The 144,179-nt window shown below is 40.5% G+C and overlaps 1 protein-coding gene and 1 pseudogene across 6 annotated transcripts; both read right to left on the reverse strand.

Moving 5' to 3' along the window:
- Positions 1–18,865: 18,865 nt before the first annotated feature.
- On the reverse strand, positions 18,866–109,256 carry TAB3 (TGF-beta activated kinase 1 (MAP3K7) binding protein 3). Of its 6 annotated transcripts, XM_055338434.1 has the most exons (12): positions 109,059–109,256; positions 75,709–75,811; positions 70,106–70,147; positions 68,846–68,922; positions 68,484–68,603; positions 47,617–47,808; positions 41,464–42,925; positions 40,449–40,609; positions 34,678–34,771; positions 31,794–31,877; positions 25,994–26,095; positions 18,866–22,579 (listed from the first exon to the last, which is right to left on the reverse strand). In XM_055338434.1, the coding sequence occupies exons 6-12, from the start codon at positions 47,716–47,718 to the stop codon at positions 22,431–22,433; spliced, it is 2,154 nt and encodes a 717-aa protein (XP_055194409.1). In that variant the 5' UTR covers positions 47,719–47,808; positions 68,484–68,603; positions 68,846–68,922; positions 70,106–70,147; positions 75,709–75,811; positions 109,059–109,256; the 3' UTR covers positions 18,866–22,430. The 6 variants fall into 6 exon arrangements, with proteins under 6 accessions (XP_055194409.1, XP_055194408.1, XP_055194411.1 ...); XM_055338433.1 differs by lacking the exon at positions 70,106–70,147; XM_055338436.1 differs by lacking the exons at positions 70,106–70,147; positions 109,059–109,256 and adding an exon at positions 100,921–100,964.
- On the reverse strand, positions 47,761–71,840 carry LOC129517859 (B-cell CLL/lymphoma 7 protein family member C-like; annotated as a pseudogene).
- Positions 109,257–144,179: the final 34,923 nt, after the last annotated feature.

Consider the following 144,179-nt stretch of genomic DNA (forward strand, 5'->3'; position numbering starts at 1 on the left):
TGAAGTTGGAGGCTTAATTGAGCCACCCAGGTGCCCCTCTTTTCAATTATTTTGAGTATATACCCAGGACTAGAATTGGTGGGTCAAATGGTAATTTTATGTTTGGCTTTGAGGAACAACCAAACTATCCTCCAGAGCAGCTGCATCAGTTTACATTCCCACCAGCAAAGCACAAGTATTCCAATTATTCTGTATTCTTGCCAGTACTTGTTTTTTCCATTTGTTTTTTTTTCTTTAAATAGCCATCTTGATAGATTTGAAGGTTGTATCTGCACTGTGGTTTAATTTGCATTTCCCTGATGATCAATGATGTTGAATGTCTTTTCATGTGCTTATTGGCCATTTGCATATATATTTTTTGAAGATTTTATTTATTTAAGAGAGAGAAAAACACAAGCGGGGTGGAAGGGAGAGAAGGGCAGAGGGAGAAGCAGACTCCCCGCTGAGCCGCCCCCCCGCAGACGCTGGGGCCTTGATCCCAGACTCATGACTCAGAGCCCAAGGCAGACAGACGCCCAACTGGCTGAGCCACGCAGGTGTCCCCCATTTTGAGTTTTTAAATATGGTGTAGGGTGAGGGTCTAAATGCATTCTTTTACCTGTGTAAATCCAATCATCCCAGCACCATATGGTGAAGAGACCATTCTTTTCCCCATGTAATAGACACAGCACCATGGTTAAAAATCAATTAGCTACCGATGCACAGGTTTATTTCTGGATTCTCCATTCTTTTGCATTGGTCTACTTGGTTGTCCTTATGCAGATACCAGGGTGTTTTGATTACTGTAGTTTTGTACCAAGTTTTAAAATCGGGAAGTTGAGTCTTCCAACTTTGTTTATCAAGATTGCTGTTCAGCCTTCTTGAAATGCAATACAAATTTTAAGATCTTTTCTATTTCTTAAAAAAAAAAAAAAAAAGCTGTTTGAATTTTAGCAGGAATTGCAATAAGTCCATAGATGACTTTGGGTTGTGTTGACATGAGTTTCAAGATCAGCTTTTCCATTTCTGTGAAAAAAGCTGTTGGAAATTTGACAGGGTCTCTGTTGAATCTGGATCACCTTGGGTAATATTAATAAGATTAAGCCATCTTCTCCCAGAACGCAAGACGTCTTCCGATTTATTTATATAATCTTTAATTTCTTTCAGCAGTGTTGTGTAATTTTTAGTGTATAAATCTTTCACTTCCTTGGTTAAATTTATTCATAGGTATATTATTCTTTTAGATGCTATTGTAAATGGAATTGCTTTCTTAATTTCCTTTCTTTAAAAAAATTTTTTTTAAGATTTATTTTTTTAAAGATTTATTTGAGAGTGAGCAAGTTGGGAGGAGGGGCAAAGGGAGAGAATCTGCAAGCATTAAATTAAAAGATTTCACTTTTTTTTAAAGATTTTATTTATTTATTCATGAGATACAAACAGAGAGAGGCAGAGGGAGAAGCAGGCTCCATGCAGGGAGCCCGATGTGGGACTCAATCCTGGGTCCCCAGGATCACTCCCTGGACTGAAGGCAGTGCTAAACCCGCTGAGCCACCTGGGCTGCCCAAGATTTCACTTTTAAGTAATTTCTAGAACTTGGCGCTTGAACTCAACCCTAAGGTCACGAGTCACATGTTCTACCAATTGAGCCAGCTAGGCCCCCTGCTTACTTTCCTTTTTAGATTGTTCATGGCTGGGGTATAGAGACACAACTGATTTCTGTGTGCTGTTCTTGTACTCAGCAATTTTTCTAAATGTGTTTACTAGCTTTAGTAGCTGTCATGTGAATTCTATTTTTTTTTGCAAAGGCTTGAAAAGGATTGGTGTTAATTCTTTAAATACTTGATAGAATTCACCAGTGAAGCCATCTGGTCCTGGACTTTTCTTTTTGGGGACATTTTTTCTAACAGACCTAAACAAGCAAAGACATTGATTTAGTAAAGATTTTCTATTTCTTCTGGAATCAAGTAATTTGTATGTTTCTACAAATTTGCTCATTTGATTTATGTTATTTTTAAAAAGTATTTTATTTATTTATTCATTAGAGAGAGAGAGAGGCCGAGACATAGGCAGAGGGAGAAGCAAGCTCCATGCAGGGAGCCCCGATGTGGGACTCGATCCCAGGACTCCAGGATCACGCCCTGAGCCAAAGGCAGACACTTAACTGCTGAGCCACCCGGGATTTACGTTATCTAATTTGTTGACATGTAGTCATTCATAGTACTGTATTTCTGGAACATCAGTAATGTCTCCTCTTTCGTTTTTATTTTAGGTGGGTTTTTGTTTTTTTTGGGGGGTTCTTTGGAGGGTTCCTTTTACTATATACTGCCTTCCATCTTTACAAAATACTATTTTCACTATGCAATACTAAGTTTTTTTAATTGAAATCTAACATACAGTGTTATATTAGTATCAGGTGTACAATTCTCTACTCCGTGCTCATCACTGTAAGTGTATCCTTTTTTTAAAAAAAATATTTATTTATTCACAAACAGAGAGAGAGAGAGAGAGGCAGAGATATAGGCAGAGGGAGAAGCAGGCTCCATTCAGGGAGCCTGATGTGGGACTGGATCCTGGGTCTCTAGGATCACGCCCTGGGCTGAAGGCGGCGCTAAACCGCTGAGCCACCTGGGATCCCTGTAAGTATACTCTTAATCTGCTTTATTTCCCTCATCTTCTCAACCACCTCCCCTCTGGCAACCAGCAGTTTCTTCTCTGTATTTTATAGTCTGGTTTTTTTTTTTTTTTTGGTCTCCTTTTTTTTTTTGTTTCTTTAATTCTACATAAGAGTGAAATCATAAGGTACTTGCCTTTCTCTGACATCTCTCAGCGTTGTACACTCTAGGTCCATCCATGTTGTAGCAGGTGTCAAGCTCTCTTATGGCTAAGTGATGTTCTAGAGTGTGTGTGTGTGTGTGTAGGTATGTATTGTGTGTATACACATACCACATCTTTATCCATTCATCTGTCAATGGACATTTGGGTACTTCCATACCTTGACTACAGTAAATAACAATGAACTAAACATACGTATGCATGTATCTTTTCAAATTAGTGGTTTCATTTTCTTCAACAAATACTAGTAGTGGAATAACTGGATCATTTGCTAATACTACTTTTAATTTTTTTGAGGAATATCCATACTGTTTTCTATAGTCCATGGATACATAAACATTCCCACCAACAGTGAATGAAGGGTTTTTTTTTTTTTTATTCAACAACACGTGTTATTTTTTGTATTGTGGATTTTAGCCATTCTGACAGGTGTGAGGTGATTTTGATTTGCATTTCCCTGATGATGAGTGATGTTGACCATCTTTTCATGTGTCTGTTGGCCATCTGTATATCTTCCTTGGAAAAATATCTGTTCACTTTCTCTGACCATTTTTTATCTGATTATTTGCTTTTTTTTTTGTTGTTGTATGAGTTCTTTATATATTTTGTATATTAACCCCTTATCAGATAAATCATAGGCAAATGTCTTCTCTCCCTTCAGTAAGTTGCCTTTTCATTTTGTTGATGGTTTCCACCACTGTGCAAAAGATTTTTTTTTTGGTGTAGACCCAATAGTTTTTGTTTTTGTTTCCCTTTCCTGAGGAGATATATCTAGAAAAATGTTTCTTCAGTGTCAAAGAAATTACTGCCTAGGGTTTCTTCTCAGAGCTTTATGGTTTCAAGTGTCACGTTTAGGTCTTAAACTCAGAACGGATTAATTATTGTGTATGTGTAAGAAAGTGGTCCGTTTCCATTGTTTTGTGTGTAGCTGTCTGCTTTTCCGAACATCATTTATTAAAAAGTCTCCTTTCCCCATTGTATATTCTTGCCTCCCTTGCTGATGAATAATTGATCATATAAGCATGGATTTATTTCTGGCCTTTCTATTCTATTCCATTGATCTATATGTCTTTTTGTGCCAGTACGACATACTGTTCTGATGACTGCAGCTTTGTAGTATATTATGAAATCAGGGATTGTAAGGCTTCCAGCTTTGTTCTTTCTCAAGACTGCTTTGACTACTCAGGATCCTGTGTGGTCCCAGACAAATTTTAGGATTATTTCTTCTAGTTCTTTGAAAAATGTTGGTATTTTGATAGGGATTGCATCGAATGTGTAGTATGGACATTTTTTAAAAAGATTTTATTTAAGAGAGAGTGAGCACAAGCAGGAGGGAAGGGCAGAGGGAGAGAGAGAAGCAGGCTCCCCACTGAGCAGGGAGCCTGACTTGGGGCTCGAACCCAGGGCCCTGGGACCATGACCTGAGCCAAAGGCAGACACTTAACCAAGCCACTCAGGCACCCCTAGTATGGACATTTTAATGATATTAATTCTTACAGTCCATGAGCACGGAATCTTTTCATTTGGGTCATCTTTGATTTCTTCCTTTAGGTACTTTGACCTCTCTTTTTTTCTTTGTTGATATACCTAAAGGTCTTTTCTTTTGAAAGAGCCAAATTTTGATTTCATCCATTCTCTTACTTTTTTTATTCTCCATTTTATTTCTCTCTGCTCTAGTCTTTAGTAGATTTCCTTCCTTCTTCTAGCTCTTAGTTTGCTTTTTTTTTTTTTTAAGATTTTATTCATTTATTCATGAGAGACACACAGAAAGACAGAGAGGCAGAGATACAGGCAGAGGGAGAAGCCGGCTCCATGCAGGAAGCCAGACATGGGACTTGATCTTGGGACTCCGGGATCACGCCCTGGGCCGAAGGCAGGCACTAAAGCACTGAGCCACCCAGGGATCCCCTGCTCGTCTTTTTCTAGTTCCTCAAAGTGTAAGTTTAGGTTATTGATTGGAGATCTTTTGTGTTTGTTTTTTTTTTTTTAACACAGGAATTTATAGCTATAACTTTGCCCCTAAGCACCGCCCTCACTATGTCCCAAAAGTCTTGGTAGTTGTATTTTCTTTTTTGACTCATTCTAAGTATTTTCTATTCTCCTTTGCAATTTCTTCTTTAATGGACTGGTTGTTTACGAATGTGTCGTTTCATTTCCACATACTTGTAAAATTTCCAGTTTTCCATTTTTTATGAAGTGATTTGTAACTTTATTCCCTTATGGTAGGAGAAGATACTTTGTACAATTTCAGTCCTTTAACTTACTCACAGGCAGCCCCAGTGGCTCAGTGGTTTAGTGCTGCCTTCAGCCCAAGGCATGATCCTGGAGACCTGGGATCTAGTCCCATGTCGGGCTTTCTGCATGGAGCCTTGCTTCTCCCTCTGCCTGTGTCTCTGCCTCCCTCTCTGTGTCTCTCATGAATAAATAAATAAAATCTTTAAATATAAAAAATAAAACTTACTGAGACTTCTTGTTTGGCCTAACATGATCTCTCCTGGAGAAGAAGGTTCCATGTGTACTTGTGAAGACTGATTTCTGGCGTTGTTGGATGGAGTCTTCTTTGTGTCTGCTAAGTATAGATGGTTTATAGTGTTGTTCCAGTTCTCTGTTTATTGATTTTCTGTCTAGATGTTTTATCCATAACTTAACGTGTTCTATTGAAGTCTTTAACTGTTTGCAGAACTATTTCTCCCTTCAGTTCTGAAAGTTTGCTTCCTTTGTTTTGTAATATTAATTAAAAAAAATAGCTAACAGTTTTTGAGTATTTAGAGTATACTAAGAACCATTCTCTGCGCCTCAAATATAATAAATCATTTAATCTTCACAACAACCCAATGAGGTAGAGTGCTATTGTTGTTCACATTTCACAAATGAGGTGATTGAGTTTGAATGAAATAAAGCCGTTTGTAGATCACACAGCAAATAGATAGTCCACCTCCACAGACAGAATCCTTAACCATTAATACTCCAGGCACTTCTTCCTACTAAAACACAAAACACGGTCATAACAATTTGTGTGGCACTATACATACATGTGTGCACACACACAGTGTGTGTGCTTATAATTAGAAGAATATGATTATTTTAGAGAATGAACACAAAAGGAGTTAATGTAGTGCTTCAATCATTGCGGGTCTTCAGAAGTTAAACTTGTATTCTTTGTACTTAAACATTAATCCTAAGACTAATTCCTATTTTCTCTTGGAAACTAGCATATTGATGGGATAGGAAGACAGATTTGTTCACTTATTAAGTGCTTACTCCTTAAAAAAAATGTTTTTACGGCTTAGTGCAAATTCTCCTTCTAAAATGGAAATGTTCCTTGATACAACATCAGAGATTCTAACTTTCTGGTCCCCACATAACTTCTTTATCATGTTTTTAAAAAATGAATAAAATCAACAAAACTTGGTAAGTAAGAAAGGTACAATTTTCTTGATTCTCTGTGTAGATTGTGTCTCACACATTTAAAGTCAAGATATTCCCATCCCACATCACCTCTTTATTCTTAGATTTCTTGATGGTTGTAGATTATAAAATTATTACATGCCCATTATAAATTACAGTTCCAATATGGACTTCATCGTATTTAAGGCATGTTCTCTCTAAAACCATTTGCTAATACTTCATTGAGGATTTTTCCATCTAACTGGTCTGCAGTTTTCCTTTTTGTCACATTTCTGGTTTTAGTATCAGAGTAATGATGGCCTCGTAGAATGAATTTGGAACTTTCCCTTCCTCTTGTATTTTTTGGAATAGTTTGAAAAGAATAGGGTTTTTCTTGTTGTTTACGTGTTTTCTAGACTTCACCTGTGAAGCCATCTGGTCCTAAGCTTTTGTTTGTTGGGAGTTGTTGGATTACGGATTCAATTTCATTACTAGTAATTGGTCTGTTCAGTTTTTCTATTTCTCCCTGATTCACTTTTGGGTTTTGTTTTGTTTGTAAAGATTTTGTTTGTGAGTATGAGAGAGAGCATGAACAGGGGGGAGAGGGAGAAGCAGGGGCGCCAACATGGGGCTCAATACCAGGACGCCGAGATCACGATCTGAGCTGAAGGCAGATGCTTCACCGACTGAGCCACCCAGGTGCCCTTCACCTGCTAATAATTTAAAGTGTTATCCAAATTTGAAATCTACACATAGTATTTTTTTTAAGATTTTATTTATTTATTCATGAGAGACATACACAGAGAGAGAGAGAGAGAGAGAGAGAGAGAGAGAGAGAGAGAGACAGGAGGAGGGAGAAGCAGGCTCCATGCGGGGAACCCCATGTGGGACTCGATCCCAGGTCTCCAGGGTCACGCCCTGGGCTGAAGGCAGGCGCTAAACCGCTGAGCCACTCAGGGATTCCCCCTACACATAGTATTTTGAAGTAAAATATGTAAGATTACAATTAAAAATCCAGAAGTCATCATTTATTTTGGCAGTTTCCCTTTCACTGTACATAATTCGGTCATTTCTTTCTGCTGGTATAAAGGCATATTTTTTTATTTTTATTTTATTTTTTTAAATATTTTTTAAGATTTTGTTTATTCATGAGAGATAGTGAGAGAGAGAGAGGCAGAGACACAGGCAGAGGGAGAAGCAGGCTCCCTGCAGGGAGCCCAATGTGGGACTCGATCCTTAGACTCCAGGATCAGGCCCTGGGCTGAAGGCAGACACTAAACCGCTAAGCCACCCGGGGATCCCAAGGCATATTTTTTAAAAAGATTTTATATATTCATAAGAGACAGAGAGAGAGGCAGAGACACAGGCAGAGGGAGAAGCAGGCTCCATGCAGGGAGCCCAACGTGGGACTCGATCCTGGGACTCCAGGATCACACCCTGAGCCGAAGGCAGGTGCTCAACCACAGAGGCACCCAGGCATCCCAAAAGCAAATTTTTCTTAAAATTGCCAAGTTATGTGGGGATCCCTGAGTGGCGCAGCGGTTTGGTGCCTGCCTTTGGCCCAGGGCGCGATCCTGGAGACCCGGGATCGAGTCCCATATCGGGCTCCCGGTGCATGGAGCCTGCTTTTCCCTCTGCCTGTGTCTCTGCCTCTCTCTCTCTCTCTGTGACTATCATAAATAAATAAATTTAAAAAAAATTAAAAAAAAAAGCCAAGTTATGTAGCATTATTTACAATAGCCAAAGTATGGAAGCGAATCAAGTGTCCATTGACAGATGAATGGATAAAGACATGGCGTATACATAATGGAGTATTAGACATGAAAATATGAAGTCTTGCCATTTGCACCTAATTCACTTTTGAAAGGTTGTATAATCTGGGAATTTATGCATTTCTTCTAGGTTGTCTATTTTGTTGGCACATATTTTTCATTGCATTCTCTTACAATCCTTTGTATTTCTTGATGTCCATTGTTATTTTTTCACCTTTATTTCTTTTTCCAGGCCTCTCTCTCTTTTTTTTTTTTTTTTTCTTGATGAGCCTGGCTAAAGGTTTATCAATTGTTGATCCATTCAGAGATGCAGCTCTTGGCTTCATTGGTCTTTTCTATTGTTTTAGTCTGTGTTGCATTTACTTCCACTCAGTCATTTTTATTTCCTTCCTTAGAATAGTTCTGGGCTTTATAAGTTCTTTTTCTAGGTCCTTTAGGTGTAAGGTTAGGTTATTGGAGATTTTTCTTGTTACTTAAGGTAGACCTGTATTGCTCTAAAGTTCCATCTTAGAACAGCTTTTGCTACATCCCACAGATTTTGGACAGTTGTGGGTTGTTTGTTTTTAAGATTTTATTTATTCATAAGAGACGCAGAGGGAGAAGCAGATTCCATGCAGGGAGCCCGATGTGGGACTGGATCCCCAGACTCCAGGATCAAATCCTGGGCCAAGGCAGACACTCAACCGCTGAGCCACCCAGGAGTCTCTGGACAGTTGTGTTTTTATTATCATTTGTCTTCATGTATATTTTAAATTTCCTTTTTGATTTGCGTTTGGCCCATTTGTTGTTTAGTGCCTGTTGTTCAACCTGCATGTATTTGTGTTTTCCCCAGATTTGGTTTCTAGTTTCATGCTGTAGAAATTGAATTTTACCCCCATAGTTGATTTCTAGTTTAAGACTGTTGTGGTTGCTGGGTCTCCTGAGTGGCTCAGCAGTTGAGTGTCTGCCTTGGGCTCAGGTCCTGATTCCAGGATCTGGGATCCAGTCCCGCATCGGGCTCCTTGTGGGGAGCCTGCTCCTTCCTCTGCCTCTGCCTCTGCCTCTCTCTGTCTCTCTCATGAATAAATAAATAAAATCTTAAAAAAAAAAAAGACTGCTGTGGTTGCAAAAGATGCCTGATAGAATTGCAGGCTTCTTAAATTTATTGAGCCTTGTTTTGTGTCCTAACATACGATCTGTCCTGGAGAATGTTCTTTGTGCATTTGAATGTGTTTTCTGCTGTTTTCGATGGAATATACATCTGTTAAATTCATCTGGTCTAATGTGTCATTCAATGCCCCTGTTTCCTTGATGTTCTGTTGGGATGATCTACTCATTGATGTAAGTGGGGTATTAGTCTCCTGCTGTTCTACTACTTTCACTCTCTCCTTTTATGTCTGTGAAAAGTTGCTTTATGTATTTAGATGCTCTTTGTTGGGTATATGGATTAATATTTCTGTCATTACATAATGGCCGCCTTTTTCTTTTACTAGCCTTTTATTTTTTTCAAAAGATTATTTATTTGAGGGACGCCTGGGGAGCTCAGTAGTTAAAGCTTCTGCCTTCAGCCCAGGGTATGATCATGGAGACCCGGGATCGAGTCCCACGTCGGGCTCCCTGCATGGAGTCTGCTTCTCCCTCTGCCTGTGTCTCTGCCTCTCTCTCTGCATCTCTCATGAATTGATGAATAGTATCTTAAAAAAAAAAAAAAAGATTATTTGAGAGAGAATGTGTGAGTGGGGGGAGGGGCAGAAGGAGAGAAAGAATTCTGAAGCGGACTCCCTGCTGAGCATAGAGCCCATCGTGGGGCTCAGTATCATGACCCTGAGATCATGACCTGAACTGAAATCAAGAGTCTGCTGTTTAACTGACTGAACCACCTTGGCTTTTTTTGTTTTAAAGCCTTTTTTCCCCCCAAGTAAGCATTGTTACCCCTACTTTTTTTTTCATTTCCATTTCTGTGGTATATGTTTTTCCAAACTTGTACTGCCAGTCTGTGTGTCTTTAGGTATGTAGTGAGTCTCTTGTAGCCAGCATGGGTTTCGTTGTTTATTACCTATTCAGTTTTTTGATTGGAGTATTTAGTCCCTTTACATTTAAAGTAATGCGGTGCTTGGGTGGTTCAGTCAAGTTAAGCCTCTGAATCTTGATTTCGACTCAGATCATGATCTCAGGGTTGTGACATTGAGCCCTGCATCAGGAGTGGAGTCTGCTTAAGAGTGTCTCTCTAGGGGATCCCTGGGTGGCGCAGCGGTTTGGCACCTGCCTTTGGCCCAGGGCGCGATCCTGGAGACCCGGGATCGAATCCCACGTCGGGCTCCTGGTGCATGGAGCCTGCTTCTCCCTCTGCCTATGTCTCTGCCTCTCTCTCTCTCTCTCTCTCTCTCTCTCTCTCTCTCTGTGTGTGTGTGACTATCATAAATAAATAAAAATTTAAAAAAAAAGTGTTTCTTTACAGGGCACCTGGCTGGCTCAGTGGTTGAGCATCTGCCTTCAGGTCATGTCGTGATCCTGGAGTCCTGAGATTGGTTCCTGGGATCAAGTTCCATGTCGGGCTCCCTGCATGGAGCCTGCTTCTCCCTCTGCCTGTGTCTCTGCCTCTCTCTCTGTCTCTCTCATGAATAAATAAAATCTTTAAAAAACAAAACAAAAAAAGTCTGTCTCTCCCTCTGTGCCTCTCCTCCCTCTGGCTTGCTTGCTTTCTCTGTGTGTCTCAATAGATAGTAGACTTGTTAAAATATATTTTTATCTTAAAAATTTATTTATTCAGGGGAGACACACAGAGAGGCAGAGGGAGAAGCAGCCTCCATATTGGAAGCCTGATGTGTGGGACTTGATCCCAGGACTCTGGGATCATGTCCTGAGCCAAAGGCAGGTGCTCAACTGCTGACCCACCCAGGCGTCTCTAAAAAGTAATCATTTTTTAAAAGATTTTATTTATTCATGAGAGACACAGAGGCAGAGACATAGAGGGAGAAACAGGCTCCCTGCAGGGAGCCCAATGCGGGACCCCATTGCAGGTCCCCGGGATCACACCTTGAGCCAAAGGCATTACTTATTTTTTTTAATTACCCAAAAAAGTAATTATTGATAGGTTTCATTTACTGCTGTTTCATAAATTTTTTTGGTGCATGTGAATGAGTTCTACACCTAGTGTGGGGCTTTGAACTCATGGCCCCCTAGATCCACAGTCATATACTCTACAAACTGAGCCAGCCAGGTGCATCTTTCTGGTTGTTTTTGTAGTTCTTTTCTGTTTCTTTTTTCCTCTCTTGGTCTCTTCCCTTGTAGTTTGATGGCTTTTATTAGTCTTACATTTTGATTCCTTTCTCTTTTTTTGTATGTATTAAAGGTTTTTGATTGTGGTTGCCATTAGGTTCACATATAACATCTTAAATGTATAGCAACCTGTACTAAGTTGATAGTTGCTTACGTTTGAACATGTTCTAAAAACACTACATTTTGGGAGCACCTGTCTTCTGCTCAGATCATGATCCTGGAGATGCCCCGGGGGGGCTCAGAGGTTTAGCGCCTTAGCGCCTCCCTTCAGCCCAGGGCCTAATCCTGGAGACCTGGGATCAAGTCCCACGTCGGGCTCCCTGCATGGAGCCTGCCTTTCTCTCTCTCTCTCTCTCTCTCTCTCATAAATAAATAAATAAATAAATAAATAAATAAATATTTAAAAAAAAAGATCATGAACCTGGGTTTCTGGGATGGAGCCCTGCATCAGTCTCCCTGCCCAGCGGGGAGCCTGCTTCTCCCTCTCCATCTCTCTCTGCCCCTGTTCGTGCTCTCTCTCTTGCTCACTCTCCAATAAATAAATCTTAACAAACAATAAATAAAAACACTACATATTTTACTCTCCTCTCCACATTTTATGTAGATGATGTCGTATTTTATATCTTTTTCTTTTGTGTATTCCTTGACTACATTTTCCAGATACAACTGATTTTGCTACCTTTGTGTTTTATCCCCCATATTAGCTTTATACGTGATTAATCTACTACGTTTACTGTATATTTGCTTTTACCTGTGAAATTTTTTTTCCTTTTGCTATTTTCTTCTCTTTACAGACTTTTCACTTAAAGAATTTCCTTTCCTATTTCTTGTAAGGCTGGCTTAGTGGTGATAAACTACTTCAACTTTTGTTTGGGGAAACTTTTTTTTTTAAGATTTTTATTTATTTGAGAGAGAGAGAGGGGAGTGGGAGCAGGAGTGGGGGGGGAGGGGCAGGAGAAGCAGATTCCCCCACCCCCACCCCCAGCAGGGAGCCCAATGCAAGGCTTCATCCCAGGCCCCTGGGATTGTGATCTGAGCCCAAGGCAGACGCTTAACTGACTGAGCCACTCAGGTGCCCTTTCTCTCTCCTTCAATTGGGAATGGCCACCTTGCTGGGAAGAGGGATTATAGGGATTTTCCTTGCAGCACTCTGAATATATCCGGTGACTCCCTTCTGGCCTGCAAAGTTTCTGCTGAAAAATCAGCTTATAGGGATCCCTGGGTGGCACAGCGGTTTGGCGCCTGCCTTTGGCCCAGGGCGCGATCCTGGAGACCCGGGATCGAATCCCACATCGGGCTCCCGGTGCATGGAGCCTGCTTCTCCCTCAGCCTGTGTCTCTGCCTGCCTCTCTCTCTCTCTCTCTCTCTCTGTGACTATCATAAATAAATAAAAATAATAATAAAAAAAATCAGCTTATATAGCCTTATGGGATTTCCCTTAGATGTAACTGAGTTTTCCTTTTCTCTTGCTACTTGTAAAGTTCTCTCTTATCATTTCTTTTTGCCAGTTTAAGTATTATGTGTCTTGGCTTGAACCACCTTGGATTGATGTTGTTGAGGGCTCTCCCCACCTCTTGGATCTGGTTGTGCTTTTTTCCTTCCTCAGTGGTTAGGAAAGTTTTCAGCTATTTTTTTTTCCCAAATAAGTTTTCTGCCCTCTTCTCTTTGTTTCTTTGACTTCTGTATTGCAAATGTTATATACTTGATGATGTTGCTGAGTTCATTCAGCCTGTTCCCATTTTTTAATTTTTTTTCCCATGTACTCTTTAGCTTGGTTGTTTTCCATTATGCTGTCTTCGAGATTGTTGATCTGTTTTTCTGCATCCTCTAATTTGCTATTAATTCCTTTCAGTGTATTTATTTCATTTATTGAATTCTTCATCTCTGAAGGTTTTTTTTTAAAAGATTTTATTTATTTATTTGACAGAGCGCAAGCAGGAAGAGTAGCAGAGGAAGAGGGAGAAGCAGACTCCCCACTGAGCAGGAAGCCCGATGTGGGATTCAATCTCAGGACCTTGATTATCTTTATGACCATTAATCTGAATTTTTTTGAGCATATTGTTTATCTCTATTTCATCTAGTTCTTCTCTGATTTTGTCTTCCACAGATAACCACCTATTTATGGTTTTCTCCTGTATGTTTCCTTAATTGTGTTTGATAGGAAAACAAGACACAGCAAATGCTTGTTCACAGGTATGACACATGTTAGACTTTGCTCCAGTGTTCCTATGACCAGGATAGGTCAGTATGCTGACTTTCTGCTCCATGTCCCTGCATGAATTTGGAGATTACCAGAAGTTGTAAATGCTAAATCACCTACATCACATTGATAGTGTTTTTCTCCCCAGAATACTCGTGATTATGCATGATTATGCAATTTTGAACGAAGACTTGATCACATAATTCACTTTTGTATGGCTTCTCACCTGTATGACTCATTACATAACTTCTTAGCTGGTTACAAGGGTGAATATCTTTCCACTTATGTGGCCGCCATAGAGTCTGACAAACCTTCTCAAGCTCTTGGTTTGATAAACACTTTTCCATATATATTACACATCAGCCTGGCCTTGGAATATGGGTATCTCTGGCCTTTCTAAAGTTTGGGATAGAACACTTCTCTTTTATGAAAGACCTACATTCATACGTGTTTTTGCTAACCGAAAGAAATCAGAAGAGGACTTTCACTTTTACCAAAAAAGGCAGGGAGTGAAAGGTGTTGAGCAGCATGCAACCCAAGTGGGGAGAGTGGCCCCACCAAGCTCCCTCCCTGGGAACTACACTGAGCATCTCAGCATTAAGCTGCCATTGCTTTAAACTCACTCTGCGAACATCTGTGCTTGATCCTAATTTGTGTGTGTGTGTGTGTGTGTGCATTTATTAGCAAGATGTGTCCTAAGGTAACAGGAAAACCATTAAAGAGAGTTTTTTTTGCGGGGAGGGGAATCTATGAGTGTTCAAATGTTTTATATAAATTAATGGTAACTGCTTCTTTATGCCATTTCTGCTTACAGAACTTTTTATGGGAATGCTTTACTTCTGGATAGCTGGGAAACCTGTGTCTCTGGTCCAGCTTTTCCCTGGAGCTCACCATGTCATCAGGATTCCTGACACTGGCCATATTCCATACAGCAGGTTCTTTCAGAGTATAGTCGAGCTGCGATTTTCCACATTTCTCTTTCATTGTTTGAGTTGGCACAAAGACATCTTGTACTAGAAATGTATTTCTTTGAGTTCTGACTTAACATTTCTTTGTGCAACTTGTTCTTTTACAGGTGTAGACAATTTATTTGCATGTAGAGATTTTTCAACAGATGCATTCTCTAAAACACAGATACTGTACTGTTTTATTCTGCCGTTTTCTGGGAGTTGAAAGCTGCCTTTTTAGTATCAAATAACCTCTTTGCTAACGCCCCTTGTTAAGGATTTGCCCGAACTAAATCTAATTTTAGTCTTAATTCCAATTTTGAGTCAGAGGTTATTTAGAAGAGTTTTTAGTTTCTGGGGGCTTGATTTTTTAGATTTAATGTCCCTCAGAAAAATGTGGCCTGTATAATAATCATTTTCTTGATATATATTTTTTTTGTAAATGTTTGGTAAACATTTCAAAGAACATTTAGTTCACGTGAGATATCTAATGTTATTACGTGGAAACTCCGCTAAGCTGATTCTAATACTATTTTGTCTGTTTTGCATTTCACAGAGTTCTGTTCAAGTTTGACAGAAATGCAGAATTCTGATGTCACTCTTATCTTTGTCGGTAGTATTTTTTTGAACATCTCCCCATGTCTCTATTTGTTGCTTCTCCCCTATTTATGTTCATTCCTTCTTGTATTCCTAATTTTTGCTCCTCCTAGATCTAGATTTCACATTTGTTGTATCAGAAACTCAGGTTTCTTGAGTATCACTACTTGTATTTGTAGTTGAGGATTTTGTAAAACTTAGTTTTCATTTGAAGGAAACCATTTCTGATCTAATGCTGAGAGATACCAAGTTGCTGTAAATTTTGGGATTAAGATTAGAAATTAAAGTTTTCTGCTGATTCTGTAGGATGGGGTCCTTCTTTTTAGAGTGTGAAGCCTTTTCATATATTTACTGATTTTTAAGGAATTTTACAAAAAAAATTATGTGGGTGACAATGCTCAAATATTTTTATCCTTAAGGAAAAGGAAAGCTGAATGAAGCCTTCTACTTTTTTTCTGTGCATGTTTCTTAGTGAGAAAATGCCTGATTACAGAGCATAGGAAAGTCAGGGATGTTTCACGTTCTGCTAAGCAAGCACCGTGGGTTACTGCTTTATATATTTCCTGGGGAGTTGAAGATTGTTCCCTGGAATCTTCAGCTAGGCCAAGCAAAGTTTTTCCTCTGTTTGTTGTGGTAGCTTGAAGTTACTCGGGGCATCATGCCCCTTTATCTCAGTGGACAAACCACTCCCTACAGGGCTTTGCACAGTGAGACAAAGACAAAAGTCACAGTCGCAGTGCTTCCTATCTAGTACACTTACCCTTGCATTTGTCTGCTGCTCAGAGTTGGGGACTCCCATAGGCATGCTTTGCAGGTTTTCCTTGATGGCCTTCATGGGTGACTAGAACTGTGGGCTGAGTGATCCTGGTTGCTACTGCCTTCAGTATGTCCCCATCTGCACCTTGTCATTTCTGACCCCCAGAACAGTTTCCTGTTCTCCAACCATTAAAGATGTTTTCGTTATTTTAGAACTTGGAAAAAGAAAGTCAAATCATAATCTTAAAATAGGAGTTCCCCTGCCACGTGTGACCATTTGATTCCTTGCTGAAGTATACAGGGAATGCAAGCAATTTCAGGATGCTTTAAAACCCAATTGTCTCTTTCCCTGGCTCCCTAACCCCAAATGCCATTCAAATAAGAGATTTTTTTTTTTTAATTAAACCTACCCAACCAAGGCAGACTATTAGTGATTTAAGAGAAATCAAAATTGGAGGATGGGATTTTATTTTATTTATTTATTTATTTTATTTATTTACTTTTGGAGGATGGGATTTTAAAAAGGCTACAAATGTTAGTGCTTCTTGACTAATGCAACAGTACTCTCTGAAAAGCACCTGGGTCCCCAATAGAGCAAATGCACAAATAAGTCAAAAACCAAGCAAAGTAACATACAATGATCACTTTGCTCCCAAATCATAACACAAAACTTGAAACCAGGCTGTGTAAAAAGCACCTGATTTTTTTTGGCACCCTGTATTTCTTAACCACCAGAAAGTCAAGAAAGGGTGGTCAGAAGCATACCCATCACATTTCACGAGACAAGAAAAGTGAGGTGGTTAGTCTGATATGAGAATCTGGAACTCGTGAACCATAATATCACCCACATACTATATATCCCATTAAAACCTTTGAAACCGCTATCACAAAACACGGCCTGGGCAGTGTCCTAAGCAAAGGCCAGCAGACCAAAGTTAAGTAGGGAGTCTTTGAAGAATGCAGGTAGGAGACAAACACCAGATGCCCTGCACCCGGCAGTGCTCCAGACTTCTCTGTGGAAAACTGAGCTACTCAATACCTAGGGAGAAATTATGATCAAGATTGCAGGATTATAGGCAGATATGTAGTTCCCACAGATGCCTCTCTTGATTACAAAAATGAGCACCATAATCAGTATTGTGTTAACAGATTTGAAGTCATTTTCTTTTTTCTTTCTTTCCTTTATTTATTTATGAATGAATGAATGAATGATAGACATAGAGAAGCAGAGACACAGGAGGAGGGAGAAGCAGGCTCCATGCAGGGAGCCCGATGTGAGACTCAATCCAGGGACTCCAGGATCATGCCCTGGGCCAAAGGCAGGCGATAAACCACTGAGCCACCCAGGGATCCCTGAAGTCATTTTCTATTTAAAAATCCATTAATGAAAAGGGACAACTTAGTATGTGAGAAGAGAAACAGGGGAATAAGAAAAATAGTTCACCTACTGTTTTTAAAGTTGTCTTGGATTTTCTTGCAGTGTGTTACTGTAAGATGTGGTGGTTAGGTAGCCAGATATTAATAAGGGAAAGGTTTATGGTTTCAGGTATGGAGAGAAAATACATGTAGATTTAAGATGTAAGAACAATTTTCAAGTATTCTACTCAGACTCGAAATGAGACATGCTTGTTAAAAAAAAAGTTACATGGAAAATGTAACCCTGGATATTTGCTAATATTTCACAAGCTGTGATAGGAATATATGGTGCTTATGGTAAAAAGTTTATTGCTATGATGCCTAGGATCTGTCTTGTTTCAAAATAACCGGGTGGGGGGAATGAGAATGTACATGAAATACAATTGCTTCTATAAGGATAATTTTGGAAGTTTGGTAATGAGCAAACAAAGGATCATTCTACAATTCTTCTGTATTTAGGTAGGTTTATAAATTTTCACATATTAAAAAAAAAGTAGAAATTCTTTTGACTTCAAATATGCTCACTTGCTGAAAAGTCAATCTGTTCTGATTGCTGTGCAAATTTGGAACGCTGACTACAGACTCTAGCAAGATGAGGGTCAAGTCCTCTGATAATTTGCCTTGGAAGGATAGGTGACCCTCGAACAACATGGGGTTAGGGGGGCACTGATGCCCTGCATAGGTGTAAATCCACGTGTAACTTTTGGGTTCCCAAAACTTAAGTCTAACGTTGACTGGAAACGCTACAGATAACATAGTCATTTATCGTGTATTTTGTATGTTCTATGTATTACATACTATATTATTACCATAAAGCAGGCTAGAGAAAAGGAAATATGAAGAAAATCCTGAGCACAAAACCTATTTGTAGTACTGTACTGTACTGCAAAAATCCACACATAAGTGGACCTATGCAGTTCAAGCCCATATTGTTCAAGCTATAAACAAAAAGATGAAGAAAATCACTCATTATCTAAGTTCTTAACACATTCCACCATTTTCATAAAATTTCCTTATATATACTTCTACCCATTTTGTAGAATTAATGTACCCTTAATACCCCAAATTTCATATTATGACATGTTCTACAAGGGGCACAAAAATACCAATGATGAAAGACTAGGTTTCTGAGGCAGCGTATTTCAGTCTAGAAATCTATCTGTTGGAACTGGGACTAGTTTGATACTATAAATTATTTCTAACTACACAGAAAAGATGCAGAATGTAGTGTTTGCTTTTAGTTTATTAATTTATTTTGCAGGAATCTTTGACTTTCCGAATATGTATTGTTTGGAAGTACGATGCATGCATAGCCTTTTAAAATGCCTTTGTACAATTTCACCTCAAAATAATGATTCACAGCATACACAGAAATCTAAAAGAAACATGGTATTTACAAGATTTAATAGGTTCTTGCTGTTTTAATGAAGAAACTGATCAATTCTTTTACAGTAGGGAAACATGGACATTGGGTGTCATTATAAATAATAACTCAGAATTGTTCAGTCTCAAAGCAACTTTTCATGGCTTTAGAAACTAAGATTGAATCGTCATCCTATTAATCTCTGAATGCCCAAGCCATGCAAAATCTACTTGTATTAAATACTTGGGGATGCAAATAGTAAAGAAAAAAAATGCAGGTCTAGTGAATGTGAAAATGTGATCAGATTTAACTTTTACAATACGAAAATACTGTTAATTCTTTCAAAAAGATACAGTAGTGGTGCAACAGACAGTGCCGAATTTATTCTGTTTTTTTATAGTAACATTTCAATGGTCATTTTTCTTACTCGACCAATATACAGACACACAACTGTAACATGGATTCATTCAAAGTCTGAACAGTGGTTACAATATTAAAATCAATTTTAACTATGAAGGAACATCTTCACATTCCAGGATATGTCACCGATATTTTCAAAGGACAATTTTTCTATGCCTTATACCTTTGCTTTTTGCTTATACTGTCAAAGACATTACAATTATCTTTTAAAATACTATATAAAATTGAGTTGCCACAAAGTTGGATATGAACCCTAGATAACTGGGACAAAACAATGACAAAATTTACGGAAACGATAATTTCTTTTAATAATTAAAAAGTACTAAAATTGAGACCAGCTCCTTAAAAAATTAAACTGCTCATCACACTTTCCATTTCATTCAGGGAAATAAACAAATTAGCAACACTTTCCCCACCATCCTTTCTCTAAAACTACCTTTCCTACAATGCAGTTCTTTAGTTTCTTTAAAACCCCCTGCCTCTTTGCTCTCCCATACAAGGTCATTGTCAATTCCAAACATTTTACAGTGCTTAGAAAGCTGCTGGCTCTATTCCCACTTTAAAACTCTTCTGACCCACTCCAAAAGTTAAGGGGTAATGTACTTTTAACAAAACGGCAAATGTGCTTTCTAAAAACCCAGTTTACAAAACCATGAAATAGTGTAACATGTATAGTCAGGCCTATGTGTTACCAGATACATCAAACTAGTCATGTTTTAAGAAAAAAAATCTTTTTACTAAAAACACCAAGTGCACCAACTGACCCAAAGAGCATAAGTACCTCAGCAGACAGGCAGCACCCGATTTCTATCCTCCCGCTTCTATGCCAACTGTGCGCACACATCAATCTGACCAGGAGATCCTTTTGAAAAGGCACCTTGAAAGTTGACTGTATTCTTATACAAAGTGGTTATGGGCAAGAAGTCTATATTGGGGACACAGTTAAACATACCAAATTTGTCAGTGTAAAAAACAATTTTTCTTATTTTAAAAACTGAATACAGCCTATGTTGGCATATGAAACTCGTGTACAACCAGAAATGAAGACCTAGGAAACTTCTTTAAAACCCAGCTCTGATGTCTCCTACTCCACCCTCTACACCTATCAAAGAGACTGGTTTCTTCTTTTTCCTGGCAGGTGAAAATAATGAGTTACTAGATAGATCACCAATGGACTGGAACCATGCATCTACTGTATGTTAACAGCTTATTAACCTGGATGTATGTTCATGCAATAGTTGTAAAGTCATCTACATGCTTTTAATAAAGCATCCAACTGTTTCCATACATGCTACTTTCATTCTCAACTGACAAGTGCCAAGTTAACTGCTGCCATTTCAGCATATCTAAGAATACTGGTAAACCTTTAGCTAGAACACCAAGCAGTATATATATATTTTTCCCCTAAATTGTTATTTAATACCAAGTGGGGTTGATCATCACGAGAGATACGAAACCATACAAAGGCGAAGGCATTGGCGTATTACACAACAGCAGGACTGAGAGACGGCTACTGGAGAGACATACCAGTGTCACAGAAACCTTTAAAAGAAGGCTGTTTTCAGGTCAATGCTTTTAAGCCCATCTGTTTTCTTACCATTATTTTCACAGTTATATGAGATGTTTTATCAGTGTCATCACATAGCCACGCATACTTTTGTGAAACAAGTGGATGGGGGGGTGGGGTGTGGCGTGGATTTTCCACATTGGAAAAAACATTTTCAAAGCTGTAGGTCGAGTGTGAAATTAGATGCTTTTGATGGAAAATGATGATGAGTTATTATGCCTTTGGTTTCATTATACTATTAAGTGCAGCTTGTTTTTCCAGGTCTGCCAGATATCACTTCTAAAGTAGAATAATACAATGACAGCTTCAAGAGTGTGTGAGTGTGGGCGGGGGGAGGTGGGGGGGAGAACACGGTATGTGAGAGTGGATATTCCTCAAATTAAAACGTCTGGTAAAATCCGTTAGGATCAGAAACCTTGATTCTACTGCTGTTTATATTCACCCAAGTAATGGGAAGATTCCAAAATCCAATTCTGAGCTAGGACGGAAATTCAACAGTGATAGAGACCTTAAATAAATGTCCTATTAATAATTTTCTAGTGGTACACCTTTAGGAGTCACAGGACTTTCTATCTCTTCATTATTCATACCCTAAAGTTGGGGTTTCATAAACAGGGAGTGCTTTAGTATCACCTGAACAAACTTAGTAATTATCTCTGAATACAGTATGTTAAATTTAAACAGTTCTTAGTTTTAAAGTCCTTTGTATTCACCTTTCTCTTAATCCTATCCCTTGACTAGCCTTCTCTTCTTCCCAAGTAACAACGCAGTGTACTATTTTATGATATTGGCCAACTGTAATTTCCCTTATACTGGTTTATTAACGTGTGCAAATCAATCTGTATTGAACAGCTAATGTCGGTTTTTTTGTTTTGTTTTTGTTTTTTCAGCTAAGTTAGGATTCTGGCACAAAACACTGTGCTGTAAACATCGTGAACTCATCACAAAACTGGAAGGAGGTGAAAAAAGGCCCCTATGGACTGCAAACATTTCTTACAGAACCACAGCTGAGCTCAAGATTTCCGAATGGATTTTGGAATGGATTTACATTTGGCATACATTCACTGTGCTATTGGCAAAGCGCAGTTTTACGAGAAGGTCATTCATAAAATCGTACTTGGTAAGGACTTGTTATTTTTAAAGCCAATGGCCTAATAAAAGCATGCAGTAACTTAAAAATTATATCTATTAATGTGGCATAATTAGGTCTTAGTTACCAGTGTTGATTTAGCTCGATGCATTATTGTACAAGAAAAATGATTTTATCACCTCTGATTGTACTTTTGAATGAAGGGCATGATATGCCTAATTCCTGACTGCTACAAATCACATTTTAAGCCATTGTGTGTTTGAAATTACCTCTGAAAAAAGCAGCAATTACAAAGACCCTTATTATTTTGCCCCCCCCCCAAAAAAAAAAAAATTAAGGTCCTATTCTGGGTGCTTTTTCCTGTCCTCCTTCAGTAGGAAACAACGGGAAGAAGCATGGGGAACCTTGGTTTTCCAGAGAGCTATGACCAGGTAAGTCTGCTCTAGGAATTCACAGTTTGTCTGTATAAGCTGTCACATGTCACACCATGATTTAAAGTTCTAGTTTATAAAGTAAGGGCCACTCAGCAGTAACTTTAACTGGGATTCCACAGAAGAGCTTTTGACTTCTATGTGTACATTCTTTCAGGAGTGAATCCTTTCCCAGTTTCAAGTATCCCTTTCTATCTCACTCTGCAATGAGTTAAGAAAGGAAAAAAACAAAAACACTAAACACAGAGAACTCCCCATTTTTCTTGAATGAGCACAAGCCCTCCAGGGGCACTGCTCCTCCCCAGGTGGAATTGGAAATGAAAAGGCTGGGCAGATGCACAGACTCCCAAGGCTTCCTTTTCTTCTTGTGGGTGCTCCCAGTTTCGCTCTCAAGTCGATGCAGACTCTTCGAAGTTCAAGTGTACCGTGGCATCTCGCACTGCTCGCAACGGTTCAGTGCGGGGTGGTTCAGGAAGGTGCAGCTATCACAATTCCATGGGGCCCCCTCATAGTCTTCATCGCGGGGTTGCGTCCGGGGACTCTGTTTGGAGCCAGTTAGATGCTCTGGGGGAAGTCAGGATCAAGAGAGAAAAAAAAGATTGAATTCTTCCAACTATAATCCAAACTGGAAAATTACATTAAAAAAAAAGCTTCCTACTTGACTTAACGTCCAATGAATGTCCATAGCTACTACAACAGGAAGTTTGATAAAAATTCTACTTTAAGATAAATAGAAGTTCAGGAAAGATTACCTTATTCATTATCCATAGGTAGTGGTTATGCTATATTCTAGACAAATGAACAGGAGAAATGTCACACTGCAAGTGAAGTTCTGCCTTCTTCCTGTGTTTTCCCTGACAACTTCAGCCCCCTCCCCAACACACCCCCTTGTAGTATGAGCTGTACTGTATTCAACACCTGCTGGAACCTCTGCCTCCTTTCAGGAGCCCTGCAGCTTCACAATATGCATGTGTTATTTTAATAATAATGGTTCAAAATGACAGTGACTGTTCCTAACACAGCTGTTCCCAGAACGGTAAAAAGAGAGACACTCTATGGTTTTTCATAAAAGCTAAACTCATTCAGTATGAAAGATTTTTATTCTCAGATTCTTTCCCACCTTTTTGGGGTTACGAGATCCTTCAGATTTTTAAAATGTCTGTATCTGGCAATACAAAATGCTGGCATCCTTAGGTCAATCCTTAGGATTTTCTTTAAAAATCCTTAAAATTTAGATTCCTCCTAGATCCTCGTCCCTCTCACCTTGAGCTCAAAAAGACTCTGCTTAAGGGAGTTAATTTGTAAATCCTGCTCCTAGGAACAGTCCCTACTGAAATTGGCAGCAGTGATTTGGAGGCTCAAGATGGTTAGATGGAATTGCCCCTGGAATCCGGAGCGTGGCCAGGAGGCTGGGAAAATCTGTGTGTAAAACTGGGAAGCATCACTGTGAACTGGAAATGAGGACAGATGGCTGATGTGAACATTCCCCAAAAAGCAGAGAGAGCTGAGTTTGAGACCTCGAAACTTAGGACAGCATACAGACAGTAAGGCTCAGGCTGAAACAGGAAGGAGATGTAAAGCTAACAACACAACAGAAAACCACTGGGTTCGTCAACCTGTTCCTCCAACTATAAAAAGGGGGGGGGGAATGGGCTTGTTTCTCTGGCCTTCAATGGTGATCTGAGTGACCATTATCACCTACCATGTATCTTTTAGCTCATGACTCCAAAACACAGAGACTTGATAGTTTTTTGTACGGTATGGAAGAATAAAAAGCACATTTAACTGACACAGCCTTCTCTTAGAGGAAAAACATTCTGCATGCCATTTCTGGAAAAGGTGGAAATGGTTCTCTCTCATACGATACTCTTTAGGTTCTCCTAAATAGGTGCTAAAAACTCACTTTTATACTTTCCTAGAGCAGGCGAGTTTTTACTTTATTTCTTAAACTCTGTAAGTAACTGCACAACCTCTTATAACCTAATACAGAAAACTTGGGGCTCCTCTTCATTATCTAATACTGTAGGCAAAGTAAAAATTTTCCCTCTATCCTTCATAGTTCTTACCTGAGACCCCCCTGTAATAAAAGTATAAACAAGAGAAGAAACAAAGTTCACTAACATATGTATCTCACATAGGGCAGAGGCCTAGGAAAATTAACTCCCCAAAGGGGGCCAAACCGCAACCTAAAATACCCTCTACAGCTACAGACAAAAGAAGGATGTTGGCTGGGGGGGCAGGGGAAACAACTTAGGGGAGGTTACCTGACAGCACAGTAAATACGAGTAAGGTTTGTTACTTAGATTTGAGTCCCTTCCCTTATCCATTTTAGTCACAAGGCTCTCAGCTAGGAGGAGATTGCCTTTTATAATTGTAGATGTTCCTTACAAAGGGTAATTTCTACTCTGTTATCAGAGCTTCTCCTGCCTTTGCAGTTTCTCAGAATATTCCTTATGCCAAAGAGGCATATTTATTTGCTCCTTCAGCACCGTAATGATTTCATCTGGAATAAAATCACTGAAGTAATTTATCAAAAAAAATTTTGAAGGCACCTAATAGAATTGTTGCTTAAGACCCTGCTCATTTCATCACAGAGAAGTACTGTTTAAATAGAAGCATCTAAAACTCGAAAGACATTTTAGATGTCCATTTTCATTTGATTTACAGTTGTAAAATCTTGTCTTTTTATGGACTGATTTAAAAGCAGTATTTCAGGCCTCACAGAAAAAAAGAACCTTAAAATATGCATATTTATACACAAATGAAAACTGAAGTCAGTATGTTTTTCCTTTAAGACTATTTTTGGGGGCAGCCTGGGTGGCTCAGCGGTTTAGTGCCACCTTCCGCCCAGGGTGTGATCCTGGGACCCGGCATTGGCATCAAGTCCCACGTCAGGCTCCCTGCGCGGAACCTGCTTCTCCCTCTGCCTGTGTTTCTGCCTCTCTCTTTCTCACTCTGTCTCTCTCATGAATGGATAAATAAAATCTCTTTTAGAAAAGATGGACTAAAAAAAAAAAAAAAAGACTATTTTTGGGACACCTGGGTGGCTCAGTTAAGGTCATGATCCAGAGTCCTGCATATCAGGCTCCTCACATGTAGTCTGCTTCTCCCTCTGCCTATGTCTCTGCCTCTCTCTGATGAATAAAACCTATTTTTAAGGAGCCTGGGTGGCTCGGTCAGAAGAACATGTGACTTTTGATCTTGGGGTCATGAGTTTGAGCCCCGCTTGGATGTAGAGATTCCTTAAAAACAAAAGAAAACCTTAAAAAAGGACTACTTTTAAATGGGTTAGTAGGCCAGATTTCCCTAAAACTAACCATCCTAATATCAGACATCAATAATTTCACCAATATTGTTTATATTACATAAACTAAAAAACACGGTATCTTTAGAACCTTTACTTCAACTGAATCCCAAGGTAAAATTCAAGAAACACTAGAAAACTGCAGTGAAAAGTTATAAAGTCCAGAACTTTCAAGTTATTTAATCACTTAGCCTTACTTTCTAGATGCTATTATTAGAGCCATCTGCCCAATATGGTGACTACTGCCACTTGAAATGGAACTAGTGTGAACTGAAATGTGCTCTTAAGTGTAAAATGTACACCAGATTTCAAAGATGTAGTATGAACTAATGTAAAATATCTCACTAGTTTATAATGACTTCATATCGAAATAATACTTCACATATATACTAGATTAAATATTTTATGTATCTGGTTTGTATTATATTTCTATTGGTTATTTTTATAGAGATTACGTTAAAAATAACCAATAGAAAAGTAATCTCTACCTCCCACGTGGGGCTCAAACTCAGAGTCACATGTTCCACTGACTGAGCCAGCCAGGCACTTGGAGAAAGTAATCTTTTAAGGGGGGGTGGTGGGGGAAGGAGTCGGCCTTTACTTGTGGTAACGCCACATGGGCAAACACGTGTCTTTGGACTTTGTGCACAAAATCCGGACACACAAGTACAAACCCTCAGCAGCTGCTGCCTGGGTGTCATGGACGTCTGCCTGTACTTTGGAGGTCACGCTAATTCTTCGGGCTTTCCTCTCAATTGTGCAAGGGTCTGACGAATCTGCATGAAAAGAAGCAAAGCCAGGAGAAAAGGGATTAAAGCCATCCATGAGAAGAGTGGACAGGCTCCCAAGGATCTCTCATGGGACATGCATGGTTGCGTGTTTACCCTTTCTATTACTTCATGTTACCTTTAGTTCTCCTGTGAGGGTAAGTGCCGTATTTAATATTGCTTTTACAACCTATATAGAACATTGCTCTTATGACTTTATCCATCCTCTACAATTACTTGGAATCAATGCCTAATTTCACCAGCCCACCTTCCTAGTGCAAACTCACAGTAATTAAATATCAATGTAAAGGCAAAATTGGAAGATTATACTTGAGCAATTGCCTTATTAAGCAACAGTTATTAGAAAGTCATGGGTTGAAAATATGTGATCCATAAGGCTAGCCAAAGAATGCATTACAATAATAACATTAAACGGTAGTACTGGGACACCTGGGTGGCTCAGCAGTTGAGCATCTGCCTTCGGCTTAGGGCGTGATCCCACGGCTCCGGGATAAGTCCCACATCTGGCTCCCTGCATGGAGCCTGTTTCTCCCTCTGCCTATGTCTCTGCCTGCCTCTCTGTGTCTCTCATGAATGAATAAACAAAGTCTTTAAAAAAAAATAAAATAAACTGTAGTACTTAAAGAGTAAGAGTAGCAGTAATTGAAAAATCAGAACTAAAAAATAGTAGGGACCACAGGCATCCCAATTTCTTGCTAGAATTTTATTTCTATTAATTTATGTTATTAGGTAGTTCTTTCTTTGTATTAAGATTTGGTACATCTGCCGTTAAGAACCCTTCCCCACCCCCCCCCAAAAAAAATCTTGTATTTTCTGATTAGTTCTGAGCCCATATATGCAACCCCCTAGAGTACAATCCACCTTTGGAAATCATTGCTCCAGAATTCTAAGTGTGGTGCCTAGGTACTTAAACACTCCAGTATCAGAGTAAACAAAAGCAGAGTAAATGGTCTCCTTAGGCTCCAAAGAACAGTGTAAAAGTTCTATTTCTTAAATTTGTAAAGCACTTTTATAGTGTCACATACTTACTCTCACAGATCCTTACAACAGCCCTGTTGAACAGAAACAATCAAGTATTTGGACTTATCACCTTCCTGGTGCACAGACTAGATGTGCTGAACAAGGTCAGGTGGCCAAAACAACCGAGACCCACACTCCAGTAGTGGGATACCAAGGTCGATGCTCTCCCTGCTTTGTTACCAATGACAGCTGGGGGAGGACTTGCCAACTCAGCTGAAGCACTTACATGCACATGGCATGCAGAGTTTAGTCCAAGAAAGTTTCTTGGGTCTCCCTCTTTTTCCTTTTTCTTTTATGTCTGTAATAACTCTAATGTAGATTTTCTTGCAGTATCAGTTAAACTACATAAACTTTTTTAGAAGAGGCCAATTTAGTTAAAAAATTCTTAGAACAAATTTGACTTCATAGAGAAAATCAAATAGCTTTTAGAAATGTAATGAAAGGGCTTCCCAAGGAATTATAGAATTAAGTTCTATTCACAAATTTTAAGAGGTGAAAGGTTTAAAAATTCTAAAGGAGTACATGATTTATTCTCTTCACCAACAAGATATGTAATGAAAGCTCAATTGGATTTGCATAGTAGAAATTCATTTACAGTGAAGATGTTAGTTCTCTAGTCTCTATATTAAAACTGTATAGGTAGAAGATGAGCTGCTTGGGGTAGGAGTCATGTCTTACCTTTGTAGCATCAAGCATCTACATACTGAGCAATTGATACATAATTTAGAAGTCGATTGCAACCGGAATTTAATTATAGCTAACTCTGAGGGACTATCCAATTATCAGCTTTAGCAAAATTTGTTTAAATTCAAAGTCCCACAGAATAGAGCTTTTTTAGTATAAAGGTACTTGTAGAGAGCCCGATGAAGCTTTAACAGCATCCTAATAACACACCATTCCTAGCTGAGCCAAATACACATAGGTATTGGTCTCAAAGACAGCAGGCAGAATGACCTGTCAATCATGCCAATATCACCACTGCTAAAACACTTTGTCTACAGGCTCCTGGCTTTTATTTGTGAGTTTTCAAAGTAAAACTTATACAATGAAATACACAAACCATATGTGTGCCATTTGAGGAGTTATACACCTGAATAATCCAAATCCCTATCCAGACATTATTAGCTCATAAAATCCTCCCATGCCCATGCCCTTTCCCAAGTTAATCCCCAACCTCTACTCCAAGACATACCAAACAACTGTTCTGTTTTTTTTAAGAAATTTAGTTTTGAAATGCATATAAACATACAGTATGCATTCTTTTGTATTTTATTTCTTTTAGCATTGAGGTTCATCCATGTTGTGTTTAATAGTTGATTTGTGTTGCAGAGTAACATTCCATGATTTGAAAATATCGGTTCATCTGTTGATGGCTTCTTGGTGTGTTCCAATACAAACCATTTTGTGGACATAGGCTTTAAATTCTGTTGGCTAAATCTTAAGATTTGATGGGCTACAGGGCAGGTGAATGAATGTTTGGTTATATAAGAAATGGTCACAGCATCTTAAACTTTTAAGAATCTGAGTGCTCTACATCCTCATTAATGTTTCGTTATCATTGCTCCTCAGGAATCTCAGGATTTTAATTTACATTTTCTTAATGTCTACTCAAGTTGAACACACTTCCATGTGTGCTTATTGGCCATTTATATGTATTTCTTTGTGAAGTGTCAACTCAAATGTTTTGACCTTTTTTAAATTGGATTGTCATTTTATCACTATGTTATAGAAGGTCCTTATATATTTTAGATAGCAGAATTTTTTTTTAACCAGATTTTTTTTTACTTTTTAAATGACTTTATTGCACTGGATTTCCATGAACCAGATATGTTTTAAAATATTTTCTCCCAGCCCCTGGCTTGCCTTTTCACTTTCTTAAAGTGTTGAATTTTAATGAAGGCTAATGTACCAAGTGTTCTGTGTTCTAAAAATTCTAAGCTAAACTCAAGTTGCAAGGATATTTAAATGCGTATGACCTAGCTCAGATTTTGTGTACAGTAAGAGGTAAGGATCAAAACTGGTTTTTTATAAAAAAAAAATGGTTCTTATATACTGACCTTCCATCCCAAGATCTTGTTAAATTCACTTATTAGTTCTAATAGTTGTTTTTTAGTATCGTTAAGGGTTTCTTTGCAAATAATGTTGGAATGGCCACAGACTTTCCCTACATCTAGTAAAATGATCATGAGCTTTTTCTCCTTTTCCTAAGCTAAAATAAACCTAGTCATGATAATATTCACATATTAAGGATTTTTTTGCTTTAAGTGCAGGAGTTGTATTGATCTGCTCTGTAATTTTCTTTTGGGGGTTCTGCTGACTCCATAAGACAAAAAAACAAAAACAAAAACGGGAGTTTGTGGGGAAAAATGTTAACATAATGGATTCAATGTCTTTAAAAGATACAACACAATGGATTCAATGTCTTTAAAAGACACATAGCTATTATTAGGTCCTATATCCTGTTGTTTTCAGTTTGAGTAGATGTGTCCATTTCAAATATAGTGCTGAGTTCATAATGTTCATCACATTCTCTTATTATTTTAATGGATAACCCATCTTTCATTTCTGATTTTGATAATCTGTGTTCTTTCTAGATAAAATCAAACTCTTAAGTTTTACTTATCTTTTAATCTCCTTGACTTTGTTCCTTCCTAGCTTAAGGTAGAATTTTAGGTCACTGATTTTTTTTTAATTTTTTTTTAATTTTTATTTATTTATGATAGGCACACAGTGAGAGAGAGAGGCAGAGACACAGGCAGAGGGCGAAGCAGGCTCCATGCACCGGGAGCCCGACGTGGGACTTGATCCCGGGTCTCCAGGATCGCGCCCTGGGCCAAAGGCAGGCGCCAAACCACTGCGCCACCCAGGGATCCCTAGGTCACTGATTATTAATCTTTAGGTCTTGTGTTTTGCAAATTTCTTCATAACCACTGCTATGTGTAAACTATGTGTAAGTAAATAATTTAACCTTGCCTAAAAGACAGGTCTAGCTTTAATCCCTAGTTCCTGGGAGATAACCACTAAAATCTTGAAATTTCCCAATGATAGGAGTGTCTTTGTTATTTCCGGTGAGTCCTTGTGACCTTACCTCAGAGTTATATGCTAATAAGATGGCTCAGCTCATCAACTTTATCCTCTATTTCCAGGTTAACAACTCTTCAACATATGGTCTTAAATAGGGTTGATTCTTTTATAACAGCCCTTGAATCAATTATCTGTTGAGTATTAACAGATAATGTTTCTTTGGAAGACACTCAGGCAACATCAAGTTCAAAGACTCATGTGTTGGGGCAGCCTGGGTGGCTCAGTGGTTTAGCGCCACCTTTGGCCCAGGGCATGATCCTGGGGACCCAGGATGGAGTCTCGCATTGGGCTCCCTGCATGGAGCCCGTCTCTGCCTCTCTCATGAATGAATAAATAAAATCTTTAAAAAAAAAAAAAAGATTCGTGTTGTTGTTAACCCAAATGGTTAAAGTGATCAGTAATATATGTAATTCAGTGATTTTCAGCTTGAAACTGCATATAAAAAAAAAAAAAGAAACTGTATATAATGTTGCCATAGTGCCAAATCAGATGAAACATCTATGGTAGTAGTAATACTGCACTGCAACCTGTCACTCAAATACTTTAAAACACTGTACTGGGGCAGCCGGGGTGGCTCAGTGGTTGAGCACCTGCCTTAGGCCCACGGTGTGATCCTAGAGACCCCGGATTGAGTCCCACGTCGGGCTCCCTGTATGGAGCCTGCCTCTGTCTCTCTGTCTCTCATGAATAAATAAAATCTTTAAAAAATAAAATACTGTACTGACCTTAAAATAGGTAGGAAACTAATCAACTAAAATTCAGGTGCTAAAATTTACACATTACCTGATGAATAGTAACTCTGACAAGATTTTAGTATGTTTCACCCTTAAGCTGCTTAAAGCAAAATAGATTAAGATATGAACATACTTCAGCTCAGTCCTGAAAAGAACAAGAGCCTTCAATAATTCAAATTAATTTTTAAGACACTGAAATGCCAATTAAACACTAGTACATAAAACAAAGAAGAGATACAAAAATGATTCCTCCAAATCTTGGTTACAAAGGATTTATTTTGACTTTCATGAAAAAAAAAAAAAAAAACGTAGTCCCTATCTAATTATGATGTTCACCTGTTGGGCACACAAGGATTCTTCCATGACCTAATTTAACAGTCTCAGATCTACTGCAGATCAAACATTTTAAAGACCTTAAAGAATATGTTGCATAGCCAACATTATAAATTTAAGTTCTTATTCAAAAAATTAAGTCGTGGGCAGCCCAGGTGGCTCAGTGGTTTAGCGCCGCCTCCGGCCCAGGGTCTGTCTGATCCTGGAGACCCTGGAACGAGTCCCACGTCGGGCTCCCTGCGTGGAGCCTGCTTCTCCCTCTACCTGTGTCTCTCATGAATAAATAAATTAAAAATTAAATTGTATCTCATTTAATTGACTTTGATAATAATTCCAGAAGTTACTAATTTTAGTGCTTTTTAAAGTATGGGGGACATGTGGCACAGTAATATCAATATGGTTAAATGTTTTTATGCTGAACAAGTTAATCTCATGGAAATTTCTCCAGCTAAAGAGGTGACCTCTCCAAGAATTCTCATTTATTTCTATGATGTTTATGTCATTTCCCTACTCACCTTTTTTAGATGGCTTGGGTGGTACAACTGGGCCAGGTTCTATGTTGTCATAAAAATTATTCATGGCTTTTGGATCAAAGTTTCCTATAAAGAAAAAATCACCATGCATTTAAGGCTCTTTCTCCTATTTGACTTTTTTTGTTAAAGAACATATAGAAATAAAATATGTAAGAAAGGAAACTGTCTGCAGGGTTTCAAAACTCCTATTCTACCACCTTCCCACTGAAAATGTTTTATCATCATGAGAAAAGACGCAAGCAAACTACCACATTAGTGTTAGTTTGTATCACTTGAAGGAATAGTTTTCCAACTGCAAAGCTAGTCTCTCCTTCAGCAGGATTATGTATGTGGTACACTTAGGGAGATAAATGAAGAAGAGAAATTAAAGGATGGCTTGACTATTTGCTAAGATTTCTTTCATGTCCTGCATAATTGACCTTAAAAAGTTAGCCACTATAAATCCAACGGTGGAAGAAGTAAAACGTATAAATTTACAAGGATGAATCACGTTATAAGAGCAGCAACTCAGATTCCTATCTTCACGAAAAGGAGAATATGGAATGTTGCCTACAGATTTAACAAAGATAAGGTGCCAATTTCAGAATAAAAAAATGATCTCTGAGAATTTTGTCTTGCCACAAAATTTTCATCTCTTAAAAAGTTCACCCCCTGGCTTAGTGTCAATTTCAGTCCCAACTGCCGCCATGACTCCTACAAGGTGGGTTCTGATACAGTGTCAGCCTCACTATCTACCTTAACTTCTGTGACCCTATCACTGTAAGCTGCTTGTTCTGCATTAATTCCAATTAAACATTGGGACTACTCATGCTTACCGAGAATGCTATCTCGGGTACTAATAGTTCAAAAATACTGGATGTCTTGATTTCTATATGTTATTCCCCCACGCCCACCCCCCGCCCAGTTTTCCTCTTCAAAACCAACAATACAGCTGTACTTTCCAACAAATCAAATGATGATCTGCAGCTAGATCCGAGTTTACATTGGAATTCAGTATAAAAATTGTTTGAGTGTGGAAGAGTAGAATTCAGTATAAAATGGATATATCTGGACCCCTTATGAAAGATTTAGAAATCCTTAAGCACCAAAAAGAGCTCTTTGTTGCCCAATGGAGACCAAAAACACAGCTCTTTGCTTATAGAACTTTAATAGTGGTTTCCCTTGCAGGTCCTATTACAAATGCTTTTATCCATTTGGAAGATAATCAAAGCCACAATGCTATAAGATGCTGCATATGTATTTCTTCAATTACTGAAGTTACGGCTGATGTTTTAATTTCTGGATCTCTGAAGGATTACTATAAATACCCTAACCAAATGTTTTAAGTGTGTCTTTTGCTTTAAAGAACACCCTGGCAAAACCTGATGCAGTCTTCTAATATATGAACAATAATTTGTTATGACCTCCATACTATGTAGAGCAGGTGTTCCATGGCTTAAATCTAGCAGACTCTAGAGGGACTCCATTCTGAAAAAGTGAAGAGTACGTGACCAGACTGCTCAACTTTCACATTCAAATTTGCTTCTATTGTTGCATGCATATCTTTTAGGTTCTCCCGTTTCTACTGTTAAAGTTACCCCATTGCCATTTTTAGTCAAGATTTATTATATACTCTGAAAATAGAGGAGAAGCTCTCTTAGCTGCCATCATCAAGAACAGTGTTAGTAATGGGAGAGGCTGACTGAAAGACCTTTGGGAAAAATTACTTGTCAACTTCAATGTTGGACCAAGACTTTTTTTTTTAAATGTGTGTTCACTGAAGTTTTATACTGTCTTTCTTACATAAACTACACCTGTGATGACCTACAGGGGGAGAGGGCAAACTCCCCTCCACCCAAACTTTTTCTTATGTAAAGGTCCAGAAAATAAACAGTTTACACTTTGTGGGCCTGAAATAGTCTGTTGCAAGCCCTCAATTGTGCCAGTGAAGCATAAAAGTGGCCCCAGACAATATGTAAACAAATGGGGGGGGACTATTTGAAAAAAACTAGGTGGACAGAATCCTTTTAAATTTTTAGTTTTCACCCGTATCTAAATCACAGACCATCCCTGAACCCCACCACCTTTTTTTTTCTTTTGAGTGATTTGCCTTTGGTTTTTTGTTTTGGTAGGAAGAACAGCTCCTTCCTGCATTCTTGTCAGCTTAAAAAACATCAAATTACAGGACAGTAACTGGCATATACAGGTTAGGGAACAGGTACAATTAACTCTCTCTGAGCAGACAATGCAATTGCTAGGAGCAATAGTACATAAACATGCCAGCATGTGGGCCCCCTCCTAGTCACAAGTGTGCAACAGTTGCGGACAGGGTCACAATATTTTACAGGGGAAATAAAGAACATCTCCAACTATGAGCTTGGTAAAATGAAAGTTAAGAGAGCTTCTACCATAATACAATTATATAAGAAAGCCAAAACCCAAAAACAAAAACCAAAAAACCCGATAATCTGAAAAGTCTAAGATGTAGGTGGATGTTTTCATATAATAGATACATAAAAATGACATGGAATTTATTTTAAAAGTGAGAAATCTGGTATTCTGATATGTGATTCCCTGTTTTTACAGATACTTTTGATGATTATCACAACATCAATGTAAGTTTTATAATTAAGACCCATCAATATAAAATATTCACAGTAAACAGAACAGGATAAATGCAGAGTAACAACACGGAGCAGTCTAAATGGTAAGAACTTAATTTTTGATCCCCCAAATCTATGACCATGGGGTGGGAGGGATCTCTTTAAGTAAGATTATAATGGATAAAAAACTATCTCTTAAATCTATAAAAGCAAAATGATTGCTACTTAAGCAGCTTAAAACACCACACTATTACTTATGGTTTACCAAATAATCGAGTCTATACCTCTAGATTGAAGGAGGTCAACTTCTTTCAGTGTACAGTCAACATTTATCTGGAGTTGTCTGTTCATGCTTCTCAATCTTGTCATTTCCTCAGGCTAGTAAGAAAGGACCCAAAATAGCAATTGTGGGAAAGTCATTATCAAGCCCAACATTTAAGAACTGCTATTCATGTTAATCGTTCTGATTGGTTATTACCAACAATATGGCCTTAGTCCATAAGAGGGTATGTTTAAGAAATATTAAACATTTAAAGGAACAGTCAGGTAAAATGGGGACATCAATATGGCCACATGAAGACAAAATCTGCATAAAACGTGGCAAACTACAGTACTAGACTATGTTCTATCATACAAAATACCATTTTAATCAGTACTAAAGATATTTTCATGATAAGGGAAACCATGAAAATCAACCTATAAAACAGGCAATGTCCATGATTTTAGTGTTGTCCAAGGCTTGAAAAAAATTACAACAGTACTAAGTGTCAAGCACTGTATTCACCAGAGGTCTCTTACTCTTTCCTCTAAACCATCTTTCAAAGCAAGTACTAATATCATTGCCAATTTATACATGAGGAAGCTGATGTACCCAGAATTCATATAACTTTCCCAAGGTTAGAAAACAGTAATTAGCAGAACCAGAATTTAGAGCAAAGGAAACAATCTATTACACAACAATTCCATTCTTCCTCCAACTTTGTTTCCTTCTTTCTTGACTTTGAGCCCAGCCTACCTATCCTTTAGGCCTTTTAGGCGCATACAGGAGACACTGAAACGTAAAGAATGCCCTAATTCTTCAGTTAAAGTTTTTTGGAAGCCTTGACTTCCCCGGACCTTCTAGATTTATTATTTTTATACACACACACACACACACACACTCAAAAAGTTAGAGTTGAATTCCAAAGGCATGGGTACTAAAGCTTTCAGCACAGCCCTGATATTAACTCAGTTACTAATGTGCTTTCAACCATATAAAGATAAATATCTGCTATGACAAAATACAATTCTGTTAAAAATCTGTATTTTTCTACATATTATGTTAATTTTAAGAGCAAAGAAAAAGGAGCCAAAAGGTTCTTAATTCATAATAATGCAAACTCTTACACTGTTAGGACATGTTATTAGAATAACTGAGACTGCCCCTTACGTTAAGCAAATATAAAACAAAATTATAGTAAGAGCTACAATCCTTTAGAATGCTATGGGAACACAAAAGTCATTTAGAAATATTTATTAGGGGGATCCCTGGGTGGCTCAGCGGTTTGGTGCCACCTTCGGCCCAGGGCGTGATCCTGGAGTCCAGGATCAAGTCCCACATCGGGTTCCCTGCATGGGGCCTGCTTCTCCCTCTGCCTGTCCTCTGCCTCTCTGTCTGTGTCTCTCATGAATAAATAAATAAAATCTTAAAAAAAAAAAAGAAATATTTATTAGGGATTGCTCTCCTTTTTCCTATTTGCAAAAATATGGGACACTACCATGTAAAATGCTTACACCTTGCCTACCAGGCACTATTAAAAAGGTTTAAAATATATCTGAGCATTTATATTAAAAATAAAGCACTTGTCCAGGGGTTTCAAAGATCGGTGTTGCCTTCCAAGGAATATGTAAAAGAACCCATTCTTTGTAGAATCATAATGGGAAAGTCCCTAAAGGAGTTGATTCTTCCTATGTTTGGGGGAGGGAGTGTGGAGTTTAGCCACAATGGTCCTAAATAATGATGTTCTCTAGAAGTATGGAAGTACTATAATACACTTTATAGTCTAGGAACTACAGCACATTTGCTTATAACAGATCTAGGCAACAAGATCATTTCCAAAGACAGTAGAACCACTGGAATTCACCAAAGGATTAGTTTACCTGTAAGATCAATTATGTCCTTTTTCAGAGTTTCTGGTAATTTAATTTTACCAAGGTAAAAAAAAATTCTGAAAAGTCAGTACCATTTGCCAAAAAGTACACTGTATTTTCAGAGAAGAGGGTTTTCAAGATTGGCTGTGTATAATTTAGAGTTGTTTGTAAAAGATCTGACATTTCAAAAGTGAAAAATTCTAAGCTTTTTTCCAAAAGGTGGCAAAACAACCTAACGCAATTGAGAACTTAAAGAAGTTGTATCACAGAGACCCAGGTCGAATACTACTATCACTGCTTGGCCCTAATTATGCACCTGAGACTAAAAAATGCAGGGTAGTCCAAAAACCCAATTAGAACAAGACAAATGACAGGAAAAACTTGGCTGAGGGGGTAATCCACGGCTTCATCCAACCGTATTTATCTTTTAAGGTATAACACAAATTTCCCCTCCAGTATGAAACTGTCTCATCTTTGAACCCTATAAGCAAAAAACTAACATTTCTATCTCAAAACTCTGAAAGTACTTAATATCCTTACCATTTAGCTGGCCAACACTTCTAATTGAATATCAATTTACCTGATTTTTTTTCTCTCACAAATACAGATAGGTTCATAGACACACCACCTATCCTTTCACATACAGATCTCTTTATAAGATGACCTCTTCGACAGCACTTAACACAGTGCTTTGTGAACAGCAGATTATGGCCATCTTGCACTTCTGCCCTCCCTAGATTAGCTGTTGCTCTAAGCTTATACAGTTGCTAACAAATGCACATTTCAGTCTCACGAGGTGCACACATTTTTTAATACACTGCCTGATAAGAAATTTGAAAACTTGAAGGTAGAAATATGTGCTTAATAGCAAGGGAAAAAAACCCATTCTCTATCGTGTAATCCTACATGTGATTGGGACAAAGATAAAGACAGCCATTTTACTGAGCACCTAACTCCACACCAGGCACTTGACTTACACTGTCTTTATCTTGACAACAGTATTAAAATATACTTATTATAATTCCCTTTTATAGAGAAAATCAAATGCAGATAAATTAGGCACAGCCAGTGATTGCCACAACTATTCTGCCTCCAGAGCCTATGTGAGCACTTTTTTTAAAAAAATATTTATTTATTTTAGAGACAGAGCAAGTGAGGGAGAGGGACAGGAGATGGAGAGCAATAATCTCCATCAGACTCCCCACTGAGCATGGAGCCCAATGTGGGGCTTGATCCCATGACCCTGAGATCATGATCTGAGCTGAAATCAAGAGTTGGCTACTTAATCGACTGAACCACCCAGGTAACCCCTATGTAGGCGTTCTTTAAAAAGATGTCATGGTGCCTCGAATGAGCCTTTATCAACAAAAGGGAATTCTGACAAAATGTTTTACTTCTTGATTAATTTCCTACATAATATACCCATATGTTATACATGTTCCTAAAGTTAAATCGAAATTTTGCAAGATGGTTCAGGGGTGTTTGTATTGAGCAGGTTTTACCAGTGTTGTCCAACCAACATTACTATTTGGTGAGGATTGCATAAGTTGTTTATGGATATTATCTTATTTAATCCCACAAGATGAGTACTCACAAATTTTACAGGTAAGAAAACAAGCAGAGAAAGTTACTTCTCCAAGAATATATGAGTAACAGGTAAGTAGCAAAAGGACGATTCAAATTCACGCCCGAATAGAGAGGCACTGATTCTCCATGTATAATTGTCCCTCAGCCACACATTGCTAATAATTCTTCATTTTACTCTAGGCAGAAACACAAAGGAATCAAACACTTATATTTCTCATCTCTCAAATATTGTCACCCATATGCGCTACCAATTTCTGAAGCTGGCAGATGGCTACATAGCAGGTTCCTTATACTCTTCTGCTTATTTTGTTTCTTTTTAAAAGTAACTCTCATCAATAAAAGCACTCCTTTAAAATCTAGATGTTTTTGAAGCACTAACTTATGTTACATTTAACAGTTCTCTACTTTCCAACACCACAAAAATCAAAAGGGCCTATTTTAGCGGGAATTATCACACAGCAAGAGGTTACTAAACAAAACTTAGATGGTTAGGTTAGGGGAAATGACTTTTATGCTAAGAAAATCTGTTTCTGCTCCATAAGTACCTAAAAGACTCCAAACTGCCCAACCACCAGGGTAGATTCCTATGTGGGTTATGTTCTTCAATACTTCCCCCATCAGAGAATTAATAAGATTTCAACTGGAGAAAACAAAGAGAAAATTATAAAGCTATCTTTAACTGAAAGGCAATACATTCCTAAATGTTTTAAGTAAAACCCTCCCTTCTTACTTCTAATATAGGCTATACTTAGGAATTTAGTCAATATTAGAAAAAAATTTCATTAAATTATTATATGTCTGTTTATCAATAATTTCCTTTTGAAAAATTCCACTGGTTCCCCACTATCAGCAGAGTAAAGTTCAAATACTTCACCCTTAAGGTCTAAGCTCCAATTGACAGATGCACATTAACCTGTTAAGACACCAGGAATCTCAGCTGAAATGTGAAACCTGTAGTTGCTGCCTCCTGAGAGTCTGTCTCCATCCTAACTTCATGCCTTTGTTCCCTCAATGTTCTTTCCCCTTTGCCCTTCTAAAATGTCCTCCCTTTTCCCCTCTGCCTATACAGCAACACTATACTGTTTAGAGCAGTGGGTCTTCACATTCTTCCCCTTCATTCTATCAACCTGATGAAAATCAGATGAAAACTATAGATCTGCTTCCATATAAAAACACATGAAACTGCACATAATTTCAGGAGTTCACAGATTTCCTTTGAAGCCACAACCCTCCCTTAAAAAATTATCTATGAAGGCAGAGCTGCAGACAGACTGCCTTTAAGGGGCCTGACATACATGGTCACTTCTCTAAATCTATAAACGCTGAGAAATCACCTTCAGTTTAGAGGGGTCAGGAAAATAAGGAATAGCTCCATGGACAAAGTAAAGATTAAGGTGAAGCCCTGAAGAATACACAGGACTTACCCATGTAGAGCTGCAGAAGGGCATCCCAGCAGAAGTGCACTGAGTACATACAAAGACTAGTTGACGTATGAGTTCTTTCATTACTCATGAGCATTAATAGCACTTAGCACCCTGAATTATAATTATCTGTTGAGAAGTCTATTTCTCTCACTAGCAGGTATGCACTAAGCACCTAGCACAGGACCACATTCATAAACTAAACAATGCCTGTTGCACCAATGAATGTTGAAAGATGAAGTGATAGGTCAGATCACAGGAAGCTTGTACTGTCACAAGGTTTTAGGAGAATGGTCTCAAAACATTCTGAATTGTTAAACTTTTTTAGCACGCATCAGTAGTACTTAACGTGTTAAGAATATATCATCCACATCTTTTCATTAGGGCAGTTTCTATGAGGACCACTATCAATACTGTTACCTTAGTTTCTACAATTATTTATACTTAACAAAATTGCTGTGCCTTAAAATACTTTATAGTGCACACTTTCCCAGATTCAAATGAGTTAGAACAATATCAATATGAATCAATATACTTAAGAAAATAACTTAAATCTTTGGAATTTATATGTGTATTATATGCTTAAAAGAAAAAACGTGAGAGAAATTTATAAAAGATGTTTGGGCAGGGTGCACTTTTCTATTCTCACAGAAAGCAATTCATAGTAAATGAGATGCCATACCTTCATTATAACTACCAGTTATTTGAAAATACTGGTAAACCTATGGAATTCGTACATGTGAGAAGAAATAAAAGCATCGAATTATTCTTATGAGAACTACTGAAGATCAAAGTCTCTCATCCGTTGTTTAAAAAACGAAATCACCCTACCAGAAACAGAACCTAAAAGGAAAACACATGACCTGGACAGCCATCATCTCCACCCTCCTGTCCACACAGGACAACAGAGGACTTACCGTGGGGATTGCAGTGGTGCAGCTGACCCTTCTGAGCCGTCTCTGCATCAGGTCATGCTCCATACCGTTAACTTCAGCCTTCAACCGCTCTAGCTCCTCTTTCTCAAGTTTCAACTGCTTTGCTAACCTCTCCATCCTTGCTCGCTGATGTAACAGCAAGGCTATAGTGTTACAGACAAAGTCATTGCAGAAGGTAACAGTGAAGTGACTGGGAAATTTCTATATGCATTGCTAATGCACAAAATACTCAAAAGAAACCCTGTCCTCCAATTTGAGTTGGCATTTACTCTTGTGTCTTGCTAAGGCTGTTTTTAATTTGGCTCTTGTAACTGCTGCCAAAATAATACCATCTGTACATCCTTCATTTCCCCTAAGACTGTCTTTTTAACTATACCTGTGTGGGTTTTAAACAGGCTCAATACTAGGCATACCAAATTACAATCATAATTAACTATTCTTCTTATATACTGAAAGAATATTAAAATCTCAAATACTTTGAAATCTGAATAGACTTTTAAAAAATTCTGTCCTCCTTTTAGTTAGGTCCATCATTAACTAATCCAACATTAGTCTTAATCACCAATCCCACTTATAACTATATACCACTTATAAATATTACACCCTCCAGGCCAATCTCTTTAGAAAAGATTACAATTCTTTAACCTTGATGAACTTTGGCCTACCATCTGTGAATGAATGTCCTTTTCCCACTCTGTAGTTTGTTTTTTGACAATATCAATTTCACCTATGTTTTTATCCTAATGAATGTTCCCCCTAATGAATGACCCCTATTAGGGTCACTATTATCCTGCCTATATTTTCATATTTTAAAGCAAAGCCTATGGAGAACTCTGAAGCACTAACCTTATTTTCCTAACCCTATCCTTGATAGCAATGCTACTGCCCAATATTTAATAAATACTAATCATTTAAACCAAGCAGCTAATATAAATTTATTTTGAACAGACTGCCACCTCACCACAAAGATTAAATTTCATAAAAAGGCTAAAATTACCTTGCGTATAGGCATAGTCATCTGATCCAGAACTAGAACTCCTCTGGTATTTATGGCTTCCCTTTTCTCCCCCAGAGCCTGGTACCACTGAAATAGGCTGAATAGGTTCTGGGGCTGCAGAGCGTTCTTCTTGGTCCACTAAATTTAAAAGATTTTCAGTCGTTGCTCGACCTACAGTGATTTTAAAAACGGTAGTTGGGTTTGGTATCACTCGAGGAGATGGTGATGGAGCACATGAAGGTCCAGTTGGCTGTGTATATGTAATATACACAGGATTAACACTAAATGGAGGTTTTGGTTGACTGGATATTCCTCTTGAAGGAGAACTTGAAGGTGGTGTGGTGGCTGTGTACAGTGAGTGCTGATTTCGTGGAGACGGCTGATTACTGATAGGTGAAGGACTCCTATTAATTGCTGTCCCAGGTCTTTGAGAGGGTTCAACTGTAATTTCTATCTTCTTCATGGATCCTTTGGGTAAGCTAGATGTTGTATATGGGAGATAGGCTACTGAATGGCTTCCCTGTTTCTGATAGCTAGGAGGTCCTTGTTGATATGGATGGGGTGGAGTAGTTGAAGGACTGGGTGGCATAAAGACGTGGGAACTTGGGTGGGCCAACTGGGAAGGTTGCACTTGATGCTGTGGAGAGCTGAAGGGTGAAGGACACTGAGAAGGGGGTGGTGAATGGTAAGCAGGTTGAGGAATCTGCTGCTGTTTAGGAGAATACTGAGAAGGTTGATAGTTCTGTTGATGTGGATAAACAGGTAAAGGACGTTGGCTATAATGAGGCACTGGGCCCTGTGGTGAGGACTGCCAAGGTGTACTCTGAGGAGTTTGTCTTCCTGATGAACTCTGAGATGTCTGTCTAATATAAATAGAACCAGGAGACCCATAGAGATTGCTTGGAATTTGTGGAAGAATTTGTAAAGCTCTTGGTACAGTCTGTCCAGAAGGGAGGTTTTGGGATACTGTAACAGTAATCGGATTTGTACTATACCGAGGTATGTGCATGTATGAAGGAGGTGGTGGCGGCGGTGCTGAAGGCCCTTGCATAGCAGATGGAGTCATTCCTGTTTGCAGGGAAGATGGCTGTTGAGGTGGCTGTGAAGGAGGAGTAGCTGCACTTCTATTCTGTTCATTCATAAAAAATGGATTGTAGTTCGGAGTAGCAGCCACAACAGCTGGAGCTGAGTGTGGTTCCTGAACTAAACATATCAGCTGTTTACTTGCTGCATGCTGTGGATCAATATGTCCATCACTTGAGCTATGTACCAGTGTTCGACCACCATTAAGTTGTGCTCCATCTCCTGGGTGGTAGCTACTAGGAGAATGGATACCCAGATTAATATGCAAAAGGCGATTTCTGTTCATCCTGTTGTCATCTGGACTATGGTATTCCATATATAAGTATTTGCTACTCTCCTGGGAAAGGGCTCGGCAACAGGCTTCAAGATTGTTGTTGTTCTAGGGGAGAAAAATGGTAAAAGCAACATTGACAAGATGAACAAATCCTAATAGTAGGTCAGGTGTTGCAGGTTACACAAATATGACTGTCAAAAGTAGAGGATGGTATTTTAAGCACGAACAGCTTCATAGTCATCTACCCTGATAAGGAGATCCCCAACAATTCATACTGTTTCACAGACATTTAGTTCCTATGACTAGTACTACCACTACTGCTACAGAAATGGAAAGAACCCATTAACAAACACTGTGACTCAACTCCAAGTTTTCTCAGTCCAAATCCAGGATTCATTTTAGGTCTGCTGAATGTCAACAAATTAAAATGTTGAGCCAATCTTGGATTCACCACAACTGCTCCAACATACAAGTTAAGGCAATATTCATTATTAATATTTAAATTAAAAAACATGAAAATAACCATGCTTTAATTTTCAAAAGGTACTGAAACCACAAAAGGAGAAAAATTTTAATTCCTAGAGTCAAAACAATAAAAATTCTAAAGCAGCCCTTTCTTTTAACCAAATTTATCCCTATATAACTTCAGCTATCATTAAGAGAGATTAAGCTAAACAAAGAAATCAGTAAAAACAAGTATACTTTTTGAACAATGGTTCCACAACTTTGGTAAAGTTAAGGTTATTTAACAGAAAAACAGGTCTTGACTGCCTTAATGAAATTCATTCACACTCTCACAGTCAAAATTTTTTTTACCCACTGAAAGGTAATTTGGTCAATGTAGGATTTAAATTTTTTGAGTTTACACACAAAGATGGTAATACCAAAGTGACATTTTAGACACTCCAACAATAATCAAATAAAGGAGGTTCTTTTTAAATTTGAAAATATTTTAAGATAGCTTTCCATTAAAATACAAAATCCTGAACTACCTTATTAACCTAAAGCACTATTATCCACTGCCTTTGAAATAATAAAATTTCTCACCCAGCAATTGCACTGCTGGGGATTTACCCCAAAGATACAGATGCAGTGAAACACCAGGACACCTGCGCCTCGATGTTTATAGCAGCAATGTCCACAATAGCCAAACTGTGGAAGGAGCCTCGGTGTCCGTTGAAAGATGAATGGATAAAGAAGATATGGTCTATGTATACAATGGAATATTCCTCAGCCATTAGAAACGACAAATACCCACCATTTGCTTCGATGTGGATGGAACTGGAGGGTATTATGCTGAGTAAAATAAGCCCATCAGAGAAGGACAAACATTATATGGTCTCATTCATTTGGGGAATATAAAAAATAGTGAAAGGGAATAAAGGGGAAAGGAGAAAAACTGAGTGGGAAATACCAGAAAGGGAGACAGAACATGAGAGACTCCTAACTCTGGGAAAAGAACTAGGGGTGGTAGAAAGGGAGGTGGGAGGGGGGGTGGGGGTGACTGGGTGACAGGCACTGAGGGGGGCACTTGATGAGATGAGCACTGGGTGTTATTCTATATGCTGGCAAACTGAACACCAATAAAAAATAAATCTATAAAAAATAATAAAAATAAAATTTCTCAATTACTGTGACTTTGTAGTTCATAAATACACAGATATGCACATACATACCTACTACTACATACTGATTTTAGGAAAAAGCACATTTTATATAAAAATGAAACACTTTCACTTCTGCTGAGAGACAAATAAGGTGAAACCTAAAAGAGAACATATACTGCTGTAATTTTAGAGCAGGAATAACTTTTAGGGTTCATCTATTTGAACTCAAACTCCTCTACAGATGAAGAAAGAGGTGCCCGCAGAGTTACATGGCTTGACAATAAGCATTTAACTAGTTAACAGGAGAGCCAGTTCTAGATTCTCGGTCTCCCAACTCTCACTGCTGTTTCAACTATAACACAGTAATTTCAAGGGAGAGGACGTTAGGCCAAGAGTAAATTACTATACGAAAGCTTTAGGAAGTAAACAAAGATTCAGTTTTGCAAATCTTTGCAAAATGAATTCCCAGAAACTTATAGAATTGGCTTTATCAAAACTCCATACATAACTTGTATCTCTTTCCTTATATAAAGCTTTGACACTAAAATTCTGAGCCATGGAGATAAGTATTTGTTGAAATTTAAGAAGAAAATTATTAGAACTCAAAGTTTGGCCTTTTTAAAAATCCTGCTTAAAAATCATTCTGATCAAGGAAGAGAAGCTAGATATTAAGCAAATTTGGATCCAAAGGATTCAAACTGATCGCCAACTAGAAAATGTCACTGACAGATATCTGAAAGAAAAGAACTGAAAAATGAAAATAAAGTATCTCTGGAATTAGACTAAAAGGAGAACAAAAATTAGCCAGTTTTTTTTTTTAAAGATTTTATTTATTTATTCATGAGAGACAGAGAGAGAAAGAGAGAGAGAGAGGCAGAGACACAGGCAGAGGGAGAAGCAGGCTCCATGCAGGGAGCCCGATGTGGGACTCGATCCCGGGACTCCAGAATCACACCCTGGGCCGAAGGCAGGCGCTAAACCACTGAGCCACCAGGGATCCCCAAAAATTAGCCAGTTTTACATGAAACCTAAAGCACTCACGGAAACTTCACTTTTTGACATTTGTGTTAACACTGCTGAAATTTCATGTTTTCTACAGTGCATTAGATAGCCTAAATAGTATTCTCACAAGAGGACCCAAATTCACAATGTTACAAAGTTGACTGGAAAGCCTATTCAAATGCATGTCTACAGTGATAAGGTAAGTAAATTTTCCTTTGAAGAAAAAATTTAAACCAGTAATATAAGATATTTAAGTATTATCTTTATGAAAGCATTTTTATTTTTTAAAAAGATTTTATTTATTTATTCATGAGAGATAGGGAGAGACGCATATACACAGGCAGAGGGAGAAGCAGGCTCCATGCAAGGAGCCCGACATGGGACTCGATCCCAGGACTCCAGGATCTCACCCTGAGCTGAAGGTGGTGCTAAACCGCTGAGCCACCAGGGCTGCCCTTTATGAAAACATTTTTAAAAGAGTATCACCAAAATAAATTCTAATATCTTTAGCCTGCACAATGCCTTCAAAAGAAAAAAAATGCAGAATTTATCAAACAGTAAATATGAATGAAGAAATAAAAATTTAGTTGGATAAAGAGGTCAGAATTTTTTTTTAAGTAAGCTCCACACCCAATGTGGGGCTTGAACTCATGACCCTGAGATCAAGAATTGTTCTGCTGACTGAGCCAGCCAGGTACCCCAAGAGGTCAGATTTAAAAAATTTATATATTTATATAAATATACACATACATACACATAGACACATACTCTTGAAAAGACTGAGGAAGAAAAGCATTATGGTCTAGACCCAATGGTCTAGACCTAGTAGAAGGGCCAGGAAGCACCTTTTACCACAATTGTTCTGTGAGTCTCTATTTGCAATTAACCTCAACTGTATATAGGCTTAGGTGATAACCTGAGCTACTGACACTGCAGTAAGGTAGAGTTTGCATATTATGCAGTATGGTATAATCTGAACTGTGTGAGGAAGTCCAGTGGACAAAAATACTGTACCCAAAAGTGAACCAAACAGGAAAATGCTATAACCCAAAACATGAGATCCTGCGGAGGATGATGCAAAATTCAACAAAAGGAACATTAGGCCAGTTTCTCTGTTGTCCCTTGAATGGGAAAAAAACACATTATACTGAATATTAAAGATTTATTTCACTACAAGACAACAAAACCAAAGGAATATGATTAAACTAGAGAAAGTGGCCTTACACTTAAAATTACAGATTAGTAAGCATTTATCAACTAGAAAACCAGTAAGAAACAAACCTTTAAAAAATTGGCTCAAAAGTATATAGCCTACAAACTTATAATGGTAATTTTGAGATTCAAAATTCAAATCTAGGGCAGCTCTGGTGGCTCAGCGGTTTAGCGCTGCCTTCAGCCCACGGCGTGATCCTGGAGACCCGGGATCCAGTCACATGTCAGGTTCCCTGCATGCAGCTTGCTTCTCCCTCTGCCTGTGTTTCTGCCTGCCCTCCTCCCACCCCGTGTGTCTCTCATGAATAAAATAAATAAAATCTTTAAAAAAAATTTCAAATCTAGGGTGGCCTGGGTGGCTCAGAGGTTTAGCACTGCCTTCAGCCCAGGGCATGATCCTGGAGACCTGGGGTCGAGTCCTATGTCGGGCTCCCTACATGGAGCCTGCTTCTCCCTCAGCCTGTGTCTCTGCCTCTCTCCCTCTCTATCTCTCATGAATAAATAAATAAAATCTTTAAAAAAAATTCAAATCTAAGGATTTGGGACTGATCACACAACTCCAAATATGTAAAAACTAAAATGTAAACAAAACCAGTTTTTTTCTTTTGCTACACGCCTTTACTTTTTTCTTTAAATCACTGGTTCTCAATGGGGTAGATTTACCTCCCATAAGATATCTAGCAAAGTGTGGAGACAGTTTTGGTTGTCACAACTGCAAGACTGCTATTGGCATCTAGTGGTAGAGATCAGGAATGCTGCTAAACAGTCTACAAAGTACAAGGCAGGGCCCCACAACAAAGATAACCCAGCCCAAAATGTCGACAGCACCAAGGCTGAGAAATCCTGCTCTAGATATCTCCCACTGCCCTCCACAAAGACCAGGAAACTTAACTGACTTCTAGTCACTACAAAGCAAAGCCAGATCTAAGAAGGAAAACCGTAGCTTAATATCACTATCATTGCTGGGTAATCTACCTGTAACATGCATTGAGACACAACACCCTCTGGAATCTCTGGGAAACGTTGTCGGAGGTCATGGAGAACCTGCATATCAAGCTGCGGACTGCTTTGCGCCATGCCAGAACAAATGGTGGTCAAGTATCTGTTAGGAAATCGATGCTAACCAGCCTTCCAATAGTAGTGATCTTCTAACACCGCATTCATTTTCTATTAAAAGAAATCAAAGTTAATCATTGTGTTGTACACCTAAAACTCATGTAACACTGTATGACAATACTTCAATAAAGTATAATTACATATTTCACTTTATTCAAATACAAATGATCACTATGTTAAAATGGAGAAACCTAAAATAAGTATACTTAATTCCAAAGTTGTAAAATTGACAAATTCAACTTAGCCAGACTTTTCTGATGTAATATAGACAATCACTGGTTTAGAAACAAGCCAAAAAATTCCTAAAACCTCAATTTCATTTTAATGCTTAAAAAAATAAAGCAGCAGCTAGATTAGAACTACAGAGTATAACTATTTGGCAACTGTATTTTGCTAGCCTTGAGAAATGCTACTTAAGTATAATCATTCATGTTCTCCCAAGGGCTATCATATCATTCTAAAGCAAGTAATCATTTTGATGTCTGGAAAACAACAACAACAACAAGGACTTAATGATCACACCACAAAGCATTACTTGTCCTTTCGGTCTTACATTCTACTTGGACTTTGAGGCCAAAACGTTTGAATTTGAGTTTGAATTTGAAGTACGAGTAAAGGAAACCCAATGTCTGAAGGAAGTAACTAGCAAATAAAAATGGAAATGTAGAATCCTTTGTTTTTAAGGATGATGCATTGCTGGAGGTGAGGTGAGTGGGGGATGGGATAAATGAGTAATGGGCATTTTGCTGAGTGAACTTGTGATGAGTACTGGGTGTTGTAAGTGATGGATCACTAAATTTTACTCCTGAAACCAATAGTACACAATATGTTAACTGACTTGAATTTAAATAAAATCTTAGAAGAAAAATAAATTAACTAATTAAAAAGATGATGCTCGTGGTCCATCATCAGCCAGACCTAAATAGCTAGGCTTTCATGTATTTCTGATGCCACTGGCAGAGGTGCTAAGATGGCAGGATTTGAGGTTATGGTTTGAGTAGAGAACATTAACATCCAATCTCACTGGCACTACTCAAGTTAACCACGCCTATATAAATAAGGCAACTAGTGAAATAATGATGAAATCATAAATTAACTGGCAGCATCAAGGATCAATAAATTGATAAACATTTTAACACATACGACCTTTGAAAGACACGGGGGTTTGGGGCACCAACCCCAGTGGAGTCGAAAATCCATATTTAACTTTTGACTCCCCCAAAACTTAACTACTAACAGCCTACTGTTGACCTTACCAATAACATAAACAGTAGATCAATATGTATTTTGTCATGTTAAATGATTATATACTGTGCTCTTACAATAGAGTAAACTAGAGAAAAAATATTAAGAAAATCGTAAGAAAGAAAAAACACATTTAGGGCACTGTATTTATTTTTAAAAATCTGCATATAAGTAGACCCATACAGTTCCAACCTATGTTGTTCAAGGATTCAACTGCATATATTTCCCATTTTTAAATTTTTTAAAAAGATTTTATTTAAAAAAAATATTTTATTTATTCATGAGAGACAAAGAGAGAGAGAGGCAGAGGAAGGGCAGGCTCCCCGCAGAGTAGGGAGCCTGAGGCAGGACTCCATCCCAGGACCCCAGGATCACAACCTGGGCCAAAGGCCGACACTCAACCACTGAATCACCCAGGTGCCTCCACAATCAGTATTTTAAAAATAAAAAGTGTTTGGATGGGTACAAGAAGGCAGGAGAGGAAGACCCTAAATTCCTCTCCTGCCAGGGACTCACCACATTTATGCCTACGTATTAATCATTTCCTTCTGAAGAACAGAGGTTGACAGAACACCTTGTGCACAGTACAAGGCTAGAGGGACCTCAATCAGTATGGCAAAAGAAAGAGAAGCCCAGTAGTAAGGGCAACGCCACCTTGACACCACAAACTCCAATAGTGGAAGGTATCACTGACAGACGCGTGTACAGATTCACCTGCCCGGGGCAAAGAAAATAAACTACAGTTTAAAGGGTAACTAGACGATGAGTGAAGGAAAACCATTTATTAACCCCAGAACATCCGCCAAACAGTGGAGTCAGAGGTGCTGGTGAGTGCCAATGTTTACCTTCCCCCTCCCACCTTGAAAGTTCACACAGGAACAAGGACCAGGTGTTCTAGACACCCCGCCACTTCAGCTAGTCCTGGGCCCCAAGCACACACCAGCTCCAGCCTTCAAAGCAGGGAAGCCCCAGTGGGGGCACACACCAGGCCTACATCCACTATGGCTCCAGTAATCTCACCAAGGGGGCACAGTGCAAACCACCCTGAGACACCTCCATCCGTACCAGGTTCTGCTCCCAGGACCCAGAGCCCACACCCATTACAACTCGAGCCAGCCAGCTACCCAAACCCAAGAGGAACACAGTCCACAAGGGCAATGTGCCTATGTAAGGCCACTCCTCTAAGACTGGGAGAGGTAGTTCTTTCACCTAATTCATAGAAACAAACACAAAATCAAGTTTAAAAGGGGGGGCAGAGGAATAGACAAAGACAAAATTTCAAGAAAATAACTAAACCAAAATGAGGTAAGCCATCAACCTGACAAAGATTTCAAAGTAACGATCGTAAAGTTGCTCACCAGACTTGAGAGTGAATGAACTAAGAATAGGAACTTCAACAAAAGGAAACTATTTTTTTTTAATCTGAGGTAATAACTAAAATAGCTAAAATAAAAAATACACCAGAGGTAATTAACAGGAAATTAGAGGATGCAGAAGAACAGATGAGCAATCCAGAAAACAGGGTGACAAAAAACATTTAAGCTGAACATCAAAAAGAAATTTTTAAAAATGAAGATTGTTAAGGGGCCTGTGACAACATCAAGCAAGTCAACATTCACATCATGCAGCTGTTAGAAGGAGCTAAGAGAGAAAGGGGCAGAAAACTCATATGAAGAAATAATAGCTGAAAACTTCTCTAATCTAGGGAAGAAAAGAGACATCCAGATCCAGGAAGCAGAGAACCCCAGATAAGATGAACCAAAAAAGGCCCATACCAAAACAAGTAATAATTAAAATGTCAAAGATTAAAGATGAGAAAATCCTACAAGCAGCAAGAGGAAACCAAACAGTTATGTACAACAACAACAACAAAAAAAACCCATGAGGGTATCACCTGATTTTTCAGCAGAAACTTTGCAGGCCAAGAGAGAGTGGTAAGACATATTCAAAGTGCTGAAAGGAAAAAACTTAGAACCAAGAATACTCTGCACTACAAGGTTATCACTCAAAATCAAAGGAGACAGTTTCCCAGACAAACAAGTTAAAGGAGTTCATCACCGCTGAACCAGTCTTACAAGAAATGCTAAAGGGACTTCTTTAAGTGGAAAAGAAAAAGCCATGACGAACGGTAAGAAAGCTATGACAGGAAAAAAACTTCAAGGGTAAGGGCACACAGTACATCAATCATTTACACTGCTAGTAAGAAGGTAAAAAGGCAACAGTAGTAATAATTATTTGTACCTAAAAAATTAAGGGATTCACAAAATAAAAATATGTAAAACATATAAAAGATGGATGGGGAAAGTAAAAATCCAGTCCTTTGTTGTTGTTTTTTTTAAGATTTTATTTATTTATTCACAAGAGACACAGAAAGAGAGGCAGAGACACAGGCAGAGGGAGAAGCAGGCTCCATGCAGGGAGTCCGATGTGGGACTCGATCCCCCGTCTCCAGGATCACACTCTGGGCTGAAGGCGGCGCTAAACTGCTGAACCACCCAGGCATCCCAAAATCCAGTCTTTGAAAGTGTGTTAGAACTTAAGCAACCATCAACTTAATACAGACTGCTATATACTTAGAATGTTACATATGAACCTCATGGTAACTGCAACACAAAAACCTGTAATAGACCACAAAAAAATAAAAAGGAATTCAAGCATAAAACTACATGTCCCCAATCATGAGGGAAAAGAACAAGAGAACAAAGAAAGATACCTAACTCCAAAAGCTATCAGAAAAAATTAACAAAATTACAAAAGGTACATACCTATTAATAATTAAATGTGAATGGTCTAAACATTATGATCAAAAGCCACAGGGTGACCGAATGCATTAAAAAAAAAAAGACACATCTACATGCTGCCTACAAGAGACTTAACTTCAGACAAAAAGACAGACTGAAAGTGAGAGATGGAAAACTATTCCATGCAAATGAAATAAAAACAAAAAAGGCTGGGTAGCAATACTTCTATCAGACAAAACAGACTCTAAAAGACTGCAACAAAAGACAAAGAAGGGCATTACGTAATGATAAAGGGATGTATCCAACAAGAGAATAAATATTACAACTGTAAACACACACCCACATTAGGGCATCTAAATACATAAAACAAATGTTAATAAACAAAAGGGGAGGGCAGCCCAGGCGGCTCAGTGGTTTAGCACCGCCTGCAGCCCAGGGTGTGATCCTGGAGACCCGGGATCGAGTCCTATGTCAGGCTCCCTGCACGGAGCCTGCTTCTCCCTCTGCCTGTGTCTCTGCCTCTGTGTCTCTCATGAATAAATAAAATCTTTTTAAAAAGTGGGGGAGAAACAGAGTAATATAATCATTATAAGACACTTTAACATTCCACTTATATCAATGGATAGATCAATGACACAGAAAATCAATCAAGATACACTGGCTTTGAATGGCACATTAGACCAAAGAACCAAATATATACAGAACATTCCATCCCAAAACAGAAGAATATATAATTCATTTCAAGTGGACATGTAACATTCTCCAAGATAAACCACATTATGTCATAAATCAAGTCGCAATAAATTTAAGAAGATTGAAATCATATCAAACATGTTTTCTAATGACAATGATATGGAACTAGACATCAGTAACCACAGCAACAACGAAAACTGGAAAAACACAACCATGCAGAAACTAAAAAAATGTGCTACTAACCAACCAATATGTCAACAAGGATGGGAAAGATGAAATTTAAAAATACCTGGAGACTAATAAAAATGAAAACACAACAGTTCAAAATCTTTGCAGCACAGCAGAAGCGCTTTTTTTTTTTAATGATTTTACTTATTTATGGGGGGGTGGGGGGGGCAGAGAGACACACAGGCAGAGGGAGAAGCAGGCTCCTTGCAGGGAACCTGATGGGGGACTCGATCCCCGGACCAGGATCATGCCCTGAGCTGAAGGTAGACACTCAACCACTGAGCCACCCAGGTGTTCCAGCAGAAATGTTCTAAGAGGGAAGTTTATAGGGATACAGGCCGATCTCAAAAAAAAAAAAAAAAAAAAAAAAAAAATCTCTACACTCAAAAGAACTAGAAAAAGTAAGGACAAACAAAGCCCAGAGTTACTAGAAGAAAGAAAAAAAGTAAGAATCAGAATGAAAGTAAATGAAATAGAGGCTGAAAAGATCAGTGAACCAGGAGCTGGTCCTTTGAAAATATTTAAAACAAAACAAAACAAAAAACCTGACAGGCTTTTAGCCAGACTCATCATGAAAAAAAGAAGACTCAAATAAATAAAATCAGAAATGAAAGAGGAGAGGAGTGCCCGGATGGCTCAGTCAGTTAAACATCCAAATCTTGATTTCAGCTTAGATCATGATCTCATGGGCAGCCCTGGTGGCTCAGCAGTTTAGCGCCGCCTTCAGCCCAGGGCCTGATCCTGGAGACCCTGGATCGAGTCCCACGTCAGGCTCCCTGCATGGAGCCTGCTTCTCCCTCTGCCTGTCTGTCTGTCTGTCTGTCTCTCTCTGTCTCTCTGTCTCTCTCTCTCTCTCTCTCTCTCTCTCTCCCCCGTGTATTCTCATGAATAAATAAATAAAATCTTTAAAAAAAAAAAAGATCATGATCTCATGGTTATGGGATAGAGCTGACACTGGGAATGGAGCCTACTTAAGATTCTCTCTCCCTCTCCCTCTGCCCCTCCACGCCACTTCCCTGCGTGCTCTAGAAGGGAAGAAAAGGGAAGGAAGAAAGGGAAGGATGGGAAGGAAGGAAGGAAAAAAAAGAAAAGAAAGAAAGAAAGGCAGCCCAGGTGGCTCAGTGGTTTAGCGCTGCCTTCAGCCCAGGGTGTGATCCTGGAGACCCGGGATCAAGTCCCACGTCGGGCTCCCTGCATGGAGCCTGCTTCTTCCTCTGCCTGTGTCTCCGCCTCTCTCTCTCTCTATGTGTGTGTGTCTCGTGAATAAATAAAATCTTTAAAAAAAAAGAAATGAAAGAGGCAAAATAACAACTGATGTCACAAAAATACAAAGGATTATAAGAGACTACTACCATAAATTCTATGCCGAAACACTGGACATCATAGAAAAGATGTGGCTAAATTCCACATCTCCCAAGACTGGATCAGAAAGAATATGACACTTGAACAGAGTGATTAGTTCTAGTAATAAAACTGAATCAATAATCAAAAAACAAAAGTCCAGGACCAGATGGCTACACAGGTAAATTCTACCAAATTAAAGAGCTAATACTTAACCTTTTCAAAGTATTCAAAAAAAAAAAATAGAAGGGAAGTTGCAACATTCTATGAGACAAGTATTACCCTGATATCAAAACTAGATGAAGACACTACAATAAAAGGAAATTACAAAGGTGCCTGGGCTGCCTCAGTCAGTTAAGCATCATCTTACTCTTGGTTTCAGATCAGCTCATGATCTCAAGTTGGTGATATCAAGCCCCACATCAGGCTCCACACGGAAGTCTCTTTAAGATTCTCTCCTCTTCCTCTACCCCTCCCACCTCAGCTCACACACTCTCTCTTAAAAAAATAATGATCTTAAAAAATTACAGAGTAATATCCCTGAATACAGATTCAAAAATCCTCAACAAAATATGAGCTAACTAAATGGTGTACACTGAAAGTCATTCACCACAATCAAGTGGGGTTTATTCCAAGACTGTGAAGATGGTTCAATATCCAAGAATCAATGAATGTGATATTCCACATTAATAAAAGAAAGGATAAAAAGTATATGATCATCTCAATAAATGGAGAAAAAAGATCTGACAAAATTGAACATGCATTGATGATAAAAACTCCCAACACAGTGGGTTCAGCGGGAGGGTAACGTAATATAGGCTACAGATGAAAATCCCACAGCTAACAGTACACTCAACAGAGAACAAGTGAGAGTTTTTCCTCTAAAATCAGGAACAAGACAAGGATGTCCACTCTCATCTGTTTTATTCAACGTACTACTGGAAGTCCTAGTCACAGCAATCAAATAGAAATAAAAGGCATCGAAAGTGGTGAGGAAGAAATAAAACTTTCAGTATTCACAAATGACACGACTCTATATAGAAACAAACCCAAAGATGCCACCAAAAACCTATTAGAACCAATAAATAAATTCAGTAAAGTTACAGAATACAAAATATACAAAAATCCGTTGTATTTCTATACACTAATAACAAAGGAGAAAGAAAAAGTGAGATAATCCCATTTACAAGTGCATCAAAACAAAATAAGATACATAGAAATAAACTTAACCAAGATGAAAGGCCTGTACTTGGAAAACTATAAGACACTAATGAAAGAAACTGAAGATGACACAAATGGAAAGATACATCAGGCTCATGGATTGGTAAAATTATCATTAAAATGTCATACTACCCAAAACGATCTACAGACTCAATGCAATCCCTATCAAAATACCCACAGCATTTTCAGAGCTAGAACAAATAATCCTGGGATGCCTGGGTAGCTCAGCGGTTGAGCGTCTGCCTTCAGCTTAGGGTGTGATCCTGGGGTCCTGGGATCAAGTCCCACATTGGGCTCCCTGCATAGAGCCTGCTTCTTCCTTTGCCTGTGTCTCTGCCTCTCTTTCTCTGTCTCTCATGAATAAATAAATTAAAATAATGCCAAAATTTGTGGAACCACAAATGATCCCAAATAGCCAAAAGCACACTTGAGAAAGAACAAAACTCAAAGTATCATGATCCCAGATTTCAAGCTATACTAAAAAGGTATACTAATCAAAACAGTATGGTACTGGTACAAAAATAGACACATAGCTCAATAAAACAGAACATACAGCCCAGAAAGTAACCCAGGCTCACAAGGTCAATTAATCTACAATAAAGGAAGCAAGCATATACAATGGGGAAAAATAGTCTCTTCAATGGACGGTGCTAATAAAAAACCTGGAGAGCTACATGCCAAAGAATCAAACTGTACCACTTTTTTATAACATACATAAAAATAAGCTCAAAATGGATTCAAGACCTAAATGTGAGACCTGCAAACATAAAACTCCTAAAAGAAAACAGGCAGTAATGTCTTGGACACATCAGCCTTAGCAACATTTTTTTTTTTGGTATGTCTCCTTAGATAGTGAAACAGAAGAAAATATAAACCATGGGGACTGTATCAAACTAAAAAGCTTTAATACAGTGAAAGAAACCATCAAAAAGAACAAAAAGACAACGTACTGAAGGGGGAGAAGATATCTGCAAATGATAATGATATATCCCATAAAGGGCTAATATGCAAAGTATATAAAGAATGCGTATAACACTAAAAAAAAAAAAAAGGAAAGAAACAATGAAACACCAAACATTCTGATTAAAACATTGCCAGAAGACTTGAATAGGCATTTTTCCAAAGAAGACATCCAGATGGCCAAGAGACACATGAGAAGTCACCCAACATTACTCATCATCAGGAAAGTGCAAATCAAAATCACAATGAATTAGCACTTCACTCTGGTCAAAATGTCTAATATCCAAAAAGACCAAAGTGAGTGTTGGCAAAACTGTGGAGAAAAATAAACCCTCATGCACTCATGATGAGAATGTAAACTGGTGCAGCTACTATGGAAAACAGTATGGCAGTTCCTCAAAAAATTAAAAATAGAAATACCATATGATCCAGTGATTCAACTGCTAGGTATTTACCTGAAGAAAATGAAAACCCTGATTTGAAAAGCTACATGCACCCCCATTTCTAACACAGCATTATTTACAATAGCCAAGTTATATATACAACCAAAGTGGGCAGCCCCAGTGGCCCAGTGGTTTAGCGCCGCCTTCAACCTGGGGTGTGATCCTGGAGACCTAGGATCAAGTCCCATGTCGGGCTCCCTGCATGCAGCTTGCTTCTCCCTCTGCCTGTGTCTCTGCTTCTCTCTCTCTCTGTGTCTTTCATGAATAAATAAGATCTTAAAAAATAAAAAAAAGAGGGACCCCTGAGTGACTCAGTGGTTGAGCATCTGCCTTCAGCTCAGGACATGATCTGGGGGTTCCCGGATCGAGTCCCATATCAGGCTCCTGCATGGAGTCTGCTTCTCCCCCTGCCTGTGTCTCTGCCTCTCTCTCTCTGTGTCTCTCATGAATACATAAATAAATAAAATCTTTAAAAAAAAAAAGAAAGAAAGAAACAACCAAAGCGTCCACTGGTAGCTAAATGGTAAAGAACATGTAGTATATATACACAATGGAGTATTACTCAACCACAAATTACATCTTGTCATTCACAACATTAATCTACAGGGTATTATGCTAAGTGAAATAAACCAATCATAGAAAGACTTACACTATTAGATTTCTCTTACATGTAGAATCTAAAAAAAACAAAACAGATGAACAAGAAAACAGAAACAGACTCAAAAACACAGAGAACAAACTGGTGGTTGCCAGAGGGGAGGAGGGATGGGCAAAATACATAAAGGGGATGAAGAGGTACAGGTACCATCATCCAGTTATAAAATAGTCATGGGGATAAAAAGTACAGCATAGGAAATACAGTCAATAATATTGTAATAATGTTGTGTCATGACAAATGGTAGCTACATTTATTGTAATGAGCACTCGTAATGTCTAGAATTATTGAATTACTCTGTTGTCTGTTGTATAACTCTAACTAATATGACCCTGTAAGACTACTATCCTTCAATAAAAAAGATTTTTTTTATAAAACTAAATGAGGGGATCCCTGGGTGGCTCAGCGGTTTAGTGCCTGCCTTTGGCCCGGGGCGCGATCCTGGAGTCCCGGGATCGAGTCCCGCATCGGGCTCCCGGCATGGAGCCTGCTTCTCCCTCCTCCTGTGTCTCTGCCTCTCTCTCTCTCTCTATGTCTATCATAAATAAATAAATAAATAAATCTTTAAAAAAATAAAAAATAAAAAATAAAAAAAAATAAAAAAACTAAACGAATCTTTGAAAAAAATGAAAAATGTTTAAGGAAAATAATGAATTACTTTTGCTGGTTTATAATTAAGGAGATACTTAAAAAACAATCCTCATGGAATCTCAAATTTGCTACTGAATATGGGCAGGGCATGTCATTTTGCATGCAAACTGTTGGCTTCTACTGGGCATCTGGCTTGTTCTCTTCTTCCTTCCAAGCCAAGACTGTCAAGAATTATGCACACTCTAACAAAGTGGCCACAAAGCCCATAGCTATGAGATTAGCTAACCACAGGTAAAAAGAGCTATTAGCAACTGTTTTAATGACTTCCAATCACCGCACAAAAGCCATCTAATAAACATGAAGAAAAATTAATAGGGTAACTGGGTGATGGGCACCAAGGAGGGCACCTAATGGAATGAGCGTTATACTATATGTTGGCAAACTGAATTTAAATATTTTTTAAAAGAAAAATTAAAATGTGGGGGAATATGACTGGCATATATGCAGACTTTCTATCTACCCTATACTCTTCTGCTCCCTGCAATTCATTCCTTAGTTTGCTTTAATCTGGCTCTTATCACTGTTCCACTGACATACTTAACCATCTCTCTGATGCTAAATCCAGAGGATATATTTGCTGGTCCCTATGCCCCCTTAACCTCTGCAGCATTTGACAATACTCATTGCTACTTCTTTTTTTTAGCCTCTTTGACAATATACTAGTCTGGTTTCTTCCCATCTCTCTCTCTCTCTCTCTCTTTTTTTTTTTTTTTTTTTTTTAAGATTTTACTTATCCGGGATCCCTGGGTGGCGCAGTGGTTTAGCGCCTGCCTTTGGCCCAGGGCGTGATCCTGGAGACCTGGGATCGAATCCCACATCGTGCCCCGGTGCATGGAGCCTGCTTCTCCCTCTGCCTATGTCTCTGCCCCCCTCTCTCTCTGTGTGTGACTATCATAAATAAATTAAAAAATAAAAAATAAAAATAAAAAAAAAGATTTTACTTATCCATTCATGAGAGACACAGAGAGAGGAGAGGCAGAGACACAGGCAGAGGGAGAAGCAGGCTCCATGCAGGAAGCCCAATGTGGGACTTGACCCCAGGTCGGATCAGGCCCTGGGCTGAAGGCGGCGCTAAACCGCTGAGCCACCTGGGCTGCCCTTTCCCACTTTTGTCCCATTAACATTTGTCTGGTTTTTGCCCTAAGCTGCTTCCTCTTTTCATTCTACAACCTTGTAACCAGCGATCCTATCCACTAGTAAGCATTCAATAACATTTAAAGGCTGATGATTCCCAAACTGGTATCTTAAACATCATGCTCTAAGGCTCTAGACACATATAACCACCTGCCTACTACAGAGCACCATCTGGATATGCCCAAAGATAATTGTCAATATATTCAAAAAGGAAATCCTCACCACAACCCTTCCCCAAATGCTCTGCTCTCTCCATGAATGTTACCACTATTTACTCAACGATACTAGAAACCAAGGTGTAATCCTGGACTTCAACTCTTGCACAACCAACTAGAATGAAATGAAGTGCTCATGGTTTCCATTCCAGTTCTGCTATTTGTGAGTGTCTGAGAAATATATTCAATCCTTATGCTTTGAAATTTCATCTATAAAATGGAAATAATAGGGTTGTAGCAAAATTTTTTTTTAAAGATTTTATATATTTATTCATGAGAGACAGAGAGAGAGGCAGAGACATAGGAAGAGGGAGAAGCAGGTTCCATGTAGGGAGCCCGATGAGGGACTCGATCCCAGAACTGCAGGATCACGCCCTGAACTGAAGGCAGACGCCCAACTGCTGAGCCACCCAAGCGCTAAGCCACCCAGGCATCCTGAGTTGTAGCAAAATTTAAATGGCAAACATTAATAAGTCAGAAAGCATTTGTTACTATTATTTAGGGCATTTCTGAATATTGTCATCAACATTACAGCTCCAACTTCCTGCTGCTCTCTCACCTCTGGTCTTGCCTTCCTCCACATCAGTGCCAGAGTGTGTTCTAAGATGCAGATCTGATCGGTCCCCTCCACTCAATGCATCCCAACAGAACAGAGCCAGGTGTGATCCTGTGCTACCTCCTCTTAGGGCATTAGACCATGATCATCCATCTGTCTGAGATGCTTTTTTTCCTCCCTCACCACTGCTTCTCTAAGCCACACTGATCCTACACATGTTGGTACTGATGGCGCTTCCTCAAAGGAAGCTTCCACTGACAATCCCATTCCTTGAGTCCTACTGCCATGCTTCTCCTCCACCCACACCATGCTAGAGGACCCTCCACTATGCTGTTACAGCAAGTTGTGCTTATCCTCATAGGTACACCGAACACACTACGCTTAGCCACTTGTGTATCTAAAGGTCTCTCAGAGGGGCACCTGCGTGGCTCAGTGGGTTAGGCAACTGCCTTCAGCTTAAGTCATGATCCCAGGGTCCTGGGATCGAGCCCCTCATTGGGCTCCCTGCTCAGTGGGGAGTCTGCTTCTCTACCCCTACCCTGGCTTGTGCACACTCTCTCTCTAATAAATAAATAAAATCTTAAAAAAAATAAAAAATAAAGGTCTTTCAGATAAAACTGTAGCTTTACCTGGAACAAGTTGTTACACCACGAAGTGGGAAAGTACTCAAAAATGATGGGAGCCTGTCATAAGGACCTGGGAGCCAGCTTGAAGAGGCTTCCAATGGCCAAATCTGTGATAATTTGAGTACCAAAATAATTAAGGACACTAATGAATTACAGGCCTGTAGAAAAGAGAAACCCATGAGTTGCTATTAGTATGAAATAAATACATACATACATAAATGGAGAAGGGTGGGCTTTTATTTACAGTAGAATCCAACTGGTAAACATGCAAGGAGTGCTGAAACCTAAAAAATCATCACTGTGCAGATATCACAGTACAGATTGCTTCAAGCAAAAATCATCAAGTGATGCTAAATCTAGGAGTAGATTTGGATGAAGAGTACTATGTATGAATGGTCTTCAAGTATCTCTCCAAAGAACTGCTTATCAGTTGCAACGGGGCAAAATTACACAGTAGATAAATCAAGCAATATTGTGATTGGCTAATCAAAATTAACATCAATGTGGGAAAGATGGAGAACGTACACCTCCAGATGTGACACCCTGAGAAAACATATTACTTTATAGTATTCCAGTCAGGAACGCAGAATCTGAAATGTCTTATAAGAGACAAAGCAAAAATGACAAAAATTCTACTGAAAAAAGGAGGGGGGTGAGGACAGGGTAAAACTGTCATTTTAAAAATGCTAAAGTCATACAAGAAAAAGGCAAAAAAAATTTCACAGATTAAGGGAGACAGAGTACATGAAACTAAAGCTAATAACTGATCCTAGACTGGGTTCCATACTAAGTGGGGAAAATGTTATAAAAGAATGGATCAACTGACAAAATAGAAACACAGATGCTAGATTATGAAAAGTACTCCATTATGTTTAATTTATTGTATTTACTAAGTATACTGATTTGATAACTGTACTATGGCTATATATGAGACTACGTTAGTTTTAGGAAGTTAGGCAATGAAATATTTAGGAGTAAAGGGCATGACAACTTACTCTCAAATGATTCAGGAAAGAACATATATGACATATGTGTATGTGTACATGTGCATGCACACACACAGTGCACGCGCAAACACACGGAGGGAGAGGAACAAATAAAGCAAAAAGGGCAAATGTTAACGAGAGGAATATAGATAAAGCATATAAGGTGCTCTTTTTTTTTTTAAAGATTTTATTTATTTATGAGCGACACAGACAGAGAGAGAGGCAGAGACACAGGCAGAGGGAGAAGCAGGCTCCATGCAGGGAGCCCAACGCGGGACTCCATCCCGGGTCTCCAGGATCATGCCCCAGGCTGCAGGCGGTGCCAAACCGCTGTGCCACAGGGGCTGCCCTAAGGTGCTCTTTGTATGTAATTTTTACCTTGCAACTTCTGTACTTGCGGAATTATTTCCAAATAAAAAGTCAAAACAAAATGAAACAAAAAGCCTGTAGTTCTATTCAGGGGCTATGCTTTGTTCACCTTTGCATTGCCAGAGCCTGATCTTATACTTGCTCAAATGTCTGTTCCATAATGAAGAGTCACTTTTACTACTAAACCGACCTACCAGGACACAGTGGTTGGGCGTGTGCCTTCGGCTCAGGATCCAAGGTCCGGGATCGAGTCCCACATTGGGCTCCCTGCGGGGAGCCCACTTCTCCCTCTGTCTATGTCTCTGCCTCTCTCTCTCTCTCTGTCTCTCATGAGTAAATAAGTAAGTCTTTTAAAAAAAATAATCTACCGGGATCCCTGGGTGGCGCAGCGGTTTGGCGCCTGCCTTTGGCCCGGGGCGCGATCCTGGAGACCTGGGATTGAGTCCCATGTCGGGCTCCCGGTGCATGGAGCCTGCTTCTCCCTCTGCCTGTGTCTCTGCCTCTCTCTGTGTGTGTGTGTGACTATCGTAGATAAAATAATTTTAAAAAATCTACCTAATAAGATAAAAAAAAAAAGAGATGAATTTTGCCCCCCACCTCTTGCACACACCTCCAATAAAATTTTGGGGGTTCAGGGATCACCTATGTAGAGCAAGTAATGAATGCTTAGGAAAAAGGAAAAACAGGTTTAAGCTACTCAGTTTGTATATTTTTCCAGTTTTCCACTTTTAAAATCTCTCAATCTGAAAAACTAAAATATTCTACCAGATTAACATTCCAGGCTTAATTTAAAATGTATATTATTTCAAAGTCCTTAGTGTTAACTTTAGTCCTTAGAGTCAATTCAAAGCTGTGTAGGGGTGCCTGGGTGGTTCAGCCGGTCAAGCAGCCAACTCTTGTTTTTGCAACTGGTCATGAGATCAGGGCCCCACATCAGGCTCTACACTCAGGTGAGGAGTCCACCTTAGATTCTCTCTCTCTCTCTCTCTCCCCCCCTCCAGCTTGCATGCTCTCTCTCAAGTAAAATAAAATATTTTAGGGGCATCTGGGTGGCTCAGCAGATTAAGCATCTGCCTTCAGCTCAGTTCATGACCACTGGGTCCTGAGATGGAACTCCACATCGGGTTCCCTGCTCTGCGGGGGGCCTGCTACTCTCCTGCTTGTGCTCTCGTTCTGTCAAATAAAATATTTAAAAAATAATAATAATAAATAAAATATTTAATCCTGTTGGAATTACTCACGATTTTCACAAAACAAACATTATCTGCCATTTTCACAGTAAGGTGACCTATAATTTGCAAAAGCCACAGGAGTCCCAACTAGATGAATAACCCTGCCAAGTCACTGAGGGTCTAAGACAGCACTGTTTAATAAAAATATAACCCAAGTCCTTTTAAATGTTCTAGTAGCCACGTGAAGAAAAAGCAAGAGGTGACATTTTAATATATTTTATTAAATTTGGTATTTCAAAAACAGTATTATTTTAATATATGATCAATAAAAAAAAAATCAATGATGAGCTATTTTACCTATTTCTCTCAAATTAACTCCTCAAAATCCAGTGTGTATTTTATACTAACAGCACATCACAATTCAGACAGGCCACATTTCAAGCGGTCAGCAGCTATCTGCAGTTAGCAATGGCTATCTTACTGGACAGCACAGCTCTAATGCTTTGGTATTTTCATTCAATTAAAAGGATAAGACCAGGCAGCCTGAGTAGCTCAGCGGTTTAGCACCGCCCAGGATGTGATCCTGGGGACCCGGGATTGAGTCCCATGTCAGGCTCCCTGCATGGAGCCTGCTTCTCCCTCTGCTTGTGTCTCTGCCTCTCTCTCTCTCTCTCTCTCTCTCTTTTTCTGTGTGTGTCTCATGAATAAATAAAGTCTTTAAAAAATAAAAAAATAAAAGGCTAAGACCTACAACTCTTAGATTCTGTAATTCAATTTCTCCTGTGAGGGTATACAACTGATTAGGCACAGGGCCTGGCACAGACTAGGTATTCAATGAATATTTGCTGGATGAAATAAGAAAAGAAAAATGGAATTCACTGAATTTAATGGTAAGAATGACCTTAGTCATCAAATCTTGTATTTACAGAAATGAAGACAACTTTCCCACCAAGAAATGATACTTCCATACTTGAGAGGCTAACCAAATTCAGAACACTCGATGGCTATTTAATTGTTGTCAACAAAGAGCTTCTAAAGCACCCAAAAGCTTAACTCAAGCTTCCCTACTGGTTCTAAAGAAGTTTTATTCACTTCTGAACCCTAGTTTCAAGTCTTTAAAATATAAGGATAATACAGTTGCCTTTTTATGAGAAAGAAGAAAAGGCAACAAGGTAAACAAAACCAAAGATACTGCAGGTGTCAAGAGGTTGGGTTCCTGAGGATCCCTGGGTGGCTCAGCGGTTTAGCGATGCCTTCAGTCCAGGGCATGATCCTGGAGTCCCGGGCTCAAGTCCCGCGTCAGGCTCCTTGCAGGGAGCCTGCTTCTCCCTCTGCCTATGTCTCTGCCTCTCTCTCTCTGTGTGACTATCATAAATAAAATAAATAAATAAAGTAAATAAAAATAAAAATAAAATTAGCACTCCTCCTCCCAATTAAGTATCTGCTAGCCAGATGCCACCTATACAGAAACTATCAGACACACCACTCTGGGGTGCCTGAGTGGTTCAGTCAGTTGGGCATCTGCCTTCAGCTCGGGTCATGATCCCAGGGTTCTGAGATCAAGTGGTCCTAGGATAGAACCCCACAACGGGCTTCCTGCACTGAGCGGGGAGCCTGCTTCTCCCTCTCCCTCTGCCCTTCCTCCTGACTCATGCTCGCACTCTCTTTCTCAAATAAATAAATAAAATCTTGGGGAAAAAAAAAAAAAAGACACGCCACTCCTGCCTCTCCCCATTAACCTCCCCAATGAAAATAAAAATGAAGGTACTTGGAATCTTCTCCCAATTCTGAGTATGATACCAAGAAAGTAAGGTATTGTTATTATTAGCTTTTTATTTTTTAAAAAATATTTCTTAAAAAAAATAAAAATAAAAATAAAAAATATTTCTTTATAGGGCACCTAGGTGGCTCATTTGGTTAAGTGTCTGCCTTTGGCTCAGGTCATGATCCTGGAGTTCTGGGATCTAGTGCCATGTCTGGCTCCCTGCTCAAGGGAGAGTCTGCTTCTCCCTCTGCCCCTTCCCTGCTTATGCATGCACGCACACTCTCTCTCTCAAATAAATAAATGAAATTTTTTTTAAAAAATTTCTTTAGGGGATCCCTGGGTGGCTCAGTGGTTTAGCACCTGCCTTTGGCCCAGGGCGTGATCCTGGAGTCCCGGGATCGGGTCCCACGTCAGGCTCCCGGCATGGAGCCTGCTTCTCCGTCGGCCTGTGTCTCTGCCTCTCTCTCTCTCTCTCTATCATGAATAAATAAATAAAATCTTTAAAAAAAATTTCTTTATTTGAGAGAAAGAGAGAGGGAGGGAAGGAGCTCGAGCCAGTGGGGGTAGGGGCAGAGGGAGAGAATCCTGAAGCAGACTCCCAGCCAAGCCAGGAGCCTGACTTGGGGCTTAATCTCATGACCCATGAGATCATGACCTGAGCCGAAACCAGGAGCCAGACCTCCAAATGACTGAGCCACCCAGATGCCCCAATTATTAGTTTTTTAAGTAAGCTCTATGCCCTATGTGGGGCTCTAACTCATGACCCCAAGATCAGGAGCTGCATCCTCCATCGAATGAGCCACCCAAGTGCCCCCAAAGAAGTAGAATATTAAAAAATAAAGCAAGGGATCCCTGGGTGGCGCAGCGGTTTGGCACCTGCCTTTGGCCCAGGGCGCAATCCTGGAGACCCGGGATCGAATCCCACATCGGGCTCCCGGTGCATGGAGCCTGCTTCTCCCTCTGCCTGTGTCTCTGCCTCTCTCTCTCTCTCTCTCTGTGACTATCATAAATTTTAAAAAAAAAATTTTTTTTTAAATTTTAAAAAATAAAGCAAAATGACCTTATACAGCGGAATATGAAGAAAGAAATGGGAAAGCCTTGACTCTTATTAGAAATATTTTGTTTATTTAAGAATACTGAGTTGGTGGTAGGAAAAAATGGTATCTAGGTAGAAGAACCAAAGATTTCCTTTATAAAGTGACCTTAAATATTTCAATAACAATCTGAAAAAGGCAAAACTAGAGAATGAGTAAAAAGATCAGTTGTTTCCAGGGGTTTGTAGGGAGGGTTTATAGGTGAAGCACAGGCAATTTTAAGGGTGGTGAAATTGTTCTGTACAATATTCTAATAGTAGATACATGACATCATGCACCTGTCAAAACCCACAGAACTTTATAACACAAAGAGTGAACCTTTTGTTTTTGAGGGGAGGAGGGGAGAAGGAGGGAGAGAATCTTAAGAAGGTTCCCTGCCCAGCCTGGCATCTGACACAGGGCTCAAACTCACCACCCTGAGATCATGATCTGGGCTAAAATCAAGAGTCTGACACTTAACCAACTGAGCCACCCAGGTGCCCCAAGAGTGAACCTTCAAGTATGCAAATTTAAAAACATCATTTAGGGACACCTAGATGGCTCAGTGGTTGAGCATCTGCCTTAGGCTCAGGGCGTGATCCCAGAGTCCCGGGATTGGGTCCTGCATTGGGCTCCCTGCATGGAGCCTGCTTCTCCTCCCTCTGCCTATGTCTCTGCCCCTGTGTCTGTCAGTCTGTCTCTCTCTGTCTCTCATAAATAAATAAAATCTTTTAAAAAAATAAAAACAGGGGATCCCTGGGTGGCGCAGTGGTTTAGCACCTGCCTTTGGCCCAGGGCGCGATCCTGGAGACCCAGGATCGGATCCCACATCGGGCTCCCGGTGCATGGAGCCTGCTTCTCCCTCTGCCTGTGTCTCTGCCTCTCCCTCTCTCTCTCTCTCTCTCTATCATAAATAAATAAATTAAAAAATTTTAAAAAAATAAAAAAAATAAAAACATCATTCAGGTCAGCGGATCCCAGGAAGGAACAGACACCATTTATGATATAATCTAACTATTACAAACATATGAAACAATATAACGGGGGGGGGGGAGGACACGGACAGATGGTGCTGACCTAAATTAACTCTGGAAATGAGTAGCATCTGTAAGACTAAAGTAAAAGCAAAAAGAAATGTATATAAGCACTGTACTCTAGTTGGTAAAGTTGTTTCCCATGAGTGTAGAAGTCAACAAAACTGTTATACATCTATCTATCTTATCCATACACTGGGAGTTAAGTACATGGACAGTGAATGGTAAAAGCCAGGTGTCTCACTGTTGGGAGTCAGAGGTTACAGACAAGCAAGGGGAGAAGGCTAGAATGATCTGTGTGGTAATGGATTAGGTTGGAGTCATCAGTTAAAACTCACGTTTAGTTTAATATTGATACAGATACATAAAAACAGATACAGAGAAACATTCATACAGATGCATAAACATACAGATAGCATATACATGGGATTTCAGCTAACAGAGCCTAGAAGCAATACTACCTCAAAGGAACAGTGAGCCTACTTGTACTCAGATCTTGATTTCTTTTTTTTTTAAAGATTTATTTATCTATTTATGATAGAGAGAGAGAGAGAGGGAGAGGCAGAGACACAGGAGGAGGGAGAAGCAGGCTCGATGCCGGGAGCCCGACGTGGGACTCGATCCCAGGACTCCAGGATCACGCCCTGGGCCAAAGGTAGGCACTAAACCACTGAGCCACCCAGGGATCCCCTCAGATCTTGATTTCTAATGTAATTCTCTAATAAAAGGAATTAGGGCTTTGGGGAGAAATGGCTGATTATAGAACTAAAACAGAGGATACACAGGATAAGTCTGGAGTATCTTATACTAGGAAGGAAGTGATCAAAAGGAACCCCCCTTATGACGATGGGGGCATGTTAAAGTAACATGGAGGGGCAACCCCAGTGGCTCAGTGGTTTAGCGCCACCTTCGGCCCAGGGTGTGATCCTGGAGACCGGGGATCGAATCCCACATCGGGCTCCCTGCATGGAGCCTACTTCTCCCTCTGCCTGTGTCTCTGCCTCTCTCTGTGTGTGTGTCTCTCATGAATAAATAAATAAAATCTTTAAAAATAATAAAATAAAATAAAATAAAATAAAGTAACATAGGGGCCAACCAAAAGAGATCATCAATGGTCAAGGCTAGAAAAATTTAAGCAACAAAATAAATAAAGTAGTAATAGATTATGGCTCAAAGTATAAAATAAGTATCCATGAATCCATAATGATACAAAGAAATGACTAAGTAAATAAGCAAATAGAGGAGGAAAGATAATCTTCCATTCAAAACTCCCAATAATTTATGTAGAACACACTCCAGGAGATGGAGTGCAACATCTCACTCCTTAAGTGATGACTACACAGTGCCTTCAATCTAATACTACAACAGAGTGTTTTAAAAAAAAAAAAGTAACATTAGAGTGGAGAATGAAGAAAGCAGACATAAACCTTCTCAGCCAGGTGATCAAAGCCAACACTAACCGTGATAAATTATGTTGATACTACATATCTTGATGTGATATGACAAAAATATGGGAATGGCACTTTACCTCTGTGGTCTTCCTTCCCAAAACCCAGATCAGTCTAACAACAAGAAAAACACCAGACAAATCCTAATTGAGCGACATTCTACAAAATACCTGATCAGTTCTCCTCAAAACTGACAAGGTCATCAAAACAATGAGTCTGAGAAACTGTCACAGCAAGAGGAGCCTAAGGAGACATGATGACTAAATGTAATGTGGTATCCTGGCGGGATCCTGAAACATAAAAAATACATTAAGTAAAAACTAAGGAAATGTGAGTGAACTATGGACCTTTAGTTAATAACAATGTTTCACTATTGCTTAATTAACTGTAACAAATGTACCAAGCTAAGGTCATCTATCAATAATAGAAGAAACCGGGTGCCAGGTATATGGGAACTCTCTGTATTATCCTCTCAATTTTTCTGTAAAATTAAAACTATACAAAACCATCTATTTAATTAAAAAAAATTTACCTCAGGATGATTAATGATCTCTGGCACAGGAGTCGTATTCACATCTCCAGCTCTAAAAGCACCTTCTTTGCAGTAGTCTGGAAATGTGACAAAATGAGGAGTTATCCTTTTGCTTAGCTTCCTAACTCAGTATGTAAACATGACAAAAACTCAGACTTCTGATGCTTTTAGTAACAGCACACAGAATGTTAGACCACACTTTTAGGACAGGTGGTTCTTTCCCAAATTTCATCACAAGCTGAATCATCTTCTTTTCTTTTAGGTCACACATTTTTTTTTTTTAGGTCACACATATTTTCTACATTAATTAAATTCTACATTATCCCAAGAAAAGAGCAGTAGTTCAGAAAAACTAAAAAATAATCCACCATTTATTTTCTTAACGCTTTTGTAGCACACCTGGTTGTGACATACCATCCTGAACCTCTCCATCCATTTACAGAAGAAAGGATGAAGCCCGGGTCCCGAAAGCATGTAGGAAACTTTAAATTGTATGGCCAAGGGACGCCTGGGTGGCTCAACGGTTGAACACCTGCCTTCAACCTAGAGACACCTGGGTGGCTCAGCAGTTGAACACCTGCCTTCAACCCAGGGCGTGATCCTGGAGACCTGGGATCGAGTCCCACGTCAGGCTTCCTGCATGGAGCCTGCTTCTCCCTCTGCCTGTGCCTCTACCTCTTGTGTGTGTGTGTCTCTCATGAATAACTAAATAAAATCTTTTAAAAAATAAAAAATAAATAAATTGTATGGCCAAAATAATAACTTTTTTTAAAATGCTGACTATAATATAATCCATTTCTGTTCCATGAAGAGCAATTTATATAAAGAACAGTAACCTTACTGGCTTATTTTGACAGATGAGCATTCTCTCTCCCCTTCCTTCAGAAAGTACATAGTTCCCTCTTAACATGGTTTTGCCTCCTGCAGTTTCAGGTACCTGTGGTCAACTGCAGTCCTGAAGCAGATGATCCACCTTCCAACATATCATCAGAAGGTCAATAGTAGCCTAACACTATGTCACAATGTCTACATCATTCATGTCACTGTAGATCATGTAAGCATTTTGTCATCTCGCATCATCATAAGGATGAGTACAGTAAAATAAGCTATTTCAAGAGAGATACCACTCACCTTTCATTACAGTGTATCATCATAAACGTTCTATTTTATTATTAACCTCTTCCTGTCCCTACTTTATAAACGTTATCATAAATACTTCTATACAGAAAAAAACGTAGTGTATATAGGGATTGGTATTACCTGCAGTTTGGAGGATCCACTGGGTGTCTTGGAATGTATTCCCTGTGGATAAAGGGGGGGGATACTGTATCTTTATCCCAGTGAACCTAATAATCCAATGTTAACTTTGGGGGCAAATAATGGCTTATATCATGGATACAAGTCTCTAATTAATCTCCTGACTGAACCTCATTTTATAACCACATGGAAATTAACATATCCTGTTTATACTGTATATTTTCAGCACTTTACCATATTTTTTTAAATTTCTCAATTACTTTATCTTAAACATTACCCAAAAAATGAGCAAAAGTCCTGGGCACCTACACAAATGCTGTTTTCTACCATGTAGAAATCTCTGATGTGGGGTAGCCCCGGTGGCGCAGCGGTTTAGCGCCGCCTGCAGCCCGGGGCGTGATCCTGGAGACCCGGGATCGAGTCCCACGTCAGGCTCTCTGTGTGGTGCCTGCTTCTTCCTCTGCCTGTGTCTCTGCCTCTCATTCTCTCTCTCTCTCTCTCTCTCTCTCTCTCTCTCTCTCTCTCTATGAATAAATAAAATTAAAAAATCTTTAAAAAAAAAATCTCTGATGTCAACGCAAAATCCACCCCACATTCATGCTTTCTCCCAGTGACCTAAATCACCACAGCTTTCCTCCCTCTCCCAAATGCCCAAAAAGTCATGCATTTGTCACCACTATGAGCCCCTGAAATAGTTTACTAATATTTTGTTCTCCCCTAGGTTTTATCATTGTAAATGTTGAGTACAAAAACCAACAGTGCCTTATACATAGATACTTACTATAAATGACAAAATATGGGATTTTAAATTAATTGATTTCCAATTAATTAATCTGGTTGAGGTGTTCCAAGGTCTTTTTTTGTTTTTTGTTTTTTTTAACAAAAGAGTGGGTTTTTTTTAATATTTTATTTTTATTTATTCACGAAAGACACATAGAGAGAGGCAGGGGGAGAAGCAGGCTCCATGCAGGGAGCTTGATATGGGACTCAATCCCAGGACCCCAGGATCACGCCCTGAGCCAAAGGCAGACACTCAACCGCTGAGCCACCCAGGTGTCCCAAGGGCATTTATTTGTAAAAAAACCAAAAGGGCTCCTGGGGCAACAGGACAGGCAAGCAGGCAGGCCAGCTTCTCAGGAGTCACAGGCATGTGGGCAGATGTGCTTGAATAGAGAGAGGGGGTATTCTCTGAGTACTTTGTGTCACCCTGGGCTGCCTTCGGGATGGGTGGCACTAGCTCAAAGACCATAAACTTTGAGGGTCTCAGCCTCCAGCAATTCTGGAACAGGATTGTCTTTGGTCAGCATTGGGGGTTCATCAATGCTGCCTGCAGTTATAACCCCAGAATCTCTCTCTTTACTGAGACCCCTTCTGGTGTCTGGCAGGTGACACAGGGCAGCTGGGCTAGCAGGTGCCCCCAGGACTGGGCTCAGTGCCCTTCTGCAGAGAGCCTTCCGAATGGAAACTGATTATTGTTCTCATCGTGATCCAGCAAGAGAGTCATCTCCCACCCTCAAGGACTGGCACCCCTGTCCTGCCACTCTGGGCCTGAGAATCTCTCTGTGTGCGTCCTGTCATTCTTCCTCCTAGGAGTCCACCACAGGCACCCACTTGAAGATACGAAGAAGTGTCGCCCACACTTCCCCCACCTCCAGACCTTCTCGATGGTTGTCATCACTTTCTTGATGTCATCGTTACCCCAGCTCTGGGTCTCAGTCCACATGGTCCAGCCGGCCATGGTGGTGGAGCCAAAGTTGAGGCTGTGGCTGGGCCGCCTCCTGTCCAGCGGTCTCAGGTTCAGCGAAGGACCCAGGTACCACTCTCTTGGCTGGCTGTCCCTCCCCACAAGGTCTTAATTAGGTCAATTCTTAAATGGTATCATTTAAAAAGAAAGACAGGACAACTGACTGGTAACACATGCTAGAGGCAGATCATCTCTACATTTTATTTTATTTTTTAAAGATTTTATTTATTTATGCATGAGAGACATAGAGACATAGAGACATAGAGAGAGAGAGAGAGAGAGAGAGAGAGAGAGAGAGAGAGAGAGGCAGAGACACAGGCAGAGGGAGAAGCAGGCTCCATGCAGGGAGCCCGACGTGGGACTTGATCCTGGGTCTCTAGGATCACAACCTGGGCTGAAGGCGGCGCTAAACTGCTGGGCCACCGGTGCTGCCCTCTACATTTTATTAAAGAGATTACTTAGAACAGTGTTTTTCAAATGGTAAGTTGTGGCTTATTAGTGGAGTGTGTAATAAATTTATTGGGTAATGACAAGTATTTAAGAAAAAAAAGAAATGTCACAGAAAACATAAGAATGCTTTATACATAGTAATGGTAAACAGTAGTTCAAATAACTTGAGGTGTGGATATGTATTAGATCAAGACTAAAATGTGGGGGATCCCTGGGTGGCTCAGCGGTTTAGTGCCTGCCTTTGGTCCAGGGCGTGATCCTGGAGCCCCGGGATCAAGTCCCACGTCGGGCTCCCGGCGTAGAGCCTGCTTCTCCTTCCACCTATGTCTCTGCCTCTCTCTCTTTCTATGTCTATCATGAATAAATAAATAAAATAAAATAAAAAAAACCTAAAATGTGTTTGGTTTTTTCTGTTTTATTTTTTTGTTTTTTACTGTGGGTTGCTATGAGAAATAGTGACTTAGAATATAGTGAGGTTGGGATGCCTGGGGTGGCTCAGTGGTTGGACATCTGCCTTTGGTTCAGGGCGTGATCCCGCGGTCCTGGGATCCGGTCTCACATCAGGCTCCCTGCATGGAGCCTACTTCTCCCTCTGCCTAGGTCTCTGCCTCTCTCTGTGTCTCTCATGAATAAATAAATAAAAGTCTTCAAAAAAAAAAAAAGAATATGGTGAGGTATTATAGGTAATGTAAGAAAAAATATTTACCACCTTCCCATTTTACTTGTATCTGAATAGATGGCAGGTTTCCAATTAACCAAGTGGGGACACCTGGGTGGCTCAGTAGTTCAGTGTCTGCCTTCAGCTCAGGGTGTGATGTCAGGATCAAGTCCCACATCCGGCTCCTGGCGGGGGGCCTGCTTCTCCCTCTGCCCATGTCTCTGCCTCTCTCGGTCTCTCATGAATAAATAAATAAAATCTTTAAAAAAATAATTAACCAAGTGGATTTGAGAAACATCTGGATTAAAAGCTAAAACAACCTTTTATGTTATGAATTTCTGTGTGACTTTATCTTTCTCAAATGTTGTCTGTTTTCTGTGGCTTCCTCATGAACTACCAGAGGTTCCTGCCTTCTAAAACAATTTTTTTTAAAGTAATCAGTTTCCTAAACCCAGAAATTCAAGATCACAAACCATGGAAATTTCCTACTGGAAAGGTATGAAAGATGAACAAAAATATCATTTATAATTATTTATTTAACAATGTCAAACCTGACAATCCTCCCACATCCACTGTTGACTATTTAACAAAATCTGAGCACGCAGCTAAGAGGTACAGAAGACCCATGCCCTCAGAGAAACACACTGACAATTGTAGTAGAATGCATTAAGTCCTATAATAAGCTGTCAGATACAGAAATAAAGTAAGACAAGGAAAAAATACAAAGGAAAGCTTCACAGAAGAGATGACATTTAAACTAGGTTGCAAAGAATAGGATTTTTTGAAATAAAAACGAAAGAAAAAAAGGAAAAAAAAAAACAAAAGAAATATAAAGTTGGTAGGAATTCTACACATCATGTAACCAAGTAGCTCCCAAGTGGGGATGACATTGCCCAAAAAGGCACACTTGAAGTGTCTAGAGACAATTTTAGTTGTCATACTGAAGAGGGATGCTACTGGCATTGGTAGGCAGAGGCCAACGACACTGCTTAACATTGTACAGGGCACAGGACGGCCCCAGACAACAAAGAATTATCTGGCCCCAAATGTCAATAGTGCCAAGGCAGAGAAACCCTGAATACAACCTCAGTACAATCCTCTTATTTTACACAGGAGGTAACTGAAGGTTACAGGGATTTTTAAAACTTGCTAAAAAGCTAGTAAGTTCATAAAACAGGCCTCATAACACCTTGTCCAGTGATTAATTCATAACACACACCCACACATGTTGTTATACTCGGAAACAGATGTTTTAAAAGAGTCGGAACATTTGTATAAAGTGGAAAAACAAACTATCTAGATAAAAATCAAAGGTGATATTATTATATAATCTTTCTTGAAACAGATCTACCAAAAAAAATAAAAAAAAATAAAATAAAATTAAATTAAATTAAAAAAAAAGAAACAGATCTACCAATGGCTCAGAGCAAGAATTATGCTACATTTTAAAAATTATACCCATATTTGTTTATAATACTAGATTTACCATCTTTACAACTTGGTTATTTAACATGGATCTGTAAGAAAAATTACAATAGGGATGCCTGGATAGCTTAGAGGTTGAGCTTCTGCCTTCAGCTCAGGGTGTGATCCCAGAGTTCCGGGATCGAGTCCCACATCGGGCTCCTTGCAGGGAGCCTGTTTCTCCCTCTGCCTATGTCTCTGCCTCTCTCTCTCTGATGAATGAATGAATGAATGAATGTTTTTTTAAAAAAGAAAGAAAAATGACAATAAAAACTAGGATGTTGGGGGCATCTGGGTAACTCAGTGGTTGAGCATCTGCCTTTGGCTCAGGTTGCAATCCTGGGGTCCTGGGATCAAATCCTGCATCAGGCTCCCTGCGGGAAGCCTGTTTCTTCCTCTGCCTATGTCTCTCCCTCTCTCTCTCTTTCATGAATAAAATATTTTTTTAAAAAATAGGAAGTTGGAAGACCAGCATATGCACACACCATACTCAGTTACTCCTTAGGGCAGATCTTTGAAGCTCTATCAGCTCCAGCCACAATCACTGGGCACCGGGAGCCTGGATGGGATTTCCCCTTTAATTCAAAACCAAATGCTAAGTTACCCTTCTGTTGGTTGGTGAGGTTTCTTTCTTTTTGTTTTTTAAAGATTTTACTTATTTACTCATGAGAGAAACACAGAGAGAGAGAGAGAGAGAGAGAGAGAGAGGCAGAGACATAGGCCGAGGGAGAAGCAGGCTCCATTCCATACAGGGAGCCTGACATGGGACTCGATCCCAGGTTTCCAGGACCACACCCTGGGCCGAAGGTGGCGCTAAACCGCTGAGCTACCCGGGCTGCCCGTTTGGGGAGGTTTCTAATAACAAGTGAAATGTACAAAGACCTTCTTAGGGTCCTGATATAGGGCTTAAATCTAAACACATGAAGTGGGCAGCCCTGGTGGCTCAGCGGTTTAGCACCGCCTTCAGCCCAGGGCATGATCCTGGATCTCCAGGATCAAGTCCCATGTCAGGCTCCCCACAGGGAGCCTGCTTCTCCCTCTGCCTGTGTCTCTGCCTCTCTATGTGTCTCTCATGAATAAATAAATAAAGTCTTTAAATAAATAAATAAACACATGAAGCTACCTGGACATCTTTTTTTTCATCCTTGCTCTTCAATGCACAAAAGGTATGGGAGTAAGGGGATGGCATAAACAAACATGTTAACAGTAATACAGATAAGATTTCAAAAAGGTTTTTTTGTTGTAAAAACTACAGAAATAAAGACATATACATAGATACACACTCCTTACCTTGAATTTTTCAAAAAATGAAGCCTCAACTAAGATACCTTGTCCAGTCTGACACACAACAAATTCACGGTGAAGAACTTGAGCAAAGGTTGCAAGCGCTATCCTAAAAAAAATGAGAGACCAAACAGGTAAGATTTGAATTACGAAAGGTTTAAAGAAAACTGTGTGAGCAAGTTATACAGTATATAAATACAAACTCAAGAAACAGAAAGCAGCTGCTTGTATACCTTTCACTACCTGAAATTTCAGTGAATAAAGTTTATGCTCGATCAATATAATGGAAAGGTCACCTGACTTTATCAGCCGCCCTGCTTCTCTTGCCACTAAGTCACTGCTAGTAGCTAAGGGAGAGCTAGCAACAGCAGAAGGTGAAGGTTAGGGCCAGAGGTTTCATCTTCACTGAGGCTAGTTGGAGGACCTTTAGTTGCATCCCTGGCACACCACCAGTGATTCCTGCAGCTCCCCATTTATTCTAGTCATTAAGCATAATGGGTTTCAGGCTCTTTAAGAGCCAAAGGTCTTAAAATTTAAATAACTCCATACACAGGCTAAGTTATTCTCTAGTAAAGGAATTTTTAAATTTCCACACTCCAAATGAGCACTACACCCTCATTGCAAAACCCAACAACAAAGAGGATATATAGTTCTTTGTCACCTACTATACCCTCTCAGCAGAATTACAATTGTTCACTAAAGACTGGGAGCTCCTCCCCATAACCCAACTCACAAAATCACTCATCACTCAAAAATATGAAAAAAGAAAAATACTTGTTCATAAGCCTCAGTGAAATAATAGTCTTACATACAGAGGAAAGCAGAAATAAGTATATATCTATCAATAGTTAATTTAAATGTAAATGAACTAAAGGTCCAATAAAAAGATACAGGGAAAGGGTTGCCTGACTGGCTGGCTCAGTCAGTGGAGCATACAACTCTTGATCTCAGGGCCATGAGTTCAAGCCCCATGCTGGGTGTGGGCCCTACTTAATGAAAAGAAAGAAAAAAGAAAAGAAAAGAAAGAAAAGAAAAGAAAAGAAAAGAAAAGAAAAGAAAAGAAAAGAAAAGAAAAGAAAAGAAAAGAAAAGAAGAAAAGAAAAGAAAAGAGAAAAGAAAAACATAGTGACTCAATGAATAAGAAAACAATATTCATCTATATGCAGCTTACAAGAGACTGACTTTAGAACTAAAGACACTTGCAGACTGAAAGTGAAGGGATGGAAGATCATTTATCATACAAATCAAGTGGTGGGGAAAAAGCCAGGGTAGTGGGGCACCTGGGTGGCTCAGTCAGTTAAGCATCTGAGTTCTTGACCTCAGCTCAGGTCTTGATCTCAGGGACAATGGATTCAGACCCCATGTTGGGCTCCACATTGAGTGTGGAGCCTATTTTTAAAAAATAATTAATTTAAAAAGCTTATTGTGTACAAAAGCCCGGGTAGCATTACTTGTATCAGACAAAATAGACTTTAAAACAAAGACTGTAGCAAGAGACAAAGAAAAGCACTTCACAAAGATAAAGGGAACAACGCACTAAGAGGATATAACAATTATACACATCTATGCACCCAACATAGGAACATCAAAATACATAAACCAATTATTAAAGACAGAAAGGGAGAAACAGACAGTAATACAGTAACAGTAGTGAACTTTAACATCCCATTTACATCAATGGATAGATCACTCAGACAGAAAATGAAAAGGAAAGAATGGCTTTAAATGGCACATTAGACCAGATGGACCTAACAGATATACACAGAACATTCCATCCAAAAACAACAGAATACACGTTCTTTTCAAGTGCACATGGAACATTCTCCAGAATAGATCACGTAAGGCCACAAAACAAGTCTCAATAATTTCAAGAAGACTGAAAACACATCAACCCATCCTTTCCAACTGAAACAGTATGAAACTACAAATTATAATAAAATTTGGAAAAAAACACAAATATATGAAGGCTAAACAACATGCTACTAAACAGGGGCAGCCATGCTACTAAACCAGCCAGGTTTAGCGCCACCTTCAGCCCAGGGCCTGACCCTGGAGACCCGGGGATCAAGTCCCACATCAGGGAGCCTGCTTCTCCCTCTGCCTGTGTCTCTGCCTCTCTGTATGTCTCTCATGAATAAATAAATAAAATCTTTAAAAAAAATGCTACTAAACTATGGAACTGGGAAATCAAAAACATGGAGACATATGAAAATGAAAATATGCTGGTCCAAAATCTTTGGAATGCAGCAAAAGCACTTCTAAGAGGGAAGTGTATAGTAATAGAGGCCTACCTCAAGAAACAAGAAAAATACCAAATAAACAACCTAACCTTACTTTTAAGGAAGCAAGAAAAAACAAGGCCCAAAACTAGTAGGAAGAAGGAAATTATAAAGATTACTGTAAAAATCAATGACACAAAGACTAAAAAAATACAATAACAAAAAGATCAAATAAACCAGCAGCTGGTTCTTCAAAAAGATAAAATTGATAAATATTTAGCCCGATTCATCAGGGGAAAAAAAAAGAGAACTCAAATAAGTAAAATTGGAAATGAAAGAGAAGTAACAAGTGACACCACAAAAACACAAAAGATTTTAAAAGACTATTACCAAAAATTTTACAGCATGAGGGATGCCTGGGTGGCTCAGCAGTTAAGTGCCTGCCTTCAGCTCAAGGCGTGACCCTGGAGTCCTAGGATGGAGTCCCACATCAGGCTCCCTGTATGGAGCCTGCTTCTCCCTCTGCCTATGTTTCTACCTCTCTGTGTGTCTCATGAATAAATAAAATATTTTTTTAAAAATTATACAGGATGAAAATGGACCACCCAGAAGATACAGTTAAATTCCTAGAAACAGATCATTTTCCAAAACTGAATCAGGAAGAAATAGAATATTTGAACAGAATTATTAATATAGGTGCAATAAAATTGAATCAGTAATCAGGATGCCTGGGTAGCTCAGCGGTTGGGCATCTGCCTTTGGCTCCAGTCATGATCCTGGGATCTGGGATCAAGTCCTGCATCGGGCTCCCTGAGGGGAGCCTGCTTCTCCCTCTGCCTGTGTCTCTGCCTCTATCTCTCATGAACAAATAAATCTTTTAAAAAAACTGAATCAGTAATAAAAAAAAACTCCCAATAGCACATGATGAAATGAGCACTGGGTGTTATACTATATGTTGGCAAATTGAATTTAAAAAACAAATTCCCAACAAACAAAAGGTCTATGACCAAGACAGTTTTGAAGGTGAAGTCCACCAAATTTTTAAAGAGTTAATTCCTATCCTGCACAAAGAATTCCAAAAAAGAGAAGGAAAACTTCCATAATCATTCTATGAGAGCATTACCCGGGTACCAAAACCAGACAAAGATACTATAATAAAAGGAAATTAGAGAACTATATCCCTGATGAATATAGGTGCAAAAATCCTCAACAAAGTAAGAGCAAACCAAATTCATACTATATTAAAAGAATCATTCAGGGGCGCCTGGGTGGCTCAGGCAGTTAAATGTCTGCCTTTGGATCAGGTCACGATCCCGGAGTCCTGGGATATAGACTCAAGTCGGGCTTCCTGTTCAGCAGAAAACCTCCTCCTCCCTCTCCACATGCCACTATCCCTGCTTGTGCATACACTCTCTATCGAAAAAATAAATAAAATCTTAAAAAAAATCATTAACTGTGATCAATTAGGATTGATTGATTCCAAGGATACAAGGGTGGTACAATATTCACAAATCAGTGAGATACATCAAATAATCAAGAGAAAGGATAAAAACCTTATGATTGGGGCACCTGGGTGGCTCAGTTGGTTAAGTGTCTGTCTTCAGCTTAAGTCAAGATCCCTGGGTCCTGGGATTAAGCCCCACATCAGGCTCCCTGCTTAGCACAGAGTCAGCTTCTCCCTCTCTCTCTCTCTCTCTGCCCCTCCTCCAATCTGTGTGCACACATTCTCAAATAAATAAATAAAAATCTTAAAAAAAAAAACCTTATGATTATCTCAACAGATGCAGAAAAAGTACATGACAGAGTACAACAGCCACTCATGATAAAAACTCCCAACAAAGCAGGATGAGAGAGAAAATATCTCAACCCAATAAAAGCCATACACAGGGCAGCCCGGGTGGCTCAGCGGTTTAGCGCCGCCTTCAACCTGGGGTGTGATCCTGGAGACCTGGGATCAAGTCCCACGTCGGGCTCCCTGCATGGAGCCTGCTTCTCCCTCTGCCTGTGTCTCTGCCTCTCTCTCTCCTCTCTGTGTATTTATTCTCATGAATAAATAAATAAAATCTTAAAAAAAAGTCATACATAAATACTCCACAACCAACAGCATACTCAATGATGAAAAGTGAGAGTTTTTCCTCTAAGATCAGGAACATGACAAGGATGTCCACACTCACCACTTTTGCTCAACATGGAACTGGAAGTCCTAATCAGAGCAATCAGACAAGAAAAACAAAAAGCACCAAATTACTAGGGATAAAGTAAAACTCACTATTTGCAAATGACATGATACTATATAGAGAAAACCCTAAAGGCTCCACCAAAACATTAGAATTGATAAATGAATTCAGTAAATTGCAGGATATAAAATTAACATGTAGCAATCTGTTGCACTTCTATACACTGACTATGTAGTAGAAAGAGAAATTAAAACAATTCCATTTACAACTGCACGAAAGAGAATAAAATATCTAGTAATAGGGGATCCCTGGGTGGCTCAGTGGTTTAGTGCCTGCCTTTGGCCCAGGGCATGATCCTGGAGACCAGGGATGGAGTCCCACGTCGGGCTCCCTGCATGGAGCCTGCTTCTTACTCTGCCTGTGTCTCTGTCTCTCTCTCTCTCTTTCTCTCTCTGTCTCATGAATAAATAAATAAGATCTTTAAAAAAAAATACCTAGTGGGATCCCTGGGTGGCTCAGTGGTTTAGCCCCTGCCTTCGGCCCAGGGCGTGATCCTGGAGTCCCGGGATCAAGTCCCACATCGTGCTCCCTGCATGGAGCCTGCTTCTCCCTCTGCCAGTGTCTCTGCCTCTCTCACACACATCTCTGTGTTTCTCATGAATAAATAAATAAAATCTTAAAAAAAAATACCTAGTAATATATTTAACCAAGAAGGTGAGAGACCTATAATCTGAAAATGATAAAATATCAATGAAAGATGGGACACCTGGGTGGCTCAGTGGTTGAGCATCTGCCTTAGGCTCAGGGCATGATTCCAGGGTCATGGGATCGAGTCCCACATCGGGCTCCCTCTGGGGAGCGTGCTTCTCCCTCTGCCTATATCTCTGCGTCTCTCATGAATAAATAAAATCTTAAAAAGTAAATCAATGAAGGGATCCCTGGGTGGCGCAGCAGTTTGGCGCCTGCCTTTGGCCCAGGGCGCGATCCTGGAGACCCGGGATCGAATCCCACGTCAGGCTCCCGGTGCATGGAGCCTGCTTCTCCCTCTGCCTATGTCTCTGCCTCTCTCTCTCTCTGTGACTATCATAAATAAATAAATAAAAATTAAAAAAAAAAAGAAAAAAGAAAGTAAATCAATGAAAGAAACTGAAGAAAAAAAACAAATGGAAGGATACTTCATGCTCATGGATTAGGATAATATTTTTTAAATATCCATACTACCCAAAGAAATCTATACATTCAATATAATCCCTATTAAAATACCAAGAACGTTTTTCACAGAACTAGAACAAATAATACTACAATCTACATGGAACCACAAAAGATCTGGAATAGCCAGAGCAATCTTAAAAAAGAATAAAGCTGGAGGTATTACAATCCTAGGTATCAGGACATACTATAAAGTTGTAATAATCAACCCTATGGTACTGGCACAAAAACAGACACAAAGATCACAGAAATAAACCTAAACTTAGTCAATTAATCTATGACAAAGGAGGCAAGAGTACACAATAGGGTTAGGGTTAGAGTCTCTTTAATAAATGATGCTAGAAAACTGGACAGCTGCATGCTGAATGGACCACTTTATTACACCATACACACACACAAAAAAAAAAACTAAAAATGGATTGAAGACCTAAATGTAAAACCTGAAAATATAAAACTCCTAGAAGAAAACATAGCTAGTAATTTGTTTGACATGAGCTTTAGCAACATTTTTCTAGATATCCCCCTTGCAGGCAAGGGAAACAAAAGCAAAATTAAACTATTAGAACTACACCAAAATAAAAAGTTTTTAGGCAACAAAGAAAAACATCAACAAAATGAAAAGGCAACCCACTGAATAGAAAAGATATTTGCAAATGATACTAAATAATAATAAGGAACCAATATTCAAAATATTAGAAAAACTTCTAAAAACTCAATGCCAAAATACACAAATAATCTGATTAAAGAATGAGAAGATTTGAATGGGCACTTTTCCAAAGACATAAAAATGGCCAAGAGACACATAAAAAGATGCTTAGTCATCAGGAAAATGCAAATCAAAATAACAATGAGATACCACCTTAAACTCATCAGAATGGCTATTATCCAAAAGACAAGCAATAACAAGTGTTGGCAAGGACATGGAGAAAAAGGAATCTGCTTGCAATGTAATGGGTATAGCCATTGTGGGAAACAGTATGGAAGTTTCCCAAAAAATTTAAAAAAGAGATTTAACACAATAATTTCACTACTGGGTACTCACCCAAAGAAAATGAAAACATTAATTCAAAAAAATATATGTGCCCTTATGTTTACTGAAGCATTATTTACAATAGCCAAGATATGGAAGCAATCCACATGTCCATCCATAGATGAATGGATGAATGAAGATATGGCAGGTATGTATATGTGTGCATGTGCATATATAATGGAGTATTACCCATAAAAAAAGATATCTTGCCATTTGGGACAATATAGATGGGGACCAAGAAGATATTATGCTGGGACAGCTGGGTGGCTCAGCGGTTGAGCATCTGCCTTCGGCTCAGGAAGTGATCCCAGAGTTCTGGGATCAAATCCGCATCAGGTTCCTGCAGGGAGCCTGCTTCTCCTCCCTCTGCATATGTCTCTGCTTCTGTGTCTCTCATGAGTAAATAAATAAAATCTTTAAAAAAAAAAAAAGGAAGGTATTATGCTAAGTGAAGTCAGAGAAAGACAAATACTACTATGATTTCATTTAATGTAGAATCTAAAAAGCAAAACAGACTCTTAAAAATGCAGAGAACAAACTGATGGTTGCCATAAGGGAGACAGGTGCAGGACTGGGTGAAACAAAGAGTAAGACCTGCAAACTTTTTTTTTTAATGATTTTTATTTATTTATTCATGAGAGAGACAGAGACACACAGGCAGAGGGAGAAGCAGGCTCCATGCAGAGAGCCCAATGTGGGACTCGATCCTGCGATTCCAGGATCACGCCCTGAGCCAAAGGCAGACACTTAACCGCTGAGCCACCCAGGCATCCCAAGACCTGCAAACTTCTAGTTATAAAAAATAAGTCATTGAGGGCAGCCCCAGTGGCCCAGCAGTTTGGCGCCACCTGTGGCCTGGGGTGTGATCCTGGAGACCCGGGATCAAGTCCCACGTCAGGCTCCCTGCATGGAGCCTGCTTCTCTCCCTCTCCCTCTGTCTATGCCTCTCTCTGTGTCTGTCACGAATAAATAAATAAAATCTTTTAAAAAAAAATACCAATGTAACATTATATGCTACTTATACTTCAATTTAAAAAAAAAAGAATGCAGTCTTCAGTTACCCAAGAGGCTATGTTAACAATACAAGAACTGACTAGATATTTCAGGTCAACCAAGTAGCCCCACTGAATGAGGAAAAATTCTTTTACAAAGAAAGATTACAGCTAATAATGGCAGACGTGACCAAATTAGAACAATAACTACACTGTAGCATGCATGCATGTATGTATATATTTTTAAGTAAACTCTACCCCCAATGTGGGGCTTAAACTCAAACCCCCAAGATCAAGAGTCGCATGCTCTATCAACTCAGCCAGTCAGCCCACTCAATTTTATATCTTTTAATTAAAATAACTAATCCATGCATTGGTAATCAATGGATATGGTAAAAGAATCAGGTAGAAAGTGGGGTTTCATGAAGGGATCAGGACGTTATCACCTGAGCCCTCTGACAAATCAAACTATATGAAAAATTTTTCTAGAGAACCAGGAAAACTTCAACATGGACTAAATATCATATAAGCTATTAAGAAATCATTATCAGGGCAGCCCCAGTGGCCCAGCAGTTTAGCGCCACCTTCAGCCCATGATGTAATCCTGGAGACCCCAGATCGAGTCGTATCAAGTCCCACGTGGGCCTCTCTGCATGGAGCCTGCTTCTTCCTCTCCCTCTGCCTTTGTCTCTGCCTCTTTCTGTCTCTCATGAATAAATTTTAAAAATCTTTTAAAAAAATCATTATCAGGTGTGTTGTATATGATAATGCATTACAGTAATATAAGAAAATGTGTTTTAGAGACATATTTAGAAATAAAATAATGTCTTGGGTATGCTATAAACTCTCAGCAAAATAGTAGGGTGGAGGAAGAGGAAATAAGAATGGTGAAATGTCGATAACTACAGCACAGAGGTTCACTTTGTGTACATCTCAAAATATTCACAAATAAAAAAGGTAAAAATAAAAGTAATCAACTAGGAGTCACTACTGAGTCCTTTAAGAAGAAAACATCAGGGATCCCTGGGTGGCGCAGCGGTTTGGTGCCTGCCTTTGGCCCAGGGCGCGATCCTGGAGACCCGGGATCGAATCCCACGTCGGGCTCCCGTGCATGGAGCCTGCTTCTCCCTCTGCCTATGTCTCTGCCTCTCTCTCTCTCTGTGACTATCATAAATAAATAAAAAAAAATTAAAAAAAAAAAAGAAGAAAACATCAATGAATTCATTTTTTAAATATTTTATTTATTTATTCATGAGAGACAGAGAGAGAGGGGCAGAGACACAGACAGAGGGAAAGGCAGACTCCCAGCAGGGAGCCCGATGCAGGACTCAATCCCAGGACTGGGATCACAACCTGAGCCAAAGGCAGATGCTCAACCGCTGAGCCACCCAGGCAGGCATCCCCATCAATGAATTCAGATGAATGGATAAAGAAGCTGTGGTCTATATATACAATGGAGTATTACTTAGCCATTAGAAACGACGAATACCCACCATTTGCTTCAATGCGGATACAGCTAGAGGGTATTATGCTGAGTGAAGTAAATCAATCAGAGAAGGACAAACATTATATGGTTTCATTCATATGGGGAATATAAAAGAGTGAAAAGGATTATTAGGGGAAAGAAAATGAGTAGGAAATATCAGAGAGGGAGACAAAGCATGAGAGACTCCTAACTCTGGGAAACGAATAAGGGGTAGGGAAAGGGGACATGGGCGAGGGGATGGGGTGACTGGGTGACAGGCACTGAAGAGGGCACTTGACAGGATGAGCACTGGGTGTTATATGTTGGCAAATCGAACTCCAGTAAAAAAAATATATATCAAAAAAATTTTTTTAATAAATAAATAAAAGTTGACCATTTTCATTATTTTGTACAGAGACTGCAGAAAAAGAAGCTGGGGATATAAAACTAATGCAAAGGTTCTTAAGGAGACAGTCCAGAGATAAAATCCTTAAAAAGCCAACACTATTCTATTTAACTATCAATTTAATATTAGCATTAAAATTAGCAACCCTATTAATTATAATTATCACAGTATCACTTACAAATGATAATATTACATATATTAAGTATTTATTGAAAAGTTACCATATGCAAGGCTCTGCAATAAGTGATACAGAAAGATTGTGAATCCCATGCCCTGTTTTAAAGCTTCCACCTGAGCTGGTGAAAAAAAACATACTCCATACCCTAGTAACAAACAACAGTTCACAGAAGGGAGAGATGGGTTCAGGTAAGCAAGTTTACTGAAGAAAAATAATCAAAATAAACAATAGAAAAGATAGAGGATTAAAAGGGGGGGGCAGCCCAGGTGGCTCAGCATTTTATTGCCTCCTTTGGCCCAGGGCATGATCCTCGAGTCCTGGGATCAAGTCCCGCATTGGGCTCCCTGCGTGGAGGCTGCTTCTTCCTCTGCCTGTGTCTCTGCCTCTCTCTCTCTCTGTCTCTCTCATGAATAAATAAATAAATCTGTCTCTGCCTCTGTGTCTCTCATGAATAAATAATTTATTAATAATGTATTTATTCATGAGAGACAGAGGGGGGGGGGGCGCAAAGACATACACAGAGGAAGAAGCAGGCTCTTTGTAGGGAGCCCAACATGGGACTCGATCCCGGGTCCTGGGATCATGTCCTGAGCCGAAGGCAGATGCTCAACCACTGAGCCACCCAGGTATCCCAACATTTGTTTTTCTAAAAAAGATTTACTTGAGAGGGGCACTTGGGTGGCTCAGTAGGTTGAGCATCTGCCTTCGGCTAGGGCCCTGACCCCGGTGTCCTGGGATCGAGCCCCACAGTGGGCTCCCTGCTCAGTGGGGAGCCTGCTTCTCCCTCTCCCTCTACTTACTGCTCCCACGCGTGTGCATGCACGCTCTGCCAAATAAATAAATAAAACCTTAAAAAAATTTACTAGAGAGAGATCATGTGTGCACATGCACACATATGCACAAACAGGGACAGAGGGGGAGAGGGTAAGGGAGAGGAGGAAACTCCCCATAGAGTGCAGAGCCCCACACAAGGCTTTATCTCAGGACTCTGAGACCATGAACTGTTGAAATCAAGAGTCAGATGCCTAACCAACTGAGCCACCCAGACGTCCCTCTATCAACATTTCAAAGTATGATAGATCTGTCAGTGGGACAGGAGGCAAAACTAATAAATGAACTTCCAAGAAAAGAATCCTTAGACAGGGATCAAAAAAATATAGTTCTTGAAAAAAAAAAAAAAAGGAGTAATACTGAATTTGAGGGCACATTCTTATACCCTTAAATACGTAGTAACTGAACGCTATGTGACTGAATATACTTCCAAGTAAAAAGGACATCTGACATTCACAAACCTATGAGATAACTGTTCAAGGTTACCAAAACAAGAGCATTGAAAATGAGATGTGAGCACCATTTAGAAGCAGAAGCACCACCATACTTCAGGTGAAACACCAACTCTACTGCTGCAAAAAGGGTCCAAGGCAGAAAAGTTTTTTGTTCTCCTTAAGATCCAGATGATCAGAGCAAACAAGATTTTGGCTAGGATCTTAATTAAGAGTGACCGAAGTAGCAAGAAAAAAAAGTCTTACAGAAGATATCCAGTAAGGGAGTTAGAGAATTTGACTTTTTAAAATTTATTTTATTTTTTAAAAAGATTTTATTTATTTATTCATGAGAGATACAGAGAGAGAAAGAGAGAAAGAGAGAGAGAGAGAGAGGCGCAGAGACAGAGGCAGAGGGAGAAACAGGCTCCATGCAGGGAGCCCAAAGTGGGACTCGATCCTGGGACTCCAGGATCATACCCCGGGCTGAAGGTGGCACTAAACCGCTGAGCCATGGGGGCTGCCCAGACTTTTTTTTTTTTTTTAAGACTTTATTTATTTGACAGACAACACCAAGAGAGCACAATCAAGGGGAATGGCAAAGGGAGAAAAAGAAGCAAGCTCCCCACTGAGCAAGGAACCCAATATGGGGGATCATGACCTGAGCCAAAGGCAGACACTTAACCAAATGAGCCACCCAGGTGCCCCGAGAGTTTGATTTTAATCATAAGAATGACAAGGATGGCAAATGTGTTAGAAAGAAAAGAGTTATCTGTCAAAACTGGAAAAACTGAAGCATGTCTAAAGACAGGGAAAGGGCTGACTATACATGTGCAGATGAGAAAGGACTGGTAACAAAACAAGCTTTCCAACAGCGCAGAAGAGTTGGCAAATTCCAGAGCTACTGGACCCATGTTCTAGAAATGGCAGGGGGTGGAGGGGTGGCAATGAGCATGGGATATGAAGGAGTCATCTCCCAACTGTCTCATTCCTTAGGACATGAAACATGAAGTCATTATATCATTTACTTTATAGACAAAAAAGCATAACATGACAAAACTAAGCAATCAGTATCCATAGGCAAGCATTAACAGGTCATAAAAGATGAAAAAACACTCTAATGGGCACAAAGGACATATGCCTTTAACCAGGTGTAGGGCCACAGACAAGTCACTTAACTTCTCTCAGGCCCTGTTTCCTCATCCTTTATGTAATACCACATAACTATCGTACCACCTCACAAGGCTGTTGTGGAAATTACACAAAGAAGGAAAACGGTTCTCACTTGTAAAGAACCTTATTAATTCATGAGGCTATTTGAGAGCTCTCATAGGACAGCAAAAAGGAATCTCTGCAGAATGGCATCCTTTTTTCTATTTCAAAAGGACAGATATATATTTTATCTACAAACAGATAACCCTAAGACCAGTGTAATTATGGTAAAAGTGTAGCTAGGAAAGCACTCTTTTCTATGACAGGAAAAAAAATTTACCTGATATTGTACATCCCAATTTCAATAGCAATTAAGAGGGATTTCATGTTCTGAGAGTCATTCCAGAAACTATTTTTAGCTGAAACTTAAATACAACAAATCTGTCCATTGTCAAGGTCTAGAAACTGCCTAAAGTTGAAGAGACTTAAAATGCTGAGTATCCTGGTAAAATTTTATTTTGATCTACATACACACACACACACACACACACACACACACAAACATAACCTTTTGATACAAACGTACAAAATTATCCAAGCATGCACAATTACATAAGACAAAACTTAAAGAGAACTAGGGGCTGAGTCTGAAGTCTTAAAGAAACATGACAAAAATCAAATTCTGCCATAAAGAGCCAACAGGGGGACTTCTCTTGGGTATGTCACTTTAGGTGATTTGAACCAATCTTCCTGTGGAAGACAAGTAAATAGAGCTGCAAAGAATTTAAGAAATGACTTTTTTTTAAAGATTTTATTTATTTATTCGTGAGAGACAGAGAGAAGGAGAGACATAGGCAGAGGGAGAAGCAGGCTTCCCACAGGGAGCCTGATGTGGGACTCGATCTCAGGACCCTGGGGTCACGCCCTGAGCCCAAGGCAGACATTCAACCACTGAGCCACCGAGGCATCCAAAAAATAACTTTGTTAATGGATTGAAGAACCAACAGGATAGTGCTTTTGGAGTGATTAGAGGACAATCCAGAAGAAACTAGAAGTTAAACTATATCTGACAGCCTGACAGGCTGAGAGACAAAAGGAAAATCCTCTTCTCCCACATTCAGGTTAGGAACCTGAAGAGCAGCACCTTATTAGTAAGGCTGAAACAGAAATGAATCAGTCCATACACTGAATGCAATTTAGCCTTGAGTCATCTGGTTGGCCCAGAAAAATCTTGAAAGTTGAAATGAGACTAAGCAATTCTGGATTCTCTCAGGCAGATACACAAAAATATGGAATACCTGGATAGCTCAAGCGGTTAAGTGTCCAACTCTTGACTTTAGCTCAGTTCATGATCTCAGGGTTGTGAGAATGAGCACTCTGTCAGGATCTACACTGGAAGTAGAACCTGCCTTAAGATTTTCTCCCTCTCCCTCTGCCCTCTCTCTTAAATAAATAAATAAATAAATAAATAAATAAATAAATAAATAAATAAGCAAGCAAGCAAGCAAGCAAGCAAGCAGATGCCACAAAAATAAATCTCTTCTGGAAGATATCCTTGGCCTCAAATAATTTGTCAAGTAATTTTTGAAATCCAATGCCCAGCATACAATTAAAGACAACTGGGCACTTAAGGAGACAAGAGAACAAGATCAAAACCCACAGAAATAATAAACAAAACAAAAAGTGACTCATAGGGACTCCAAATATTGGAATTATAACTGGAGATTTTTAAATTACAACTTGATCTCTGCAATGAAAAAAAAACATAAAAAGTGAAATAGCACATTTTTACAAGAAACAAAAAGTAATTCTGTTAACTGAGAAATACAAAAACTGAAATTAAGAATTCAACAAACAAATTTAACAGCCAGTGAGATAGTAAATCAGAAATCAGAGCAACAGTTGAGACAGTAAACTAAGACAGATCAGGAGGGAAAAAGCTTGGAATGCAGTAGAAGATATACCATACAACACAGTTAATTGGAATCGTAGAAGAGAAGACAGTATGGGGGCAGAACCAGTATCTGAGTAGCTGAAATTTTCCAAAAATGATATATGATGTCAAACCACAAACTTAGGATTCTCAATGGGGTTGCCTGGGTGGTTCAGTCGGTTAAGCATCTGTCATCAGCTAAGGTCATGATCCCAGAATCCTGGGATCCAGCCCATGTCAAGATCCCTTAGGCAGGGAGTCTGCTTTTCCCTCTCCCTCTGTACCTCCCCCTGCCAGAGCAGTCTATCTCAAATAAATAAAATCTTAAAAACAAATGCTCCGTGAATTCTAAGCTCACAATCAACAAAGAAAAACTGAACAACATGGGGTTAGGGGTATGACTTTCATTTTTTTTAAAGACTTTGTTTATTTATTCATAGAGACACACAGACAGAGGGGCAGAGACACAGACAGAGGGAGAAGCAGGCTCCATACAGGAAGCCCGACGTGGGACTCAATCCCGGGTCTCCAGGATCACACCCCAGGCTGCAGGCGGCGCTAAACCGCTACGCCACTAGGGCTGCCCAGGGGGATGACTTTCAAAGAAGCAACACTTCAGATAGCTTAATTTGCAACAACAAACATGGAAGTTAAAACAATCTCTAAGGAGCAGAAAAACAACTGCCAACCTAGTATTCCATTGCAGAGAAAATGTCCATCAAGAATGGAAATGGGGGGGGCACCTGGGTGGCTCAGTGGTTGAGTGCCTTCAGCTCAGGTCGTGATCCTGGGGTCCTGGGATCAAGTCCCACAACAGGCTCCCCCCGGGGAGCCTGCTTCCCCCTCTGCCTATGTCTCTGCCTCTCTGTGTCTCTCATGAATAAATAAAATCTTTTTCAAAAAAAAATTTATTTAAATTCGTTAATCTAGTGTAATATTAGTTTCAGGTGTACACTACAGTGATTTAACACTTCCATACAGCAGCTGGTGCTCATCATAAATGCACTCCTTAATCCCCTTCACTTATTTCATCCATCCCTCCTCTACACCTCTCCTCTTTGACAACCCAACAGTTCTCAAGAGTCTCTTTCTTGGTTTGCTTCTCTCTCTCCTTTTTCCGTTGCTCATTTGTTTTGCTTCTTAAATTCCACAAGAGTGAAATCCTATTGTATTTGTCTTTCCCTGACTTATTTTGCTTAGCATAATATTCTCTAGCTTCATCCACATCGTTGCAAATGGCAATATTTTATTCTTTTTTATGGCTGAGTTATATTTCATTATGTATTCAGAAACCTCCATACTGTTTTCCAGAGTGGCTGCACCAGTATGCCTTCCCACCAAAGTGCAAGATTGTTCCCCTTTCCTTACAGCCTCACCAACACTTGTTTCCTGTGTTGCTGATTTTAGCCATTCTAGCAGGTGTGAGGTGATAGCTCATTGTAGTTTTGATCTGCATTTCCCTGATGGTGAGTGATGTTGAGCATCTTTTCATGCGTTTGTTGGCCATCTGCATGTCTTCTTTGGAGAATGGTCTATTCATGTCTTCTGCCCACTTTTTAACTCGATTATTCATTTGGGGGGGGTTGAGTTTGGTAAGTTTTTTATATATTTTGAATACTAACCCTTTATCAGACAAATCATTTGCAGGTATCTTTTTCCATTCCATAGGTTACCCTTCCGTTTTGTTGATTGTTTCCTTCCCTTTTTTTTTTTTAAGATTTTTTATTTATTTATTCAGGAGAGACAGAGAGAGGCAGAGGGAGAAGCAGTCTCCCTATGGGGAGCCCGATGCGAGACTTGATCCCAGGACCCCGGGATCAGGCCCTGAGCTGAAGGCAGATGCTCAATGCTGAGCTATCCGGGTGCCCCACAGCTTTCTATTATTTTTTTAAATTTATTTTTCCCCACAAGCTTTTTATTTTGATGTAGTCCCAGTAGTATACTTTTTGCTTCTGTTTCCTTTGCCTTAGGAGACAAATCTAGAAAGAAGTTGCTATGGCTGATGACAAACAAGTTACTGCTTATGTCCTTTTCTAGGATTTTTATGGTTTCAGGTCTTATTACATTTAAGTCTTTCATACATTTTGAATTTGTGTATGGTGTAAAAAAGTGGTCCTGTTTCCTTCTTTTGCATGTCTCTGTCCACTTTTCCCAACAGCATTTGTTGAAGAGACGTTTTCCCATCAGATATTCTTTCTTACTTTGTTGAACGTTAATTGACCATATAATTGGGAGTTCATTTCTGGGTTTTTCTGTTCTGTTCCATTCCATGGATCTAAGTGTCTATTTTTGTGCCAGTACCATACTGTTTTGATTACTGTAGCTTTGTAATATAACCTGAAGTCTGGAATTGTGACGCCTCCAGCTTTGTTTTGCTTTTCCATTGCTTTGGCTATTTGAGGTCCTTGGTGGTTCCATACAAATTTTAGGATTGTTCTAGCTTTGTGGAAAAAACCTGTTGGTATTTTGATAGGAATTGCAATAATGCGTAGATTGCTGTTTCTGTGTATTTTTTTTAAAAGATTTTATTTATTTACTTACGAGAAATAGAGAGAGAGAAACAGAGACACAGGTAGAGGGAGAAGCAGGCTCCATTCAGGGAGCCTGATGTGGGACTTGATCCCGGGTTTTCAGGATCACACCCTGGCTGAAGGCAGGTGCTAAACCGCTGAGCCACCCAGGGATCCCGTTTCTGTGTATTTTTTAATTTCTCTTTGACCCATTAGTGTTCAGTAGCATGTTTAATCTCCACATATTTGTGAATTTTCTATTTTTCTTCTTTTAATTGATTTTAGTTCCATACTATTGTAGTTGGGAAAAGATGCTTAAAATGGCTTTATTTCTTCTTAGAACCATTTGGTAAATCATATATAGAAATTTGTCTATTTTGTCTGAATCTTCAAATGCATTGGCATTACAATTACACTTTTGTTTAATGTGTTCAGGTTCCTTAGTGATATGCCTCCCTTTTATTCTTCTATTTTTTTATTAAAAAATGGCTTTGAGGGATCCCTGGGTGGCGCAGCGGTTTGGCGCCTGCCTTTGGCCCAGGGCGGGATCCTGGAGACCCGGGATCGAATCCCACGTCGGGCTCCCAATGCATGGAGCCTGCTTCTCCCTCTGCCTGTATCTCTGCCTCTCTGTCTCTGTGACTATCATAAATTAAAATAAAAATAAAAATTAAAAAAAATGGCTTTGAGTGTACAATTTAGTGGATTTTTTTAAGATTTTATTTATGAGAGAGAGAGAGAGACTGAGAGAGGGAGGCAGAGACACAGGCAGAGGGAGAAGCAGGCTTGCATGCAAGGAGCCTGATGTGGGATTCAACCCCAGAATCCGGGAGCACACCCTGAGCCAAGGCAGGTGGTTCAACTGCTGAGCCACCCAGGCGTCCCCAATTTGGTGGTTTTTAATACATTCACAGAGTTGTCCACCATCATCATAATCAATTTTAGAACAGTTTCATCCCCCAAAAAGAAATCCTGCTTTCATTAGCAGTCACTCCTCATTATCCCCCAGCCCTTTCCCTCTTCATCAGCCCTAGGTAATCACAAGTCTTTTTTCTCCTTATAGATTCATTTATTCTGAAATTTTCACATAAATGGAGTCAGGATATTTGGTCTTTTCTGACTGACTTCTTTCACTATGCATGATGTTAAGGTTTACCTATATTGTAACATGTATCAGTTTTACATTATATTTTTATTGCCAGAAAGTATTATATTGATGTATCATTTTATTTATTCATTTATCAGTTGATGGACATTTGTGTGATTTTTACTTTCTGGCTATCACGAATACTACCATAAACATTTATGTACAAGTTTTCATGCAAATGTATTTTTTTATTTCTCTTAGGCCTTTTTTATTCTTTACTGGGTATATGGATCTTTTTTTTCCCCCTGTTTAAAAATAATTTCCGTGGAGGTTTAGCAATCACAGTACTTTTTCCAAAAAGCCATTTTGGATATTTCTCTATTTTGTTAATATCTGCTTTTATGTTCATTATTTCCTTTTAGTTATTTAGGGTTTATTTTGCTTTTCTTATTCTGACCTCTTAACAGGGATAGTTAGGTATGAGTTCACAACCTTATTTCCTTCCTAACACATGGATTTAAAACTATCATTTCGGGATCCCTGGGTGGCGCAGCGGTTTGGCGCCTGCCTTTGGCTCAGGGCGTGATCCTGGAGACCCGGGATCGAATCCCATATCGGGCTCCCAGTGCATGGAGCCTGCTTCTCCCTCTGCCTGTGTCTCTGCCTCTCTCTCTCTCTCTCTCTGTGACTATCATAAATAAATAAATTTAAAAAAAGTTAAAAAAAAAACTATCATTTCACTTTCAAGTATTGCTTTACCTGAATCCTGTAATTTTTGGGAGGTAATATTTTCATTATTTTGAATAATTTTCTAATTTCTATTGTTATGTCTTCTTTGATCAGTGGGTTATTTAAAATAGTATATAAGTTCTAGTAATATGAGAATTTTCTAAGTGTGCAAATTGTGTAATTGGCTTCTGGCTTTATCACATTTTTCTTAGAGAACTTCCTTTGAGTGATTTTAGTCTAAAATCTCTTCAGATTCACTTTATGGTCAACCTGTGGTCATTTTCTGCAAATACTTAAGTGCTTAACAAGTATATATTCTATAGCTCTTGGATTCAGTGTTCTATGTGTGCCCATTGGTGAAGTTTGTTAACTGTGTTGTATCTGTATCATTACAGATTTCTTATCATCTTATTCTTTTAACCACTGAAACAGATCTTTAAATCTGCCACTGTGATATTGACTTGTCTGTTTCTCCTAGTAATTCTATCCACTTTACCTATATATATAATTTGAGGCCATGTTGTCAAGTACATGCAAATTTACTTATATTGTTCTGGTGCATTAAACATTTTATTGTATTTGAAGTGGCTCTTTTAACTGTAGTGATGATTTTTCTTTGATGCCTATTTTGTCTGAAACTAGCTCTTCCATCTTTATTTTGGCTAATGTTTGCATGATGTATTTTTCTGTCCTTTTACTTTTAATCTTTTTGTATTAGGTTTTATATGGGTCTTTTGAAAGGAATATCTGTAGGTTTTTTTAAAATCCAGTCTGATAATCTTTCATTTTTGTGGGGACATTTGATTGATTCACATTTAATATGATTACTGGTATTTTGGGATAACTTACAGCACCATATTTCTGTTTCGCTTGTTACGTATTTCTTTGTTTCTTCCTTTAGTTTATTTTTTGTATCAGTTTTTCCATTATTGGTTCAAATACCACATACTCACTTTAATTCTTTTTGTGATTATCCCAGCACTTACAGCATGTATATTTCACTTATCACAGTCTAGTGTTAAGCCATACTTTTACTTTCCTCTTGGTTGAAAGCAAGAACATTAAAATTCCTTAGTTCCATTTAACCACCTGCTGATGTACATACTGTTGTCCTGTAATTTCATTTTCTTTTTTTCCCTTTTTTATTTTTTTTTCATTTTCATTTATATGTTTTTTTCTTATAAAAGGTGTACATGGGCAGCCCGGGTGGCTCATTTAATACATTTAATACATTTTAATACATTAAAAGTATCACACACTAGAATCAAGTGAGATTTATTCCAGGGATACAAGCACACAAATCAATGTTGCACACCACATTAACAAAATAAAGGATAAAAATCATATGATCATCTCAATAGATGCAAAAAAATTCAACATCTTTTTATGGTAAAAAGTCTGAACAAAGTGGGAATAGAGGAAACATACCTCAAAATAATAAAGGCTATATATAACAGCCTCTCCGTTAACATCATACTCCTACAGTAAAAAGCTGAAAGCTTTTCCTCTAAGATCAGGAACAACACAAGGATGACCACTCTCACCATTTTGATTCAACATAGTATTGGAAATCTTAGCAGACCAATTGGGCAAGAAAAAGAAATAAAAAGCATTCAAACTGATAACAGAAAAGAAAAACTGTTAATACTTGTAGATGACCTGATATTATGTAGAGAAAATGCTAAAGACTCCACCAAAAAACTGTTAGAACTAAAAGATGCAGTAGTTGCAGGAAACAAAATCAAAACACGGAAATGTGTTGCACTTCGATTAACTAATAACAAACTATCAGAGAAATTAGGGGCGCCTGGGTGGCTCAGCTGGTTAAGCATCTGCCTTCAGCATAGGTCATGATCCTGGGGTCCTGGGATTAAGCCTGGGATCCCTGCTCAGCGGGGAGCCTACTTCTCTTTCCTCCTCTGCTGCTCCCCCTGCTTGTGCTCTCTTCCCTCTCAAAAAAACTCTTTTTAAAAAGACAGAAAGAAATTAAGGAAACAATCCTATTCACAATTATATAAAAAAGAATAAAATAGGTAAAAATTTTAACCAAAGAGGTCAAAGATCTCTCTGTACACTGAAAATTGTTAAGATACTGATGAAAGAAACTGAAGACACAAATAAATAGCAAGATATTATGTGCTCATGGATAGGAAGAACTAATATTGTTAAAATGTCCATAACCACTCAAAGCAATCCATAGAGTCAATGCAATCCCTATCAAAATACCAAAGGCAGTTTAGTATTCTGAACAAACAATACTAAAATGTGTAGAACTGGGCAGCCCCGGGAGTGCAGCAGTTTAGCGCCACCTTGCAGCCCGGGGTGTGATCCTGGAGACCCGGGATCAAGTCCCAAGTCGATCTCCATGGGTGGAGCCTGCTTCTTCCTCTGCCTGTGTCTGCCTCTCTCTCTCTCTCTCTCGAATAAATAAAATATTTTGTTAATATTTTTAAAATAAATAAATAAAATACATTATAAATGTGCAAAGGGCCAAGAATACCCAAGGTGCTCTAAAAGGACAAGCAAATGGAAGATTCTGTTCTACTGAACATCAAGATTTATGATAAAGTTTCAGTGAAGAAGACAGTGTGGAATCAATGCAGGAAGCAATGGAAAAGAACAAGCAGCTGTGAAACAGAACCACAAACATAGGAATATTTGATTCCCGACAAAAGTAGAGAGAAGACTGCTGGGACAATTAACTAGCCATGTAGAAAACAATGATAACATTCCCTTTCTCACACAATGCACAAAAATCAATTTCAAGTACAAGCTAGACCTATATGTGAAAGCCAAAATAATAAAGCTTCTTGGAAGATGAGAGTATCTTCAAGACCTTTAGATAGGGAAGGATTTTTTTTTAGATTTTATTTATTCATGAGACAGACAGACAGACAGACACACACACACACACACACACACACACACACAGGCAGAGGGAGAAGCAGGCTCCATTCCATGCAGGGAGCCTGACTCGATCCCGCATCTCCGGGACCACACCCAGGGCGGAAGGCGGCGCTAAACCGCTGAGCTACTCGGGCTGCCCAGGGAAGAATATTTATTTTTATTTATTCTTTTAATAAAAGGCGAAAGATTTATACGATCGGAAGAGAAACCAGAGTATGTTTTTTTAAGATTTTTTAATTTATTTATTCATGAGAGACACAGAGAGGCTGAGACACGAGCAGAGGAAGAAGGAAGCTCCATGCAGGGAGCCTGACATGGGACTCGATCCCAGGACTCCAGGACCACACCCTGGGCTGAAGGCGGGGATAAACCGCTGAGCCACCCGAGCTACCCAGGGAAGGATATTTTAAACTGAATCTGAGGGCAGCCCGCATGGCTCAGCGGTTTAGCGCCGCCTTCAGGCCACGGCCTGATCCTGGAGACTCGGGGCTCCCTGCATGGAGCCTGCTTCTCCCTCTGCCTGTGTCTGTCTCTTTCTGTGTCACTCATGAATAAATAAATAATAAACTTTTTAAAAAATTAAAAAAAATAAACTGAGGGATCCCTGGGTGGCGCAGCGGTTTGGCGCCTGCCTTTGGCCCAGGGCGCGATCGAATCCCACGTCGGGCTCCCGATGCATGGAGCCTGCTTCTCCCTCTGCCTGTGTCTCTGCCTCTCTCTCTCTCTGTGACTATCATAAAATAAAAATAAAATTTAAAAAAAATAAAATAAAAAAAAATAAACTGAATCTGATATCTAAGTTAAATACAAAGGAAAATATTTCTCAGTAAGATGACATTAAGGGCAGCCCAGGTGGCTCAGCAGTTTAGTGCTGCCTTTTAGCCCAGGGCCTGATCCTGGAAACCTGGGATCGAGTCCTACCTCAGGCTCCCTGCATGGAGCCTGCTTCTCCCTCCACCTGTGTCTCTGCCTCTCTCTGTCTCTCATGAATAAATAAATAAAATCTTGAATGAATGAATGAGATGACACCAAAATAAAGAATTTTGGAGGGCAGCCTGGGTGGCTCAGCAGTTTACCACCACCAGCGCCGCCTTCCGCCCAGGGCGTGATCCTGGGGTCCCAGGATCCAGTCCTGCATCAGGCTCCCTGCATGGAGCCTGCTTCTCCTCCCTCTGCCTATGTCTGTCTGTCTGTCTATCTGTCTCTCTCTGTGTGTGTGTCTCTTGTGAATAAATAAAATCTTTTTAAAAATAATAATAAAATAAAATTAAAAAAACAAAGAATTTTGGTTACGGACGCCTGGGTGGCTCAGTGGTTGCACCTGCCTTTGGCTCAGGTCATGATCCCTGGGTCTCAGGATCAAGTCCCACATCAGGTTCCCTGCATTGGAGACTGCTTCTCTCTGTATGTCTCTCATGAATAAATAAACAAAACCTTTAAAAGAAGGATTTTGGTTTATCAAAAGACATCATAAATGAAAAAAACAAACTCATGCAACCAGCAAGGGCTCATTTCTAGCCTATAATAAAAAACTTCTACAAATCAGCAAATCAAAATAGTCAACAAAGTACATGACACATTCTTGAAGGAATTCAGCCCAAAATAGTTATAAAAGCACAAACCTCAGTCACCTAGAAAATTTAGTTGTAAATACTGACACTTTACCAGAGATTTAAAGCAAAAGATTTTACTATATATTAACATTTTAAAAAATGTTTCAGGTGTCCATATTAAAATAAACCAGTTCTCTCTTCTCCAGTGAACTCCAAAAGAAATACTTATCATTGAAAAAAATCTTTTCTAAAATATTTATTTATTTATTTATTTATTTATTTATTTATTTATTTATAGATTTTTAATTTATTTCTTAGACAGAGACAGAGAGAGAGACACAGGCAGAGGGAGAAGCAGGCCCCATGCAGGGAGCCCGACGTGGGTCTCCATCCCGGGTCTCCAGGATCACGCCCTGGGCTGAAGGCAGCGCTAAACCGCTGAGCCACCAGGGCTGCCCAAATCTTTTTTTTTTTTTAATATTTTATTTATTTATTCATGAAAGATAGAGAGAGAGGCAGAGACACAAGGCAAGGGAGAAGAAGGCTCCATGCAGGGAGCCTGATGTGGGACTTGATTCAGGTACTCGATCCGGACCCCGGGATCACACCCTGAGCCGAAGGCAGACGCTCAACCACTGAGCCACCCAGGCGTCCCTGAAAAAATCTTAAGAAATCTTTGCTTAAAAAAAAAAAAAAAAATCTTTGCTTACTCCAAGTTCACAAAGACATTCTCCAAAAACTGAAACCTACCTACATATTCCATCAACAACTGAATAATAGTGATACAGCCACACAATGGAATATACCCTAATGAGAAGAAACATCTACAACCATACACAAGCATATAAATTAATCTCACATTCATAACGTTGTCCAAGAGTACAGTAGGATTCCATTTACATAAAGCACATAAATAGGCAAAACTACGTTATGTTAAATGTCAGGGAAATGGTGAAGGAGATGAAGAGGTACAAACTTCCAGTTTAAAAAAAAAAAAGTCAGGGAAATGAGGGGCGATGGGTGGGTAGGGTAGTAAACAATCAGAAAAGTGGCTTCTAAGTGGCTGGTAATGTTCACTTTCTTGATCTGGGTGCTGGTACAAAAGTGTGCTCAGTTGGTGAAAATTAACTGAGCTGTTTACTACTGATGTATGCTTTCTGCATATTTAATAAACTTTTAATAAATTATTTCTTAGTATGAAGGAATATTTATTTTTCAAATTTTGTTAGGGGATAGGAGAGCAAAAAAGCTTGAACTCTATTGCTTTAGGTCAAATCACACAAAGCCAAATCCAATAACTTATCAAAATTATGGGACGCCTGGGTGGCTCAGTGGTTGAGTGCCTTCAGCTCAGGACGTGATCCCGGGGTCCGGATCGAGTCCCTCATCGGGCTCCGTTAGGGGAGCCTGCTTCTCCCATTTGCCTGTATCTCTCTCCGCCTCTCTCTGTCTCTGCATCTCTCACAAATAAATAAAATCTTTTAAAAAAAATAACAGAACTTAAAAAGTAGGTATTAGATAACATGCTAACTACCAAAAAAATACTCATAGGGGTGCCAAACTAACTAGAAACTCACAGTAAAATTGGTTTGAAACTATTCAAACCCAAAAAGATAAACTGATTTATATCCAGATTTAGTGACATAACAATTCATAAAGCTCCAACACAAGCCACGTAATCTTAGGGTTTTATTAAAGAGGGTCTTTCAAATCTAAGAAATGAACTAATAGATTCACACATCTAATCAAATCTCCAAATTTTTTAAAGATTTTACTTATTTGAGAGAGAGCGAGAGCGCACACACATGCACAAGTAGGGGGAAGGGCAGAAGAAGAGGGAGAAGCAGACTCCTCGCCAAGCAGAGAGCCCACTGGGAGCCCAACATGGGCCAATCCCTGGACCATGACCTGAGCCAAAGGCAGACACCGAACTGACTGAGCCACCCAGGCGCCCCAAATCTCCTAATCTTATAAATGAAGAAACCAGGGTCCTTTGTGTTTTGTTTTTTTTTTTTTTTTTTTTTAAGATTTATTTATTCATGAGAGACACAGAGAAAGGCAGAGGGAGAGGCAGGTTCCCCACAGGGAACCTGACGTGGGACTCTGGGATCACAAGCTGAACCAAAGGCAGACGCTCAACCACTAAGACACTGATGCTCCCATAACTTTAACATTTTTAAAAGAAAGAATGACTTGTCATTCTGAAGCTAACTCCATCAAAAGTGTACAGTACATAAAACAACCCATTTTTAGTCCTGTAAAACATATTTTTAAATTATAAAAATGCTTTAATCTCCACTCCATCCCCATAGCATTCTTTCCATGTCATAGGACTTTTTATTATTATTTTTAAGATTTTGTTTATTTGAAAGAGAGAGAGAGCAGAGGGAGAAGAATAAGCAGACTTACCACTGAGCAGGGAGCCTGATGCAGGGCTTGATCCCAGGACCTTGGTATTATGACCTGAGCAGAAGGCAGTCACTTAACTGACTGAGCCACCCAGGTGTCCCTCTCCTTTTATTTCAAACTATAAAGTTCAACGCCAAGAGGAATCCTTGGACTTGCCATCTCCAAGGGAAACACCTGGCCTTCTAAGGATCTGCAGAAAATTCAAATGAGAGAATGGTTTTAGGGATTCTTGGGTGGCTCAGCGGTTGAGTGTTTCCCTTTGGCTCAGGGCATGATGATCCTGGAGTCCCAGGATCAGTCCCACATCTGGCTCCCTGCATGCAGCCTGCTTCTCCTTCTGCCTGTGTCTCTGCCTCTCTCTCTCTCTGTCTCTCATGAATAAATAAAATTTTAAGAAAAAAAATAACAGAAAACAGTTTTATGGCCACAGATACTTATTCCTTAAAGAAATGGGAGGCCTCAATGATATAAATACAAACAATTAAAAATTACTTAACAACTAAATGCAACATGGTATCCTGGATTGGATCCTGGCATAGAAAAAGGACATTATCTGGAAAACTAGTGAAATCAAATAAAATTGGAGTTTAGCTGGTAGAAATGTACCAATGTTAATGTCTTAGTTTTGAAAAATATACTATGGTTATGTATATCCAAGTGAAGCGTATATGAGCAATGTGTACTTTCTTCACAACTCTTCTGTAAATCAAAAGTTATTCCAAAATAAAAAGCTTATTGAAAAAGAAAGGACACCAAGAACTATCAAAAGTTGGTAGCTTAATTCTAACACAATCAAAATGTCTTCATTCTGTATCTTCACATGACTTAAATAGGTGATGGGGGCAGGTTCACAAAAAGGATTCTTTAAATGCCATTTCTCCAATATTACTAAATAAAATAAACCCCAAAAAAGCTTCAAAAATGCTAACTTTAGGTAGGAATGAGAATGAAAAGCTATGAAGCCATTTCTCATTAGAAAAGGAAAACAAAAAAACAAAAAAAAACAAAAAAAAGAAAAGGAGAACAATACTGTTTAAGAACAAGAGACACAGACAGTGGACAGCCTAGTAGAGAGGAGTATTCTAGTTGTTTTGTTTTTTTTAAGATTTTATGTATTTGAGAGGGGAGAGACAGAGAGAATGAGCGCACACAAGCAGGGGAAGCAGCAGAGGGAGAGGGAGAAGCAGGCTCCCAGCTGAGCAGGGAGCCTGAAGCGGGCTCAATCCCAGCATTATGACCTGAGCTGAAGGCAAACATTTAACCGACTAAGCCACCTAGGCACCTCAGAGAGAGGGGTATTCTAAAGGTCCTAAAACAGTAACACTTAATAATAAATATATGTATGTTATTTATGCACTTGCCTCTGAGTTAGTTGTTTTAATTGCTTTATATATATATTAAGACACTGAACCCTCCCAAGAACCAATACGGTTAGCAGTACAGGGACGCTTCGGTAGTTCAGTGGTTGTGTTTGCCTTTGGCTCAGGGCGTGATCCTAGGTCCCGGAATCAAGTCCTGCATCGGGCTTCCTGTATGGAGCCTGCTTCTCTCTCTTTCTCTCTCTCTCTCTCTCTCTCTCATGAATAAATAAAATCTTTTTTTAAAAAAAGTAAGAAGCACAGTACTAATACCTACATTTTACAGATGAGAAGTTCTGTAAGTGATGGAATAGAGGTTTGAGGGCAACCACCATACTATAAAAAAGCCTTTTGAGGAGCCACACCGGGAAAGAACTTGTGCCTTCTAGAGATCAGGTCCCACTACTCACCCTGTCCTCAGCATCCACTAGAGAAGCAAGCCCTCTGCCCAAGACTTGGGAGTTCTTCTGAGGACTGTGAAGGAATGTGACTCCCCCAATCCCTTCTCCAAGATTGTGCTCATAACCTTGCAGTACCTGATGTACTCAGTGCATATTCTTGTTGAGATACTGTGACACATGCAAGTTAGCTTTTGTAGCACTATCAGTCTTCAAATTCAAATATGTGGGACTGGCCTGGGAATCTGAAGGCCATATGTGACATTATTTCTATGGGAAAATTGTGGTGAATTCCAAAAAGAAAATCTTACAAATGGACCATTTAAAAATTGAGGCTCCCTCTACACAGAATTTGGCCTTATAGATGCCAAGATAATTAAGCAAATTTTAATAAAAGACACTGCAGTTACTCACATAATCCAGTTTTGCTCATATATCAAAGTGGCACAATTTCTTAACATAATAGGAATGGTGCTACTGAAAAAAATTAGCTTAATATTTTATGTATTTCCTGCACTACAGCAAATTTTTGTTTTTGTTTTTTTTTTTAAAGATTTTGTTTATTTATTCATGATAGTCACAGAGAGAGAGAGAGAGGCAGAGACACAGGCAGAGGGAGAAGCAGGCTCCATATAGGGAGCCTGACGTGGGATTCGATCCCGGGTCTCCAGGATTGCGCCCTGGGCCAAAGGCAGGCGCCAAACTGCTGTGCCACCCAGGGATCCCTACAGCAAATTTTTGATGTATCCAGCAGTTATACTGCTCTCCCTGGCCCCCCATAAGCTTTGCATGAAAAATTACTACCGAATAAATAAATGCTTTTACTTAGTGTCTTTCATACACACATACATACACCCAGAACAGAAGGGGTATCATCTCAGAATGTAGTAATAGCAGCAGTAACAATGATGATGACAACATAATAACAAAAACTAACTCTTCCTGCGTATTTATCATTGCTAGTTATGTTCTAAATATATACTATACATCCTCTGGCTCATTTAATCCTCACAAAAATCCTGTGAGGTAAGTATTACACTACCCCAATTTCAAAAATGAGGAAACAGGTCAGTGATTAAGCAACTTGTCCACAATCACAGAGCTTGTGTCAAAAGTAAGATTTGAACATGTAAGCATTTTACCCCTACAAATGTTTTTAACCACTGCGCTCTGGGTGTTATTAAATCAACCTGGCAAACTCTTAAGTAAAGGGTGCTTACTCCATTTTTAAAACAAGAGTGGCTTGGAGACAAAAAGAAAAAAAAAGAAAAGAAAAAGAAAAAAAAAAAAACCTATCTTGCCTTTTATTAGGAGTATGTCTCTTGACCAAGCTAAGACTGAACACACTTAGAACAAAACTAAAATGTATTTTGCTTGAAATCCCTCATTTAATTTGTGTGAACAGTACAGTGGTAAAAAGTCATGTAGCTTCAACAGACTAATAAAGCTTTATTTTAAAATCATCAAGGTAAAACAAACACATAGTCTCTGTTTACCACTAAGTAAACTAGGATAAAATAACTGCTAGAGTTCAAATACCCTTGAAAAGTTTCAAAACAGCAACAAGAAACAGTGGGAACACGATATTCTTTTTATGACAAAGCAAAACTCTGTTCTTTCCACAACACTGTAACAACTGCTTTAAGGACAAATATTAACTTGGGATGGACTGAACAACTACATTTCAAAACATGTGCCTAAATTCAAAAATTCTTCACTGACAATCTAAAAAGGCTATCAGTTTATCTCCCAGAAGAGCCACCTGATCCACATAACATACCTAATTTTGGACAGCTGAAAGGTGTGCTCCATACCATCCCACTGAGTAATTAACAAAAAGCATGCAACCCCCAACAACTTCTGGAGCACACACTGATTTTTTTAAATCATCTATTTGAATCTCAGAACTTGCCTTCCCAGCAAACAAAGGTCTATGTGGCAGAATTCCAAACAAATCCACAAAAGCTAAAACACCCATAGAGTACAGAAGTACAATAAAATGCTAAACCTGCATGGGCAATGTTTCTATGGGAAAACTCATTTAGCAATCAACTTAGAATAAAACCAAGCACCCCTGCCCCACTCAGCCCTTGAGTAGAATTATTCCCTCCCCTAGGACCACAGGCCTAGGTTTCCATGATGGAGGCAGAGCAGGAGAAAAGGCAGGAAAGACAGCAATTGGCACTGCATGAGGCTTCAGAGTTAGAAGGACAAAAGGCAGAGCTGCAGTGGGAGGAGATCCTGGGATAAGGAAGGCAAGACCTACTTGGGAGAGAAGGATGAAGAGCAGGATGGCACCTGAAAGGAGCAGGGGAAAGTGTGGGGGTCAGAGTGGGCTGCAGAAGAGGACAAGGGAGCAGGATCTGCTCCTGGAGCAGATGGGCTTTTACAAACTTTCCTCCTGAATGCTTAGGAGAGGGGAGGAAAAAGAAAAAGAAACCACGGCAAGGATCTTGATGCTGCCTCTCTCACTCTGGCCACTCTCATTCTCCTTTTCAACAAAGAAAGGAGTGGGTTAAGAGGTCTGGTCTGGATCCTTCTTGATCTCCTAGAGCACAGGGACTCAAGAGAAGGGGAATGGACTTCAGCGGAGTTTTGTTGCCCTCCTCACCAGCATCTGCCCTGCCAAAGACTTCCGTGTCAATAGAACTAAGGAAAGTAAGGGCTCCAGGTACTTGCAGGAACAACTAGTAGTAGAAAGAGAGGGAGGAACCTAAGGAAATTTGAAGCAGGAAGTGGGATAGCAGAGGATCAGATAAATAAGTTAATAGAACTGCCAATGAATTAAACCATAACTGTTCTTAAATATTTAGGATTGATTCATTTTGACAGCTTCCAGTTATTTCAGCAGGTCCATTTCACTTTTAAACAAACGAGTACTTATGGCCATGGTAATATATTGAGGTTTACTATGTGGAAGATAGGAAAATATACATCTAAATACATGTGAGATAATTTCCTGGTGCCTTTTCTTTATACAGTGGCAATAGAAATAATTTCAGAAAGGCTTATTTATAGTGAGCACTCCGTTACATTATCATTTGTCAATGTTTTCTTTTTTTTTAAGTTTTGTTGGTTTGTTTTTTAGATTTTATTTATTTATTCATGAGAGACACAGAAAGAGAGGCAGAGACACAGGCAGAGGGAGAAGCAGGCTCCACGCAGGGAGCCCAACATGGGACTCAATCCCGGATCTCCAGGATCAGGCCCTGGGCTGAAGGCGGCGCTAAACCGCTGAGCCCTTGTCAATGTTTTCACCCCAATAGCCCAAATATCATGAGTAATCACCTTCACAAATAAGGAAGGATATTTAACTCTTTTTTGGGGGCATGATGAAAAACCTGCTCATTCAAACCACACACAAATGCACCCAGAGGAGCACAGGACTTCTTTTACATACAGCCCCTAAAGCCCATGTTTACTAAGACGTGGCTACTTAACTGAGTTCCCCCCCCAAACAATTTACTTTTTTTTTTAAAAGACTTTATTTATTAATTCATGAGAGACACAGAGAGAGAGAGCAGCAGATACATAGGCAAGAGGGAGAAGCAGGTTCCATGCAGGGAGCCTAACGTGGGACTGGATCCTGGGTCTCCAGGATCACATCCTGGGCTGAAGGCGGCGCTAAACCGCTGAGCCACCCGGGCTGCCCCCAACAATTTACTTCTTAATGGATGGCGCAGTAAATTGCAAATTCCATAATTATATTTCCAGAACTCTCAGCCAGGGATGAGTCAACAGGTAAACCTAACCAAATGACCAGCTGGATGATGAGTGCCAGACACTTAGCACTCGTTTTTCTTCCCTATTATTTTAGCGGCTACTCTTCCAGGTGAATGCTCTCCTGAACAGAGATAATGGCCAGGAGGCAAGCTCAGCAGCACATCAAAGATCCAAGAGCAGAGACCATTAGGGGACGACGTTCCTGCTGTTTCACTGACATATCCGATACTGCCTGGGAACCTGGAAGATCTTTCACTCCCTAGCCCCGTAGAAGATTATGCTGGATCCCAGAATAGCTGCTGTATTTTCTGCAAACGACAAAGTGGATCCAAAACCTCTGTACTAAATTAAAGAGAAGAAAAATAACGTCTGTTATCAAGTACTCCACTTGTTGGAGAAAGTAGGTGGGTGGGTGAGTAGGTGGGTGGGGGTGTGTGTGTGTATACCTCCAATCTATGATAAAGCAAATTCAGATGCCTAGAAATAGCTGGTATGTTATTTTAGTAACGTAATTTGAAAAACTATTCAGGACCAAAATAAACAAAATATTTGATCTTTGAATTATCCTGAGCATGCTGAAACTGGAGGCAAAGTTACTGAAAACATCTGAATTTCACATAGGTCACTATCAGCTACTAGGAATTCTTACTCATCAGCAGACTTCTGTTAAAATGTTACCTCTGGCTAGAAAATGAACACAAAGAAAAGAAAAAAGAAAAGAACAGAAAAGAAAAGAAATCTTAAGATTATCTTCAACGAAGAACACTGAAATCTTTCAAAATTACCAACAGAATTGAAAGGTTTCTTTGTATAAAAAATTTCCTTTTTCGTGAAAATTTTTTTTATCAACACACACAATTATGCAAAGTATAGTAGAAAACGCACATATTGTAAAATCAGACACACATGAGTTTGGGTCCTAGCTCTGCAATTTTCCAGCTTAATCTCCTCAGGAAAATTACTTAAGAATCCTGGAGGTTAGTGTGGTTATCTGAATAGCAGAAATAAAATTACCTGCACAGGGTAGCTATGAGGATTAAATGCAAACGTACATAACCTAACAAACCCAGTGCCTGAACATGCTCAACATTAGCTCCCTTAGCTCCAACACAAATTGAACAGAATTTGCTCATGAAAAATCTAGGTAATTGAAAAGACTCAAATCAACACATGGAAGAAAACTCAGTGACAGAACAAAGATTATGTTTTGACCAATGTAATGATGAAAGTCATATATTTAATATTTATATTCACTAAAGTCTTTCCTTTGATTAAGCCAGTTACAGGCAAACGGGGGGAGAGGGGACTAAAACTGAAAAACTTCGTATGACAGTGCTTTAAAAAATATATATGGGGGCGCCTGAGTGGTTCAGTCGGTTAAGCGTCTGCCTTCAGCTCAGGTCATGATCCCCGGGGTCCGAATCAAGCCCAGCATGGGGCTCCCTGCTCAAAGGAGAGCCGGCTTCTGCGGCTCCCTCTGCCTGCCGCTCCCCACCCCCACCTACCCGCTTGTGCTGTGTCAAATGAATAATCTTTAAGAAAAATATGTATGTGTATTTGTTTGCACTCTTGACACCCTCACAAAATTTACCGTGGGCGATGATGCCCTTTAAAACACTGAAAAACTAAACTCTCATCTCAAAAATCTTTTCTTGATCGAAATATTTCTTCTTACAAATGTTCTGATATATGACTGCAAAACATTTACAAAGCAAAGAAAAAAAATTCTTTTATTCTTCCAAAATGAAAAAGTGAGCAAAAGGAAGCTACGTTTGTTAAATTGTTCTTTTCCATTCATTCTTGTTCTTTTACAAACCAGAATATATCAGATACCGAACTTACTGTCGGATCGACAAACGTCACCGAAGAACACATGGAATTGACAAGTCCTGTCTGGACCAAAGGTGACAAGTGTCCATAAACAATTTAAATAAATTACGTTACAGAAAGGACAAAAACGCTTTTCATCAACACTATGAGCTTTTGGCTTTGTATGCACCCTACTTTATAACGCATCTTGCCCCCATCCTATCCCCCCAAATCCTGTTTTTATGCACTTTAATGAGCTGGCACACAGGACTAAACTACACAACTCCAACTGGGAATCACTCTGTCGTTGGACCTCAGAGGGCTCCTTGGGTGATCTTTGTTAAAGAAAACAATATTTTCGCCTTACTCCACACCTGCCACCAATTTACAAAACCCGTATAAAACAATTACTATTACTACTAATATTCCTCCACATCTCTCAACACCCTCAACAGACCCAACCTTGATGCTGATTAGTCCTCATCCCCAACGCCTTGCTGGGGGGCTTGAAGCCCGTCCACAGAGGTTCACTCTCCGCAATGTCCAGGGTGCGGCGAGAAAAGACATCATCCCCCGCGTTCGAGGGGCGAAGGCCAACCGAGGCCCCCGGCCACTCCCTCTCTCCTCGGCCTCCCGGGGCGTCTGGGGCGGGCGCGCCAGGCCCTGCGCAAACCTTCGGCAGCCCCGCAGTTCCCGGTGTCCACCGCAACCCCAGGCCGAGCCGAGCCCCCGGGACTCCCGCAGTTGCGTGCACGCCCACCGCCTGGACACTGGGTCACCAAGACGACTCCAGAGCCACCTCCGACGCCCAAGCTCGGGCAGGTGCCGGGCCCTCCTCGGGGACACTCACCCGGCAGCCGCTGCTCCCTGTGTGCCGCTGCCTCGCCTTCTCGCCCGCCGCCTGCTCCCGCGGGGGGGTCCGGGCTGGCGCCGCTTCCCCGCCCGACCCCCCTCGGGTGCGCGCTGCACGGGGCCCGGATCCGGTGAGAGGAGCCGGAGCCGCCGCCGCTACCGCCGCCGCTGCTGCCGCTGCCGCCGCTGCCGCCGCCGCCCCCTTTCCTTTCCTCCCTCCTCCCTCAGTGCGTCCCTCCCACCGAGGCCCGCCTCGTATTTCCTGGATCCGGTCTCGGCTAGAGCTCGGCAAGAGAACCGCCAGCTTCAGGACTCCTGTCGGGCGCCGTCGCTCGCCAGGCACAAAGATGGCGCCGCCGGGGACCGCCGAAGGCAATGTCGCGAGACTTCCCCACCCCACCCTCTAGAAACTAGGGGGCGGGGGCCAAGAGGAAAAGTGGTCAATTAGGGCAGCCTGAGCCGGCCTGGGAGAAAACGCTCCCCCAAAGCGAAAATGGGTGGTACCAGTTACCGCGGGAGTTACTGCGCCTGCGCGGAGGCTGGGATTGACGCATGCCTAGAACAGCTCCTGAAGTAAGACCCAGTTCTCCGTGTTTTACCCGTTTCCTTCTAGAGGCGCGGGGCGGAGACGGAGTGGGCGGAGAAACCAGAACTGAAACCCGGGAAAGGGTTGGGCAGGGCTGCTTGAGAAGAAGGGGCGTCCCCCGAGGCTGGGTCATCCCACTGGAGCCCGAACGGCCAATTTGGCGTCCCTGGGAGTCCGCTAACCCTTTCCTTCTCCCGGCCCTCCCGGTCCCCGAGCATTCTTTGCAAAGTCTCAGCTGCCCTTTCATCCCATTGTCGATTCGCGTTTTTTATTGAGAGCTCGCCGGGCGCTCGGAGCCGGGCTTGCTGCTGGAAGCCACAGCCCTCCTGTTTCTCACATCACCATCTAACTTTCTCTTTCGTTTTGGCGCTATGTGAGCCTCCCAGATCGCATAGTATTAACTGCTTCCGTTCCTGTTTGATTTTTCCTCGCCGGAAAAATAAAATGAATTCATTCATTCATTCATTCATTCATTCATTCATTCATTCACATGTGTGTTGTTCAGTTTCCTGTGTACCGGGTGCTGAAGAAAGGGACATGTGCTCTGACCTCAAGTAATTTTTAGCCTGGGATGGCGATGGATGAGAAAAAAAGCAACGATGACAGTTCAGCAGAGTAAATTCTACAACAAAAATGAGTGGAGAGAGGAGGAACGGGTACTGAGAGCAGCTATCTTGAAATATTTCAAAGAGAAAATTCTTGAGGGTAGTCTTCACAGGCATAGGATTTAGTTCATTGAATCAGTCGGGAATGCCGGGAAACAAACCACCTGATTATTCTAACAGAATTTAGTATAAAGAAGTGATAATTAGATAACCGAAAATGCAAGAAGGCAACTCAATACGGGGCAGACGTAGCGACTGTGCTATACTGGCATAGTAGCTACTATGCCCAGAGCTAGGGGGACCAAGGGAAGAGGTTGCGATTATTAAAATTTATTTTTTTATTTCTTTTTTTAAGGTTTTATTTGTTCATCAGAGACACAGAGAAAGAGGCAAAGACATAGGCAGGGAGAGAAGCAGGCTCCCCTCGGGGAGCCCAATGTAGGACTCAATCCCAGGACCTCAGGATCATGACCTAAACCAAAGGCAGCCGCTCAACCGCTGAGCCACCCAGGTGTCCCTGGATTATTAAAATTTAGATACTCGGGATCCCTGGGTGGCTCAGGGGTTGAGCGCCTGCCTATGGCCCAGGGCATGATTCTGGAGTCCTGGGACTGAGTCCCACGTCGGGCTCCCTGCATGGAGCCTGCTTCTCCCTCTGCCTGTGTCTCTGCCTCTCTCTCTCTCTCTCTCTCTGTCTCTCTCATGAATAAATAAATAAAATCTTAAAAAAAAATTAGCACTCTAGAGGAGCTGTATGGAGCTGAAACTCAGACCTGTGAGGAGGGAACAGCCCCTACGGCTGCTGGTGTCTCTGATGGATCAGGGCTCAAGATGCTGTGTTTGCAAATTTGGAAAAAAAAACTGCAACCTGGATCCAACTGCTGCTATGGGAAGGAACTTTTGCACTGTCCTGAGAGCTGCACTCTCCCTCTGACCTAGGAATGAAAAAGAGACACTACAGTGGAGCTGAATTTGACCAGAGCAGCTCCGGTGTTGAGAGCCACTCATTTTAGAAACTGGATGTGATCAGAAAGGGGTCCATTCACTCCTGTCACCCACCCCACATAGCTGGCACAGTGGTGTTAAAGCACCGGTAAATAACCTGTTTTGTTGGGCCGCTGGTGTCTCAGCGGTTGAGTATCTGCCTTCAGCTCAGGGCGTCATCCCGAGGTCCTGGAATTGAGTCCCACATGGGGCTCCTGCTTCTCCCTCTACTTAAATGTCTCTGCCTCTCTGTGTGTCTTTCATGAATAAATAAAATCTTTTTAAAAAATAAAAATAAAAAACCTGGTTTCTTTTTTTTTATTTATGATAGTCACACACACACACACAGAGAGAGAGAGAGAGAGAGAGAGAGAGGCAGAGACATAGGCAGAGGGAGAAGCAGGCTCCATGCACCGGGAGCCCGACGTGGGATTTGATCCTGGGTCTCCAGGATCGCGCCCTGGGCCAAAGGCAGGCTCCAAACCGCTGCGCCACCCAGGGATCCCAAAAAACCTGTTTTGAATTGAGAGTTCCATACCAAACAGAGCTGGCCAGCCCACTCCCAAACCCATGAGTGAGAAATAAATGTGCCTTGTAGTATGCCCCTGAGATTTTGCTTATTACGAGGCAAAAGTGGACTAATAAGAGCAGCTCTGTTCCACAGAGTGAGCTGTAGTTTGTCTCTTTTTGTGCTCCACAATCCCTAGAGTGCTGTCCCCGAATGGCTCAGTACCACATCACATTCCAGTCGTTGGAAAGGGGAAAGATCTACCCATTTCCTTTAAGGGTACAACCCAGAAGTTGTTAACATCCTTTATGTTCACAACATGTTGGCTAGAACATATTCACATTAATCTATTTTACTTATGAGAGAGACTGAGAAATGTGTTCTTATTCTCCGAAGTCTTGTACCTAGCTAAAAATTCCATGACTTTAGGGATCCCTGGGTGGTTCAGTGGTTTAGCACCTGCCTTTGACCCAGGGCGTGATCCTGGAGTCCCGGGATCGAGTTACGGGATCAAGTCCCTCATCGGGCTCCCTCCATGGAGCCAGCTTCTCCCTCTGCTCTGCCTCTCTGTGTCTCTCATGAATAAATAAATAAAATCTTTTAAAAAAAGATTGGGGGACAGGGAGGAGCCAGCAGCCGGATAAAATAATCAAAACTCAGAACTTGGTTTAAAGTTATTTCTGGTCCTCTCTCTCAGTTGGGTTCTGCCACCAGTGAAGGGCTTAAAGTCAAAGTGAGTATAATCCTCTTTCTGTTCCTTAGGCTTCTCCGTCCCCATTTTTCTAACCACAGTTTCTTCTCCTCCAAGGATAAAGAGGGTGGGAATGGAGGTAGATGATGTCCTGCTTTACAGGTTACAGTCAAAAGATGGTTTTGTCCTCTCTGGACACAGCAGATGCCTAAAATGGGCTCTTTCTCTCTTGGTTGCTTTTGGAGATTCTTCTTAGGCTTCCACTGGGAAGATCTGATAGCACATCCTAGGACACATATGATGTTGCTTCCTCTGTTGGGCCTCTCTCTCCTCAACCCCTGGACTCTTATTGTCTGATATTGCTGAAAGTCCTCTCTTGGTTGTCCATGCCTTCTGTGTGACTGGCATCCAAAAGCTTGCTCTCTTATGAGGTGTGATTCTTCAACACCCTCCTCATGGCGTAGTTTTTTGATATAGACCACCTTGTGGAATACCCACAGCTTCTTACTGCCAGGCTCCTCTTAACCATTAGCAGGGCCTTTGGGCAGGGCACAAGCAAGAGGCTCAAACTTTTTTGCTTTCTGTGACCATCACTTGATCCATAGGAAACAGATATACCATTGCCATCCATGCTGAGTAACAGTTATGCTGCCCTGTCATCACTGCTCCGGCAAGATTCCTGTCTTCAGAATTCTTCTGGCAAAAGGCAGGCAGCAGTGTCTGTGCTGCTTCTGCTCTCCAAACTCCAAAAATATGTGGCCAGCCCTCCCTAAAATTCTCTGGGTCTCCCCTAAAATTCTCAGATAACTACAGTTCAGTCAAACAGCAAGAGTGTAATACATCCTTAAGACACTCCTAACTCAGCTCTCAGAGGTCCCCTTACTTTGGCTTTGCCTTCTCCAGTGGAAGAGAAAATCTGTGGTAATCTCCATGAGATAATAACTAATCAAAATCTCCCTTCTTTTCTTCTCTTATTTCAGCTGGAAGAAATGTTTGGGTTATAGTTCTAGATCCTGTTTTTACTGCATCTTGGTGAGCCTTTAGGGAAGGGCCAAAGCTGTCACTGAAAAGTGATAGAACTGAGCATGTATTTTCTTCAGCTGCATTCGATCCATCTATGTACCACTTCAGATATTTTTGGCCTCATTTGTATCAATCTATTGCCACATAATAAACCATTCCAAAACATAATAGTCTAAACTAATAACCATTTTATTTGCTTATTTTACAGTAAGCCAGCAATTTAAGGATTTTTTGTTGTTGTTGTTTGGTAATCTCTACACCCATTGTGGGATTTGAATTTATAGGAGTTGCATGCTCCACCGACTGAGTCAGCCAGGCACCCCAGTAGGTCAGTAATTTAGATTGGTCTCTGCTGGACTGCTCTTCTTCTGATATCACCCAGGGTAACGCATAGTGACAAGAATAGTGGCTCTTCATGGGACTAACAAGGGCCCCCTCAGGACACCTGTGTGTCTCAGTGGTTAAGCGTCTGCCTTTGGCTCAGGGCATTGATCCCAGAGTCCCAGGATCAAGTCCCATATCGGCCTCCCTGCATGGAGCCTCCTTCTCCCTCTGCCTATGTCTCTGCCTCTCTGTCTCTGTCTCTCATGAATAAATAAAAATCTTTAAAAACAAAACAAAACAAAAAAAAAACAAGGGCCCCTCTCACCAGGTCACCCCAGCTCCACAGGGTACATCTAAGAGCTAAAAAGGTATACTCGGGCAGCTCCGGTGGCTCAGCGGTTTGGCGCAGCCTTCAGCCCAGGCGTGATCCTGGAGACGCAGCATCGAGTCCCATGTCGGGCTCCCTACATGGAGCCTGCTTCTCCCTCTGCCTGTGTCTCTGCTTCTCTCTCTCTCTCTCTCTGTGTATGTCTCATGAATAAATAAATAAATCTTTAAAAAAAATAAAAAAAGTGTACTCACTTTGGCAGCACATATACCAAGTGCTAAAAAGTTAGCTGGGCCTTTAATGGGGCCATTTCATTAAGCTGGCTGCTTCTGAATGATGAAGCATATAATGAGACCCTTGGTTCTAATGGTCATGTGCAGCTCCTTTGCAGTAACACAATCGTTGATTTTAGCCAACACTGTATGGGATACCTTGTCAATGGATGACCATTTTGTAAATTCTTGAATGGTAATCCTGCTGGGGGAACTGTAGATAGGAAAGGCAAACTCATAACTAGAGTATGAATCAGTCCTGGAAAGAATGAATTGCTGCCCCACAGTCACACACACCCCATGTGGAAGAGATCCAAAGTAATCATTTTGCCCAAGTGGCTGGCTGGTCTCCTTGAGAAATGGTGCCATACTGTGGCTCAGTGTTGGTTTCTGAAGGTGGTGGGTTGGGTCAGTAGCCACTAATTGAGCCTTCTAGAGAGGGAACTCTTGTTGGACCTGAAGGGTGAGCCTGGCTTCCATTGGCAGGATCCCTTCTTATGGAGCAAACCCGTGATGAACCTTATTGGTGATGGACTACTTGGCCTGCTTGGTACCAGGCAATTTTGGATTTGGTCTCCAAAATATAAGTATTTTCTAGGATCTTAAAGCTGATGGGATGTTATGGTCCTCTTGTGAGAGGAGGAGGTCCCACGGGAGACTAAGCTGGAGTACAACCCATCTGTCTGGGAAAAAGGCAGATCTCTGGTTCTAGTTAGCTTTTGACCTGCAAACCAGCATAATTTCTCAGAATGACTTTCAGACTCTTTGTACTAAAATACCCTCTTTAAATTATGTTAATGTTCTATGTAGACCCCCTGATTGATTTTTTACCTTGTGATTTGGTGATTCTCAGTGGGAAAGAAGTTCCTCATAACCTAAACTGTTCCCTACATTCTACCTCCTGTTTTGCTTCCCTCCTAGCCTTCATGTAGCACTTGTCTCTGTGCTGGCCAGTACTTTAAATAACAAGAGTGTCAAAGTGCTTTCTGAGCTTGCTGGAAAAAGTAAAGGCAGCCGAATCTAATTGTCCTGATAATAACCGCAAGGGACAATAAGATTTAGCCCTCTTATACCAAGACATTTAAAAAAGAATAAAATTATGAATTAAGTGCAAAGGTCCAAGAAGGTAAAGACACCAGTTGCCCAGCACCAGCACCCTTTCACCCCTGGTTCCAGGGCAGGACACACTCACTGTCTCATGTTTCAGCATTCTCTGACTTGGGAGTTGTGATCTGGTGATGGATAATGGGCTAGTGCCCTTTCTGGAACATGACTCATCTATACTCACCAGCACTCTTTTTAGAACAAGCCAGAGAAATAAGATTGGTCTCAGGCCATCACCTGAACTGGATAGATATAGTACACCAATCTCAGCAAGTCCAGCTGGTGACCAGGATCAACCCTTTCACATCCTTCCTCTCCTTGCTAGTCCTCATTCCTAACCACCAATGCCCCCATCTAGTCTCTCTGCTAGTTCATCTCTACCAAGGTTTTCATCCCAGGAATAGAAACCTCTCTCTTTTAATACAACTTAATCAAAATTGGTTCAAAGTATTTTTCTTGTTAAAAGTGAAAAGTTGGGGATCCCTGGGTGGCTCAGCGGTTTAGCTCCTGCCTTCGGCCCAGGGTGTGATCCTGGAGTCCCGGGATCGAGTTCCACATCGGACTCCTTGCATGGAGCCCACTTCTCCCTCTGCCTGTGTCTCTGCCTCTCTCTCTCTCTCTCTCTCTCTCTGTATGTGTGTGTATGTGTGTGTGTGTGTGCCTCTATGAATAAATAAATAAAATATTTAAAAAATTATTTAATTCTTTTTCTCAAAAAAAGTAAATTTCAAATAGAAAACATGTTCAGTATCTACTCCTAAACAAATTCACAACAACCCTCCTTATATCTTTCTTTAATGCTAGATAAGCTTAACAGTGCTCTGAGGGAATCCTAATGCACAGGCTGCCAGTTGCCCACCTTCCTCAACCCTCAAGTTGAGAGACTTGCAAATAGATTTCTTTTTAAAATCTCTTCTTGGGCAGCCCCAGTGGCTCAACGGTTTAGTTTAGCGCCGCCTTCAGCCCAGGGCTTGATCCTGGAGTCCCGGGGTTGGGTCCCACATCAGGCTCCCTGCCTGGAGCCTGCTTCTCCCTCTGCCTCTGCCTCTGCCTCTGCCTCTGCCTCTGCCTCTGCCTCTGCCTCTGCCTCTGTCTCTGTCTCTGCCTCTCTCTCTCTCTCTCATGAATAAATAAATAAAATCTTAAAAAAAAAATAAAATCTCTTCTTTAGAGATGCCTTGGCTGGTTCAATCATTAAAGCATGCAACTCTTGATCTCAGGGATTGTGAGTTCGAGCCCTGTGTTGGTCATAGAGATTACTAAAAAAATAGTATTTTAAAATAAGTGAGTAGGGGGCAGCCCAGATGGCTCAGCGGTTTAGCGCCGCCTTCAGCCCAGGGCGTGATCCTGGGGACCCGGGACTGACTCCCATGTCGGGCTCCCTGCATAGAGCCTGCTTCTCCCTCTGCCTGTGTTTCTGCCTCTCTCTCTGTTTCTCATGAATAAATAAATAAAATCTTTAAAATGAAATAAAATAAAATAAGTGAGTAAATAAATAAAAATCTCTTCTCTAATGAGCCAGTAAGGTAGATTTACACAGATACAGTGGGTAGGTAACAGTGCTTGGGGAGAACAGGAGAGGTAAACACCATGTTTGGCTAGGCAGGTAGAAGAGAATGAATGGAGGAAGACATAGACATGGCCAACATGCACATGAGAAAATGCTCTGCATCACTTGCCATCAGGGAAATACAAATCAAAACCACAATGAGATACCACCTCACACCAGTGAGAATGGGGAAAATTAATAAGGCAGGAAACAACAAATGTTGGAGAGGATGTGGAGAAAAGGGAACCCTCTTACACTGTTGGTGGGAATGTGAACTGGTGCAGCCACTCTGGAAAACTGTGTGGAGGTTCCTCAAAAAATTAAAAATAGACCTGCCCTACGACCCAGCAATTGCACTGTTAGGGATTTACCCCGAAGATTCAGATGCAATGAAACGCCGGGGCACCTGCACCCCGATGTTTCTAGCAGCCATGTCCACAATAGCCAAACTGTGGAAGGAGCCTCGGTGCCCATCGAAAGATGAATGGATAAAGAAGATGTGGTTTATGTATACAATGGAATATTACTCAGCCATTAGAAACAACAAATACCCACCATTTGCTTCAACGTGGATGGAACTGGAGGGTATTATGCTGAGTGAAGTAAGTCAATCGGAGAAGGACAAACAGTGTATGTTCTCACTCATTTGGGGAATATGAATAATAGTGAAGGGGAATATAAGGGAAGGGAGAAGAAATGTGTGGGAGATATCAGAAAGGGACACAGAACATAAAGACTCCTAACTCTGGGAAACGAACTAGGGGTGGTGGAAGGGGAGGAGGGCGGGGGGTGGGGGTGAATGGGTGACGGGCACGGAGGGGGACACTTGACGGGATGAGCACTGGGTGTTATTCTGTATGTTGGTAAATTGAACACCAATAAAAATTAATTTATAAAAAAAAAAAAAAAAAACAACAACACACACACACACACAAAAAAAAAAAAAAAAAAAGAAGAGAATGAATGGGTAGGTAAATTAGGAAAAGTTCTTATGGAGTGACCTCACTAATATTACAGCAATGGGGACACCTGGGTGGCTCAGGGGTCCGGCGTCTGCCTTTGGCTCAGGGCGTAATCCTGGAGTCCTGGGATCGAATCCCACATCGAGCTCCCTACATGGAGCCTACTTCTCCTCCCTCTGCCTGTGTCTCTGCCTCTCTCTCTGTGTCTCTTGTGAATAAATAAATAAAATATTTTTTTAAATAGAATCTTAAAAAAAAAAAGATTACAGCAATGGTAGAGAGCATTTATAGTGGATGCTCTGGTAATCCATTGAGATTCACTGTTCAGACCAATGCACCTATCTCCTAGTTACTGGGGCTATTGATTCCTGACAGTGGACATCTATGTATCTCACTAGGAATTGCCTTTGCTTAAGGGATCTGCCTCAAAAAGGTTATGCACTTGCCTAGTGCGTGACACACAGCCAATGACTGGCTGATGTGGAAATACAAAGACTCAACATCCTTTTATTAATTTGGAATACTCTGAAGGACCTTTCCAGCTTCAGATCTCCAGATGAGATAGGCCGAAGTCTTGGTTGCATTGTCATCATGGATCATTGTTTCCCTCTGTCCCATTTTGTTTTTCTTCCTTACTGGTGTGTTTCCCAAGAGAATTTCTCAATGAACCTCCTGCACTCACTTATTTGTCTCAAAATCTCTTTCAAAAGACAAGCCAACCTAAGTCCTCTATATAGTAAACCTATGTGTATTTGACTGAGTTGTTTTTATAGTATCTAACCCTTCTAATAATTGTCCCAGATTTCCCTTGGTGATGGATAAAGGAGACTACTCCCCTTTTTTTAGTTTATGTGCCTCTAATGAAATTCCTCCACTTCCAGTTCCAAAGATGATCAATATTATTCAGTCTGGCTAATAAAAGCCTCATAATCCCTAGGCCACAGCAGTTGGTTCAGGAGTGAGCAAGTGACTTATGCAGAGCAACTCAGATGCAATAAGACTTTTGAGAGACATCCAGGGAAGATATTCTCACTTTTTTCTAGAGGATGGAAGATCTGGAGTTATAGTAGCCATTTCATGACTACAGAGGGAACTTCTGTCTAAAGAATGGTAACAACCCAAAGGAAGTGAATTGAGAGATGAAGAGAGAAAAAAAGGAAGAAGGTCTGAGGATATCATTTGAACTCCTGTATCATACAATACTTAAAGCCAGCCCAGGGGCACCAGGGTGGCTCACTCTGAGGAGTGTCTGACTCTTGATTTGGCTCAGGTCATGATTCTAGGGTTGTGGCATTGGGCTCTGTGCTCAGCGTGGAGTCTGCTTGAGATTCTCTTTCTCCCTCTCCCTTAGCTCCTCCCCCTGCTCATGCCAGCTCTCTAAATAATAAATAAATAAATAAATAAATAAATAAATAAATAAATAAATAAAATCTTTAAACTTTTTTTAAGAACTTAAAGAAAAAAAAGCCCGCCCTATGTCCTATACCATTCAGTTACATGAAGTAATACATTTTCTTTCCTGAGTAAGCCTGTTTAAGGTAAATTTTCTGTTGCTTGCAAACAAAAGATTCTAAACTGATATACCGTGAATGAATGAGTATAAGAAATGAATGGTTGGAACACTCAAGACCATGATTGAGATGGGGAAGCAAATTAACCAAAAATATTTATATTCTGTGTTAATAAAATGAATCCTATCTTTTCCTAGTACTTTCAGGTCTCAATATACAACTGCTTAAGACATAAGTGCTCCATAAGCACCTGTTAAATTAAATGTAATTCTACAGGGATGCCTGGGTGGCTCAGCAGTTGAGCACCTGCCTTCGGCCCAGGGCATGATCCTGGGGTCCAGGGATCGAGTCCCACATCAGGCTCCCTGCATGGAACCTGCTTCTTTCTCTGGCCTATGTCTCTGCCTCTCTCTTTCTGTGTCTCTCATGAATAAATAAATAAAATCTTTTATAAAAAATACGGGGATCCCTAGATTGGCTCAGTGGTTTAGCACCTGCCTTTGGCCCAGGGCGTGATCCTGGAGTCCCCCGATCGAGTTCCACGTCGGACTCCTTGCATGGAGCCCACTTCTCCCTCTGCCTGTGTCTCTACCTCTCTCTCTCTCTCTCTCTCTCTCTCTCTCTCTCTCTCTCTCTCCTCTCTCTCTCTCTCTCTCTGTGTGTGCCTCTATGAATAAATAAATAAAATCTTAAAAAAAAAGAATTAAATTGACATGACAAAGAGTAACAGGAGAAAAAAATGAAGTTTAATTATGTGTCCATGGAGGACCAATAATAAAATTGAGACCTGGGCAGCCCGGTGGCTCAGCAGTTTAGCGCCACCTTCAGCCCAGGGCGTGATCCTGGAGACCCGGGATTGAGTCCCACGTCGGGCTCCCTGCATGGAGCCTGCTTCTCCCTCTGCCTGTGTCTCTGCCTCTCTCTCTCTCCTCTCTGTGTATCCTCATGAATAAATAAATAAAATCTTTAAAATAAAATAAAAATAAAATAAAATTGAGACCTTAAAAGAATGACCAAAGCAGGCCATTTTCATATTTTCTTTTTCAAGTTTTATTTATTTAAGTAATTGCTACACTCCATTTGTGGCTTGAACTTACAACCCTGAGATCAGGAGTCACACACTCTTCCAACTAAGCCAGCTAGACACCCCAGTTTTTATATTTTATACCCAGTTTTATACAAAGAGACAATAAATTTGGGAGAAATTGGCAGGACAAAGAAAACTTATGTTTCAGAGTTTCAAATAAGGAATTCTTTATTTATTTATTTATTTATTTATTTTTTATTCAAATAAGGAATTCGAAACAGATTTTGGGCTGGGGTAGAAAACTAGTGAAAGTAATTAAGTTTGTTCAGACAGCCTTCTTGGACCTGAATTCCCTATCTCTGGTGATAAGAATGTATCTTTACCTCCTGGTACACGGAGGGTACCTTTCACATGGGAGATTTACTTTCTGTTTTCTGCCAACAAAGGTCCAGGTGTTCTTGCATTGGCTGTTTCTCAAGTCACTTTAATTCATAAATTAAAAAAAATATATTTTTAAGTAATCCGTACACCCAACATGGGGCTCAAACATGAGACACTGAGATCAAGAGACACATGCTCTAATAACTGAGCCAGTCAGTCATCCCTTAAGTAATGTTAATTCAAAATAATCAGAGATCCCTGTGCTTCAGTTTGGCACCTGCCTTCAGCCCAGTTCATGATCCTGGAGTCCCGGGATCGAATCCCATGTCGGGCTCCCTGTATGGAGCCTGCTTCTCCCTCTGCCTGTGTGTCTGCCTCTCTTTCTCTCTGTGTCTCTCATGAATAAATAAGTAAAAATCTTTAAAAAAACAAATCAATATGGCAAAGTAGCACATTTTGAGGCCAACTGCCCTTGATACCATAGATGGACTAGTACAAAGAAATACTTGACATGGGATCCCTGGGTGGCTCAGCAGTTTGGCACCTGCTTTTGGCCCAGGGCATGATCCTGGAGCCCCGGGGATCGAGTCCCACATCGGGCTCCCTGCCTGGAACCTGCTTCTTCCTCTGCCTGTGTCTCTGCCTCTCTCTCTCTCTGTGTCTCTCATGAATAGGTGAATAAAATCTGTAAAAAAAAAAAAAAAGAAAATGAGTGAACATATGTTCAGTTATTACAAAAATAAATAATAAACATTCAAAATAAAAGTTTATCATTATTTGAATTTTACCATGGAAAAATTATATATAGTTTTTAAAAACGTCTTTTTTGGTATCGAAAATGGTCATTTGTTTATTCTCAAATCTCATCCTCCCAATCAGAGAGCAATGAGGTCACACGAATTCTTTTTAAACTACTCATTCTGTAAGCTTTAGACCCACTGTCGTGAATCTAGAGATGTGGGAGAGAATAGCTGCGAGATGATAAATCAGGGTGCATGAGAATAGATCCTCGTTATATTGTGATTTTTAAAAAAGATTTTATTTATTTATTTTTGAGAGAGAGAGAGCACAGAAGGAGGGAGAAGCTGAGCAGGGACCCTGATGTGGGGCTTCATCCCAGGACCCTGAGATCACGACCTGAGCCAAAGGCAGATGCTCAACCCACTGAGCCACTCAGGCACCCCTATATTGTAATTTATAATAAGAAATACGTATTTGGTCTTTTCCCCCATTCCTGGCATAAAGATCCTAAAAGCCCTGGAATTCCCAGGTCAAAAGAACTGTGAACATGCCTTTTGTTATTCATAACAAGCTCCTCTCAACCACACCTGAGTTTTTTTTTTTTTGTTTTTTTAAAAAAATATTTATTTATTTATTTATGATAGTCACAGAGAGAGAGAGAGAGAGAGGCAGAGACACAGGCAGAGAGAGAAGCAGGCCCCATGCACCGGGAGCCCGACGTGGGATTCGATCCCGGGTCTCCAGGATCGCGCCCTGGGCCAAAGGCAGGCGCCAAACCGCTGCCCCACCCAGGGATCCCCTGTTTTTTAAGATTTTATTTGTTTATTCATGATAGACACACAGAGAGAGGCAGAGACACAAGCAGACACCATATAGGGAACCCAACGTGGGACTGGATCCTGGGTCTCCAGGATCACCCCCTGGGCCAAAGGCAGGCGCTAAACCTCTGAGCCACCATTTGAGTTTATGTCCACAAGGTAACTTTTGGAAAAACCCCTAAGGATGGGAGCTGGTTGCCAAGAGAACCAACCTTGTAATTAAAGGTTTGGAACTTTCAGCCCCAGCAGGAAACCTCTGGGAAGGGGAGGGTCCAAAGGTTGAATTAATCACCAAAAGCCAATGATTGAATCAATCATGTCTATTTATTTATTTATTTATTTATTTATTTATTTATTTATTTATTTATTTATAAAAATCGTGTCTATTTAATGAACCCTCCAAAAAACACAAAAGGATAGGGCTTAGAGAGCTTCTGGGCTCGTGATTATGTGGAAGTGCCATGTGGGTTGCATTCCAGAGAGGGTACAGAAGCTCTACCTCCATACACATATCTTCTATCAGACTCTTCCTGAGTTATAGCCTTTTATCATCCAGTTAAGTAAACTGTTTTCCTAAATTCTGTGAGCTGTTCTAGCAAATTAATTGAACGTGAGAAGGGGAGTCATGGAAACCTCTGATCTATAGCTGGCTGATGAGAATCACAGATGACAACCTGGACCTGTGATTGGTGTGTCAAGGGTGGAAGGAGTAGTCCTGCCGATTGAGCCAATAACCTGTGGGATCTGCTGCTATTTCCAGGTAGATAGTGTCATTGATTAGAGCTTTTTTTTCTTAAGATTTTATTTATTTATTTATTCATGAGAGACACACACACACACACAGAGAGAGAGAGAGAGAGAGAGAGAGAGAGGCAGCGACACAGGCAGAAGGAGAAGCAGTTTCCATGCACGGAGCCCAACGTGGGACTCGATCCCAGGTCTCCAGGATCATGCCCTGGGCTGAAGGCGGCACTAAACTGCTGAGCCACTGGGGCTGCCCTTCCATATTTCTTCATAGCCTTTATTATTGCAGTAGATTTTATTATTGTTCAAAAATATTTGGTGCCCCTTTCCTGAGGGTACTTTTTCTGCAGAGCGAGTTCCTGTGAGCCTCCCTATAGGAACAGTATCTGCCTCATTGATACCAAGTTTGGTCACATGACTTGCTTTTGCCAGTGCAATTTATGCAGAAATGATATATCCCACATCTGAGCTTAAGCTTTAAGAACTATTACATTATTCTGTCCTTGCTTTTTTTCCCCCTAATACCTTGAAAGCAACATGAGGCTAGTGACCTGGAATGAAACAGAGCTGCAGCTGTCCTGCAAGGGATAGGTAACTGAATGAGAAACCTGTGATAAATCAGAGATTTGGGGATCATCTGTTACTGGGGCATAATCTAGCAAAAGCTGACTGGTGCAATGATTATAATGGCTGCAAGTTATTCCATTGTGTTATATATTCCAATTTTTTAGTTTCTGTTTGTTTTTTTCTTTTTAAGATTTTATTTATTCATGAGAGGCACAGAGAGACAGAGGCAGAGACATAGGCAGAGGGAGAAGCATGCTCCATGCAAGAAGCCCGACGCAGGACTCCATCCCCGGACTCCGGGATCACGCCCTGAACCAAAGGCAGACACTCAACTGCTGAGCCATCCAGGCGTCCCAGTCTGTTTTCCTAATATTGAACATTTAGGGGGTTTCCAACTTTCGGCCATTATAAATAATGCTGAAATGGACATCTGTGTGCACATTTTTGTTATTTCATTTTTTAAAAAATATTTTATTCTTTTATGCACGAGAGACAGAGAGAGAGAGAGAGAGAGAGGCAGAGACACAGGCAGAGGGAGAAGCAGGCTCCATGCAGGGAGCCCAATGTGGTACTCCATCCCAGGTCTCCAGGATCACGCCCTGAGCCAAAGGCAGATCCTCAATCGCTGAGCCACCCAGGTGTCCCTGTTATCATTTCTATTAAATTATTTCTTTAGGCTACATTTTTGAGGATAGAAAACTGGGTCAACATGTATGATCATCAAGATTGCTCTCATTCCCCAAAGGGGTCTATTGTCTGTAATTAAGTCAGGTTCCATCAAAAGCCCATAAAAACCACTCTAGTACCTTTGACAGAGGGAAAATAAAACAGGAAATTGATTTTACAAAAAAATGGAGAAGTTGAAAAGTCAATGATGAATTAACTCAAATATTGGCAATAGCAGAAACATGCTGCCACCCCGAGGGATGAAGGGACATTTGGATGAGGCAGTATTTTTTTTTGGAAGAGGTAGTATTACCAAAGGTCAGAAACCAGCCATCTGAAGGGAACTAGAACCACAGCTAGGTAGGCCTGGTCAGAACTGTCCAGTAGTAGCTTGAACCATCTACGGAGGTTTGGTCTAGCAAAGCTGGATCCATGAAAGAGATGCTACAAGAAGCAGAAAGAGGGAGAAAAGTACTTTGAACTCTTTGTTCTTGTTCTTATTTTTTTTATTTTTTTTGAACTCTTTGTTCTTGCTTTCCAATCTTCTGCAAATATTTACTGTCCATTACCCAGAAGTCAGAGAACAAAGGAACCTGGGAAATTGGGTTTCCTATGATACAGAATAGAGCAGGAGGAAGGCAGGGAGAGCCAATTGAGCAGCAGTGAATGAGTCAACTACTTTACTAGTCTTTCTAGCATTGTATGTTGTCATTATCACAAATGTTCTTTTGGCATGGGAGGCAATATTGTTTAGTAGTTGAAGTACTGACTAAAATCAGACATCTGGACGCCTGGGTGGCTCAGCAATTTAGCGCTGCCTTCGGCCCAGGGTGTGATCCTGGAGACCCGGGATCTAGTCCCACATTAGGCTCCCTGCATGGAGCCTGTTTCTCCCTCTGCCTGTGTCTCTGCCTCTCTCTTTCTCTGTGTATCTCATTAATAAATAAATAAAATCTTAAAAAAATAAAATAAAACACTTAGCATAGTGCATAGCATGAAAGAAGTTCTCAATAAATACTAGCTAATATAATTTACTAAGTGCAACCTGAAATCTGTAGATTAGTTTAATTTTCACTTGTTTGTTATCTATAATAGGGTAAACATTTTCCAAGTGATTTTCCTTTACCATATATATTTCCTCAGGTATTAGCCGACTGTTCCTTTTTTTTAACTACAGGGTTGAGATGTCATAAATTTGAATGACTTTCTTAACATGGTAGAGTTATGAATTCTTTGTCACATTTCATATTTCATATTGCTTGAAGCTACAAAAGTTACCTTTCTGACACAAAGCTGGAAAATACTCCATTCTGGGTTTCTAGAACTAGATTATGATATATAATTGCCTACTAATAAGTTAATAAGTTTGGGTGTGTATAACAAATAAATAAAATCTCTTCTGTAAAAGACTAGGCTAGTATGTTGCTTTACAGTATCAGGAAACCAGATACTTTGTTGTATCAACTCCTTGTACTTTGTTCGCCATCTCTAGAATGCTATCCCAGTCTCCTGACCTCAGTTGGCTCTCTCCCACCTTTGTATTCCACATAATGGGAAGCAGGAGAGGACAAGTCAGGTGCTTTCCCTTTCAGAGTATCACCTGAAAGTTGCACACAGCATGCCATCTCACATCCCATTGGCCAGAACTTAGTTTCATGACCGCATCTAATTACAAGGAAGACTGGAAAATGAAGTTCTTATTTTAAGGTGCTACATAATCAGCTCAAAATTCTTTTTTTTTTTTTTAAGATTTTATTTACTTATTCATGAGAGACACAGAGAGAGAGAGAGGCAGAGACACAGGCAGAGGGAGAAGCAGGCTCCATGCAGGGAGCCTGATATGGGATGTGATCCTGGGACTCCACAGGCTGCCAGTTGCCCATCTTGCTCAACCCTCAAGTTGAGAGACTTGCAAATAGATTTCTTTTTAAAATCTCTTCTTGGGCAGCCCCAGTGGCTCAACGGTTTAGTTTAGCGCCGCCTTCAGCCCAGGGCTTGATCCTGGACCTAGTAGAGGTTACCCTTTTGTGAGAGATACTTATCTTTATAAGGGAAATCTCTATTGATAAGCATGGGTCTCTCTTTCCCAGGAAGAGGATGATGACTAAAAGCAGAAACTCAGGGGTGCCTGAGTGGCTCAGATAGTTAAGCATCTGCCTTCGACTCAAGTCATGATCCCAGGTTCCTGGGATCCAGCCCTATATTGGCTCCTTGCTCAATGGGGAGTCTGCTTCTCTCTCTTTCCCTCCATCTCTCCCTCCTCTCTTGATCTCTCTCTCTCTCTCTCAAATAAGTAAATAAATAATCTTTAAAAAATCCAGAAACTGTTATCAATGGAGAAGGCAAAGATTTCAATCTGCATAACAACCTTACCCTTGTTCGCTGTGCTTTCCTGGTCACCTCCCATGAATGGCATCACATCTCCCCCAAGGTCTTTCTTTTGTCTTTATCTGAAGGCATTTAAGGGGGTGGCTCTGGCCATTTCAGTCAGTTACTCAGTCTTCCTGGGTCTCTCCCCTGTGTACAGAGGGTACACATGTTATTCAGTGTGTTTGTTTTTCTCCTATTAATGTCTTTTATAATGGGGGGGGGTGTCCTCAGCCAAGAACCGAGAGAGGAGTACAGAGAGAATTATTTTTCCTTCCCTATGCCACTTAGATTTCAAAGTTCAGGATCTCCGGGGGATGTGTGATCCCCTATGTCAGGTACAAACATATCTTCTTGTGGTCCTGCAATCTGTAAAAAATAAGACAAGTGATGTGCTCTCTCCACAGCATCATGGTAGAGTAGGAGGAGGGTGGCAACAGAAACAGTGCTACTGGAAAGACAGGAGTGACAATGCTCGGCAGTCGGCAGTTCCTGGTGATTACTGAGTCCGACTGGCTGGGAGAGCAAAATCTCCTTGTCCTACCACTGGATCAGATTCCTTAGTTAGCTCATCTGATAGTCCTCAGCTCTGCTCCCTTAAAGAAAACCCTTGTCTATTGTCCTCTGTGGCCCTCTGGAAGGTTCACTGCCATTGATTATTGATGGCCACATTCGCAGTGGGCCTTTCTTGGGGATTGGTCTGTTCTCCGCTGAGCAGTTTGGGGGCCCTAACATTTGCTTGAAGGTTGGAGAGGAGCAGAATTTGCCACAGCAAAGCCAGCCTCTTCGGCCTAAGGATTATTCGAGGCCCCATTATTTTTAAGAAACTGCAGGGGATCCCTGGGTGGCGCAGCGGTTTGGCGCCTGCCTTTGGCCCAGGGCGCGATCCTGGAGACCCCGGATCGAATCCCACGTCGGGCTCCCGGTGCATGGAGCCTGCTTCTCCCTCTGCCTGTGTCTCTGCCTCTCTCTCTCTGTGTGTGACTATCATAAATAAATAAAAAATTAAAAAAAAAAAAAAGAAACTGCAGACCCGGGAGAAGCTCTGAAAACTGAGTAGAAGTTCACACTTTTGGGAGCGACTTTACATGTCTAAAAGGAATCTGCATTTGTAAGGGTGGCTCCCTCCTTCCTGTGTACCTGGAAGAGGTGGTTGACTCCAAATCTCTAGAAACTGTCACCCAGAGAGAAGGCAGGGATTTAAATTTGCATGACAACTACACCCTTGTTTACTGGGCTTTGCCTGACGGCCTCCGGGTAACCGACTCCCCACCCCCCCAACATATTTGGGCTTTTGCTGAAGCTGGTATTTAAAGGGATGGCTGCAGCCACTCCGGGGAGTTACTCACTTTTCCTGGGTCTCTGCCATGTATACAGGAGGTATGTATGTCATTAAACTTGTCTTTCTCCTTTTAATCTGTGTTTTTATTATGGGGGAGGGAGGGTCTCAGCCAAGAACCTAAAAAGATAAAGGGGAAGTAATTTTTCCTTTCCTGTGCAAGATCTAATCATCACAGGCATTTGCAAACCTGCTTTTTGGCTTCTTTGGCTTTCAGATCCTCTCTAACATTTAATAGGCTTCTGGTCTGTTTGCTGGTTGTCAATTTCATTTAGAAGAACCAGTTCCAGGGGGTCAGCCTCAGGGCAGCAAGAGTCTGTCTTGGCCACGAACTCCTGGGGCGAAGGAGGCAGAAAGCAGCAGGGCCTGGGGGTTAATGGGCTCACAGACCCCGAGAACTTGACCGAGATGTGCGACTGCCCAAGACTCTGTGTCGTGCCCTGCACCCCTGGGTGCCCTCCTGCAGCTGCCCTAGCTCCATGGAATGCGTGCAACTAGTGGTAGGGATTTGCCACCCCCACCCCCTCCCCGCCTCAGATTATCTCTGGCTGGGTCCATCCCTCTGTAGGGTGTTGCTAAAAGTAGCAAGATGCAGCAGACACTGTTCAACATTATACATATTTCTTATTTACCCCAATGCTGTTCTTCTGAGGCCTATGAGTGCTTTCCAAGATCTTGCTGACCTTTGTTAATGCTGTGCCTAGCTGAATTTTCTATTTCCTTAGAAGAAAGAGAAGATGGTTGTTGGTACGACTAGCACTCTCTGCCACAAATGCCTATTGATTCAGACAGGTTCTTAATTCCACTCCATAAAGTGAGTCAGCAACTTGTAGGAGGCATGGGGCCAGCGAAACAGAAAACTGGCTTCCTCAGATTGCCATATCGTACAGTGTCATGGGACTCACTATGAAAAAGGAAACCAAGACCGCCCCACCCCCCCCAAAAGTTGCAGCTAAACTTTTGCTAGTTTTGGGTATGATTGATATGAATGCTCAAAGATGATACTATAACTAGCAATAAGGCTGATTTTTCTGGGCCCTCTCAAAAATTTGACTTTGAAAGTCTGGTAGAACAGCTAGGCAGTGACTTTAGAAACTGAAGTTGAGAAAACCCATGTACTGTTAGAATTTTTCAATATGATTGTCAGGTTGCTTAAGTTACTTCTGAAATTATTTTATTCTCTTTTAGATACACTGAATGTGGATCTGTAGCTTGTAATATATTCTAAATACTTCATGATGTTTCCTCCCTTCTTACAGTGTAAGATAAACCTTTATAGAGAATGAAAAATGAATGATTGTCACAGAGATTTTTCTTTCTCTTCTCAGCATGTTCATTTTCTTTATATGTCATTTTCTTGATGTTCATTTCATGTAATAAATCTACTCCAGATTCCTTCATCTCTAGCACTGAAAAAAAAGCTTCATTAGTTTGCACCGTCAAAATACAAATCAAATACCAATTTTATTTGAGAATGGAGACAGTGATTATTCTAAACAGAATGTCCGGAACAAAGTCAAGAGACTTTGAGAAGTTTCTATCATGTAAAAAAAAAAAAAAGATTTTCATTTATTTATTCATGAGATACAGAGAGTGGCAGAGACACAGCCCGAGGGAGAAGCAGGCTCCCTGCAAGGAGTCCGATGGGGGACCCGATCCCGAATCCCGGAATCACGCCCTGAGCCGAAGGCAGACGCTCAACTGCTGAGCCACCCAGGCATCCCATAGATAGAAGTTTCTATCGTTATAACTATTTCTACTGGTGTGACGTATAAGGGACTTTGATGTATTTTGTTCACTGCTATATGGCTGGTACCTAGAGCAGCACTTGGTGGATGCTCAATACATATTTATTGAGTTAATAAATTAATGGATTTTTCTTTTTCATCATCCTGAAATACACTGGAAAATACTTAACCAAAGTAGTTGGAATAGAGTGGATCTTTTTGATTCCTTACAAGGAGAAGGCATGGTGGGATTATATAATTCAGACTATTAAAATTCATGAAAGCATTCAGACTGGGTGAGAAGATACTTCACCTCAATTTGATGTCTCTAAATATTCATACCAGGAGAGAGGAGGAGGGGCACAAAGTGTGGGAGCCCGATTATGTGAAACAGTGTTTCAGATGTGTGTCTCTGGGAGATAATGACTGAGAAGACACTGACCCACATGATCGGCAACATAACACTGAAATTAATATTTCCAAGCATTCTTCATATAGTCTTCTGGTCTCACAACAAATATGAGAGTGGTTTCTATTACTCTTCTCATTTTACAAATGTGGAAATTGAGCTTTCAAGATATAACCTGTCCAAAGTCCCACACCTGATGATTGGAAGAGCCCCAGCCTGAAGGTCCGGCCTGAAGGTCCTTGACGAATAAGGTCGCATTGGATAAATCCTGCTTTTGTTCCATTAGCATTTAGCTGTGCTGCAGTTCCTTCTCTGCCCCTCACCTCCTTTTGCAGCCTTTTCCCCTTCTTGTTAAGGACATTGTGCTAATGTTGAAATGTTATTATGGGCCTTGAGTTAATAAAGGGCATCTTTTCTAGTGTCCAAAACAACATATTTCCTGGGTCTTTGAAGGAAGTAATGATGACTGGAACCAAAGTCCCAGAATTTTCCACAAGCCACTACAGCTGTCTGGGAGAGCTAGTTCGTAGGAACTCTATTACTATTTGATGATTGGTGCCCTCCCCCCATTATATGTTGAAGTCCTCATGTGATGGTATTCAGAGACCTGCACCTTTGTGAGAGGAGCCCGAGTTAGATGAGGCCCTGGGGTAAGGCCCTCTTGATGGACTTGATGGCTTTATTAGGGCAAGAGAACGATCTCTTTTGGTCTCTGTGCACTTGCACTGAGGGAAGGCCCTGTGAGGACAGAATTTGGTCATCTGCAATCCGAGAAGAGAGCTCTCAGCAGGAACTGAATTGGCTTGCATCTTGATCTTAGACTTCCCACCAAAATCGTGAGAAAATAAATTTCTGCTGTTTGAGTCACCCAGCCTATCATTTTTTTACGGCAGCCTAAGCAGTCTAATATACACTCTGTAGTGCTTTGGCCCCCAAACCTCTGTGTGGACATCTTGGCCCAGGTGAGGCAGATGGTATCACTTGTGTAGAGTGAGCTCTAGTTTTGGCTAGATCAGAAACTGGCCTGAAAGGCCTTTCTCATGTGTTCTTTTTCCTGAGCCTGAATCTGGTTTCTGCTCAGTCTTCTAAGGTGATGGAAGTGGGAATGGGGAGCCTCTTCCTAGCTGAGGAACAGTGAAAAAGAGAAGGGATGTGGCCCATTTGTCATTGCCAATTACCGAAAGAGGCCAAGAATAAGAATCTTCAGAAAAGAACATCCATGTCCAGAGAATCTCTGTACGTGACTCCTATAGTCCTTTAATTTCCCAGCTAATTCTGGAAACAGGTCATTGAATTCAGGGTTTTCTTTTGTAATGTAGGTGTTTAGTGCTGTAACTTTCCCTCTAAGCACTGTTTTAGGTGCATCTTGCAAATTCTACTAGGTCATATTGCACTTTCATAGAGTTAAAAGTACTTTCTTTTTTTTAAGATTTTATTTGTTTACTCATGAGAGATAACAGAGAGAGGCAGAGATATCGGGAGAGGGAGAAGCAGGCTCCATGCAGGAACCCGATGCGGGACTCGATCCCGGAACTCCTGGATCATGTCCTGAGCCCAAGGCAGACGCTCAACCACTGAGCCACCCAGGCATCCCTAAAACTGCTTTCTAATTTTTCTAGATTTCTATTTTTGTCGATGCATTATTTAGAGTTGTGTCATTTGAGAATTTTCTAGAGATCTTTCTGTTTGCTTTCTTTTTTTTAAAGATTTATTTATTTATCTATCTATCTATTTATTTATTTATTTTTCATGAGAGACACAGAGAGAGGCAGAGACACAGGCGGAGGGAGAAGCAGGCTCCATGCAGGGAGCCCGGTGCGGTGCCCGGACTCGGGACTCGATCCAGGCACGGGATCATGCCCTGAGCTGAAGGCAGATGCCCAACCGCTGAGTCACCCAGGCGTCCCTCTGTTTCCTATCTAATTTAATTCCATTGTGGTCCTATAACACACTTTGCATAATTTGAATCCTTTTTAATTTATTGAGACTTGCTTTATGGCCCATGCTGTGATTTATCTTGGTAAATATTCCATGTATATTTGAAAAGATTGCGTATACTACTCTTGGTGGACAGAATATTTTATAAATGTTAATTGGGGCATGTGAACTGATTATGTGCTTCTCCATATATACTTGCTGATTTTCTGTTTATTCGATTAATTATTGAGAGGGGGATATTTAAATATCTGACTAATTATTAGTACTCGACTTTTTAGTTCTATCAATTTTTGCTTCAAGCATTCTATTTTTTAAATTTTTAAATTTTTAAAAAAGATTTATTCATTTATTTTAGAGTGAGAGATGGTAGGAATGGGTGGAAGGGCAGAGAGAGAGAGAATCCCGAGCAGATTCATGCTGAGCATGGAGCCGTGTAGAGTTCCATTCCAGCACCCTGAAATCATGACCTGAGTAGAAATCAAAGAGTCAGCCGCTAAACCAACTGAGCCACGCTGGTGCCCCTGCTTCAGGTATTTTATTTTATTTTATTTTATTTTATTTTATTTTATTTTATTTTATTTTATTTTATTTTTTTAAAGATTTTATTTATTTATTCATGAGAGAGAGAGAGAGAGAGAGAGAGGCAGAGACACAGGCAGAGGGAGAAGCAGGCTCCACGCAGGGAGCCCGACGGGGGACTTGATCCCCGGGCTCCAGGATCACACCGTGGGCTGAAGGCGGCGCTAAACCGCTCAGCCACCTGGGCTGCCCATTTTATTTTTTTAAAGATTTTATTTATTTATTCATGAGAGATACACAGAGAGAGAAGCAGAGACACAGGCAGAGGGAGAAGCAGGCCCCATGCAGGGATCCCGATGTAGGACTTGTTCCTGGGACTCCAGGATCATGCCCTGGGCCAAAGGCAGGTGCCAAACCACTGAGCGACCCAGGCGTCCTGTGCTTCAGGCATTTTAAAGTTGTGTTAAAAAGTTCATAAACATGTATGACTTACATACTATTGATGAATTGACTGCTTTATCATTAGGAAATGACCCTGTTTATCTCTGGTATTATTTTTTGCTCCAAAATCTAATACAACCACTCCAGCTTTATTTTGATTAGTGTTAGCATGGCATATAGTTTCTCATGCTTTCACTTTTAACCTATATGCATTTTTTAAAAGGATTTATGTATTTTAGAGAAGGGGAGGGGCAGAGAGAGAAAAGTTCTATATATAATTTATATTTTAAACTTAATAAAATTCTTGTGTGCGTGCATGTGTTGATACATGTATATAAAAGTCTGTATATATATTGGGGATTGTGATAGAAAATCTTATTACTGATAGGGTAAACAATCAAAAAAAACATAGAAACTGTGGCTTTTAGGGCAATGTGAACAAGTGACCAATCTTCATTACACATGAACAGAAATAGAACCAGAGCGAGTGATGAGGCCTAGACATCACACAACTCTAGTTGAGTGGCTCCCCTTGGATCATGTATGCTCCCCACAATTGTGTTAAGCTATGGCTTTTGCTAGATAATTCATTTGGAGGAAAGAATTAAGAGTCACATGTGGAAAAGGCTGCGAGGAGTCCTTTCCCAAGTGGACACAAGGCCAAGCAAACTGTTCTACTGCATTATCATTGCCTATGTAGATGATGAAAAATAACTTTTACCTCTATTCTATGTTCTTGGCTGAGACTCTCCCCCATAGTAAAAGACAGATTAATGAGAGAAAACCAAACAGAAGTTTAGTAACATGTATATCTCCTGTACACATGGGAGGCACCCAGGAAGACTGGTTAACTCCCCCAAATGACTCAGGCTACCACCTTAAATACCATCTCCAGCTGAAGACAAAAGAATATGGGACTCCTGTCTGGCTCAGTCAGTAAAGCACACAACTCTTGATCTTGGCGTCATGAGTTCAAGCCCCACGTTGCAGGTAGAGTTTACCTAAAAAAGAGAAAATGTTGGGGCATGTAGTTAGTTACAGGAGGTTACCAGGAAAGCACAATAGACAATGTTATGGTTGTTCTACAGATTTTAAGTCCTTGTCTTCTCCACTGATACATTTCTAGAGATTTCTAAAGTCATTCTTTTCATCCTGGCCAAGAGAGGGAGACACCCTGATAGAGATATCCCTTATAAATGTAAATGTCTTGCAAAAGGGCAACTTCTGGGGGGGGGGCCTCTGGCTGGCTCAGTGGGTGGAATGGGTGACTCTTGATCTCGGGGTCATGAGTTTGATGGCCTCATGTTGGGTGTAGAGATTTCCTTAAAAATAAAATATTTATTTTTCTTTCTTTTTTTTTTTAAGATTTTATTTATTTATTTGAGAGAGAGAGAGAGAGAGAGAGAGAGGCAGAGACACAGGCAGAGGGAGAAGCAGGCTACATGCAGGGAGCCTGATGTGGGACTTGATCCCGGGTCTCCAGGATTAGGCCCTGGGCTGAAGGCGGCGCTAAACCGCTGAGCCACCCAGGGTGCTCAAAAATAAAATCTTTAAAAATAAAACAAAAAACCAAAGGGCAACTGTTTTTAGAGATCTTCCTGTGTCTGAAGATTCTTAAAAATAATCAGCCTAAAATAATCAATATGCCAAAGAGGCATATTTTGGGATGGCCAATTCTGCTCCCTTTCACTGATGAAGTACAGAAAGATTGTCCCCTGAAGGGAGATGTGTATGCTGGGTGAAGTACTCGAGGGTGAGGGGACTCACCAAAAACCTGAGATCCGAAAACCTGCACAGGGGTCCTTTTGAGGGCTGTAGCTGAATACTAAGCTGTGCATGTGTGGAGTTTAAATACAGTGTGTCCAAGAATCATGAAGGCAAAAGGTCAAAGCACTGCCTTTGAAAAGGAGATACTTTATAAAAGCTGATACTTATAAAACACACTAGTCAAATAGTTTACTCTGGTAAACAAGTACATTCTACTGAAGAGTATTGGTAATCACCTATGTTTAAAGGATAGTTTTAGAGCCACTTGGCTGGCTCAGTCAGTAGAACATGAATCTTGATCTCAAGGTCATGAGTTCGAGCCGCACATTGGGAGCAGAGATTATCTTTAAAAAAAAAAAAGGATAGTTTTAAAGACTAAATGTGTATGTGGACTGTCTAAATATCACTTCACTCAGTATTGGGCTTCTTGAATTTATTTTGTAAACTTACAAAAGTAATCCAAAGCCTGATATTTTTCAAATTGTGGATGGAATGTGCAAATTTCCCTCAGCACTTACAGGGATGTCCTTTTGAATTCATTTCCTTGACATGAGATTGTTCTCCCAAAGCAATTTGGAGGGAACATTTAAATGTTTTTAATCAGAGCTGCATGAGGGCCCATTTAATCACTATGTAATAGAAGACATTAAAAGAACAACATTTTGTTTAAGGGACTTATTGACAAAAGTTCATTAAAATTGGATCTTCTCTGGGGATCCCTGGGTGGCGCAGCGGTTTGGCGCCTGCCTTTGGCCCAGGGCGCGATCCTGGAGACCTGGGATCGAATCCCACGTCGGGCTCCTGGTGCATGGGGCCTGCTTCTCCCTCTGTGTCTCTGCCTCTCTCTCTCTCTCTCTCTCTCTCTCTCTCTCTCTCTGTGACTATCATAAAAAAATAAAAAAATAAAAAAAATAAATTGGATCTTCTCTGGCTTCCTATTTTGGAAATGTCCAGCCAAGATTGAACTCAATATTTCTGTTCGGTAGCTATCCTGCAGTCAAGCCCTACCATTGGACCCCCAGCATCTTCGGCCTTCATCCTATAAATGGAAATCAACATGATTTGGGTTTTGTCTTTGCAAGTTATAGTTGTCTCTGACAGTTCCCTTTCTGTTTGAGAAAAGCCAGAGTGGTGCTGTGTATTTTTTGGTCATATTCTCTCTGGTATCAAATGTCACAGGCTGGGTTGCGTGAGGTTGATTTATATTATAATAGCATTTCCTTTAGATCTCAAGGGGCCTCTATCTCTAAAATCACTTGTCTACAGGAACTTCAGGGAGAATAACTTGACCTTTTTAAAAGTAAACTTTCCAACTGAATGGCTCCCTCTGGATCTAGGTTCAGATGGTTCTGTGTGCGTGCTCATGACTGACTCAAGCTTTTAGATTAATGTAGATTCTGACTTTGCAAAGTGATACAGTGTCTTTGATTTTCCAAACGGATATCTTTCGTTGATGGTGATGAAGAGTAAATGATAAGCATTGTATGATATGTGAAGATTATAATGTATCCATCCAGAAAGTTAGTCAATTCTTTTTAGTTAATTTAGTTAATAATTCCTTCCCCAAATTATATTCTATTTATAGGCAGAAATAGGGTGACCCACTGAACTTTCAGTACAAAAACCAGGAGGGGCATTTGGGTGGCTCAGTGGTTTAGCATCTGCCTTTGGCTCAGGTTGTGATCTCAGGGTCCTGGGATCAAGTCCCACATCAGGCTCTCCGCAGGGAGCCCATTTCTCTCTCTGCCTATGTCTCTGCCTCTCTCTCTCTGAATGCCTCTCTTATGAATAAATAAATAAAATCTTTTAAAAAAAAAAGAACAGGAAAGGGGGTGCCTGGGAAACTCAGTCAGTTAAGTTTCCAACTCTTTATCTCCACTCAGGTCTTGATCCTAATCTCAGGGTCAGGAGTTCAAGCCCCACACTGGGTTCCATGCTGGATGTGACCTACTTAACAACAACAACAACAACAACAACAACAACCACCCAGGAAAGTCCCAGGCCAACTGGGATTAGTTGGTCAGCCTGGGCAAAAGTGATATACAAGACACTTCCCAACCTGGAATTTTTTCTAAACCCTGAGTTCACTGAAGAGAAGTATCCCTAGTGCAAAAGGCAAGTGGAATAACAATGTAAACTTTTTTTAAGATTTTATTTTTTTATTCATGAGATACACAGAGTGGGGTGGGGGGGAGGCAGAGACACAGGCAGAAGGAGAAGCAGGCTCCATGCAGGGAGCCCGATGTAGGACTCGATCCTGGGACTCTAGCATCATGCCCTGGGCCGAAGGCAGGCGCTAAACTGCTGAGCCACCCAGGCGTCCCACAATGTAGACGTTTAAAAAAATTTTAATTTCAGTGTAGTTGACATAGTGTTCTATTAGTTTCATGCGTACAATATAGTGATTTAATAATTCCATACATCACCCAGGGCTCATTATGACAAGCAGAGTCCTTAATCCAAATCACATGTATCCCCATTCCATGTTAATGCAAACTTTTAATTAAAATACAACATAGAAAAAAATAAAATACAACATAGATATAATGTACAAATTGCAAGTGCATTGCTCTACAAAATTTCACCAAGTGTACATGCACACGTAGGTAATATCCAGATCAAAAAAGAGAATATTTCCAGAATCCTAGAAGCCTCCTTATGCATCCTTTCAGTAACTACCCATTTCAAATAACCATGTAAGGCAGATTACCTTCTGAGCTCTTGGCTGAGACCATCTGCAATGAAAGACATCAACAGGAGAAAAACAAAAGTTTAATAATATGCATACTCCTGTATACATGGGACAGACCAGGGAAACTGAGTAGAACTCTCTGAAATGGCCTAAGATACCACTTTAAATAGCAAGGTCAGCTAAAGACAAAAAGAACGATGTGGTGGCTGGAGGAGGCCTGGTATGGAAAACTATCAGAAAAACCCAGATTGTTACACAGATTTAAGTCCTTGCCTTCTCACGATTTTTTTTTTTTAAGATTTTATTTATTCATGAGAGACAGAGACACAGGGAGAAGCAGGCTCCATGCAGGGAACCCAACGTGGGTCTCGATCCCGGGTCTCCAGGATCATGCCCTGGGCTGAAGGCGGCGCTAAACCGCTGAGCCACCTGGGTTGCCCATTCTCACGGGTTTCTTGCAATTAAGAGTCATCCTTCCCTTCTTGGTACTGAGAGGGAGACATGCTTGCAAATGGAGATTAATCTTCTAGATGTAAATTTTTCTCACAAAAGGGTATATTTTACTTTAAGAGCTTCTCCGGTGTCTACTTTTTCTCAAAAATATGCCACCTCAAAATAGTTCTTTTGCCAAAGAGGAAAATTTGGGGGGGCACATTCCACTATTCTTCAGCTATTATCCTTACTTTATTTAGGGACACACGGGTGGCTCAGTCAGCTAAGCATCTGACTCTTGGTTTCAGCTCACGTCGTAATCACATGGGTCATGAGCTCTATCCAGCTGCGTTGGGGTCCACACTCAGCAGAGAGTCCGCTTAAAGACTCTCTCCCTCTGCTCCTCCCCCTACTCTTCAAAGTCCGTTCCAGAATAGGATCTTGACTTTACTTTTAGGTATCCCAGATGCTTCCAAATCCAAAAGAAACCTCAAAGAGGAATTTAAGCCTCTGCTTCAGTGACATAGGCTGTATTTGAAGATTTTAGAAATTTCAGAAATAATTTTTTAGATAGATCTCATGGTCATTGTACCCATGCTGTCCCCTTTATTATTTTTATTTTTATTTTTAATTTTTATTTTTTTTTAAGATTTTATTTATTTATTCATGAGAGACACAGAGAGAGAGAGAGGCAGAGGGAGAAGCAGGCTCCATGCAGGGAGCCCGATGTGGGACTCGATCCCGGGTCTCCCGGATTACATCTTGGGCTGAAGGGGTCACTAAACCGCTGAGCCACCTGGGCTGTCCCCAAGCTGTTCCCTTTATCAGAAGTCTCTGCAAGAGGAAAGCTCTTCTCAAACACTTGGGCCAAGGTGGAGGCCTATCTGTGAATGAGGTAAGTAGTATAAGCTATTTATTTCAAGTCTAGAGAAAATTAACCTTGGGATGACAACATTATTCCTGTTCCAATATATATCAGCATGCCCATCTTGAAAGGTCATTAAGTATCACTGGGAAAGACCAAGGACTTTGAAGTAGAACATCATAGTGTCAAAGTGTGATTTTCAAAAGTTAAAAACATAGTGCTCATACAAATATGGAATGGATGTATGTCAGAGATTTTATTCAACTCATTAGCGAGGGGATCAATAAGATGGTAATGCTGGTTCAAAGAGCATTTTGAGGACTGGCATATTTATAGTCCACCAGGAAAGGCAGTTTGAAATAAATTTACAAAGTTAGAGACAAAACTGATTAATGTTCAAAGGGCAATGAAAATAATTTGGGGGCTATATTTTCTACTGCACAGAAGAATTACCATATAACTTCAGAGTCTGAGCCCTTAATTAATGATAAATGGCAGCCACACTCAGATATATATCCCCTAAATTAAATAATCCTTGGGTATCCTGTCAACATCCAAGATGGCTTTGAAAGGACATGCAACTGTAGGGGCCAGGGGAAGGCCACCCCAAAATGGGTCACTTTGGCATGAAGATTATTCTGAGTTGAAGGCATTTGAGACCCTGTGGGCTCAAGAGGAACTTTTGCTTCTCTCTTAACTACATAGAAGAATCTAAATTGGGGGTCTTTCCCAGAATAAGGATTATTAGCAGAGGTAAACTCTGAGTGGCCCATCAGTATGGCAGGACAAACATCTAATTACCAAACATCTGCTCTTCCTATTGTCCTGTGAATTATATTTCTTTCCTCTGAAGTCCCAGACCCCTACCCAATCTTCCTTAGTTCCGGATGACATATAGACCTCATCTTGCCTGACTGTCTTTGGAATTTCCATTTCTGTGTGGATTCCTTGTACATACACTATTGAATTTTATTTTCTTCTGTTAATCTGTTTTATGTCAGTTTGATTCTTCTTAATTTTTTAAAGATTTATTCATTTATTTTTAAATTATTTATTTATTTATTTATTTATTTATGATAGTCACCAGAGAGAGAGAGAGAGAGAGAGAGAGAGAGAGAGAGAGGCAGAGACACATGCAGAGGGAGAAGCAGGCTCCATGCACCGGGAGCCCGACGTGGGATTTGATCCCGGGTCTCCAGGATCGCGCCCTGGGCCAAAGGCAGGCGCTAAACTGCTGCGCCACCCAGGGATCCCTATTCATTTATTTATTTGAGAGACAGAGAGCATGAGCAGAGGGAGAGGGAGAAGCAGACTCCTTGCTGAGCAGGGACCCGATTTGGGGCGACTCGGGGCTATGTGGGGCTCAATCCCAAGACCCTGGGATCACGACCTGAGCCAAAGTAAGATGCTTAACCAACTGAGCCACCCAGGTGCCCCCAGTTTGATTCTTAGTCCAGCTAGAAGGAGCCTTGAAGGGAACAGAAACTCTTGGTCCCTGACACAGGTCAATTTATCCCTTGTTTCTTAAGTTTTAAATAATGTGTGTTAACAATAGCTGAGACACCTAGCTGCACAATATACTAGCTTTAAGCAATTACCCAAATTAAGTTTGGGACTCAGTTTCTTCATCTGTAAAATTGGGATGATAATATCTACCTTGCCTGATTATTTAAATTTTTTCCATACTCCCCAGTTACTGGAGACCAAGCAAGGATGACACCCCGCCCCCTGCCCCTGCCCACCCCCCAAGGCTGAAGATGAAGTTGAGTGCCTTTTATTTATTTATTTTTTTTAAGAGAGGAAGGAGACAGAGAGACAGAGAGAGGATGGAGGGGCAGAAGGAGAGACAGAAAAAGATGATTTTAAGCAGGCTCCATGCCCAGTGCAGAGCCTCACGTGGGGCTTGATCTCACGACCCTGAGATTATGACCTGAGCTGAAATCCAACTGAGCGACCCAGGTGCCCCAGAGTTGGGTGTCTTTTACACCCAGTATGACTGGAATAGAGACCAGAGGGTAATAGGGTATGGGTCAGGAAATGGACCAAAGCCTGGAAGGGAAATCAAGTGAAAATGAACAGCAAATCTAAGTAGTCAGAGTTGAAGAGACCCACAGATAGATCCAGGAACAAGTGTCAGCGGCAGGTACACGCAAGTTTGGAGTTCCAAAAATAAAGCGGTGGGAGAAACGGGCCAAGAATGAGTATGGACCTTGTGTCAAGGCAGGTGGCCCCTTTCGTTTCATTCAGTTTTTTTTGTTGTTGTTGTTCCATTCAGTTTTGCCAGTAGTGTGAGATGGCCTATCTCCGGGGATTAGGACTACTCTTCGACAATAAGTAGGGTAAAGATTAATGGGAATTTGTGCCAGACCCCTCGTTTAGTGTCTACAGAAGCAGATGCTTAGTAAATGGTAGTGACTCACCTTTCTGTTGACTCTTCTGTCCGTGGAAGTGGTAGCTGAGGCAGTTCTCTTTCATAAGGAGCTACAAGAGATGCTTGGGTGGCTTCATGGTTGAGCACCTGCCTTTGACTCAGGGCATGATCCCGGGGTCCTGGGATCTAGTCCCACATCGGGCTCCCTGAGGGGAGCCTGCCTCTCCCTCTGCCTGTGTCTCTGACTCTCTGTGTCTCTCATGAATAAATCAATAAAATATTAAACAATAAAACCCAAAAGGAACTACAAGGACAAACGTCTCTATGACTTCCTCATCCAGTCCAGTAATATTCCTATTACTGCTGGAAACGAGGAGGGGCACGTGCTGTGTTTCCCTGCGCTGGCCAACCAGATGTGCCACTGGCACATTCTTTCAAGAAAGAACTTGCTCTCAGTGGCAAGGGAGTGCGGTGAGCTGCTGGCAACCGACTGCTGTGTCTTTGGTCTGTGCCTCTGCACAGAGCTGTGGGGCCCTGCTCTCCAGGGGGCAGTGACGCAGGTTGCCTCTAGAGGCCCAGCCACACCTGCGGAACACCGGAGTTCAGGAGCCAGGAGCCGGCCCTCTGGCCCAGAGCTCTCTGGCTCTCTGGCAGCCTCCCGCAGATCCACTGCCCTCTGAGGCTCTCAGCAACCCCCCCCCCCCATTTTTTCTTCTCCCTTTTTCTCCCTGGTGTCAGATCTGCAATGCAGTCAGAAGGCTTTCTCCTGCTTCTGCTTCTTCTGTCTTCATTTTTCCCACGCGTTAAACTCATCCAAGGAACATTTTCCGCTCTTTATTCTCTGCTGCATCATTGGCCACCCAGAGGATTTGTTTTTTTTTTTTTAAGATTTTATTTATTCATGAGACACACACACACACACACACACAGAGAGAGAGAGAGAGAGAGAGAGAGAGAGAGAGGCAGAGACACAGGCAGAGGGAGAAGCAGGCTCCATGCAGGGAGCCCGATGTGGGACTCCATCCTGGGACTCCAGGATCATGCCCTAGGCTGAAGGCAGGCACCCAACTGCTGAGCCACCCAGGGGTCCCCACCCAGAGAATTTGAACTGACACACAGCCAGCACTAGAAGTGGTTCAAGGGAGCAGGAGAAAAGGAAGACACCAGTGACAGTCACTCACCACCTATCCGGCAATGAAGACTCCATCCTGGGTAGTACGTAGGACATGGAGAACGTGGTGGTCTTTTTTTTTATTTTATTTTATTTTATTTTATTTTATTTTATTTTATTTTATTTTATTTTATTTTATTTTATTTTATTTTATTTTATTTTATTTTATTTTATTTATGATAGTCACGGAGAGAGAGAGAGAGGCAGAGACACAGGCAGAGGGAGAAGCAGGCTCCATGCACTGGGAGCCCGACGTGGGATTCGATCCCGGGTCTCCAGGATCGCGCCCTGGGCCAAAGGCAGGCGCCAAACCGCTGCGCCACCCAGGGATCCCCCGAGAACGTGGTGGTCTCATGGCTGAAACTTATGTTGGTTGTGATGTGGGGAAAGGCTCCCGTTGGGGAGATCACTTGGGCTGGTGCAAGGATTTGAGAAGTCTGGAGGTGGAGGGGGGGTGGAGGCTGGGGGAGCCAGAGCAGGGGGCAAAGAGTGCATAAGAGCACAATGGGATTGTGTGCTGTGAAGTTCTAGGACACCCTACAGAGAGGTAATGAAAAACCAAGGCCAGCCAATAAACCATTGAAAAACCAGGTGTGTGGGATGCCTGGGTGGCTCAGTGATTGAGCATCTGCCTTTTTTGGCTCAGGGCATGATCCTGGGGTCCCAGGATGGAGTCCCACATCGGGCTCCCTGCAAGGAGCCTGCTTTTCGCTCTGCCCGTGTCTCTCTCTCTCTGTGTCTCTCATGAATAAATAAATAAAATCTTTAAAAAATAAATAAATGAATGAATTAATAAAAGAAAGAAAACCAGGTGTGAAGGCCTGAAGTCCTCTTCTATAGTTTACAAAGAGGCTCTTCTGCAGTGGAAGAGCAGAAAAAGCTGAAGCCAAAACTCAAGACTGCATAGTTATATTCATTGGCCCTAAAAGCTGATGGGATGCTTGACTGAGGCATCCTATTAGGACAAGGTCAGAGCCCTGTTTGGGGCAAGCCAGGACTCTGCTATGTGGGATGAGGACATGTGGGCAGATGGCCCTGAAGATTTTGGCTTGACAGTGTTAAAGGAACCAGATTAAGGACAGGTTGAAGTCATTCGTGCTAAGCCCCGTGATTGCACACCAAAACCGTACTAAATTTCTCTACACAGCTTTCCCAGAAAAGGAAGGCCTAAGTCTACCAGGCAGCCCTTGCCTGCTTCAGCACAAGTTAGCTGACCAGGCTCCAAGACCTCCCTTTGCTCCAGATCTGGAGATGAACCCTGCTTCAACTGATCAGCAGACACCCTGCATATAGACCACTTGTATTGGTCTATAAAACCCTCTGAAATTTACATCTCTTTGGGGCTCTTTTCTCTTGGCTGGATTGGATGGTGCCCAACTCCTTTTTTTTTTTTAATAGAATTTATTTATTTATATATTTTTTTAATTTATTTATTTATGATAGTCACAGAGAGAGAGAGAGAGAGGCAGAGACACAGGCAGAGGGAGAAGCAGGCTCCATGCACCGGGAGCCCGATATGGGATTCGATCCCGGGTCTCCAGGATTGCGCCCTGGGCCAAAGGCAGGCACCAAACCGCTGCGCCACCCAGGGATCCCCGGTGCCCAACTCCTGAATCACTCGATAAAGCCAGTAAGATTTCCAACATTCACTCAGTTGAATTTTGTTCTTTTCTTATTTTTTCTTATTTTT

This window comes from Nyctereutes procyonoides, unplaced genomic scaffold (genome assembly GCF_905146905.1).
Source record: "Nyctereutes procyonoides isolate TBG_1078 unplaced genomic scaffold, NYPRO_anot_genome, whole genome shotgun sequence".
In the NCBI taxonomy this organism is placed as follows: Eukaryota; Metazoa; Chordata; class Mammalia; order Carnivora; family Canidae; genus Nyctereutes; species Nyctereutes procyonoides.

What these genes read in the sequence shown, in the direction of transcription:
- TAB3 (XM_055338435.1), bottom strand. Translation starts at nt 47,718, where the DNA reads ATGGCGCAAAGCAGTCCGCAGCTTGATATGCAGGTTCTCCATGACCTC. An exon ending in TGACCTCCTTCAATCTAGAG is followed by an intron (nt 31,878 to 34,677) that starts GTATAGACTCGA and finishes TTTTCTTTATAG; the next exon opens with GAAACTTTGATCCAAAAGCC. An exon ending in CCAGGCAGCAGCTGCTGAGG is followed by an intron (nt 22,580 to 25,993) that starts GTTTGTACTTGT and finishes GACTTCCCCCAG; the next exon opens with AGCATCTAACTGGCTCCAAA.